At 45.1% G+C, this 139,092-nt stretch overlaps 2 protein-coding genes, 2 non-coding genes and 1 pseudogene across 9 annotated transcripts; 2 read left to right on the forward strand and 3 right to left on the reverse strand.

Moving 5' to 3' along the window:
- Window positions 1-694: 694 nt before the first annotated feature.
- AP3S2 (adaptor related protein complex 3 subunit sigma 2) lies at window positions 695-70,195 on the reverse strand. 2 transcript variants are annotated; one of them, XM_035303824.3, is made up of 7 exons: window positions 70,082-70,195; window positions 65,752-65,843; window positions 65,231-65,342; window positions 48,562-48,633; window positions 45,708-45,773; window positions 5,543-5,650; window positions 695-3,595 (listed from the first exon to the last, which is right to left on the reverse strand). In XM_035303824.3, exons 1-7 carry the CDS (start codon window positions 70,148-70,150, stop codon window positions 3,467-3,469), a joined length of 648 nt encoding a protein of 215 aa, XP_035159715.1. In that variant the 5' UTR covers window positions 70,151-70,195; the 3' UTR covers window positions 695-3,466. The 2 variants fall into 2 exon arrangements, with proteins under 2 accessions (XP_035159715.1, XP_008996655.1); XM_008998407.5 differs by lacking the exon at window positions 45,708-45,773.
- LOC118154953 (U6 spliceosomal RNA) lies at window positions 64,567-64,673 on the reverse strand. The gene has a single exon (XR_004745201.1). It is a non-coding gene; the product is annotated as a U6 spliceosomal RNA (small nuclear RNA).
- Window positions 70,196-73,685: 3,490 nt separating the features above from the next.
- LOC118154987 (U7 small nuclear RNA) lies at window positions 73,686-73,747 on the forward strand. Its single transcript, XR_004745226.1, has one exon. It is a non-coding gene; the product is annotated as a U7 small nuclear RNA (small nuclear RNA).
- Window positions 73,748-77,075: 3,328 nt separating this feature from the next.
- On the reverse strand, window positions 77,076-90,810 carry ARPIN (actin related protein 2/3 complex inhibitor). Of its 5 annotated transcripts, none has more exons than XM_078326774.1 (7): window positions 90,616-90,810; window positions 87,681-87,756; window positions 86,749-86,819; window positions 84,611-84,743; window positions 80,208-80,414; window positions 79,642-79,805; window positions 77,076-78,240 (listed from the first exon to the last, which is right to left on the reverse strand). In XM_078326774.1, exons 3-7 carry the CDS (start codon window positions 86,803-86,805, stop codon window positions 78,232-78,234), a joined length of 570 nt encoding a protein of 189 aa, XP_078182900.1. In that variant the 5' UTR covers window positions 86,806-86,819; window positions 87,681-87,756; window positions 90,616-90,810; the 3' UTR covers window positions 77,076-78,231. The 5 variants fall into 5 exon arrangements, with proteins under 5 accessions (XP_078182900.1, XP_078182901.1, XP_008996654.3 ...); XM_078326775.1 differs by having other exon boundaries at window positions 89,798-90,810; XM_008998406.5 differs by lacking the exon at window positions 86,749-86,819.
- A 39,602-nt stretch (window positions 90,811-130,412) lies between these two features.
- Window positions 130,413-134,989, forward strand: LOC100405242 (protein ILRUN pseudogene; annotated as a pseudogene).
- The last annotated feature ends 4,103 nt before the right edge of the window (window positions 134,990-139,092 follow it).

Below are 139,092 nucleotides of genomic sequence, written 5' to 3' on the forward strand. Positions count from 1 at the left end.
AATCCTCCACTCCTCTCTATCCCATTGTCCTGCCCTGGTCTGGCCTGGGCCACCACCAAAGGTCTGCTAACTGGGCCTGAGAATTTTTCCTTTCTCCCTTTTCATCCATTCTTTGCAGAATGGATGAAAGCCAGATGGCCTGAGACCATCTCTTCCTGGTCTCCCTGTTGAAAGTGCCCTCTTGATGTGAAGTCGCCCCACTGTCCGGATGCTCCTCTCTCCCCTGCCCATGGCTCTGTCCTCAACCCTCTTGTCCCTCGACCACAGCTCCAATCAACATCTGTGGGTGGACACTCACTTCCTCTCCTGCCCACTCAGTTTCCCAGCTGGCTGGTGGACATCTGTCTGCAGATGCCTGGGCAACCCCAATCTAATGCGTTCCACATCCACATCCAAATTCCTCACTGCTGCCCTAACGGCCCCCTCCCTCTCTCTCCACTCCTGCCTGCTGCCCTCCCAAACTCTTCCCTCCCTCTCGAGAGCCCCATCCTTGGGCCTCCTCGTTACATGGTCTCCAACTGCCAACACCAGCTCTGCCATCCTCCTCTCCCTCAGCTCCACAGGCCACCATCGGGTCCTCCCCACCTCCTGCTCCCAACACCACCATCTTGGTTCTCCTTCCCAAGTGCTGAGCACAGGGCCCTGGAGAGCGCAGGCTGAGACTGTGAGAATGAGCTGCCCTTTGCCTCAGCCGTTCACTCATCCAACAGTGATTTATTGAACACCATGGACCAGGCATGGTGCACAGCGGCTGGGATGCAGCGCTGAACAAGAGATGAGCCCCCCCGCCCTGGATGGACTCATATCCCAGCAGGGGTAAACAGCCAGTCACTTCAGAAACCAAATCTCTGGTCTGTCAGAGTGCCACAGGAAAGTTACGCTGAGCAAGGACAGGCAGTGCCAGGCAGGGGTGCCACTGCACGGAGTGAGGGGGAGGCCCTCCTCCCTGGAGAGGGCAGCATGATCCTAGTGGGCCAAGGTCAACCACCAGGGCCAAATGGAACACAGTGCACACTCTCAAGAAGACATCCCAAATCAAAATCCAGGGACTTTTTTTTTTTTTTTAATTAGAGATGGGGTTTCACCATATTGGTCGAGCTGGTCTTGAACTCCTGACCTCAGGTGATCCACCTGCCTCGGCCTCCCAAAGTGCTGAGATTACAAGTGTGAGCCACCACACCCAGCTGGGACTTTCTTTCTTAACCTTTAAACTGGAAACACCTCTTGCTACCAGGATGGGGCATGGGGCAAGGGGCTCAGTGTTTGGGAAAACAGAGTGGGTCTCTTTTGCTGAACAGACTTTCGTTTTCTTAAATTTTGAACTACATGAATGTAGTTCATTTTTTGAAAGGAAAAATTGAAGTAGGAAGTAATTTTAAGTCTTTTGGAAAGAATTAATCATTTTCATGGAACTACTTCCCTACAGGGGGCCTGTTTCACATCTGCCAACTTCTGCTGAAAGACTGCAGATGGAGAGAAGGGAGAGAGTCGTAATCCTGAAGATGGCATTCACCAGCCTGCCAGCGTCAACGCCACTGTGCTGGCATGTGAGTACGCTGCACCCTGGGCTAACAATCACCACAGTGGGACTGGCCCCCTCTTGTGGGAAGGGAGACTCAGGAAGGTGAAAATCAGGACATCTGCCAGGAGCCGACAAATCCCTCTGGGACTCTCATACCTCAGACTCTCCAGTTTGGCTGTTGCTGAACTCGGACCGGCCCCACCACTGATCTGAATATTCCTATCATTGCTGTATCCTATTTGGAAAGCGCTTACTAAAGACTGGTCCACAAGATGAGATTTAGCTGTGCTGGTTCAAGCCTGGCTCCCCTGCTGTCTTTTCTGGTGAAGCTGGGCCAAGAGGGTCTTAGCAAGTGGGCTCCATGGTTGTGGAGGTGGTGGGGAGAGACGGCTGGCTCTATATGTGGCAGAGGCCTGAATAAACAAGGATCTGAGAGGGCTCAAGATACCCTGACTTAATCCTCAATGTGGCAAGTGCGGGGCCATGGCCAGGCCTAGCAGAAAGGCCTGTTTGGGGTATGGCCCAGCAAGGCGTGATGTGCTCAGGTAGAAGTAGGAAATGGGTTGCCGTCCTCTAACTACTCCATGTATCACAGAGCCACTGACTGCAGTCTCCACAGAGTCCGATGAGAGACTCAAAGAATGAGGCAGCCTTGTTCCTAGTTTCAGCCAGTGTGTGTCATGTCCAGGCCCCAAAAGGGCGACACCAGCTCAGGTTCCCACCCTCCAGAAGCTGGCACAGGTGGCAGTGGGTTTCCAAGGGAGGCAGCTCATTCATAACACATAACGAACCTTCTGTTCCCGTGAGGAGAATGTATTTTAAACTTGGGAAGAGTCATAATTCTGGATGTTCCACATGTTGTCAGCTTTAACCTTCTACAGTCACAGGACCTCTCCTCTGTGAGTAGGAACCACTGGCATGTGTGGGTGGAGAGGGTCCCTCTCCCTATTAGCAGGAATGTGGTGGGCCTGTGCTAGCTTTATGATTTGGATTGTGTCCTGCACATAACACCTGTGAGAACACAAGTGGGACTGGGACAGTGCAGGAAGCATCTTCTTCATGAGGCGGTAATCAAAAGGTATGACAATACAAGAGGATTCTGGAGGCCGGGCACAGAAGCTCATGCCTGTAAAGCCAGCATTTTGGCAGGCCAAGGTGGCTGGATCACTTGAGGTCAGGAGTTCAAGACCAGCCTGGCTAACATGGTGAAACCCTGTATCTACTAAAAATACAAAAATTAGCCAAGTATGGTGGTGGGTTCCTGTAATCCCAGCTACTGGGAAGGCTGAGGCAGGAGAACTGCTTGAACCCAGGAGGTGGAGGTTCCAGTGAGCTGAGATCCTGCCACTGCCACTCCAACCTGGACAACAGAGCAAGACTCTATCTCAAAGAAACACAAAAGGATTCTGAGTATAACAATCTCAGTATAGCCAGTGGGTGACTCTGATTCTCCTAAAATCCTGTCCTTACTTGCACTTACCACATCCCCAGATCTGTAGGGCCAGGCCTTTTCTACCTACCTATGACCCCTCACCAGCAAGGGAAGGCCACGGGACCTCAGAAGCCTGTGGTACTAAGGATGAAGACTCTAGTGAGAGAAGGGGCTCAGCCCTAGTGAGGAGGTTCTGGGAAGCAGGACACTCCCTTGGGAGCGTCTGTATGAGAGGTAAAGGTCCAGGTGGCTTGGGCACACTGACTTCCTGCTGAGGAAGGCAGGGCCCCTCACATCTGCAGGGCCGTGTGCATCAGAGAGCGGCATGGCTGCACATGTGAGAACTGGGTCAACAGGAATCCCGTCCCCATTCCAAGTCAAACAGTCTTCCCCAGACACAAAGGTTCTGGGATCTGAGGCTTCCCTCTTCTAAGGCTCAAAATGGGTTCTGTTTGCAGACGTGCTCATCTTTGCTTGCCTTAAGGACTCAATTTCAGCCCAATCCCTGACCCTCAGACAAACTGGGACAGGTTGGGAACTTTAATGTTGAGATCGCCAATGTTGATGTTCCGAGGAATCTCAGGCAGGTTGATGTTCTTCACGGCAGACACGGCCCGTGCAGGGGCTGCTGAAAGGCCACCCTGACAAGAAATGAGAGGTGAGTATCACACAAATTCCCAGTGTTATCTGCTTAATGCTAAAAAAAAAAAAAAGCAAAAACCAAAACAAACAAGCAAACAAAGTAACAGGTGAGGGATCCCTAGAAAAATTCCAAACTGAGCACATACAACAGAAGTTTTAATTCCCCCCTTAGTCCTCAAAAGTAGCCAACAAAGCAATGTTGAGGTTAGGCGGGGTGTGGCGCAGGGATGCAAGGCCTGCAGTCCACAGACACCCGCTCCTCAGAGGTGGGTGTGGCCCATGCAGATTCACAGCACCAGCATCTCACAGTGCCTGGTGCATGGTGGGTGCTCAATAAATGCTGAAATCATCTCAGGTGGTTTGTCAGGGGCACTTTTTGCAAGAAACTGAAGACTCCCTGTGCAAATCACAGGGAAATTCTTAAAAGGAAAAGGAAAGTCACAGCTCTAGGGCAACTGCTTGCCAACTAACGTGGGATGAAGGGAGCTGGCTTTGGACGTGTCAGGTGGCAACAAGCTGGGAGTCAGTAACATGCAGAAGGTGGGGGTCACAGATACAGAAGGGCTGGTGACAAAGTGCAAAGAGTACGGACATCTACAGCCAACCCCATCGGCCAGGCTCACCGCCATGTGGGGAGAAGGGGAAAGGTGGGTAAAGTCTGTCTCACAATCCTTCTTCCCCTATTGCTTTCTTTCCGGATACCAACTCCGATTCTGCCCTCACCCAGCAACTCTCCATTCCTTCTCATTTCTAACCCCCTTGCCTCTGACTCACTTACTATTCCTGGAATTTTCCCAGCCTACATTTCTGAAACAACTATAGCTGCCACAATAGCTGTGGTCTGGAAAAGCTTCTTCAGCAGGACTGCCAGTCCTCACAGAAAGAATAATTCCTGGTTTCGCAAGATCAAGTTGTGTTATACAAGGCAAAGAAGCTCTTTAAGACACTCAGATAATTTTTTTTTATTTTTGAGACGGAGTTTCCCTCTTGTTACCCAGGCTAGAGTGCAATGGCGCGATCGTGGCTCACCGCAACCTCCGCCTCCTGGGTTCAGGCAATTCTCCTGCCTCAGCCTCCTGAGTAGCTGGGATTACAGGCACGCGCCACCATGCCCAGCTAATGTTTTGTATTTTTAGTAGAGATGGGGTTTCACCATGTTGACCAGGATGGTCTCGATCTCTTGACCTCATGATCCACCCTCCTTGGCCTCCCAAAGTGCTGGGATTACAGGCGTGAGCGATCGCGTCCGGCTGAGACACTCAGATAATTAAAGAGGTAATTTGGTCAGCTATTTCTGCATGTGAAAGTACACATGTGTAATCTCTGCACCCTGGTAAGGCTAAGGAAGGGGATGGAGAGACCTCAGAGGGAAGGGACAGAATTCATGTGAACATCTGTACCAAAACCAGCACCAGGTGGGGGTGGACTGGGGTATGTTATTTCCAAACCTAGCCCAGACTCTACTGTTGTTTTTTATAAGGCTAACTGGAAATAAGGAAACTGGCAACTCTGAGGTCTAAAAGACACCAGGAGAAATGGCTGCTGGGAGATCAGACTCACAGAGCACAGAAACTAGGAAACCACATTGCAATAGGAGAGGGCTCTGGGTCCCTCCAGGGAGGCAGCGGCTCTGAAAGGAGGAATTACAAACCACAGACATGGGCCACAGCCCCCAGGCCAGAAGCTGTGTGCCTTCCTCTGCCATCTGGCTTTTCCATTCACTCTTCCACCCCGGAAGTCTGAGGTTTTAAACCTTGTTACCTGTTCTATTTTCGAGGCTGATTGACCTTCAAATCCATCAGTTTCAATGGACCCAGGAAGAATAAAGATGAGTGTAAAACATTTCCTGAGGTTTCACAGCAACATAAACCAACACATATACACACTTCTGCTTCTGCCCAGATTTTCTCTAACCAGCCAGGGCTAGAGCACAGCTGCTTGCTCACCTCGGATTTCTCCAGCCTGTTTTGAGCTTCGATCTGAGCCACAATTTCATTCATGTTTGTTTCCAACACCATCCCACCCATCACCACCTCCTGGAGAATGTAGTGCACCTAAAGAGGAAGCAGAAACCAGAAGAGTCAGGAAAGTCTGTGGTGGTCACGGTGTAGCCCACAAGGTTTCCTTGTCCTGCAGCAGCAGAGTGGTCAGATATGGCACCAGGGCCTGATGCACAGCTCAGACACTCAAGCCCTCCTGCTCATCCACCTCTCCAGGGATACCACAAGGGGTCCCGCCCAGGTCTTGGCACATCACAACATGAATCTCTCCCCTCAGGGATAGAAGTAGATACCTGGCTACACTCAAGGCAGTGAGGTGGCAGCACGAGCACAGGCTTCAAAGTCACACAGCTCTTGTTTAAATTCTGGCTCTGCTACTTGCTAGCTGGGTGGCCCTGGGCAAATTTAAAGTACTTCAGCTTCCTTCCAGGATTGCAGTGAGGGCTGGATGAGATAAATGTGTGTAGAGCACCTAGCCTGGTACCCAGGACACACTGTGTTCTAAGGAAGAAATGATGGCTTTTACTATTAATATTATCACCATCTACACTGACTGTCATTAAGTAGTAAATCCAGCTATGACAGAATAATCCGTATCCAAGCAGCTGAAATGAACGTCTCCCACCTTCCATAAGGCAGATCCTCCAGCCTGTGCTCCATTGGAGGGATGTGATCAGAGCAAGATAGAGCCCAATTCCTTTGCACCCATCCTCACCTCATTTCTTACCACTTAGATTAGAAAGCAAATTCAACATAAGCACCTTTCTAAGCACGAGGCTCACATCTGGGCTCAGGTTCCATCCAGCCAGTAGTCAAACAAAGCCGAATCTCAGCGTACCAGTGTGTTTAGTCAAGTTGGTAAGATAGCAAGTACAACCTTCTATTATTAACTAGTTACTAAATGATCGGGATAGTCCTAGGGGAGGTCAGAGAAGAAAGGGAACAGTGGCTAGAGAGATGGGAGAGCTACACAGAGACAGTGGGAGGGCTGAAGTTGGGCTCTGACCTCAGAGAAGCAGGGAAAACAATTCAGGTAGAAGGCACTAGAAGGAGCAGTTCAGCTGGTCTATGGGCAGGTATGCGGAGCTCCTGGATCTGGTTGGGATGGCAACTTGATTTATGCAAGAGAGAGGCTAAGACAAGGCTGAGAACATAGTTTGGGTCTGGAACAGGGCTTCTCAGCCCGGGTGCTAGTGACATTTGGGGCCAGTTAATCCTTTGCTGTGGGGCTGTGCTGTCACTGTGGCCTGTTCACTAGCATCTCTGGTCTCTACTCATTAGGTGCTAGTGGTACTCCTCTAGCTTGGCTATCAGAAATGTCTCCAGAAGTGTCATGTGTTTCGCGGGCAGACTCACCCCAGCTGAGAACCACTGGTCTAGGGTCTAGAGGCAACCAGCAGTTGACTATGTAAGCAATGGAGAGTGAAGAAGAAAGACATGTCTGTGTGTCTGGGGCTTGTGTACTTTTGGCATCGGCTTGGCTCCCTGTATTTTACTCTCAGTAAGTGCAGAGACTTCTGATCTTGAGGACATAGCGAAATAAATCAAATGTATTCCTTGTATGTGTGCCCACAAAGCCTTATCAACCACTGTTCTGTCTACATACACACACACTCTCATGAGACATTTTCACATTTTATATAATATGAATTATTCATTAGCTATATCCAAATGAAGATTTAATGGTAAAAGTCTCATACTTAGATAATTTACAAAATGTTAAACAAGACTGGTTTTAAAATTATTCCCTGGGGAAATTCCACTGTTTATATTTCAAGAAATACGACTCTGAAAACAGTATGATGGTTCCTCAAAAAATTAAAAACGGAATTACCATATGGTCCAGCAATTCCACTTTTGGTATACACTCAAAAGAACTGAAAGTAAGGACTTGAAGAGAATGTGCACACTCACGTTCATAGCAGAATTATTCACAACAACCAAAAGGTGGAAGCAGCCCCATTGTCCATGAACAGATGAATGGATCAACAAAATGTGCCCCATACATGCAACGGAATATTATGCAGCCTTAAAAAGGAAAGGAATTTTTTTTTAAATCTGAATTAAGACGCTGTAAAAGGGAAGGGAATTCTGACACATACTGCGACACAAATGAACCTTGAAGATACTATGATAAGTGAAACGACCCACACACAAAAGGATGAAGACTGTGTGATTTCACTCCTGGGAGGTACCCAGAGTAGTCAAATTCAGAGAGAAACTGGACTGGGGCTGCCAAGGGCAGGGGAAGATGCTGCTCCAGTATGGAGGTGCTGTTTTGCAAGATGAAGAGCTCCGGAGATGGACGGTGGTGACCACTGCACAACAGTGTGGACACAGAACTGTCAGCTTCAAAATGGGGAAGACAGTAAACTGTAATGTTACATATTTTACCAAAATTTAATAAAAAAAGAGAGAAATAGTCCTCTATACCTGCACTTTTTTCTTTTTTTTGAGACAGAGTCTCTCTCTGTTGCCAGGTTGGAGTGCAGGGGCACAATCTCGGCTCACTGCAACCTCCGCCTCTTGGGTTCAAGTGATTCTCCTGCCTCAGCTTCCCAAATAGCTGGGATTACAGGCACCGACCACCACCATGCTTCGCTAATTTTTATTTTTAGTAGAGACGGGGTCTCACCATGTTAGCCAGATGGTCCTGATCTCCTGACCTCATGATCGGCCCACCTCGGCCTCCCAAAGTGCTGGGATTACAGGAGTGAGTCACCGTGCCCGGCCTGCCTTCACTTTATGTATGAAGAAACTGATACATTTTATATATGAGGAAAAGGCAATAAAACGATCCCAATGTCATGTATATTAGTAGCAGATTGGTGTTGATTCCAGAGCTCACATTCTACGCTTTACATCATACTTCCTCAGAATCCCAAACTATGTCTTCCATTCTATTCATCCCTGACCCCTAGTCCATATGAAATCATAAGACTTGCCTTTGGTGTGTCAAGATCTTGTATTAATTCTTTCATGCTTTATGTCCAAGGCCTAGAACAATGCCCAGAGTAGGCATGCTGAATGAATAAAAGGCTCTTCATAGATCTGAGTGGCATATTCCTTGGGCTTTAGGGACTTGGAAGATGAGGCCGGGCACGGTGGCTCACGCCTATAATACCAGCACTTTGGGAGGCCGAGGTGGGTGGATCACGAGGTCAAGAGATCGAGACCATCCTGGTCAACATGGTGAAACCCCGTCTCCTAAAAGTACCAAAAAACTGGCTGGTGTGGTGGTGCGTGCCTGTAATCCCAGCTACTCGGGCGGCTGCGGCAGGAGAATTGCTTGAACCCAGGAGACGGAGGTTGCGGTGAACCAAGATTGCGCCATTGCACTCCAGCCTGGGTAACAACAGTGAAACTCCGTCTCAAAAAAAAAAAAGGGACTTGGAAGATGGACAACAGTGTGCTGGTGGGGGCTTTATGGAGAAGGTGTAGCAAAAGGTCTAATATATGATGTCGTGGAGACTAGAGTCTGGTTAACAGAAAAAGTCAGTTAAAACTTGGATTCAACACTGCACCATAAAGTCAGCGTTTTCAAATGCTGTTCAAAATGTGTTCCAAATGCAAAAGGAAGAAATAAAAATGCAAACTCCATTTTGGTTATAACTAGAGGATATCCAAAATTCCAAACCCTCAAACAGGTAGAAAAGCTGTCAAAAGCAGGGAGCTCAGGCAGGGACTCCTTCGCTTCACAGAAGGAAAAGAAGAAAGAATGCTACAGGGAGAGGACACAGGAGCTGGAGATATCAGAAACATCTGCAAAAATATGTACTTCCTGTGGGTGAAGGACACACTCTGGTACCAAATTAATTCCTTGTTTTAAGAAGGCAGGAACGTCCTTGGACCTGAAGTAGAGGCTAAATAAGAAATCACACCAGCTATATTTGCCTCACACTCTGTGGCAGTGGGGAAGACATCCTTTGCATGTGGAGATGCTGAGAGACACCTTGCCTATCTCAATTGGCTGCCTAGAGACAAAGGGTAAATGAACTCACCCAGAACCCTAAGTCAAGGGAACAAGGGCAGCCAGCCCAGAACACAGTCTTGGTAGCTCCCCCAACAAGCATCCTGCAAACAGCTGGTCCCTGAAAAACCTATTTAAAGACGCATATACAAAAAACCTCAACAGGATCTAAATAAATATACAAGAAAAAAGTAGGAAAGAAATAGGAAAACCAAACGGCAGACTAAGACCATAGACTGGAAAAAGGGCTCCATGGACTAGATAAAGTGGTAATACAATATTTTACACAACAACAAAAAAAGAAAACTTGATAAAATAGTTGCCTCATGAAATGAGAGCTCAAAGCAGAAATGCAATAGCTTTGCAGACTCAGGGAGACAAGAAGAGAAGACAAGCTATATACGAGCAGAACTGAGGAAAGAAGTGAAAGGAAAAATACGGTTACAGAATGAAGGTGAAACTGGAAGAAGCGAAGGGAGAAGAGACAGTAGTATGCTAAAAACACATTGGGAAGAAAAGGGGAGATATGGAAAAAAATAAATGAAACGAAAAGGGGCTAAAAGGTATAGAGAGGAAACAGTTACAGAAGACAGGAAAGGAGATGCAATATTTGCATAAAAGAAAACTTTAACATGAATGTGAAAAATATGTAAAGATATGTTCATAAAGATAGAATCCAAGATGTTTCTGAACTATAAGAGGACTGGGGTCTACATATTGAAAGGTCACACGGTATCCCAGGGAAAACAAATTCAGAACAGGCAGTGCCAAGAGACAGCTTTAGATAAGATTTCTGGCTTTCTGTAACCAGGCAAAAAGACCAAATCATTTAAAAGAGGGGCAAAATCATGAAAATGTCCAGGTTAATATTTAATGCTAACAGAAAAAAGGAACAATATTGACAGAATTCTCAAGGACAGAAGTGTGACTCAAGGACTTTACCCCTAGTCAACTGTCCAACAAGGGTAACAGAATGGGGACCATTGTTCCCAAGTATTTATTTTTCTTTCTTTTTTTTTTTTTGAGATGGGAGCTTTGCTGTTTCTCCCAGGCTGGAGTGTAATGGCGTGATCTCGGCTCACCACAACCCCTGCCTCCTGGGTTCAAGTGCTTCTTTTGCCTCAGCCTCCAGAGTAGTCAGCATTACAGACATGCACCACCACGACCGGCTAATTTTGTACTTTTAGTAGAGACAGGGTTTCTGTCACAAAAATACTTGACCACACCTGGCCAAGTATTTAAGGAATCTACAAAAGGAAGCACTTGTGCCAACCAAGAGGTGACTGGAAAACCTATGGCAGGGCCAGGCGCGGTTGCTCATGCCTGTAATCCCAGAACTTTGGGAGACCAAGGTGGGTGGATCACTTTTGGTCAGGAGTTCAAGACCAGCCTGGCCAACATGGTGACACCTTGTCTCTACTAAAAATACAAAAATTAACTGGATAGTAGTGGCGTATGCCTATAATACCAGCTACTTGGGAGGCTGAGGCAGGAGAATTGCCTGAACCCAAAACAGGTTGCAGTGAGCCGAGATCACGCCACTGCACTCTAGCCTGGGCAACAAGAACGAAATTCCATCTCAAAAACAAAAACAAAAACAAAAAAAACTATGGCAGAAAGTCTTATAGTGAGCAGTGAAACTACTTAACTGTAGGTCTAAGACTAAAATAGGATTAGGGTAACAACAGAGCATAAATACTACATGCTTTGACAATGTAGAAAACTTCAGCTAGCAAAAACTAGGAAGAGATGAGGGAAAAAAGGAGGGAAGAAGAATACAAACACTGATTACCTCCCCCTCAGCTAAGGAGAGTCCATGGACAGCATTTAAAACTGATAACTAAAGTAATGAAGATATGGTTAATCTGATTTTTACTGTGACTTTTCCCGTAAAGGTGCAAACCTATCATCATTTACTATAAACAAAATTTTGAGAGCCAGTAAACTTTTCACTAGAGCCAAAAAAACCCTTTTCTTTCTTTTTATTTTATTTTTTTGGGACAGGGTTTTGCTCTGTCACACAGGCTGGAGTGCAGGGGCATGGTTATAGCCCACTGCAGCCTATAGCCTTGAACTCCTGGGCTCCAGCAATCCTCCTGCCTCAGCCTCCTGAGTAACTGGTCCTGCAGGCATGTGCCAACACGCCCAGCTTTTTTTTTTTTTTTTTAATTTTTAAGTGGAGATGAGGTCTTACTATGTTGCTCAGGCTGGTCTTGAGTGCTGAGCTCAAGGGATCCTCCCACTGCAGCTTCCCAAAGTATTGGGATTACAGGTGTGAGCCAGTGTGCCCAGCCCAGAAGGATCTCTTCTGCTGAGTAGAGTTCTGTGCCACTAAAATGTTGCAAAAAACTCACCTGGAAGGCATCATCTACAATTTCCAGTTTCTCTGAAGTTAGATGTCCGACTGTGATGAAAAAGTAAGTACAGAGACAACAGATTTTCAGGATCCCTCTACCTGCACTCTTCTGTAGTTATCTTGCCCAAACCTAATTCAACTTCATTTCCTTTTTAAAGTAATTTGTCCTTCCAAAGTATTCTTCTTCGTTTTCATAGAATAATTTTACTTTCCTTTTTTTTTTTTTTTGGAGACAGAGTCTTACTCTGTTGCCCAGCTGGAGTGCAGTAGTGCAATCTCGGTTCACTACAGCCTCTGCCTCCCAGGTTCAAACGATTCTTTTGCCTTAGCCTCCCAAATAGCTGAGACTACAGGTGCCTGCTACCACACCCAGCTTATTTTTAGTAGAGACGGGGTTTCACCATGTTGCCCAGACTGGTCTTGAACTCCTGAGCTCAGGAAATCCTCCCACCTTGGCCTCCCAAAGTGTTAGGATTACAGGCATGAGCCACCACGCACAGCCAGAATAATTTTCTTTTCTACCTCATAGTTTAATCTGTGTATTACTTAATCAATTACATAATTACAGTACCAGTTTACTGGCATAAACAGATATGGAAACATCACAACTGACCTTTGGTAAGCAAAATGACTCAAGTGGTGTGAACAACAGATGAGCAAACAGCTGCCCGTGTTAATCGTGCTAGTCAGCTCAGACTTGTCCACTGAATATGAAGCTGACCATGAAAGATGGCTAACATTTCTCTGCGTGGAGATAGAGGGGATGTGAGAAAGTTGGAGGATGCCAAGCATGGGTGTGGGGAGCAAGCAGTCAAGAACCAATACTGAACTCATGTACCTAAAGAACTGGAGGTAGAGTCAGGGCACAAAGAAGGGTTCTGTTAAACAACAGAAGTTGGCTGATGGGCTGACCTTGAGGATGCCTGCAGAAATCTAGGTAAATACCTGAGAACACTGAGAGATACAGTCACAAACCAACACAGGGAGGCTGGCAGGGAAGGCAAATCTGAGATGTGAGTCATTCAGACGGATTTGAAACCACAGGAATAGAAGGCAAGAGGCTATGTCTTCAAGAGGCCTAAACCCAGCCTCAGACAGTGTGCACTGAACAAATATGAATTATCAAATAATAATTCAACTTTCTACTCAGCAAGCATGGGAAATAATGACACTAGCAAAATTCATTCAGAAGTGTTTGTTAACAGAGTTTAAACAAAAGTGTGGCTGGGCACAGTGGCTCACGCCTGAAATCCCAGCACTTTGGGAGGCCAAGGCAGGCGGATAACCTAGGTTGGGAGTTTGCGACCAGCCTGACTAACATGGAGAAACCCCATCTCTGTTTAAAAAAAAAAAAAAGTGCTACTGATATTTTAGTTCTTGCCAAATCCAGTGGTAATTTAACCTAAAAATAATTACAACCAGGATGAGTTTCATCTGACATAAAGATTAGTATAACCCCAATAAACCAACAGGATATCTTGATATAAGGGAAAGGCAATAGAGAAAATACTTTGGTTGATAAATCTGAAATCTAAAAAGGTAAAATGAGGCACAGATACTGATATTTTCCAAGATCAAGATACATAAGTTTATGGCCACATTTTAGTGAGTGAAAGTTGGGGTTTAGCTCTGTCCCACTTCAAGTTTCCTCTTGGAACCCCTCAAAACAGTCAACAGTAGGAATGAGTATTGTAGTCAAAATGTCAGTTCCTCTAAAGACAATTTAACCTGCCATTGAGTCTTTCCACTCCCCCAACACCTCTGGACATCCATGTCTCTTCATTTTTTTTTTTTTTTTTTTTTTTGAGACAGGGTCTTACTCTGTTGCCCAGGCTGGAGTGTAGTGGCATAATATTGGCTCACTGCAACCTCTACCTCCCGGATTCAAGTGATCCTACTGCCTCAGCCTCCCTAGTAGCTGGGACTACAGCCACACAACACCATGCTTAATTTTCCTATTTTTTTGGTAGAGGTGGGGTTTTACCATGTTGACCAGGCTGATGTCAAACTTCTAACCTCAGGTGATCTGTCGACCTCAGCCTCCCAAAGTGCTGGGATTATAGGTGTTAGCCACCACACCCGGCCTCATTTTTTCTTGTCTAGAATGCTGTCACCTCACCCTCCATCCCATAAGGTACTTGCTTTTATAACTGGACCCGCTTACTGTCTGCAACACAAAGTTAACCTCTACAGACAAAAGTAGATTAAGACCAGGCATAGTGGTTCATGCCTGTAATCCCAGCGTTTTGGGAGGCCTAGGACAGAGGACTGCTTGAGCCCAGGAGTTCAAGATCAGACTGACCAACATAATGAGACCTCTGTCGCTATTTAAAAACAGTTTAAAAACTACCTAGGCTGCTGGGCGCAGTGGATCATGCCTGTGATCCCAGCACTTTGGGAGGCCAGACAGGTGGATCATCTGAGGTTGGGAGTTCGAGACCAGCCTGACCAACATGGAGAAACCCCGTCTCTACTAAAAATACAAAATTGGCTGGGCGTGGTGTGGCACATACCTGTAATCCCAGCTACTCTCGAGGCCGAGGCAGGAGAATTGCTTGAACCCAGGAGGCAGAGGTTACAGTAAGCTGATATCATGCCATTATACTCCAGCCTGGGCAACAAGAGCGAAATTCCATCTCAAAACAAAACTAGCTGGGCATGGTGGCACAAGCCTGTAGTCCCAGCTACTTGGTAGACTGAGGTAAGAGGATCACTTGAGCCTGGCAGTCAAGGCTGCAGTGACCTGTGATTGCATCACTATACTCCAGCCTGGGGGACAGGGTGAGTAAAAAAAAGAAAAAAAGATTAAAATGTAACATGAGCCTGCTAGTTTCATATTAGAATTGACTCTAAGAGGAGAATATGAGTCTAGAGGAAAAATAAAAGTGTCACTTCAAGTATAAGATGTGCCTCAAGAACCTAGCTCTGGAACTATCAGAGGTGGAGACCAGTCAGTTGCAATAGCCCTCCAGAAGGTCAGAGGATTCCATGATCTTCAAGGGTTCCATCCCTGGTTGTTTCACACTGAAATCAAAGAAAGTTCTGAATCTAATCCCATGTCAACAGACATCATCATTTAAAAACAGAGTGATCTGAAACCTGAAGATAATAGAGAAGAAGGCATCAGCAATTACTTTTTACTCTAGTGAAAACACATAGTCTAGCTGGGTGTGGTGGCAGGCGCCTGTAATCTCAGCTTCTTGGGAGGCTGAGGCAGGAGAATCGCTTGAACCCAGGAGGTGGAGGTTGTAGTGAGACGAGATTGCGCCATTGCACTCCATCCCAGGCAACTGTGTGAGACTTCGTCTCAAAAACAAACAAAAAAACAAAACCACAGTCTCCAAACCTTAAATGGGTCATGTTACAAAAGTTTAAGTATTAAATTTACAATGCATTTTTCTATAAATGTAGTAAGTAATGTTCTCAGGCTAGCAGCTCATGAAAGCAGACTTAAATTCATAAAGCTACCCAAAATGTGGTACCAGAGAGCACCCCTGCCACTACACCTAATGTGAACAATACTGTTTCTATAATAAATGTAGCTCTGGATTGGGATGGCAGGATCCCATCTAACAGGCAGAGAAGGCAAGTAAAATCTTCTGAGACACTAGCAGCACATTAATGTACACTACATCCCAAGCTTAATCGCATTCATAGAAACCTCTAATCTATATCAATCCCTCTCCAGGTGACTTGCATTGGAGGGCAAATGCCTGTTGTGCTACAAAAGACAGGGGCTCACACTCCCACTGTGGAGTCTTTCCCAAAATAAACGTGTTATACACAGAAGATAAAAATACCAATCAAATATAAAAGAGCATGGTCACAGTGCTTGTATGAAAACATGAGGATGCCAATTCTGCAACAGTCAAGCTTTAAAAAAGAATTGTTCATCACTGACAAGATATCTAGTCTACCGTATAAAAAGCTGAGTGCTAGTAGCTTTCTCTACTCCTCATGGCACAGCTGGTTTCATTAATTCCTAGGAAAGGACTTCAGAGAATAAGTAGGGAAGAGACTGTTGAGAGGCAGAAAATGCATCATTTTCTTGTCTATACTTAAGGGCATGGTAGCTATTAATGAGCCAAAGGGTAACAAGATGCTCTGAGTGGACTCAGCACTGACAGGGGAAGAGAAAATCATCTGAGAGTCATCTTGGCCCAGAGTCAGACTCTAGTTCCCGTATCATTCATTTTAGAAAGAAATGAAAAGGGGAAGGAGATATCTTTATGAGTAGAACTGAGGGCCTGGTACATATGCCTTTTTCTCTCTTACTCACATTTTCATTACAAAGTCCAATGTTTCATCGGTGTTTTAAAACCTGCCAAGGACTGCCTAGCCTCATTCCCTTGCATCTCTTTTGCCTAAAAATGAACATATGGCTGGATGTCTCTGTAGGTATAACTGCAGTGAACTGTATGGAGCACAAGAACAAGTAGCAGGCACATTTCACTGCACTGAAAAGCTGACTTCTGAAAGTCAGGGAGACAAAACTATGCATGAAAGAGTTGACATAAAATCACCATTAAATCATTTTAATAGAAACCTTCAAAAGTGTATTACACACTCCCATGATTTCTAAAAAAGAATATTCTGAACGTAACTGAGCTTTTTTGTGGGGGGAGGGAGTGCTTTTTTGCACCTCACTGTTAATATCTACTAAGAAACTATTTTAATGCTGTGATTCCTTCAGGAACTCTCAGGCACACAGAGCTGTCTGGTCCTAAGCAGCTCTAAAGAAAGCCAAGAAAGCAACTTGCTTTGTAAAGTTCTGTTTTCCCTTTCACCTGCTCTAGTGTCTTCTCTATCACTTTTATAAACTTTTGGATCTTCAGACTGGATATTTCCATGGTTTTCTCTAGATGTCGTCTTGTCATAAAATCCCACAAGACATTCAATCCCTAGCCCTGATTTGTTTTGGTGAGCCCACTGTACCTACCACAAAAAAGGTAGTGTGTTAGGTTCAAGGCATTCACTGATTTTTCTTTTCTTTTTTTTTTTTTGAGACAGGGTCTTGCTCTGTCACGATCACTCAAGCTGGAGAGCACTGGCGTGATCATGGGTCACTGCAGCCTTGAATTCCCAGGCTCAAGTGATCCCACCTCAGCCTCCTGAGTAGCTAGGACCACAGGAGTGCATCATCATGCCCAGCTAATATTTGCATTTTTTGTAGAGACACGGTTTCACCATGTTGCCCAGGCTGCTCTTGAACTCCTGGGATCAAGCAAGCCTTCTGCTTCAACCTCCCAGAGTGCTGGGATTATAGCACTTGGCCAATTTTTCACTAAAAGAACATAATATCTAACAATGTCTATTTTCTCTTCTTTTTTTGAGACGTAGTTTTGCTCGTTACCCAGGCTGGAGTGCAATGGCACCATCTCGGCTCACCGCAACCTCCGCCTCCTGGGTTCAGGCAATTCTCCTGCTTCAGCCTCCTGAGTAGCTGGGATTACAGGCACACGCCACTATGCCCAGCTAATTTTTTGTATATTTAGTAGAGACGGGGTTTCACCATGTTGACCAGGATGGTCTCGATCTCTTGACCTCGCGATCCACCACCTCGGCCTCCCAAAGTGCTGGGATTACAGGCATGAGCCACCACACCCGGCCAACAATGTCTATTTTCAAAAACGCTTAACATCACAGAATGATAGGAGCTGGATGAAGGAAATGAAGATAAGATGTGGACCCTGTTCTTAAAGGGTTTAGAATCAAGCAAGCAAGATTAAACATGTACAGAATTAACTATAATAAAAGGAAGTGTGTGATAAATACTATGATCCAAGTACAAAGTGCTATGTTAGTTCTGAGAAGGGTGGCCTTAAAACTAACTGGCAAATGAAGGAGAAGGCATCCAGGCAGATGGCAAATTACCTAGCAACTCATTCATTATTCTTCATGCTCAACTAATTCAGCTTTTTTTTTTTTTTTTTTTGAGACAGAGCCTCACTTGGTCGCCCAGGCTAGAGTGTAGTGGCATGATTCTTGCTCACTATAACCTCCATCTCTGGGTTCAAGCAATTCTCCTGCCTCAGCTTCCTGAGTCGCTAGGATGACAGGTGTGTGCCACCATGCTGACTAATTTTTGTATTTTTAGTAAAAACGGGGTTTTACCATGTTGGCCAGGCTGGTCTTGAACTCCTGACCTCGTGATCTGCATGCCTTGGCTCCTAAAGTGCTGGGATTACAGGCGTGAGCCACCGAGCCTGGTTCATCTTCTTTTTTAATTAATAAAAGACTCACTCACTGGCTTCATGTTTTGTGCTCTTTGAGTATACACAGTCGACTGCAGCAAAGTATACTTACTACCTATTATTACTTCCTTAAAACAACCAATTCCTCTTATGAGTCAGGATTCTCTGTGAAATCACTTTTTTTTTTTTTTAATGTTCTAGCAGGTCTTTTTCTTTCTAGCCCAGTGTTTCATCCTCCTTTGGCTCCTACATGTTTGCACTGTTGGGACATTTGTCCCAAATGTCAAGCACAGTGCTAAATATAAAAACGATCCGGACCTTGTCCTCTTGAATTTTATCCTTCCTAGGTTGCTTATCTGCCAACAAAACATTACACAAACACATTTTCCCCATATTTAAGATGCCAAAGCAGGTGGAAACATTACAGGCAGCATTGCAGAGTGTAGAGGGCGCGGGTCCAGAATCTGAATGTGGTTCTATCACTTACCAGCTGTATGACCTTAGAAGAAATGAGGCTTCCTACCAATAGACCTCAGTTTCTTCATCTGTAAAATAGGGAGAACCTTATTCTAAAGATGAAAAAGGATGATATAGGAAATAAATGAGACACTTAGGTATCTATGATTCTTGGTTCTTAGTAAGTATGTAATGGATGCTGGTGAGTTTGGTAGTCATTAATCAAAGTCATCTTGACCAACCTCCTTCCTAGTGCAGGACTCTGTTCTTTGGCTCCTGCAATAGTACAGATCCTTCACTCTGGCGACAGATCCTTTCCCTCCATGAAGAGAGTACACTACTGCTTCCAAGCTGCTCAGTCAGCTGTTGAGCAGCAACAGCTGTCAGAGAGTTTTTTGTTTTTTTTTTTTTTTTTTTTTTTTTTAGACGAAGTTTCGCTCTTGTTACCCAGGCTGGAGTGCAATGGCGCGATCTCGGCTCACCGCAACCTCTGCCTCCTGGGTTCAGGCAATTCTCCTGCCTCAGCCTCCTGAGTAGCTGGGATTACAGGCATGCGCCACCATGCCCAGCTAATTGTTTGTATTTTTAGTAGAGACAGGGTTTCACCATGTTGACCAGGATGGTCTCGATCTGTTGACCTCGTGATCCACCCACCTTGGCCTCCCAAAGTGCTGGGATTACAAGCTTGAGCCACCGCGCCCGGCCGTCAGAGAGTTTTTAACTGCACTGAGCTACTATAAACTTCAAATAATTTCCACCCCGATCCTACCTGTGTTCTCTGGAGCCACATCGAATAAGTCCCTGCCCTCTACCCTGGGATTCTATCATTCCACCTAAGCTGACCACATAGGCAGGCAGACAAGTGAAGCACAATTTGGCTATCAAAAAAAAAAAAAAAATATCCAAATGCCATACCTAGACCTCACAAACCTGTTTCTAAGGAGACTGTCTCCATCCCCACAGTTCCTGCTCCCTCTAAATTGCTGCCCATGGAACAGCCCTGGGCCTCATTCCATCCACTTGCCCTTTACATGTTGGATCAAAGACTTACAAAACTGTAACATCCCTAAAGACAAGTCCCATAAATAGTTCAGTATCATTGGAACATAAAGTACAAAGACCTCCACGAGCATGCCCAGCCTGAGAGAGCATGCCCAAAGGCTGGCTGGCATGCTCATGGAGGTCTCTGTACATGAGAAGGGGCTGTGGCTTCACCCTATTGGCCGTGGTCCCTAAATTTTTAAAAAAAATTCACTTGAATGATACCTTTCCCTCAATTACTAAGTGTCACTGAACTATCACAGGATTTTGAGGAAGGTGATGGAGGGGAGTGAAGCATGTCCTTCTCCTTAAGAATCACTGCAGGTGGGGGTATCCATCATTTGATCAAGGGAATTAGTCACAAATACATTTTTAAATACATCATTAGGCAGGTGTGTAAAGGATAGTTTTAGGTACAATATAGGAGGCAGAGACACTAGTAGGAAAAAAGTACAAATAAAGACAAATTCACCATTTATTGAACTAAGTAATTATTCACTAACTCCAATCCTCATAGAATTGAATGGTGGATATTACTGCATTTTATCAAATCTAAGACTTCACTGATTGTGAAACATATCATTATTTTATGTGCTACTAAAAAAGAAAAATGACATACCATTGATGATAAGAAAAATCTTGATTTGAGATGTTAAAATTATAAATGGTACACAGAAAGTGAGTCTAAGAATCATTGAAATGTGGTATCATCCCTGTTTTCCAACTGAAGAAAATCGAGGCATGAAGGGGTTTTTAAGAGGGCTGCATAAATCACAGTTAGAATCTGGTAGAGTCAGGAGCCCACAGAGCCACTTCATGCAGAATGGAGTTCCTCCACTCGAGGAACACAGGGTTCCCAGTTCCTTCTGAGGGCCCCAGAGGCTATGCCAAGGAAGCAAAGGCAAAGTGAAAAGTGAGCCCACTCTGAAACTAGCAAGGATGCATAAGTCATATCCTTCAAAGGCAAGGTCTAATAGAATCCGGTTTTAAAAAATGAGCCTTGGCTGGGTATGGTGGCTCATGCCCATAATCCTAGCACTTTGGGAGGCCAAGGCAGCTGGATCACTCGAGGAGTTTGGGACCAGACTGGCCGACATGGCAAAACCCTGCCTCTACTAATAATACAAAGATTAGGGCCAGGCATGGTGGCTCATGCCTGTAATCCCACCACTTCGGGAGGCCAAGGTGGGTGGATCACGAGGTCAGGTGTTTGAGACTAGTCTGGCCAGCATGATGAAACCCCATCTCTACTAAAAAAAAAAAAAAAAAACACAAAAAATTAGCTGGACATGGTGGCGTGCACCTGTAATCCCAGCTACTTGGGAGGCTGAGGCAGGATAATTGCTTAAACCCGAGAGGCAGAGGTTGCAGTGAGCCTAGATCTCACCACTGCACTCCAGCCTGGGTGACAGAGCAAGACTCTATCTCAAAAAACCAAACCAAAACAAAACAAATTAGTTGGATGTGTTGGCGCGCACCTGTTGTCCCAGCTACTCAGGAGGCTGAGGCATGAGAAATGCTTGAACCAGGAGAAAGAGGTTACAGTGAGCCAAAATTGAGTCACTGCACTCCAGCCTGGGCAATAGAGCAAGACTCTGCCTCAAAAAAAAAAAAAAAAAAAAGGAAAAAAGAAACCCACAAAATTGGGACAAATATCTATTTCACATCAACTAATCAACTCTGTGTCCTATACTGCTTGGATAAGCAACAAAGTACTACATACTGACACTATACCAAAGGAGTTTACAATCTACTAGAAACAAGATTAAAAACATGAGAATATGAGCAAGAAGGCAAATAGTTCGAAGAACTATGATACTGAAATTCAGAGAAAGCTTCACCAAAGGTAAAAGTTGGGTTGGGGCTGGCTCATGCCTGTAATCCCAGCACTTTGGGGGGGCCAAGGTGGGAGGATTGTTTGAGTTCAGGGTTTTGAGATCAGCCTGGCCAACAAAGCCAGACCTGTCCCTTAAAAGAAAAAAAAAAGTTGAGCTAGGTCTTGACATTTAGAAAGCTTGCTAAGTAGGAACGAGGGTACTATAGGGTTGGGCAGCAGCATGGGCAAAGACAGAGAGGTGGAAACAGAGGAAGACAAGTCTCATGAGCCAAGGGGTCTATGTCCCAGGGCAGAGACAGCCTGAGGGCTGAGAGGGTCCACAGTCCAGAGATCCCTGGAGGCCAGAGGGAAGAATGTAGATTGAGGGAAGATGAAAGAAATGTTTCCTACAGAAGATGAGAGTGGGTGAAGGAGGTTGGGGGAGAGACTGGATTCAGGAAATGGCAAGAAAAAAAAAAAGAAAAGCAAAGGGAGAGGTGGAGCTCAAGAAAACACTGAAAGAAGGGATGTCACCTTGTGGCTGCATGGAAGAAGGCAACGTGGGCATCCCTGCAATTTCATACCTTGAAGAAAACTAGTATTGCTGAGAACTAGGAAAGTTAAGCACAGAGGATGGGTGAGGGGTGAGTGGAGAGGTCCGGAGGAAGGAGGTGGAGGTGGGAGGAGATGATGAGTGGTTTGGTGTACACCAAGCTCATCCAACCCGAGGCCCAGGGCGGCTTTGAATTCGGCCCAACACAAATCTGTAAACTTCCTTAAAACATTATGAGATTGTTTTTTTTGCGATTTTTTTTTTTTTTTTTTTTTTTTTTTAGCTCATAGCTGTCTTTAGTGTATTTTTCTTTTTTTTCCTAGTCTCACTGTGGCCCAGGCTGGAGTGCAATGGGGTGATTTCGGCTCACTGTAACCTTTGCCTCCTGGCTTCAAGCAATTCTCTTGCCACAGTCTCCCGGGTAGCTGGGATTACAAGTGCCCACCATCACGCCTGGCTAAATTTTTGTATTTTCAGTAGAGTTGGGGTTTTGCCATGTTGGCCAGGCTGGTTTTGAACTCCTGACCTCAGGTGATCTGCCTGCCTTGGCCTCCCAAAGTGCTGGGATTACAGGTGTGAGCCACCGCACCTGGCTGTGTTAGTGTATTTTATGTGTGGCCCAAGAAAATTCTTCTTCTTCCAATGTGGCCCAGAGGAGCCAAAAGACTGGACACTCCTGGTGTATACCATGTTTGACATGGTGGCAGGTCAGCAAGATGGAGAGGGGCTGCACCCTCCTGGAAACACAAGCGTTTAGCAAGCATCAGAATGAGATGTCTATTTGTGACCCATCTGTAACAGAGTGGATGAACACTGAAGGGTGACAGCATAAAGGGAAGAGCTAGGAAGGTGCCAGGGACAGACTGTGGGGAAGGTGCCCATTTCCCCACTTACTCTGCAGAGGCTCAATGCCTAAGGGGCCACAGCTAGTTGGCAGGTAAATCTTCCACTCATTCCCTGAGACTTCTGTAACATTAAATGTGATACTGACAAGAGTAAATCCAGGTATGTAGATTCTGAAAATCCAAAAGGATGCATTTAGGCAGTAACTCAGCAAAACACAGAAAATATGCAGCTTCAGGCTTTGACAGGATGGCTTCATTTCCATGTAATCAGTAGTTAGACCAGGGAAGACAGACCTGGACATCACTGTGCCCTGAGTTGCTGGTATAGACCTTGTTAGCTTCAGAAACAGGTTCTACAAATTGTTTTCTACAGAATGTGAACCTTAATTCTTGAAGTCATAAGCAGATAAGGTCACAAAGAATCAATAGTGACCAAGATATAAATCTATCTACTTTCAGACTGTAAAATGGGTCCTACAGCCACACTCTGGGCCCTTACCCTTGCTGTACACAGACTCCTTTGGCCCTCCCCACTTGTGCTCTGGGAGTTCATCACAGTTCCTAGCCTAAGACAGTCTGCAGACAATTTATCAATTTATCTGGCCTCAAGCTCAGACTTTGCTGTAGAGGAGCAGAAAGCAATTTGACTGTTTACCATGCTAGGGAATAAAATGTACATAGAGAGAGGACCGCCTGTACTATTCAGTATACTGGGCCTAAGAAAACTAAAGTAATATATAAAAAATGTGTGCACACAGTACAACATTAAAAAAAAAACTAAAGTAATATATAAGCAGTATGTGCACACAGTACAACATTTTTGCAAACTGAGTCCCCCATGCTTGCCTCATTCCCCTCCCTAGAGGCAGTTTCTTCTGTAACAGTGACCTACAGTGACCTCTCCGATCCTCTTCCCCACCCCGACCACATCTGTTCCTTCCTCCTTGCTCAATGCATTCGTCACACTGATTTGCCTGCTGTCCTTCAAACATTATTCTCCCACCTTAGTCTTTGTACTTCCTGTGCCAGCTGCCTGGAATGTTCTCCAGAGAGCCATGTATCTCTGACTTGGGTCTGGATCATAATCCTAAAAGACACAACCCTGAATGCCATAATCCTGAATGTTGAAATCCTAAAAGACCGAAATCCCTAAAGTCTAAAATCCCAAAAATCACAGTCCTGAGAGATTAACATACCGAATGCTGAAATCCTGAAAGCTGAATTCTGGAGCAGGGATTACTGTATTTTTGTTTGTGTGCAGGATAGTTGTATCATATTAGGCAGAACAACTCCTTGCTATTGTCTTTATTTGGAAATTAAATATGGTTTAAGGAGCTGTACATCGGCATCAAATTGACAGGGGTGGATTTGTGAACTTAACTTTAGGTGTCAACTTGACTGGATTAAGTAATACCTAGAAACCTGGTAAAGAATTCCTCTGGGTGTGTCTGAGAGGGTATTTTCAGAGACTAATGCATGAGTCTGAGCAGACTAGGTGGGGAGAATCAGCCCTCAATGTCAGCAGCACCATCCATCAGCTCAGGGCCAGGAGAGAACAATACAGAAGGTGAACTGTACTCTCTCAGAGCTGCAGCAGACTTTTTCTGCTGCTTTGGACATCAGAAACTTTAACATCACAAAACTGCACAGCTGGGTGTGGTGGCTCACGCCTGTAATCCCAGTACTTTGGGAGGCTGAGGCAGGGAGGCAGAGGTTTCAGTGAGCCTATATCGCACCACTGCACTCCAGCCTGAGCAACAAAAGTGAAACTACATGTCAAAAAAAAAAAAGAAAGAAAGAAAAAGAAAACATAATTGCAATGTTGACTTTGTGTGTAAGCATTGTGTGTGTATGTAAAAATGCTGAAACTTCCTCAATAAATAAAGAAATGTCCTTTTTGGACATCTGCATTTGTAAAAGATAAAATTTCTTGAGATGTCAGCTCTTTGGGCAACTAACTGCATTTGTCATGGTGACCCATCAGGTTTTTGATTGATCTCATCAAAAGACTGGTCATGTGCCATGGTATTTCAGATGACTATGGCCATAAAGCTGGGTGCACATAATTGCCAACCACAGTGATAGGTATTGATACATTTCCCTTTTCACTCATTTCTTAATACAGTTCGTCTGCTCACAACTGTGATGTGATGTCATTAGTATACCTGAGTGTTTATGTATGTTATTACTGCCTGTTATGTAAAGTAGCCTATGCAGTGTTCTGTTGTGTTTTTATGTTTGTCAAATAAAGCCTCTTGGTTTTTTTTTTTTTTTTTTTTGAGACAGAGTCTTACTATGTTGCCAGGCTGCAGTGCAGTGGCACAATCTCAGCTCACTATAACCTCTGTCTCCCAGGTTCAAGTGATTTCCCTGCTTCAGTCTCCTGAGTAGCTGGGACCACAGGCACGATCTACCACCTCCGGCTAATTTGTTGCATTTTAGTAAAGATGGGGTTTCACCATGGCCAGGATGGTCTCAATCTCCTGACCTCGTCTTGGCCTCCCAAAGTGCTGGGATTACAGGCGTGAGCCCCCACGCCGGCAAATAAAGCCTCTTTAAAAAATGTAAATAAACAGGCTGGGCATGGTGGCTCATGCCTATAATCCCAGCGCTTTGGGAGGCTGAGATGGGTTGATCACTAGAGGTCAGGAGTTTGAGACTAGCCTGGCTAACACGGTGAAACTCTGTCTCTACTAAAAATACAAAAATTAGTAGGGTGTGATGGTAGGCATCTGTAGTCCCAACTACTCAGGAGGCTGAGGCAGGAGAATCACTTGAGCCTGGGAGATAGAGGTTACAGTGATCTGAGATTGTGCCACCACACTCCAGCCTGGGCAACAGAACAAGACTAGGTTAAAACTTAAAATTAATTAAATTAATTAAAACATATATATTTTAAGTAAATAAACATCTTTTAAGACTTTTTTTTGGGGGGGGACAGGGTCTTGTTTTGTCACCCACGCTGGAGTGCAGTGACACAATCATGGCTCAATGCAGCCTCAACCTCCCAGGCTCAAATGATCCCCCTACCTCAGCTTCCTGAGTAACTGGGACTACAGGCATGCACCACCATGCCCAGGTAATATTTTTTATTTTTTTGTAGACATGGGGTCTCACTATCTTGCCCAAGCTGGTCTCCAACTCCAGGGGTCAAGTGATCATCCCACGTCAGCCTTTCAAAGTGCTGGGATTACAGGCATGAACCACTGCATCTGGCTTAAAGAACTCTTTATTTTTCACAGAATTGTAATTCAGGATTTTGATCTTTCTGGATCGTGATTTTCAGGATTTTAGACTTTAGGAATTTCGATCTTTCCAGATTTCAGCATTTGGGATAGTGCCTTTCAGGATGATAATCAGCTTCCCTCTTAATTTCTTGAGGTTTCTATTCAAATGCTATCTTATCAAACATTTTCTCTGACTACCCTATATAAACTATCGAGCCATATCTACCCAGCCCCTATCCTGCTGTATCTTCTTCCCTGCACTTATCACCACCTAACATCTCTTTTATTTGTTTCCCCTGTTAGATGTAAGATTCACAAAGACAGGAATGTTTTATTAACTGTTTCCCCAGAATATGGATGGATATATGAATTTCCACCTAGAACAGTGGGTGAATATATGACTTCTACAGTAATGAAGTAACCAGTATGTTCCAACTACTGTGCTCAAAATGGAAAATACAGTGGTGAACAAGACAGCCCGATTCCTGCCTTCTTAATACTATCTGGTGGGGCAAACAAACAAAATAATGGAATACTTTGTGTACGCATATTTCTAAACACTTTATATAGTTTTAATAGTCACAGCTACCACATAAGCAAGGTGCTATCACACATAAGTTTCTTTTCTTTCTTTTTTTTTGACACAGGGTCTGGCTTAATCACCCAGGTTGGAATGCAGTAGCACGATCTTGGCTCACTGCAGCCTTGACCTTCCAGGTTTAAGCCATCCTCACATCTCAGCCTTTTGAGTAGTTGGGACTAGAGGCATGTGCCATCATTCGTAGCTAATTTTGGTGTTTTTTTTTTTGTAGAGATGGAGTTTTGCTATGTTGCTCAGATTGGTCTCTAACTCTTGAGCTCAAGCGATCTGCCTGCCCTGGCCTCCCAAAGTGTTTGGATTACAGATGTGAGACACTAAGCCCAGCCTCACACAAAAGTTCCTAAGGCACAAGTCATTCAGTTCATTGTGGCAAAGCCAAGATTTAAGCTCAGACACATGGGTACTGGAATTTGTGTCCTTACCCATGCAAATAGGTGAAAACACCACCCTGTGTCAGATGCAGTGGCAAAAGTAGTCAAAGGCACTGGGCAAACAAGACAAGTGTATCAGCTTCAGTCTATGGGCAGGAGGGGAGTGCCAGGAAAGGCATTTTGAGGGCTGGCTTTTTCAAAGGCTGACTCAGAATTGTCAGTGTGGGCGCGGCATGGTCGCTTAGGCCCATAATCCCAGCAGCTCGGGAGTCCAAGGTGGGCAGATCACTTGAGGTCAGGAGTTTCAGATTAGCTTGGCCAACATGGTGAAACCCTGTCTCTACTAAAAATACAAAAATTAGCTGGGCATGATGGTGTGCGCCTGGAGTCCCAGGTACTCGGAAGGCTGAGGCAGGAGAATCGCTTGAATCTGGGAGGTGGAGGTTGCAACGAGCTGAGGTTGTGCCATTGCATGCCAGCCTGGGCGACAGAGTGAAACTCTGTCTCAAAAAGAAAAAAGAAAAATGGGCCAGGTACTGTGGCTCACACTTGTAATTCCAGCACTTTGGGAGGCTGAGGCAGGTGGATCACCTGAGGTCAGGAGTTGAAGACCAGCCTGGCCAACATGGTGAAATTCCGTCTCTACTAAAAATACAAAAATTAGCCAGGTGTGGTGGCATGTGTCTGTGGTCCCAGCTGCTTGCAAGGCTGAGGCAGGAGAATCACTTGAAGCTGGGAGGTAGAGGTTAGAGGTTGCAGTGAGCCAAGATCACACTACTGCACTCCTGCCTGAGTGACAGAGCAAGACTGTTTCAAAAAAAAAAAGAGGGTTAGGTGTGGTGGCTCACACCTGTAATCCCAGCACTTTGGGTAGCTGAGGTGGGCAGATCACAAGGTCAGGAGATTGAGACCATACTGGCTAACACAGTGAAACCTCATCTCTACTAAAAACACAAAAAATTAGCCAGGCATGGTGGTACACACCTGTAGTCGGAGTCACTCAGGAGGCTGAGGCAGGAGAATCCATTGAGGCTGGGAGGCAGAGGTTATAGTGAGACAAGATCATGCCACTGCACTCCAGCCTGGCGACAGAGCGAGACTCCATCTCAAAAAAATAAAAAATAAAAAATTGTCAGTGTGAAGCTGCAGGAGCTGGAGGCTGGTTTGGGCTACTTTACTGAGTTTGAAGTTACCAACAGAGAAATAAATGAAGTCGTGGGATTGTGAGAGATTTCCTAAGAGAATGTTTAAAAGAAAAAGAGAAGAATGGCCATTTAAGACGGAAGAAGCCCAGGGGGGCAGAAAGAGTGGCCAGAAAGGTAGAAAAAAAATACCAGGTAAAGATCTATCATGGAAACTAAGAAGAAAGACTATTTTAAAAATAAGGAAGTGTCAAAACCGCTTGGTGAAAGGGCACTGGAAACCATCCATCAGATTTAGCAATACAGAGGACAAGGTTTTCAACACTTCAAACGTCTTTTTTTTGAGACAGAGTCTTATTGTTACCCAGACTGGAGTGCAATGGCACGATCTCGGCTCACTGCAACCTCCGCCTTCTGGGTTCAAGCAATTCTCCTGCCTCAGCCTCCCAAGTAGCTGGAACTACAGGTGCGCACCACCATGCCCAGCTAATTTTTGTATTTTTAGTAGAGACAGGGTTTCACCTTGTTGACCAGGATGGTCTCGATCTCTTGACCTCGTGATCCACCGGTCTCGGCCTCCCAAAGTGCTGGGATTAAAGGTGTGAGCCACCATGCCCGGACTGAAACTTCTTTACTACTGATCCCATATACATATTCCGTATTCCAAAGCCATCCATGCTCTTAATCTAGGACAGTACCACACCCACTTGGGGCATTTGGAAACATACGAGGCAGGTACCCTATCAGCCTTTAGTAGAAGGGGCCAGGGACACTAAATACCAGCAATTCAATGAAAAATAACACTGCCGAAAATGTAAACAGTGCCTCCACTGGCAGACCTTTGGTCTGGATGGAGCTTATGCATAGTTCCAAATCTCCTGTGGCCCCCATACCTAACATTCACCCCCATATTTTTCCCACATGCCAATGCATAGTTGCAAATCTCCCGTGGCCCCAGCCCTAACATTCACCCCCATATTCCTCCTACCTGCCACCATAGCCTTTGTTCCTACTATCTTGTCTCTTACAATTCTGGTTTTGAAAACAGAAATCAATATATTCTTTAAGTCTTAACATATACATCTATCACATTATTTATGCTTTAAAATTCTCAAATTCTGTGGTTTAGTGGAAAGAACATGGGTTTTAGAGTTTCAGACACTTTAGCCTGAGTTTCAGTTTCCTCATCTGTCACACAGGAATACTACCATCTACCTTACAGAAGATTACTGAGAATAAAGTACCTAGCACAATGCCTGGTACTTGGCAGATGTCCAATTCATATTAATTTCCCTTCCTATGACTACTCTGCCCTTGATAATTTCTTTCTCTCTCTTTTTTTTTTTTTTGAAACAGTTTCACTCTTGTTGCTCAAGCTGGAGTGCAATGCTGAGATCTCAGCTCACTGCAACCTCTGCCCCCGGGTGGAAGTGATTCTCCTGCCTCAGCCTCTTGAGTAGCTGGGATTACAGGCACCCACCACCACACCCAGCTAATTTTTAGCAGAGATGAGGTTTTACCATGTTGTCCAGGGTACTCTCAAACTCCTGACCTCAGGTGATCCGCCTGTCTCAGCCTCCCAAAGTGCTGGGAATTTATATAGGCTTCATTGCTCTTTTCACTTGGCCTTGATCTTCTAACCCCAAATTGCCAGTGTTTTTTCCCCCAGCTCTCTGGCTTCAGGCAAGTCACACTGGTGGTGCCAGGCCAGCCTTGTCTTTGTTGGACACAGTCAGTACAGCTCAAGAGCTGCACACTGCACTCAGTCAGGAGGCTGCCTGCCATGCTCCTCATCTCTACTAAAAAACCTGTATCCAGGGCCACAGACGTTCAAAGGCCGAAGATGGGATACTATCTACCCTACCCCTCTGTTTCAGAGCCTAGCCTCAGAGGCAGCTGTTTCTTCGAAGTCCCATTCTTTGTTCTCTACTTTTGATCAAATATCATTAAATGAGAGCTTATGATTAAGTACTGTATTATTCTGTATACTTTATATGAAGTTTCATGCTATGAAATGCAATATGCAGATACATATATATGACTAAGACAGTTTCACTTCTATGAAAAGTAGTATAAAATGAGAGTTCTCTAATATGAACATCATGCCTACCGAAAAATTACATTCAAGTGATAGCACCTTCTCTACATGTGTTGTTTACTCCAAGACCAAGGGAGGTCTCTGTATGATCCATGTATCTAGTGCTCCTTTCTGTTTTTTTTTTTTCAGATAGTTTTACTCTGTTGCCCAGGCTGGAGTGCAGTGGTATGATCTTGGCTCACTGCAACCTACCTCTACCTCCTGGGTTCCACCAATTATCACACCTCAGCCTCCTAAACAGCTGGGATTACAGGCATGGGCCATCATGCTTGGCTAATTTTTGTATTTTTATTAGAGATGGAGTTTTACCATGTTGGTCAGGCTGGTCTTGAACTCCTGACCTCAAGTGATCCATCCACCTCGGCCTCCCCAAGTGCTGGAATTATAGGTGTGAGCCACCATGCCTAGCTTATAAGCATCTTAAAGGTAGAAAATTTGGCTTTTCTATCTTTGAATCTCTACATTTAGCACAGTGTCTTTTTCCTAGTCAATGCTTCAAATGGTTGTTGTCTGGTAACCAGAGAAAAGAACATCCATCAGTCCTTCATCAAGGTCAGAGAGCCAAGGTAAACACAAATGATTGGCAGAAAGTCTCTAAGGAGGTAGGCACTTGCCTCCCAGATATAAAAGCCATTTATTCTGCTGTGGAATTTTAAGTCATCTTAAATTCATCTGGGAAGTATAGGAGATATAAATACCAAATATTCAGTTAGAGAAACTGAAAACTGCTATGTGGGATACCTTTGCTAAGATTCAACCATGTTTCCTTCTTATTAGAGAATTTCTCTATTTTTCTGCTACTAAAATTTCTGGCTTCCCTTCTATAAAATGATAATAAATCAAATGTCAGCTTTTCCTCTAAGAAAATACATGAAAAAAAAACATGGTCATCATTGGTAATATTTAACTAGTTCAGGTTCTCCTCCCTCTTGGGAACATAATAGGATTCCATTTCCCAGTCCCTTGAGTAGGAGCATGAAATGTGAGTGTACGGGGATGTGTCAATTCAAGAGCCAGCACACACACGTCCAGGTAGAAGCATATGTTGAGAAGATTTCCATCAGCCGGGAACTCTGAGGAACTTCAGTCAGCAGAGACACTGCAATGGCCACAAAGCACACGTGAAAAATAAACTTTGTTGTCATAAGCCATTGGGATTTAGGAGGAATACATTACCTAGCCTACCTTGACTGATACAAAAATCAAGCCTGGAAAAGGGTTCTTAGCTAGGAATCAAGAAAGTCTGCTTCTTATCTGAGAGTAGGCCAATCCTCTTCTGCAATATAAGGAATAATAGCAACATCAGTAGAATTGAGTCTCAATTCCAGCCTTTCAGGATACCTATAAATCAGCAACCAAAGCAATATACAATTTGTTTTATCTGCAACATATCCAAGTAATATCATGGGTAATAAGCTTTGCTTACTGACTACAACCTTGACAAACATTAGGTTTTATTGAAAAAGGCTGGATATCAAATGGGTATCTCTAAAAGTAAAATATTGCTGTTTTGTGTACACTGCTATTCCACTGTCCCTAACCAGTAATAAGCAATGACTAACACACCAAACTCGAGGCAGCAGGTAATCAATGAGATTGTGCACGAGGCAGTACAAAGTTCAAGTAAGTGAAGTGAGAGTGTATACGGCAGCAGATATTAAGTAGAGTCTGGAACAATCTTTGCTTTTGTTTTTTTTCTTTCTTTCTTTTTTAATTAAAGAGATGGGAATCTCACTTATGGCTCAGGGTGGTCTCGAACTCCTAGGCTTAAGTGATCCTCTTGCCTCAGCCTCCCAAACTGCTGGGGATTACAATCATCAGCCTCCACACCCAGCCCAAGTGTTCTTTCTTTTTTTTTTTTTTGCAATGGAGTCTTACTCTGTTACCCAGGCTGGAGTATAATGGTGTAACATTGGCTCACTGCAACCTCTGCTTCCCAGGTTCAAGCAATTCTCCTGCCTCACGCCTCCTGAGTAGCTGGGATTATAGGCATGCGCCACCATGCCAGGGTAATTTTTCTATTTTTAGTAGAGACGGGGTTTCACCAGGTTGGCCAGGTTGGTCTCGAACTCCCAATTTCAGATGATCCACCTGCCTTGGCCTCCCAAAGTGCTGAGATTACAGGCTCACGTGTGTGTGCCCAGCCCTTCTTTCTTTTTCCTAAACAAATTATAGGGATTTGGAAATTTAAGAAATCATTATGCTGATCTTTGTCTTTATGACAGAGATAAGGAATGACTAACACACCAAACTCCAGGCAGCAGGTAATCAATGAGACTGTTACCCTGAGGGAATAAGATTTTGACCTCTGAAGAAGATATTCTACAGCCAACACTAAGAACAGAAGATAACATGGAAAGTACAGTAGTCCCCTCTTAGCTGCATAGGATATGTCCTAAGTCCCCCAGTGGATGCAATGTTTTTTTCCTATACACATACACCTAAGATAAAGTCTAATTTCTAAATTAGGCACAGTAAGAGATTAACAACAATAACTAATAATAAAAACAATTATGACAATATACCAGCATCACTACTCTTGCACTTTGGAGCTATTACTAAGTAAAAAAAAGGTTACCTGAACACAAGCACCACGACACTGTGACAGTCAAGCTGGCAACTAAGTGAGCACTGGGCAGCTAGTGTACACGGCATGGATACACTGGATGAACACTGGGCAGCTAGTGTACACGGCGTGGATACACTGAATGAACACTGGGCAGCTAGTGTACACGGCATGGATACACTGGATGAACACTGGGCAGCTAGTGTACACGGCATGGATACACTGGATGAACACTGGGCAGCTAGTGTACACGGCATGGATACCAGCTAGTGTACACGGCATGGATACACTGGATGCACACTGGGCAGCTAGTGTACATGGCATGGATGTGCTGGATGAACATCGGGAAGCTAGTGTACATGACATGGATACGCTGGATGTATCCATGTCGTGTACACTGGGCAGCTAGGGAACACAACATGGATACACTGGATGAGTACTGGGCAGCTAGGGAACACGATATGGATACACTGGATGAACACTGGGCAGCTAGTGTACACGGCATGAATGTGCTGGATGAACACTGGGCAGCTAGTGTACACGGCATGAATGTGCTGGATGAACACTGGGCAGCTAGTGTACACGGCATGGATACGCTGGATGAACACTGGGCAGCTAGTGTACATGGCATGGATACGCTGGATGAACACTGGGCAGCTAGTGTACACGGCATGGATACGCTGGATGCGCACTGGGCAGGTAGTGTACACGGTATGGATACGCTGGATGAGCACTGGGCAGGTAGTGTACACGGTATGGATACGCTGGATGCGCACTGGGCAGCTAGTGTACACGGCATGGATGTGCTGGATGAATACTGGGCAGCTAGTGTACACGGCATGGATACACTGGATGTGCACTGGGTAGCTAGTATACACGGCATGGATACGCTGGATGAACACTGGGCAGCTACTGTACATGGCATGGATGTGCTAGATGAGCACTGAGCAGCTACTATACCAGTACGGATTGTGTAAGGTCTTTTAGGCTGACTGACAGTGCCATGAACGCCATGTTAACCTCTGTGACCTGCAGGTACACTCCAGAAGAGTTTCTTAAAGACCAAAGAAATGATCAACCTCTGCGGCACCTACCTAACTCTGAGACATTCTCTATTGTTCCTTATTCCTGCCCTAACTGATAAGGTCATTGGACTCCACACCCTACGAACTCCTCCCAGCTTGCAAACCTATGACCCCCTCCGAGCTTGCAAAAAAAATGCCCTAAACTATAACTTTCCAAACCTATAAAACCAACTCCTATCCCACCACCCTTCACAGATGTCCTTTTTGGCCTCAGCCCACCTGCACCCAGGTGAATAAACAGCCATGTTGCTCACACAAAGCCTGTTTGGGGGTGTCTTCATGCAGAGCATGCATTTTAACATTTGGTGTCAAAACCCGGGATGGGAAAACTCCTATGGGAGACCAAACCCCTTGACCCTGTTCTCCTTGTGCCCCCTACCTATGACCTAGGCTCATCAGACCAGCCCGAGTTTCACCATCCTCAGATCAGGTAAAGTGGTTTGCTTCAACTCTCTTCTTTAGCCTTTCTGGCTGTCAACCTCCTTCTCCTATCAGTTTCATTTTCCTCTCCCTTTCAACAGAGACAAGAAAGACAGGACTTTCCGAGAGGTTCATGACCGGAAAAAATCCTACGTAGGTCACAGAACTGGAAAGACAGCTTTCCCTCAGTGACTGATCATTGCAGAGACGTCTGCTCTGTTCATTCATTCACACTCGTAAGGTGACAGATCAACTCGGGGGACTCCCTCTTTGACTGATTCACCCCAGGTTCAGATCAAGGTTTAGTCTGGGACAGCTGCTAAGCTGCTTGGTCGCACGTTCACTTTCTTTGTCTCTGCCATTTGTCTGAAACTATGGGCAACCTCCCACCCCCCATTGCTCCCTCCTTCCTCTTAGCCTGCGTTCTGAAAAACCTCAAACCTGTCCAGCTATCAACTGACCTAAAACCTAAGTGTCTTATTTTCTTCAGCAATACTGCTTAACCAAAATATAGATCGCACAATATCTAAATGGCCAGAAAACGGCACCTTTGATTTTTCTATCATGCAGGATCTAGACAACTTTTGTCATAAAATGGGCAAATGGTCTGAAATTCCCTATGTTTGGGCATTTTTTTTTTTTTTTTTTTTTTTTTTTTACCTCCAATGCCTCCCTAATCTCTGCTCACAATGCAACCCGTTCCAAATTTTCCTTCTCTCCCTTCCATCTGTCCCTCCTGCCTCTGTCGGCAACCCAGAAACCTTGTCCATCGACCCTTCTGACCTTTTTCCTCCTCACCTGTCCAAACCAGGCCCTAATCCAAGACCTAACCACCTCCTGCCCCTTAGCCTTCCACCTCTGCCCACAACCCACCTCCTTATGCCCCTCCTGTCACCTCCCCACCTCCTACGTGGTCCAGCTTACAGTGTAGTCCCGCAGTTACCTCCTCCACCCCTGCCCCCAACAATTACCCCTTCAAGAGGTGGCTGGAGCTAAAAACATAGTTAGGGTGAGCATTCCTTTCTCTTTATCCAACCGTTCCCAAATCGGCCAACAATTAGGCTCCTTTTCCACTAAATACATAAAAGAGTTTCAATACGTAACCCAGTCCTATAATCTTACCTTGAGCGACTTACATGTCATCCTTACTTCTACTCTCACCCGAAGAATGCTTGATAGGCATTTTATCACCCAATCAGCCCCAAACATTGAAAAAGCTAGAGAAATTAAAATCTGGCCCTCAAACCCCACAACAGGAGTGAATTAACCTCACCTTTAAGGTGTTTAATAACCAGGAAGAAGCTGCCAAGTGGCAGCATATTTCATAACTACAGATGCTTGCCTCTGCCGTAAGACAAACCCCAGCCACACCACCGTCTCACAAAGACTTCAAAGTGCCCAGATTCCATTGTCCAGCATCCCAAACCTTGCTTCAAGTGTCAGAAACCTGGCCACTGGGCCAAGGAATGCCCACAGCCCGGGATACCTCCTAAGCCCTGTCCTGTCTGTGCTGGGCAACCACGAAAAGTCAAACTGCCTGACTCAGGTCGCTGCTCCCAGAGCTCCTGGAGCTCTAATCCAAAGCTCTCAGACCAAATCCTTCCCAGATCTCCTCAGCATGGTGGCTGAACACTGATGCTGTCCGAACATCTTGGAAGCCCCCTGGACCATCATGAATGCCAAGCTTTGGGTAACTCTTAGGTGGAGGTAAGTGCATCCCTTCTTAATCAACATGCGGGCCACCCACTCCACACTGCCTTTGTCTCCTTGGCCTCCATAACTGTTGTGGGAACTGACAGCAAGGCCACCAGGCCTCTCGCAACTCCCCACATCTGGTGTCAATCAGGCCAGCACTCCTCTCCACATTCTTTCCTAATCATCCCCACTTGTCCAGTTCCCCTGTTAGGCCGAGATATCCTAGCGAAATTGTCTGCCCCCTTGACTACTCCTGGGCTATAGCCACACCTCATTGCCGCCCTCCTCCCTGGACCCATACCTCCTTCAGTAACTCCACTTATGTCCCCCTACCTTAACCCTAGGGTGCAGGACACCACATCCCATCCCTTGCTATAAGTCACTCACCCTTCTTCATCCCCTTAAAACCTAAACACCCTAATCCCACCCAGTGCCATTACCCCATCCCACGAAAGGCTTTAAAAGGCCTAAAACCTGTTATCACCCATCTATTGCAACATGGCCTTTCAATTCACCCTCCTGCTTCTTCAGCATCTATACTCAAAGGGGTATCGTTTATCCCCTTCCAAACCCCAAATTTCTTCCCCTGTCATAGCTGTCAAGAAAAAACAAATTCTACAGAGTTGCGAACAGTTCTGCCACCTTCAGATCGGGTTGGCAGTCTCTCCCTCTTTGTGTCTCTTTTCCTTTAGAGAAAGGCCCCCAACTCTCTCTTTTCCTTTAGAGAATGGGAGACAAGTCTCTCTCCTACCTTTTTTTTAGAAAACGGGAGACAAGTCTCCTACCCTTTTCCTTTCGAGAACAGGAGACGAGTCTCTCCCCCACTCTCCCTCTCTTTTCCTTTAGGGAATGGAAGACAGGTCTCTCCCCGCCCCGCTTTTCCTTAAGAGAACAGGAAACAAGTCTCTCCCGGCTCTCTCTTTTCCTTTAGAGAAAGGAAGACAAGTTTCTCCCCCAACTCTCTCTTTTCCTTTAGAGAACGGGAGACAAGTGTCCTAGCCTTTTCCTTTAGAGAACAGGAGACAAGTTTCTCCCCCAGTCTCTCTCTTTTCCTTTAGAGAACGGAAGACAGATCTCTCCCCGCCCCCCTTTTCCTTAAGAGAACAGGAAACAAGTCTCTCCCCGCTCTCTCTTTTCCTTTAGAGAAAGGAAGACAAGTTTCTCCCCCAACTCTCTCTTTTCCTTTAGAGAACGGGAGACAAGTGTCCTAGACTTTTCCTTTAGAGAACAGGAGACAAGTTTCTCCCCCAGTCTCTCTCTTTTCCTTTAGAGAACGGAAGACAGGTCTCTCCCCGCCCCACTTTTCCTTAAGAGAACAGGAAACAAGTCTCTCCCCCTCCTCTTTTCCTTTAGAGAATGGGAGACAAGTCTCTTCCCCCACCCTCTCTTTTCCTTCTCTTCTACTTTAGTCTCTCCCCTTCTCTTCTACTTTAAAGAACAGGAGACAAGTCTCTCCCCCGCACTTTTCCTTCAAATCCTAAGCAGACAAGTCTCTCCCTCTTTCTCTATTCCTTTAAATCTTTCTCCTTCTAGAGAAGAAGGGCTCCTTCTCCTAGTCTCTACTCTGCTCCTTTCCTTAAAACTTATCTCCTTCACTATGGACAATATTCCACCCTCTAATCTATTTTATGTCTTGGCCTGTAGCCTGAATCCTAAAAAACCTAAAATCTCTTTAACTGTAGCCAGATCTGAAACCTAAACATCTCTGTAACACACTCTGGCCTCAATCCGAATGGCCAAAAAACGGCACTTTGAATTTTTCTTATGTAAACCAGTCCAGCCTCATATGTGATGCCATCAATAAATTAAACCCGGCTGGACACTCTAACTGGGAGTCATGGCCTCTTCCAATCTCTAGTCCTCTGATACTGTCTTTCTCCTCTTATTTGGACCCTGTGTTTTCCGATTAATCTCTCAATTCCTACAAAATCATACACAAGCGATAACCAGTCAATATGGCAAATGTGCCTTCTAACAACCCCACAATACCACCCCTTGCCCTGAGATCTCCCACCAGTCTCAATTCTTTCCTGTTTTTTGCTCGAAGAAGCCCTGAAAAACATCGCCCCATCACCCGCTTTGCCACCCTTCCTGATATTCCACTGCCCTCCACTCTCTTCATTTCTTTTTCCTTTATATTACTAATATAAAAAGAAGGAATGTAAGGTCTTTTAGGCTGACCCATGGTGCCATGATGCCATATTAACCTCTGTGACCTGCACTGACACTCCAGATGAATTCCTCGAAGACTGAAGAAACACTCAACCCCTGAGGCACCTACTTAACTCTGAGACATTCTCTACTGTTCCTTATTCCTGCCGTAATTGATAAGGTCATTGGACTTTGTAACCAACTCCACACCCTACGACCACCTTCCAGCTTGCAAAAAAACTGCCCTAAACTGTAACTTTCCACTGCCCACCCCAAACCTATAAAACCAATTCCTATCCCAATACCCTTTGCTGATGCTCTTTTTGGCTTCAGCCCACCTGCACCCAGATGAATAAACTTCAGAGCACGAGTTTTAACAGATACGCTGGATGAACACTGGGCAGCTAGTGTACACGGCATGGATATGCTGGATGAACACTGGGCAGCTAGTGTACACGGCATGGATGTGCTGGATGAACACTGGGCAGCCAGTGTACACGGCATGGATGTGCTGGATGAGCACTGGGCAGCTAGTGTACACGGCATGGATGTGCTGGATGAGCACTGGGCAGCCAGTGTACACGGCATGGATGTGCTGGATGAACACTGGGCAGCCAGTGTACACGGCATGGATGTGCTGGATGAACACTGGGCAGCCAGTGTACACGGCATGGATGTGCTGGATGAACACTGGGCAGCCAGTGTACACGGCATGGATGTGCTGGATGAGCACTGGGCAGCTAGTGTACACGGCATGGATGTGCTGGATGAGCACTGGGCAGCTAGTGTACACGGCATGGATGTGCTGGATGAGCACTGGGCAGCTAGTGTACACGGCATGGATGTGCTGGATGAGCACTGGGCAGCTAGTGTACACGGCATGGATGTGCCGGATGAACACTGGGCAGCTAGTGTACATGGCATGGATACACTGGATGAACACTGGGCAGCTAGTGTACATGGCATGGATGTGCTGGATGAACACTGGGCAGCTAGTGTACATGGCATGGATGTGCTGGATGAACACTGGGCAGCTAGTGTACACGGCACGGATGTGCTGGATGAGCACTGGGCAGCTACTGTACATCGCATGGATGTGCTGGATGAACACTGGGTAGCTAGTGTACATGACATGGATACACTGGATGAGCACTGGGCAGCTAGTGTACACGGCATGGACACTCTGGATGCGCACTGGGCAGCTAGTGTATATGGCATAAATACACTGGATGAGCACTGGGCAGCTAGTGTACACGGCATAAATACACTGGATGAGCACTGGGCAGCTAGTGTATACGGCATGGATACACTGGATGAACACTGGGCAGCTAGTGTACACGGCATGGATACACTGGATGAACACTGGGCAGCTAGTGTATATGGCATAAATCACTGGATGAGCACTGGGCAGCTAGTGTACACAGCATGGATACACTGGATGAGCACTGGGCAGCTAGCATATATGGCATAAATACACTGGATGAGTACTGGGAAGCTAGTGTACACGGTATGGATATGCTGGATGAGAGATAGTTCCAACATCTCATCACGCTGCTCAGAACAGCATGCAATGTATAACATATATATTGTTTATTTCTAGAATTTTCCATTTAATATTTTTGGACCATGATTGACTGGGCAAAACTGAATCTACATAAAGTGAAACCGCAGATAAAACTGTCTGTCTTGGCAGAGCTCGGTGACTCGCATCTGTTATCCCGGCACTTTGGGAGGCCGAGGCGGGTGGATCACCTGAGGTCAGGAGTTTGAGACCATCTTGGTCAACATGGTGAAACCCCATCTCTACTAAAAATGCAAAAATTAGCCAGGCATGGTGGCAGGCACCTATAATCCCAGCTCCTCAGGAGGCTGAGGCAGGAGAATGGCTTGAATCCGGGAGGCAGAGGTTGCAGTGAGCTGAGATTGCACCACTGCACTCCAGCCTGGGGGACAAGAGTGAAACCTTGTCTCAAAACAAACAAACAAACAAAAAACCCACAAACTGTCTTAATCACCCTTTAACTCTGCCCTACAACTGGCCTTTCTGTATGTAAGATACTAAATTTCCTTATTACTTAAGCCAAAAAAAAAAAAAAAATCTGCCACAAAATTCTGATCTATCAAGCATTAGGAGAGAAGGGCTTATAGATGCTATGGAATACAAGGCTGGCCTCAGCTGTCTTCTCTCTTAGGCACATCCAGGTAGATAATGAGGTAGCCAGGGATAGTCAGATATGTCAACTAGCACCTTTTACAAAAACTATAACTCAAACAGAATGTCTTATTCTTTTAGAACAAAATAGTTCCTCCTTCATAATCAAAAACACAAACTGTGTGTCCCTCACTTGTCCCTCCATTCCTGGAGACCTGCAGTCAGGACACCGCCTTCAATGTCACAGGGTGTGGCGGGTGTTAATGAGCTTCATTATCACAAGCTCTGTTCACAGAAGGGACATGGGGCAAACATAACCCAATATTACTGTTTATGATCCTTTCATCTTAGTGCTCACTGTTTCCATTTTGAAGCCTCAGCATTTTTCCATTTTAGCAGCCTATACTTAGCAGAGATGTAAAATTCTACACTATGAGGTTTTCTTGGGCTCAGCCCCATTCAGAAGCTTATGTTTCAATTTTCTTGAGAGGGCCCAGTGCAAATTAGAATCTTAAAAAAAAAAAAAGCTGGATAAATACCCCTGACATAGCCATTGAATTGTGACTCTAATGACCAAATCTTGAAAGCCCAATTGAATTCTAAATCCAGCTTTGCCATTAGATCCTGGTAGGTCAGAACGTTGGATCACTCACACAGTTTTCTTGGAACAAAATTCAGTTCACCATAATTAACACCAACACCCAACTAGGTCATGATGTTGAACTGTGTTTAGGGATTTCTGAAAGCAAAAGGGAACCAAGTGCCCTAGGCTCCAAATGCCACAGCCTGGAGAGCTGATGGTTACCCCAGGGACTATGAAATTAGACCTCACTCCAGCCTCCAACAGTTTAAATCATGAACAACTTTATGTGAGTAGAGTCCTGGGAAGTCTTTAGTGACACTCACCTGAAGATACCCCAGTCAGTAAAAGGCACCACACTAGATTCAGTGAGGAATACAAAGAGAAGGCAGTCTAATTAATCAGGGAAAACACACGAAGTTATGTAAATTAAGGTCACTGAGGAGAAAAATAATACTCTACATGGTTCAAAGAGATCACAACAGGCTAGACCATGAGGATAAGTTTTAGATTAGGAGGATTTGAGCTACACTTGAACAACAGGCAGAGAGTTGAGGCGGAAATGACAGAATAAGTAAGAGTGGTCTACTTTGGTTGCAGCAGCAGGTGTCTGGTAAATAGTTATGGAAGCAAGGCCAAGATAGGTTGAGGAAAAATTGCGGACAGCTTGGAATGTCTGGACAAGGGGTCAAAGCTAGTCTAAGAAGTACATTAGAAAAACGAATTCCAGTATGTGCGATCAACAAGAAGGAAGAGAGAATGAGGTTAGAAAACCTGCCCCAAGGCCAGGTACGGTGGCTCAGGCCTGTAATCCCAGAACTTTGGGAGGCCAGGTGGCTCATGTGAGTTAAGAAGTTTGAGACCAGCCTGGCTAATATGGCAAAACCCCATCTCTACTAAAATACAAAAATTAGACAGGCGTGGTGGTGCATGCCTTTAATTTCAGCTACTAGTGGAACTGAGGCAGGAGGACTGATTAAAGCTGGGTGGTGGAGGTTGCAGTGAGCAGAGATCGTGCCACTGCACTCCATCCTGGGCAACAGAGTGAGACTCCATCTCAAAAAAAAAAAACAAAAAAACCCTGCCAGAAACAAGTGATTTCAAATCAAGACATGATAACTAAAGACAATGTTTGACTCATAACTGAAACTGAGATTTAAAAAGAAAGGTCTAAAGGACATTTCTGGGACAATTGGGGAAACTTAAATATGAACTGTATTGAACTGTATATTGGAAAACAATATTTGTGGTTTTTTTTTGTTTTTGTTTTTGAGACAGAGTTTTCCTATTGTTACCCAGGCTGGAGTGCAATGGCATGATCTCGGCTCACCGCAACCTCCGCCTTCTGGGTGCAAGCAATTCTCCTGTCTCAGCCTCCCGAGTAGCTGGGACTACAGTCGTGCACCACCATGCCCAGCTAATTTCTGTATTTTTAGTAGAGACGGGGTTTCATCATGTTGACCAGGATGGTCTCGATCTCTATCCACCCGCCTCGGCCTCCCAAAGTGCTGGGATTATAGGCATGAGCCACCACGCCCGGCCGGAAAACAATATTTGTTAATGTTAAATTTCCCAACTATGTTCATTGTGCTATGCATCATCAGAGAATTATATAGAAGATATTATATAAGAATATCCTTGTTCTTAGAAGACGTCTATTGACATATTTAAGGATGAAACGTAATGATGTCTGCATCTAACTCTCAAAATGATTCAGGAAGAATGTATATATGTACATAGAGATAGAAGCAAGTATGCCAAATGTTAATAGTTGGTGAATCCAGAAACAAGATACAAAGAAGGACTTTAGAGAAAGAACAACAGGTTTAGTGATTGACTCTGGATGTTGGGAATGAGGAAGAGGTATAAAAGGCTTTGAATGTACATGACAAAAAAGGATGGTAGTAACACTCCTGGAAAAGGGAAGCTTAGGGAGAAATGATTTTCAGAAGACATATGCTGAAGCTGGCTCTAGATAAGTGGCAAGAGATGTGAGAATGACATTACGGAGAAATGCTTTCAGGCAGCTGGAAATAAAGGAACAGGACTCAGGCCACACATCAAGACTAGAATTACCAATTTTGGAATTTTTAAAAAAATATTCAAGTTTTGCTTCAAGATCTAGAACATGAAAAATGGATGAGATTTATGCTAGAAATGAGAGGGAGAAGAGACAGGTGAGAGATGACTGACAACATAACTTCCTGATAGAGTGAGAAGAGAACAGGAGAAAAATCAGGAGGGTTCTATATGATACAAACAAAGGTGGAAAAGGTTAAGAGAGTGCTCCACTGAAGGGCTGACAGCATCAGATAGCACAGAAACATTAAAGAAGGTGATGACTGGGAAATGGCCAGGAAATCATCAGTGAATTTTGGGATTCTGACTCTAGAAAGAGAAGAGAGGAAGCAGAATTAAAGACTGGGTGTAAATTACCCACTTGTTCAAGTTCACCTTGAATGAAAACAATGGAACCAGAACCACAGTTAGAGGCAGAAGAGCCATGGGGAGAGCTCTATTCTCTCCAGGATGGGGTATCCTGGGGATCTGTAGATACAGAAGAACAAACACTAGGGACACCTTAGAGACCAGGGCAAGAAGTGGGATTACAGTGTGTGTCAGGGAAAGACAGACAGAGGACCTGGCTCTAGAAATGAAACAAATAAACCCTCCTTTAACATAGGAAGAAAAGGAGAGAGATGAGGCGGAAAGAAGCAGTGATAACAAAACAACTTAGGAGGGTAAACAAGAAATCACAAGATGAGGAATAAACAACTTGGCAGGGCAGGAGAAATTCGGTCACATCTGGTCTTTACACAGGCATACCACTCCGGCTACATCTGCTGAAGGTGATGGGGGAATTCGGTCATATCTGGTCTTTACACAGGCTCCGGCCACATCTGCTGAAGGTGATGGGGCGTCTAACCATGACTACCTAATGCAGATCTCAAAGGCCTAGGAACTGATGAGCGTTTCTAACCCTGAGGTGAAGAGATTCTTTAGTTAAAAACAATAGAGTTCAAGGTCATACTCCTATTGTCCTAGGATAAGACTTTTGCTAATCTTAGTAAAAAGGCCATTTTTAAATTATCAATGGAAGATCTACCTGAATTAGCAACTGCTCTCTATGAGGGCAAAGATAAGCTTGGAATCCTATGAAAAGGAAGCCACCTATTGAAAGCCACCACTAGACATTCTAAAGCTGAGTAGGGGAGGCCTCGGATTCCTTGCATCACCCGTTTTCAAAAACCTCAGGAGATCTCAACAGTTATTTCCCAATACCACGTGAACAACAAAAACAAACAGTTTCATAAGCTGTAAAAGAAATCTGCAGTGGCAGCAAAATACTTTATGGAGCTTATCTAAAGATAAGACATATGAGGAGGAGCAACATTATGGCCTTTTATTTCCTTTTAAAAGCCACGTCAAATAAAATGGCTGGAACTGGAATTACTTTATTGCTCTAGCAGGTATCCTCACAGATGTTTACAAAGCAGTATTAGAATGATGATGCAAAAAAATCATGACTACCTCAGGAGATGGAAAAAAAGCTTTTGATAAGTTGTAACATACTTTTATGATGAAAAATCCTGAGTAGGAAGAGAGAGGAAGAACCTGATCATCTTTCCAAAAACCCGAAAGCAAATACTGTACTTCATGGAGACAGGATGAAAGCTTCCCTTTCAAACCAGGAATCAGAGCAGCTGCCACTGTCACTACTTCTATTCAATACCACTTCTAAGAATACCTTTTTTTTTTGAGATGGAGTCCTGCTCTGTCACCCAAATTGTAGTGCAGTGTTGTGATCTTGGCTGCTGGGTTCAAGCGATTCTCTTGCCTCAGCCTCTTGAGTAGCTGGGACTACAGGCACACTACCACACCCAGCTAATTTTTGCATTTTTAGTAGAGATGGGATTCACCATATTGTCCTGTCTGGTCTTGAACTCCTGATCTCAGGTGATCTACTTGCTTCAGCCTCCCAAAGTGTTGGGATTATAGGTGTGAACTACCGTGCCTGGCCCTTACAAATACATTTTTAAAACACAGGCAGAAAACCTCACAGAAGAAAAAAGGCCTTGAATAAATGTTTCACTAGAGAGGACCTCCTAATAGCCAACAGAGAATAAAAGATGCTCATCTTCATGAGAAATGCAATTAGAATGACAATGAAATACCAGTACATACCCAGTAGTTCCATCAAAATAAAGTTCTATATCCATCAGTCAGGATAGGCTTGGTTAAGCCGCAGTAACAATTTTAACATTTCCTGGCTTAAATTACTGAGTTTATTTCTCTCAAGCTATACACACATACACTGTGAATCCACCTGGGGGTACTGCTCTACCTCATCCTCAGTTTGGGACCCAGGCCACGGCAGGCTGTGTCCGTGCTTCCACAAATGCCAAGGGAGAAAAAAATATATATATTTGTGCACTGGCACCTAAGTTTTGACTAGAAGTGACACATGGCACTTCCATTCACATTTCATTGGCTAAAGCAAGTCAAATGACTACACCTAACTTGAAGAAGGCAAAGAAGTATAGTTTTACCATGTGTCCTGAAGAGGAAAGAACTGTAAAAATTCAGTTAACAGTTCTAATGACTGCCACACTGAGAATATACTTTTGGTGAGCATATGGAGCAATGGGAACACTCACCCCCTCCCCACTGGTGGAAATATAAATCAATACAATCACTCTGGAAAGTCTGGCATTATCTAATAAAGTGGCAGATAAAATGGCCTACAGTCCGAGGCCTTGAGCCTCAGACTTCTTTTGCCAGTGCTGCAGACCTGCTGGTGCCTTTGTGCTTCCCATTTCTTCCTTCTAGAAGCCTCATCTATGACCCAGCAATTGCACTGTTAAAAGAAATAGATGTTTCAAGATAATGTTAAAAAATGTACAATAGCATCCATTTTCAAGAATATTCATGACAACATATTTCATAAAAGCTCCAAACTCAAAACAATCTAGTTCCATCAGTCATATAATGGATAAATTCATACGATAAAATCCTATGCAGCAATGAAACTACCTAAGGATACATGTAACAAAATGGGTGATTCTTATAAATAACAGAGTAAAGACGATAAAACACACACAAAAAATGTTTATTTTCAGTCACCGTGGAGGCTGGGCATGGTGGCTCACGCCTGTAATCCCAGAACTTTGGGAGACCCAGGGGAGTGAATGGTGAAACCCCATCTCTATTAAAAATACAAAAATCAGCCAGGCGCGGTAGCAGGTGCCTATAGTCCCAGCTACTCGGGAAGCTGAGACAGGAGGATCACCTGAACCTGGGAGGCAGAAGTTGCAGTGAACTGAGATCACACTACTGTACTCCAGCCTGGGTGACAAGAGCAAAACTCCATTTAAAAAAAAAGTCGCTGTGGACGCATACTCTGGGTTATCTAGACAGTGAACTAGCTTAGACTAGGGGGTTGGGAAGCTACCCCTTTTCCCAGTAAGGCAGGCTGCACCCAAGCACAACTTCCCACAGGACCCGCAGCTGTCTTTTCCAGGTGTGTATTATCCCACAGGTTCCCCAAGTTTGCAAGTGTTGAGCAGCTGGCATTCCCAGACAACTTCTTTTCTTTTTTCTTTTTTTTTTGGAGACGAAGTTTCACTATTGGTGCCCAGGCAGTGGCACAATCTCGGCTTACCACAACCTCTGCATCCCAAGTTTAAGCTATTCTCCTGCCTCAGCCTCCCAAGTAGTTGGGATTACAGGCAGGCACCACTACACCCAGCTAATTTTGTTTTTTTTTAATAGAGAAGTAGTTTCACTATGTTGGTCAGGCTGGTCTTGAACTCCTGACTTCGTGATCCATCCGCCTCAGCTTCCCAAAGTGCTGGGATTACAGGTGTAAGCCACCTGCACTGCAGGTCCCCACACAACTTCTATAAGCAGCTGGCACACAAATACAGATTTCCTGGTGTCTAAGCATTTTGCATCTCTCTCCACTAGTAAGGCTACTCTCATAGGTGTCTGATAAAAAAGAGAGCACTGGGGGAGCAGGGTGATGGGGAGTCATTCCAGCAGAGATGCCCCAATACATCTCTCCATAGGGACAATGTGGGGGTGCAGAATCTGTGCCTTCTCTTTTGCTTTGAAAATTCCCCCTTTCCTAGTAAAATCTATCCCTGAGCCTACACCTGAGATGTTAAGAAATTTATCTGCCGTCTGGTGAGAACAGGTGGCATCTTCAAAGAATCCACTTTGCATACCAAGTGGTAACTTCCAAAGTAACATCTTGTACTTAACAATGTTTTCTTTCTCTTTTTTTTTTTTTTTTTTTGAGGTGGAGCCTCACTCTGTCACCCAAAATGGAGTGCAGTGGTGCAATCTCGGCTCACTGCAACCTCCACCTCCTGGGTTCAAGCAATTCTCCTGCCTCAGCCTCCCAAGTACCCACCACCACACCCAGCAAATTTTTGTTCCTTTAGTAGAGACAGGATTTCATCATGTTGGCCGGGCTGGTCTTAAACTCCTGACCTCAAGTGATCCGCCTGACTCGGCCTCCCAAAGTGCTGGAATTACAGGCATGAGCCACCACATCCAGCCTGTATTTAACAATATTATTTTAAAATAATAATAAATGGAAGACACCCCTCCATTCCCCCTATATTTTGAGAGACAAAACTTGACTCCATTGGAATGTCATCCAAACTCAATAATGCATTCACTACATTAGCCTGGAAAGTGGGGATCTGCCAACCTCAGAGAGTCAACTAAGACTGAAGACCCTACTGAAGAACAACAAGCAAGTCCTTTAGACAGCAATGCTAGTGATGAGGGATCTAAAAGTTCCTACTTCATCATGATGAAACGGCTAACAAAGCATCATGGCTTAGCAATGAGCAGCAGTCTCCTAAAAATCACCACTCTCCAAGGGCCAGGGATCATAACAACAACCATCAGTTGAAGAAAAACCAGGACCAAGCACACCAAAGATGCACCAGTAAACTGCAGAGGGGACAGCCTGTGAGAAGCTGAATAAAACTAACATGGCAACTCTTATCCCCTTGCTGGTTACCTCCCAAGTTTAATGTGGCACATGAGGACACAGGCCATGTCACGGTTATACTGGCAAAACAAATCTGAGAACACGTACTTGGGGCTGTTTTGATTCTGCCTCTGATAGTCTGCTTTCCTATAGAATATCACCTGACCTTGAATTACATTACAGATCTCTTAGTCACTATATTACTCTTTAGGAACGATATAAATTTTACTATCTAAGTCAAATCCCCTGTGTCATGATTATTCCAAAGTTTCAGGGTCACTGGCCTATGACAAGGAAACTAATTTTAGAATCAACACAAAACTATTCATCTCACCTTTGGCCAGGTAGCCAGTAACACCGTTCTCCTATATCAAGAAGTCTGTCTGTAAACAGATGAACCATGATATAGGCCTAGTAATAATCTTTACATGTTAAATCTGTTAACAGATCTTAGCAATAATGATAATTAAAAAAAATTATTAACCTATTAAATAAAAGAGGATTTAGGACTATCTTAGGTAAAAAAAACAAAAAACAAAAAAAAAACAAAGAATATGAAGGTGTAGAGGTGGCTAGAGATGCCCAAGGCTCTTGGTTTTCTAGTAACCGTAGTTTGAAAGAGAATTGCAAGAGAATGTACCTTATCCATATGGAAGATCAAATCCAATTCACACACATTTTCAAAACACTTATCCAGAGTCTCCACAAAAACCTAGGAAACAAGAAGAAATAGATAAGAGAAATAGGAATATATTCACAGCTTTATCAATGTCACATGTGAATAAAAAGGGCAGTCACAATATTATTTATGATGATTTAAAAAAATAAGCCTACCTTTTGTCTCTAGCATTAGTTGATCACCCTACTTCTCCCAATTCAGAGGGAATCATCTGGGATAGGAAAACCTTGTTTTCAGCAACACAACCAGCAGATACCTGGGGCTCTCTACCTCTTTATAAGATGCTAATTTATGGTGAGGCATAATGGCTCATGCTTACAATCTCAGCACTTTGGGAGGCCAGGGCAGGCAGATCACTTGAGGCCAAGAGTTTGAGACCAGCCTGGCTAACAAGGCGAAACCCCATCTCTACTAAAAACACAAAAATTAGCTGGGTGTGGTGACATGAGCCTGTAGTCCCAGCTACTTGGGAGGCTGAGGCATGAGAATAGCTTGAATGAGTATCGTCTGAGGTGGAGGCTTCAGTAAGCCGAGATCACACCACTGCACTCCAGCCGGGGTGACAGAGTGAGAGTCCCTCAAAAAAACCCAAAAACTATGTAAAAGAAATTAAAATACCAACTATGTACAATTCTATGTCCTCAATACATGTATAAAATGTTTTCATTATTACAGGGTTAACATAGTTGTGTTCCAATTTCAGTTAACATTAACTTCAAAACACCTTCCTTTTTAATTTTTTTTTAGTCAGAGTTATTTAGCCTACAAAATAGCTTCCCATGAGCACAAGATGGGTGCTCAGAGGCAAACCACCCATTCCAATGTAGCACAAGTGGGTGCTCAGAGGCAAACCACCCCATTCCACTGTAGCACAAGGTGGGTGCTCGGAGGCAAACCACCCTGTAGCAGCCAGCTGCTGGGGAGATAGACCCACATGCCTTGAGGAACCAATGCACACTATTGGAGCTGGTCTTGCTCTGTCTCCTCTATGTAAGTAAAGCTTTTTTTTTTTTGATACGGAATTTCACTCTTGTTACCCAGGCTGGAGTGGAATGAATGGCACAATCTCGGCTCACTGCAACCTCCACCTCCTGGCTTCAGGCAATTCTCCTGCCTCAGCCTCCTGAGTAGCTGGGATTACAGGCATGCGCCACCATGCCCAGTTAATTTTTTGTATTTTTAGTAGAGACGGGGTTTCACCATGTTGATCAGGATGGTCTCGATCTCTTGACCTTGTGGTCCACCCTCTTTGGCCTCCCAAAGTGCTGGGATTACAGGTGTGAGCCACTGCGCCCGGCCCGTAAGTAAAGCTTTATCCAGTGCTTGCAGTTTCCCTTGGCGACTCTGATACCAAGATGCAATGGGCAAAAGCATTTAGGTTCCTTCCCTGCAGCTGGTAACCAGTACACTGTGTTGTGCCAGATACCAACCACTGTGGAAAACTATCAGACATTATGTATTAATGTGCTATGACCTAGTAATTCTGCTCTCAGATAACATATCTAGCAGATATATACACGTATGCCAAAAACCACATACAATAATTTCATATCAGTGCTATTCATAAATCTTTACATTTTTAACAGTGCCAGAATATTTCACTATAAGGACAACGTAGCTTAATGGGTCTATTTCTCAATCACTGTGCTGGGTACTTGGTAAGCCCTTATAATCCTGCAGTTCAAGTCCTTCAGTTCTGGGAAATTCTGTCAGATAATTTTGTTGAGAATTCCTTCCTTTCCACATTCCTAATCAATTTTTCTGGAGGTGCTTATGTTCAAGTACTGGACCTCTGTCTTTCTTGAGATGCAGTCTCACTCCGTAGCCCAGGCTGGAATGCAGTGGTGCAATCTCAGCTCACTGCAGCCTCTGTCTCCTGTGTTCAAGCAATTCTCCTGCCTCAGCCTCCCAAGTAGCTGGGATAATAGGTATGCACCACCACGCCTGGCTAATTTTTGTGTTTTTAGTAGAGACGGGGTTTCATCATGTTCAAAGCCAGGCTGGTCTTGAACTCCTGACCTCAAATGATCCCTCTGCCTTGGCCTCCCAAAGTGCTGGGATTACAGATGTGACCCACTGCACCTGGCCTCCGTCTTATTTTCTTACATTTTCTCTCCCATTTTCCATCTCCACCCATTCTAAGATAGTTAACTTAAGTTTCTAATACTTCAATTAAAGTGGGGTTTTTTTTTCCATTTCCTCTCAGGTTATTTCCAAGAGACCATTTTGTTCTGTGAGTGTTTTTGTTTGTTTAGCCCCCATTTATGTTTATCTTCTTTTATTTTTCTGTGGGTTTTTTTTTTTTTTTTTTTTTTTTTTTGAGACAGGGTCTCACTCTGTCACCTGGGCTGGAGTACAGTGGTGTGATCTCAGCTCACTGTAGCCTCCGCCTCCCAGGTTCAGGCGATTCTCCTGCCTCAGCCTCCCAAGTAGCTGGGACCATGCCTGGCTAATTTTTGCATTATTAGTAGAGATGGGGTTTCATCATGTTAGCCAGACTTTCTCTGTAGCTTAAGAATAGGGTTTTGGGTTTGTCTGTTTTTTTTTAGCTTTTTCTTTTTCTTTATATGGTATCCATTTCTAAATTGCTTTTTATTGTTTGTTCATTTTGTCTCCTATGTTAGAGGTTTTCCTTAGATGTCTGATAATCCTTGTTTTTTCATTCACAGGAATAAAAGGCTGACTGGAAGCGCTACAATCATGGATATTTGTTGCCCACCCCCACAGCTGTTTGCTTTCCCAGTGAAATCTTATAATCTCCTCCCTGGAGAATAAAATACTGGTTGCCAGAAATGTCGTTGCTGACTGGTTGGCAAGTTAGTGTTCAACAATCAGAAAACACATGACCATTTAATCCCCAACTTGTCCCATCAAGTACACCTTGTGTCCCCTAAGCCAGAGACACTTCCTTTCATCCTCTGCAGGGAATAAACCTGTAGTCTTATGCTGGGGTAAAGGCAATTGACCAGAGACCTCAAATTGGGAAAAGGACTTAGGAAACGAATTGGTTCTCAGACAGCTTTCCCTGTCTGCTCCAGAACCACACCCCAGTGAGACTGTATGCTGCCAGCTTTCCCTACTGTTGGCTGGGATGTGGCTTGCCAAATCAATTGTTAGGCATTCAGATTCTTGTCTGCTTTCAAAAGTTTCATTGCTATTGTCTCCTTTCCTGTATTCTCCATCCTTGTATGTGTACATGTTTTTAAAATTCACTTTCTATAGTTTTAAAGGAAGAAAATGAATTTAGAAGTCCCTAATAGGATTTTAGAAAATGAAACTTGACAAAATCTAAAGTTCTTACAGAAAATTAAATGTGAAAGACTACTCCGCTAAGCAAATTTGGAAAAACAGTGATAATAAGGAATGACTTGTTTTTCTAGATATCAGAATTCATTGTAAAGCTTTGTTAACTAAGATAGTATAATACTAAGGCTGGGCAAAGTGGCTTATGCCTATAATCCTAACACCTTGGGAAACCAAGACAGGAGGATCCCTTGAGCCCAGGAGTTTGAGACCAGCCTAGGCAACAGAGCAAAACATCATCTCTACAAAAAAATAAAAATAAAAAAAATTAGCCAGGCACAGTGGCACACACCTGTAGTCCCAGCTACTTGGAAGGCTGAGGTGGGAGGATTGCTTGAGCCCAGGAATTCAAAGCTGGAGTGAATTATCATTGCACCACTGCATTCCAGCCTGAGTGACAGAGCAAGACCCTGTCTCTAAATAAATTTTAAAAATAAAATAAAATTCTAAAATGGGAATATAGATCAGTGGAACAGAATATAAATTACTGAAACATACACGTTTATAAAATGCAATTTTTAAAATAAAGGTCATATTTTAAGTTGGGAAAAGACAAGCTAACTGATAACACTGGAACAGTTATCCTTTGGGAGAAAAATAAATGTTTTATGTCTATTTCAATGTAGACATAAAAACACCTAATAGATATTAATGAGCTAAATGTAAAAAATAAATTTGAAAAGCAATGGCAGATTCCCTGGGTGCTATCCAGGACCCTGGAAGGAGCTAGTCAGTGTGTGGCGAAGCTCTGAGGTGGATGGTACTGTTAAAAGCAGGAAATGGAGGTGCCACCCTAGTGGCCTGAGCTATGAACTGTGGCAGCCAGAGGATATGTGAGTAGAGCCAGACCATGTTTGGCAGCAGCACTGTGCCAAAAGGCTGTTTTCATTCAAGATGTTTAATGAAATGAAGACTGGGTTCTCAAGACAGGCTAGTTATCCAGGACAAGATGGACTAGCACCAGAAAAAGACATCCCCAGATAAGATAGTGGTGGCTTGGGGTGGGTGGGGGAGGGGAAGGGCTGTCAGATGTATCTGTTTTTCTTAGAGACTCAAAATATTATTATTCAAGATCACAATCAAGGTCAAGAGAAAGAAAATGAAGGACTAAAATACAAAGAGCATGCTGATGGGCCAAGAGGCTGAATTGAAGACATTGCGGACTCAGGCAGGAAAATAATAAGCCTATTTCATAATGAGGCAAGGAGTCAGGAATCCTACAACAAATCCTTTAAGAAATATACATCTGAGGAGCATAATGACAAAGAACATTCCTCTGATAAAGGAAGAGAAGGGCTAAATTCATCTGAAAATGGGCTGGGCATGGTGGCTCTCTGTCATCCCAGTACTTTGGGAGGCTAAGGTGGGCAAATTGCTTGGGCTCACAAGTTTGAGACCAGCTTGGGCAATATGGCAAAACCCTGTCTCTACAAAAAACACAAAAACTAGCCAGGCGTGGTGATGTGTGCCTGTGGTCCCAGCTACTCAGGAGGCTGTGGTGGGAGGCTTGCGTCCGGGAGACAGAGGTTACAGTGAGCTCTCATCATGCCACTGCACTTCAGCCTGTGCAACAGAGTGAGATCCTGTCTCGATAAATAAATAAATTCATCTGAAAATGATGAGGACAGACACAAACACAAAGAAAACCATCAAGAAGCAGAAGTTACTCAAGATAGAGTTCTCATGAAAGGCATCATCATAGTAAAAAGAGGGAAAAGAAGAAGTCTCAGTCCAGAAGCAGAGAGAAGAACAATCATGACCTAAAAGCAGGAAAAGAAAACCATGGGATTGACATGGTGGCTTATACCTGTAATCCAAGCACTTTGGGAGGCCAAGTCAGGCGAATCGCCTAAGGTTCAGGAGTTTGAGACCAGCCTGGCCAACATGGCAAAAACCCTGTCTCTACTAAAAATACAAAAATTAGCCAGGCATGGTGGTGCATGTCTGTGGTCCCAGCTACTCGGGAGGCTGAGGCAGAATTGCTTGAACCTAGAAGGTGGAGGCTGCAGTGAGCCAAGGTCACACCATGGCACTCCAGCCTGGGAAACAGAGCGAGACTCTGTCTCCAGAAAGAAAAAAAATGAAAACCACGGATCAGATCTTGCTCCTGCTCAAGATAAAAACTACATCTGTGTTGTGTATGAAAAATAAGTAAATAAATAAATATGACATGCATAGGAAAGCAGCAGAAATAGTACAAGAAGCAGAAGTCAAGAGAAAAAGAAGAGCATTGAGAATCTAAGAAGATCAGGCAGAAGTTTACGCCAGATTTCTAGTGCATCTCTTTTAGAGGCAAAGGCATAGCAATGGATGCCTAAGAAGCTTTAGCTGGGAGGTTGGAAAAAGCAATGAAATTATAAGAACGGCAAGAAATAGAAATCGCGGGGGTAGGTGTTGGGGAAAATTTTTTTTTTTAACTAAATAGTTGAAAAACAAAAACAAGAAATAGCTGCAGTTACTGGAGATCGCGTTCTCAGTGTTGCTGCCCTGTTGGCATCAGGAATGCCAGTAACTCAGATAGCTTTGGCAGCTCAAATGGGAGCCCTGCAAGCAACAGCTTCAGCAGACACAGAACGGTGTACCTAGGGATTGTGACACAGCAGCTGGGAATCCAGTGACATTTGTTGAAAAAAAAGTCAAGGCAAGAAAAACAGGGAAACTCCCTGTCTGCTGAAATATGCCTTTGGGAAACAAGGACCAAAATGTCACATATAGAAAATGAGTGGGTATTAAGAGTGAAGAGGAAGCTAGATGCCGCTTAGTTGATGAAGAAAGTTACAAGACTTTGAAGCAATAGGAAGTACTGTATTTAAAAATCTAGATGCTCAGTATGAAAAGGCAAAATCACAGATCCACACAAAAAGAGGAATGGGGTTGGGTTTCACATCTTCAACGTGAGAAACGGATGCAGTTTGAAACAGATCACACTTTGAAGGTTTGGGAACTTAGAGCCTTCTTGTTCTGATGTTAGGTCCTCGTTCCCAAGAGCTAGTGTTCCAGTTTGTATGACTGTCGCACTGACTTTTTTCCCTCTCTTTTTCTAAGCTGTGGTAAAATACACATAACATAAAATTTGCCATCATAGTGATTTTTTTAGGTGAACAATTCAGCAGCATTTGACATGTAACCATCACCATCATCCATGTTCATAATTCTATCTTATAAAACCGAAACGTGGCCAGGCATGGTGGCTCACACCTATAATCCCGGTACTCTGGGAGGCCAAGGCAGGTGGATCACTTAAGGCTTGGAGTTTGAGACCAGCCTGGCCAACACTGTGAAACCCCCAGCTACTCAGGTGGCAGATGCATAAGAATTGCTTGAACCCGGGAGGCGGAGGTTGCAGTGAGCCAAGATCGTGCCACTGCACTCCAGCCTGAGCAACAGAGTGAGCCTCTGTCTCAAAAAAACAAAAACAAAAACAAAAACACCGAAAAACTGAAATACTGTTCCTATTTGCATTGGCTTTAATTTATTGAAAAATAAGATTTTCTTCATAAATATCAGATCAGCAATACAGGTATTGTAATCATGTTTATACTCACTTCCATCAGACCTGAAAGGACTACAGAAGGACAGTAATTTTCGGTTGATGAATTTTACTTTTCAAACATAAAATGCTGTAGGTAGAGTAAAATTTCACACATGTATTTTATGGTGTCTGTTATCTTGTGTACTTTTGTCTTAACCTTGTATAGTTATTCTCATCTTTTAAAATATAAAAGAAATGTTATGCAGATGTTTGTTGGAAGATCTTGCCATTGATACATAATCCAGCACAAGTAAGCTGGATGGTGATTATAACAAAAATGATTTTCTCCGAAAGAAACAACAATGGCAAAACCACTGGAGAATATTTTCATACCTTAGGAGCTGTGAAGAAAACAACTGGCAGATGTACCTACATAAAGAAAAAAGACCAGTGGACTGGGAGAAAATATTTGCAATAAATATAACAAAAAAATCCATAAAATTAGGAAAAAATCCAACTTAAATAAACAAATGAGCCATTGGAAAAGTGAACAGATGTCACAGACATTTCCAAATATCAAAGATACACAGCCTCACTACTATTCAGGGAAACTCTAGTGAAAACAATGAATTTGCATTTTTTTCACCCTTCCGACTGGCATATATTTGAAAATATTCTTATTTTTATCTTATTTTTGAGACAAGGTCTCACCGCGCCAGGACTTTTTTCTGTCATGCAGGCTGGAGTACAGTGGTATAATCATAGCTCACTGCAGCCTTGATCTCTTGGGCTCAAGCAATCCTTCAACCTCAGACTGGCAAGTAGCTGGGAATCACAGATGCATGCCATCAGCCCAGGCTAATTTCTTTGTTTGTTTGTTTTGAGACAGGGTCTTACTCTGTCACCTGGGCTGCAGTGCAGTGGTGTGATCTCAGCTCACTGCAACTTCGGCTTCCCACGTTCAAGTGATTCTTCTGCCTCAGCCTCCAGAGTAGCTGGGATTTCAGATGTGTGCCACCACGCTCAGCTGATTTTTTTTTTTTTTTTTTTTTTTGGTATTATTAGTAGAGATGGGGTTTTACCATGTTGGCCAGGCTGGTCCTGAATTTCTGATCTCAGCTGATCCACTCGCCTCACCCTCCCAAAGTGCTGGGATTACAGGTGCAAGGCATTGCACCAGAACCTTTTCTGAATAAAAACAATAAAACTTATTTAAGATTTGGGCAGGGATCGAGGCTGAGATGGGTGGATCTCTTGAGGTCAGGAGTTTGAGACTAGGCTGGCCAACATGGGGAAACCCCTTCTCTACTAAAAATACAAAAGTTAGCCAGGTGTGGTGGCACACCCCTGTAATCCCATCTACTAGGGTGGCTGAGGCATGAGAATTGCTTGAAGCTGGGAAGCAGAGGTTGCAGTGAGCTGAGATCACACCACTGCATTCCAGCCTGGGTGGCAAAGTGAGACTCTGTCTCCAAAAAATAAAAAGAAATAAAAGAAACTTTAATGCAAGGTTTGAAAGAAGAAATGAATAAACAAGAGGGATATGCTACTGTAATTCACTTCTATTTATAATTATAACCCAACACAGACTTTTTAGGACATTTACAAATTATTCGAGAATATATATGGATGAACAAATAGGTATAAATATCAGAGAATGTATCGAAAAACAACTGCCACCAAGGGAAATAACTAGACTTACTAGGTATGTGAAACTATATTGAAATAATAAATAGCCGGGCACAGTGGCTAACACCTGTAATCCCAGCACTTTGGGAGGCTGAGGCTGTGGCTCACTTGAGGCCAGAAGTTCAAGACCAGCCTGGTCAATATGGTGAAACCCCATTTCTACTAAAAATATAAAAATTGGCCAGGTGTAGTGGTTCACGCCTGTAATCCAAGCACTTTGGAGGCCAAGGCGGGTGGATCACCTGAGGTCAGGAGTTCAAGACCAGCCTGACCAACATGGTGAAACCCTGTCTTAAAAAAAAAAAAAAATATATATATAAATTAGCTGAGTGCAGTGGTGGAAGCCTGTAGTCCCCACCTACTCAGGAGGCTGAGGTAGGAGAATAGCTTGAATCAGGGAGGTAGAGGTTGCAGTGAGCTGAGATTGCACCACTGCTGCACTCCAGCCTGGGCAACAAGAGTGAAACTCTGTCTCAAAAAAAAAAAAACTATATACATATATACACACACACACACACACATATATATTCAACCAATGTTAAAGGTGTGGTGACTACACACTAGGTACGTACCGTTGTTGATGCCACAGTCAACAAGTCATGTTCTTACCCAGTTTATATTCTGGGTATGGGAAGAACAAAGAGGCAAAAGAAACAAGATATTTTCTATTGTCCTACATGTCCTGAAGGAAGTAAACAGGAGGATGTGACGGGGTTACTTCAGATAGACTGCCAAGAAAGTCTCTCCAAGGATTAAAACTTGAGCTGAGACATAAATGATAAAAGAAGTCAGTCATCGAAGAGCTGAAGTGGAAGAACCTAGATGAGAGTATTCCAGGGGATAGAATGAGGAACCAGTACAAAGGCCCGGAGGCAAAAACATACTAGTGTTTGAAGAACAGCAAGAAGGCTAGAGCGTGGTGAGGATGAGATTGTGTACGGTGAGGGGAGGGCGAGGCAAAGGAGCCAGGCCATGTTGGGCCTTACAGGCTGTAATAGGGAGCTTGGGTTTTACTCTAAACAATACAGTGTACATTACAGTTTCTTCAACAAGGGGAGGTAAAAATGGATTATTTACGTTTAATATAATAGTTTGGGAAAAATAAGTGAGTTTTAAAATAAATTCAAAATACACAGAGATTTACTTATTTGTTGATTATAAGGCAAACCATTATTTTATCTACTAACAAAGAAAACAATGCTGTCAATTATAATTGTAAGATGTCATACAGTATAATACACATCCTGATTTTAGTTATTGAATGTGATAAATGTGCACCTTAGAATATATGAAATATGATATCATAAGCCAGCATCTAGACTTCACTGGACAAGTGGTTCAATTATATTATAGAAAGTTGACATGGAAAATAAAATTATAAACACACACATGGAAAAAGGAAGCATGATTAATAAAAATTCAAACGTGTGAGGTACCTCTATCTGAGTAGAAATTTAAAATGACACACTTCAGTATCAGAGTTGGGAGGAAACTGGAGGCTTTATAAATTAACATATGCTTTCTTTTTTTCTTTTTTTTTTTGTTTTTTGAGACAGAGTTTCACTCTTGCTGCCCAGGCTGGAGTGCAACGGTGCAATCCCAGCTCACTACAGCCTCTACCTAATGTGTTCAAGCGATTTTCCTGCCTCAGCCCCCAAAATAGCTGAGATTACAGGCACGTGTCACCACGCCTGGTCAATTTTTTGTATTTTCACTAGAGACTGGGTTTCAGCATGTTGGTCAGGCTGGTTTTGAACTCCTGACCTCAGGTGATCTGATCACCTCGGCCTCCCAAAGTTCTGGGATTACAGGTATGAGCCACTGCACCCAGCCAACATACTGTTTCTAAATATCTATCTAGCAATATGCATTATGATTAGAAATATTAATTCCCTTTGACCCAGGCTTTCTGTTTTTAGCAGGGTATGAATAGGCACAACTGTTCACATAAACTTACAGTTTTATTCATATTAATTTTAAAAACAGGAAACAAAGTATCCAGTGTCTGATATCCTAGGTATTCTGCTGCCTAAATCCACTGAGAACATTCATGTTACCCCCCCTCACCCCGTGAAATGTTCTGTTTTGACCTACTCTTAACATACAGAGGTAAGTCATGGAAAACTCAGAATCAGAAAATGTGGAGCAAGTTCCAGCTAGACAGCCAGAGCCTGATGCTCTGACTGTGGTGAGCAGTGAGTTTTCCAGACCTCAGTCACATGCTTTGACCTCTGACTTCCCAGAAGGGGCTCTTGTAAACTCTTGGGTACACGGAAGCCACACAGTGACCCAGAGACTCTGTTCAGCTTATCTTCTCTTGCGAGACTTCACCTAAAAGTGGCAAATTAGCCTTTCCTTGTACAGCTAAGTTTGTGCTTGTCATTTAGCTTTTCTGATCCAAGCAAAATATATTCCAGGGATATACATAAAGAGAAGCACAGGAATGGTCAACCTAAAAGTCTGAGATATGCAATGAGGGAGAGGAACAGAATTGATGAGGGGCATTGAGGAGCTTCTAAGGTTCTTGGAATGTTCTGGGTGATGGGTACATGGGGGTTCATTCTTTGGCATCTTTATCCTCTATAGGCATGTTTGTATATTTTTCTATATGTACATTTCACACACACAAAACATAATTAAAAAAAAATCTTACTAGGATTCTGATTGGGTTTTCACTAATTTATAATCTGGAAGTACTGATACTTTTTACTGTTTTCTCAAGAGGAAGAGTATGTTATATTCACTTACATAGCTCTTTTTTTCATATTTTTAGCAGAATTTTAAGGCTTCTTCATATAGATCTTATACATATTTTACATTTGTGGGTATCTTATGAAACTTTTTGCTATTGTGAATGGGCTGCTTTTAATATTATATTCCTTAGTTCATTATTGCTAAATGAAAGTTACTAATATCTTTTTTTTTAAAACCAAAATATTGAGGCACAGATCAAAAGCTACTTTTTTTTTTTTGGAGACAGAGTCTTTTTTTTTTTTCTTCTTCAAGATGGGGTTTCACCATGATGGCCAGGCTGGTCTTGAACTCCTGACCTCATGTGATCCTCCCACCTCGGCTTCCCAAAGTGCTAGGATTACAGGCATGAGCCATCTCACGCAGCCGGAGACAGAGTCTTACTCTATCACCCAGGTTGGAGTGCAGTGGTGCAATCTCAGCTCCACCTCCCAGGTTCAAGTGATTCTCCTGTCTCAGCCTCCCAAGTGGCTGGGACCACAGGCCTGCGCCACCATGCCCGGCTAATTTTTGTATTTTTAGTAGAGACAGGGTTTCGCCAGGTTTCTTTTTAGTAGAGACAGGGTTTAGTAGAGACATGTCGGCCAGGCTGGTTTCAAAGTCCTGACCTCATGTGATCCACCCACCTTAGCCTCGGCCTCCCAGAGAGCTGGGATTACAGGCATGGGCCACTGAGCTTGGCTGAAAACTACTAATTTCTATATGTTAAACTTGCATCCAGCCGCCTTACTTCAGTACTCTATTAGTTCCAATTGTTTCCAACCGATTTGGATTTTCCAGATAATCAATTCATCTGTAACTATTACTATTGGTATTATTATTTTTGAAGTGAAGTCTCACTCTGTTGCCCAGGCTGGAGTGCAGTGGTGTGATCTTGGTTCACCACAGCCTTCACCTCCCGGGTTCAAGCGATTCTCCTGTCTCAGCCTCCCAAGTAGCTGGGACTATAGGTGTATGCCACCATGCCCAGCTAATTTTTGTAATTTGAGTAGAGACAGGGTTTCACTATTTTGGCCAGGCTGGTCGAACTTCTGACCTCATGATTCGCCTACCTCGGCCTCCCAAAGTGGGGTTACAGGTGTGAACCACTGCACCCAACTTGTAACTATGATATATTCTGAAACCTAGTAAAGCAAATCTCCCAACACTATCCTTTTTCCCTAGAAATCTACTTTTGCATTTCTTGGACACTCATTTTCCCGATAAATTTTGCCTTTACTGAGTTCTATAAGATTTCCTGATGGAATTATACTAGGTTTTCCATTTGATGTATTGCTCACTATCTTTGAGACTACTGTCATCTTTGCTTGACTCTTCCCAACAGGGCAAGAGAGTTTGTAGCTCCATTTGTTCCAAGTTCCATACCAAGTTAATTTCCAAGCACTAACTATTCTTTATCACTACTGTAAATGAGACTTCTTTATTTTTTTTTTTTTGAGATGGAGTTTTGCTGTTGTTACCCAGGCTGGAGTGCAATGGCATGATCTCGGCTCACCGCAACCTCCACCTTCTGGGTTCAAGCAATTCTCCTGCCTCAGTCTCCCGAGTAGCTGGGACTACAGGCGCGCACCACCATGCCCAGCTAATTTTTTGTATTTTTAGTAGAGACGGGGTTTCACCTTGTTGACCAGGATGGTCTCGATCTCTTGACCTCATGATCCACCCGCCTTGGCCTCCCAAAGTGCTGGGATTATAGGCGTGAGCCACCGTGCCCGGTCAAGACTTCTTTAACTATGAATTTTCTGTTTACTCAGAAATAGAAAATTTTGTTGGATTTATCTCATATTCTGTCATCTTGCTCATGTCATTTCTTGCTTATAATTTTTAAAAAAAGATTTTCTATGTCCATAATCTAGCCACCTTATAGTGATAACTTACCTCTCTCTTTCTTTACTATGTCACTTCTTCATTTCTTTTTATATCACTCACTACACGTTTGTCAAAATTAGAGTAAGCAATACAAGATACTCCTTTTTTGTGTGTGTGAGATAGAGTCTCGCTCTGTCACTCAAGCTAGAGTGAAGTGGCTCATTGAAACCTCAACCTCTCAGGCTCAAGCAGTCCTCCTGCTTTAGCCACCTGAGAAGCTGGGACCACAAGGCACACCATTTGATTTTTTATAGAGACTAGGTCTCACTATGTTGCCCAGGCTTTAGCCACCTAAGAAGCTGGAACCACAGAGGCACACCACTTGATTTTTTTTATAGAGATTAGGTTTCACTATGTTTCCCAGGCTGGTCTTGAACTGAGCTCAAGTGATCCCCCTGCCTTGGGCTCCCAAAGGGTTAGGATTATAGCTATGAGCTAATACACCTGGACAAAATCCTCAACAAGAATATTCATAAATGCCTATAGATTTCACCCTTGAGATAACGTTGGCTCTGGTTCTTGGCTCTTGGTTTTGAAACTAAAATTGGTTGCTTCCAGGAAAGTAAACTAGGTGACTGGGGGAAAGGCGAAGGAGGATAATTTTCACTATACAGGTTGAACATTTGAAATCCAAAACACTACAAAATCCAACACTTCTGAGTGCCGACACAATGCTCAAAGGCAATGCTCATCGGCCATTTTGGATTTTGGACTTTCAGATTTAGAATAAGTATAATGCAAATATCCCCAACTCTGAAAAAGTCCAAAATCCAAAACACTTCTGATCCCAAGAATTTCAAAGGGATATTCAACCTGTATGATCATAGCGTGCCTCTGAATTCTGAACCACATAAATACATTTATTTCTTCAAAAAGTAAACAGTTAATTAATAAATGTGTACTTTTAATAAAAAATGCTTCTTATTCCAGTTTAAGAGTGTATTTAATGTAATTTAGATAATCACTCCTCTCAGCAACTACTAATTCAATTATATTAGTTTTTCTTACTGCTTATGAATTTTTCTTTGTTACACTGACTTGCATCCTGGGATAAATACTATTTGGACACATGTATAATTCTGTTTAATAGTATGCAGTTTTCCTGCTAAAGAAATAATTTTGGGGCTAGAAAAGAGTATCTAGTATCATTGTAGATTAAAACAAAAATCCAACACACAAAAGAGACAAAAACGAACAAAACCCTTAGGGCCAACAAAGCCTAGATGATTTATTTAAGGGCAGGGCACAGTGCTTGTTAATGGGAGAGTCAAAAAGAAAAAAAAGCCAGGACTCACAATCCCTTGGTTCAATAGATTGTTGGCTAAAACTTCTGTTAGTAATTTTGTGCTAATACTAATATGCAATATTTGATGAACATCTTCCCTTTTAGTTAGGTTTTTGGATGATAACCGATTTGCTCCATAAAATACGCTTAAGTAGTCAATTCCTTGTTCTAGGTTTAAAAAAATAACGAAGTAATATACAGGTTAATGTACTTCAACTTTAAAAAATTTTACTGTGAGCCCATTAGGGAGTCAGGTCTTTTCTTTTTCTTTCTTTCTTTTTTTAAAAAAAGACTATTATTTCATCTAATTATTTCAGTACCTTTATATTAATTTCATAAGGGCAGTTTTTTGTTTTTGTATTTTTGAGACAGTGTTTCCTCCATTGCCCAGGCTGGAGTGCAATGGTTTGATCTCAGTTCATTGCAACCTCCGCTTCCCAGGTTCAAATGATTCTCATGCCTCTGCTACCCACCCAAGTAGCCAAGCAGCTGGGATTACAGGCATGCGCCACCATAGCCAGCTAATTTTTCTATTTTTTTTTTTTTTGAGACGGAGTTTCGCTCTTGTTACCCAGGCTGGAGTGCAATGGCGCAATCTCGGCTCACCGCAACCTCCACCTCCTGGGTTCAGGCAATTCTCCTGCCTCAGCCTCCTGAGTAGCTGGGATTACAGGCACACTTCACCATGCCCAGCTAATTTTTTGTATTTTTAGTAGAGACGGGGTTTCACCATGTTGACCAGGATGGTCTCGATCTCTTGACCTCGTGATCCACCGGCCTTGGCCTCCCAAAGTGCTGGGATTACAGGCGTGAGCCACCGTGCCCGGCCAATTTTTCTATTTTTAGTAGAGATGAGGTTTCACCATGTTGATCAAGCTGGTCTCCAACTTCTGGTCTCAAGTTATCCACCCTCCTCAGCTTCCCAAAGTGCTGGGATTACAGGCATGTGCCATGGCGCCCGGCCAGGGTAGTTATTTTTTGTAGTCAGCTATTTCAAATATGTTGGTAATATAAGCATATATATATCATCCCTTTAAAACAATGTTTTCTATTTCTATCTTCTTTATGTCAATTAGGCCAACTATTTATTTTTATTGTCTTTTCAAATATCAGCTGGGTGTACCGGCTCGTGGCTATAATCCCAGCACTTTGAGAGGCCAAAGCGGGAAGACTGCATGAGCTCAGATGTTCAAGACCAGCCTGGACAACACGGTGAGACCTCATCTCTAAAAAATTCAAAAAATTAGCCAGGTGTGGTGATGCACACCTGTACGCCCTGCTACTCAGGAGGCTGAGGCAGAAGGATGGGTTGAGCCTGGGAGATGGAGGCGGCAGCGAGCTATGATCTCACCACTACACTCCGGTTTGAAAGCAAGACTTTGTCTTAAAAAACAAAAACAAAGATCAAACCTTTTAGTTCCTATTATTTTTACATTTTACTTATCTGATCTTCCCAAATTCAATGTACACTAAATATTTAATAAATGTCCATTAAACTATAAAATTCAATTTTGTGTTAATATAAATCTCTACGGTCCATTTTCTCTAATAACTGTGTCCTAAATTTTTTTTCTTTTAAAACATTTTCTTTATTGTTTATAATATGGAATGTTTTACCAATTTGCATGTCATCCTTGTATAGTGGCAATGCTCATCTTTTCTTCATTGGTCTACTTTTAGTATATATGCAGCTGAAGCAAGCACTCCATCCCAATTTTAAAAATACATGATTACTATATTTCCTTCATTTTCACATAAACTCATATTATGTGCACATTTCTATAGCCTGCTACATAGTTTACAGTACTATAAAGCACAGTGTCACATTTGAATTCTACAACCTAATATCACTTTTCAGATGACAGATTCATGAGTCAAACCCAGATTTTGTGATGCTACATCTTGAGCTTTTTTTTTTGGAGACAGGGTCTCACTCTGTCACTCAGGCTACAGTGCAGTGGCAGATTGTGGGCCACCACACCCAGCTAAAAGTATAAATTTGTAAATGTCATTTGGTTCGCTAGCTGAAAAAAAATAGTCAATCATGAAAACTAAGGGCATTGCAAGGACTAGGTATAAACCAATAAATGTAAAAGTGCTGAGCATTTCTCAGGAGCTTTCCCAGAGCACCATCTGGTGGACATCTGGCAACTTTTACCAATATCAGTAAGGAGACTGACACAAGGTTCTACAGGCTGGTTACTGAAAAATTCCGTGCAAACTCTCTAAAACTGCTGCCATCATTAGCTGACTACACATACCTGGATGAGGTCCAAGATTCCAAGTTCACTCTCTGACGAATCCACACAAAATACAAAGTAGAGGGTAGCATAGTGCCGGTAGATCAGTTTGTAGTCTGAGCCACCAATCAAACTGCGGAAGACAGGAAACATTTAGTACCCATAGCTGAAACACATCAAGAAGAAACCTAGTGTCAAAGAATAAGAAAGGGCCCACTGGAAAGAAGGCCAAATGCTAGAAGCACGCCATTCTTCCCAGGTGAATGGCAACCAAGTTTGACAGAGGTACCTAAAGCCACCTTCCCTCACCTTTTCTCCTGCCTATCCTTCCAGGGCCCAAACATCTAAATGAGCCATATCAGAAGCACAATAACTAAATTGTGTCCCAAAGAGAATTGTGTCTCCCTCTGAGCGGATCATGCTGAGACCAGTCAAAGTTGCATCAAATACCACCTGACACTTGAGTGCTGCCAGAAGATGCAACAATGAAGGTCACTCACAAGAGTGGATACATGGGGAGAAAAATGAAGCTGACAGTTTACCTTCCACCCTCCAAGAAGTTACAAATGTTGTCATCTCGCTTGAGGACTAGATGGAAAGTCTCTCGAACAATCTGCTGTTGAATTTCCTCTGGCTATGGAATAAAAAAATAACTGAATCAGTGGGCATGCCTGAAAAACTACATCCCATCCTTGTATGGACAAGGGAAGAAGTGTTTGTAAGCTGGGAGCATCTAAACATTTAGTAGTAGTTTCCAGAAATGAAAAAATGATGAGCAGAGAAAAAATAAGAGTGAAGCTATGAAAAATGGATGACAAGGCTCTGATACAGGAATTAAAATAGGGTATATTTACCTAGATATCTAAGTCACTAACTGTTACTGTCCCATAGGTAAGCTGACATTTAAACAAGGAAAGGAAATTGATAGACTCTCATAAAAAGTCAAAGAATAGGCTGGGCACAGTGGCTCACGCCTGTAATCCCAGCACTTTGGGAGGCCGAGGCGGGCAGATCATGAGGTCAGGCATTCAAGACCATACCGGCCAACATGGTGAAACCCTGTCTTTACTAAAAATACAATAAATAGCCAGGTGTGATAGCATGTACCTGTAATCCCAGCTACTCGGGAAGCTAAGGCAGGAGAACTGCTTCAACCCAGGAGGTGGACGTTGCAGTGAGCCAAGATTGTGCCACTGTACTCCAGCCTGGGCAACAGAGCAAGACTTTGTCTCAAAAAAAAAAAAAAAGTCAAAGAATAACTAGAAGGCCTGATCCTGAAATATTTTGTTTTTCCTTGGAAAACATCTATGACAGGTATATAATAAATCTCAATGGGTCTACCACTTAAAGAAGGTCAAGATGTAATCATGTAAATATTTTAAAAACCTGTATTGGCAAATACAGCTGCCATCTTTTGCACTGGTAATATAGATACTACATATAAGACACTGTGTTACTCACCAGCAAACTATTATTGAGAAAAACGGACTACAGATTAAAAATTCTGAACAATCACAGAGCTACAAATAAAAGGTATTATTATTATCATTATTAGACAGAATCTTGTTCTGTTGCCCAGGCAGTGGTGCAATCACAGTTCACTGCAACCTCCAGCTCCTGCCTCAGCCTCTGCAGCAGCTGGGATTACAGGCACGCACCACCACACCCGGCTAATTTTTGTATTTATAGTATAAACGGGGTTTCACCATATTGGTAAGGCTGGTCTTAAACTCCTGACCTAAGTGATCCACCTGCCTTGGCCTTCCAAAATGCTGCAATTACAGGCGTGAGCCACTGTGCCTTGCCTTATTTTTTCACTTACTAACTGCATAAGAAAGCTCAACTCTGATGAAATCACTTTGATAACTCACCTCTGATTTCTAATTATACATATGAGTTTCAGAAGAGGTATGGTAAAAAAGGATAATGAGAGGGAGAAACCAGCAATTAAGACAGAAAATAATTAAAAGCTCTAAACCATTGCTTCTCAAATCTTAATTTGCAATGAATCAGCTGTGTTGTTAAAATACAGATTGAGATTTAGTAGGTATAGGTTAAGTCCTGAGACGCAAGCCTGGTGAGCACCCAGGCAATACCATTTCTGCTGGTCTGGGGACCACACTTTGAGTAGCAAAGCATTAGAAAACTTTCAAATTGGACTTGCCCCAAGAATCAGAAAATAGGTTCAAGTAATTGTAATCCCTTTCTTTCTACAGCACAGAATTTAGCTTTGAAATGGTTATTTATTTAAAAGAAACAGAGAGGGGGGGAAAAAAGACAAAATGTCATGGTGGGGAAATTACTTTGACTCACATGAGTATGGAATGGCTCATAGTATTTACTGAATGAATGAAAACTTGCTAATCATTGGTCACTATAAATTTGCGTAAATCAGTCACTATTTTCCTCATTTCCATTTAAAGAACACATAAAGCTCACAGATGACAGGATGCTGTAAGAGATTAACTATGTGAAATACAAAACACGCTAAGCACCAGCACTTTAAACTGACAAATCTTTTGAACTAAAGCCTTTGATCTGATGCTGGGGGAAGTGGCAGCAGTGGGCAAGTGGTATCAAATGATGAGGCCACCTAATTTCTAGTTCAGTAAAAAGATAAACTACCAATTGCTTACATGCCTCAGTGATTTTAATAACCCCTCATATCTTTTTAGTGCTCTGTAGTTTTCAACATACTTTCATTTATGTGCTCATAAGGTCTTATAAAATCCTATGATCTTCAAAGATACACAAATGGTCAATAAACACATGAAAAGATGCTCAACATCATTAGTCATTATGGAAATTGAAATCAAAACCACAATAAGCTGGGCGAGGTGGCTCACACCTGTAATCCCAGCACTTTGGGAGACCGAGGTGGGCAGCTTACTTGAGGTCAGGAGTTTGAGACCAGCCTAGCCAACACAGCGAAACCCCATCTCTACTAAAAAAACAAAATTAGCCAGGCAGGGCGACCGACACCTGTAATCCTCGGGAGGCTGAGGCAGGAGAATGGCTTGAATCTGGGAGGCAAAGATTGCAGTGAGCCAAGATCACACCACTGCACTCCAGCCTGGGCAGCAGAGTGAGACTCAGTCTCGGGGACTGGGGGGGACCCCACAATGAGATACCACTTTACACCCACTAAAATGTCTTTAATCAAAAAAACAGATTAGTTAATAGCAGAGATGTGAAGAAACCGAAATCCTCATACACTGCTGACAAAAACGTAAAATGGTGCAGCCACTTGGAAAATAGTTTGCAGTTTCTCAAAATGTTCACTATAGTTACCACATGACCCAGCAATTCTACTCCTGGGTATATAACCAGGAGAAACGAAGACACAGGTCTACACAAAAACTTGCACAAGAATGTTCATAGCAGCATTAGTTATACGAGTCAAAAAGAACATCATCTTATAGACAATCAAAATATGGCATATCCATATAACAGAATATTATTCAGCAATAAAAGAACATCAGACACATGCTATAGCATGGATGAATCTTGAAAACATTATACTTCATGAAAGATGGTGGACAGAAGAAAACACCTATTTTATGATTCCATTTATAGGCAATGCCTGGAATAGGCAAATTTAGAGGGAAAGACAGACTCTAGAGCGGAGAGCATCAGTAGAAGAAATACGGAGTGACTGCTAAGAGATTTCTTTTTGGGGTGATGAAAATGATCTAAAATTGCTTGTGGTGATGGTTGTGCAGCTCTGCGAACATGCAACATTGAATTGTCCCCTTTAAATAAGTAAACTGGGCTGGAGCGCGGTGGTTCACGCCTGTAATCCCAGCACTTTGGGAGGCCGAGGCGGGAGGATAACGAGGTCAAGAGATCGATACCATCCCGGCCAACAGGGTGAAACCCGGTCTCTACTAAAAATATAAAAATAAACCGGGCATGGTGGCGGGTAGTCCCCCCCAGCTACTTGGAAGGCTGAAGTGGAGAATCGCTTGAACCCGGGGCGCGGAGACAAGATCGCACCACTGCCCTCCAGCCTGGGCGACAGAGCGAGACTATGTCTCAAGAAATAAAACATCCTATGAAGGAGTAGACAAAAGACGGAATAAAAGTCCGAAAAGGGTTTATTAATTTGTCAATAGATGCTGGAGTACAAAAGGTGGCGCTGAAGCCTGAACATGTTTTCTGACTCTTCCCCCTTTTCAGTTTCACCCGTCTCCCAATTATGTAACATGTGAAACCCCGCCATGAAGAAATAAAATCTTCAAAGACAGCAGGCAAATACTGATGCTTATGTGTTTGCAAAGGAACGTGCCTGGAATATTCAAATTTACGTAATCACTTATTGAGCCCTTACGCAGTAGCATTTAAAATTTCTCATTTTTCCACTTTTAAACTGATTTTCTCCAATCCTACAGAATGAAGGGTATCTAGTCTCTGTTAAGTTCCAGCCAACACCGAAGCAAAATAATTCCATAAAAAGAACTTTTCCAGACCCTCTGGCTATAACGAAAACTTTCAGAAACTGAATACTTCATCGCGAAACTCTGGTCAACAACCAAAAAGATGACAGCACGTGACTTCAATCATTCAAGTGCTCAACGAGGCACACTCCCCACTGTCTCTTCTATCTCGTTCCCAGAGACCCAAGGGAAAATGTCACAAAATGGCACAGAAATGCCGGGATCTAGAAAGGGGTCAGAGCGGGGGCAGCAGGGCGAGAGACAGAGGCCCCGCACCGGCCCGCGCCCAGGATGTGTTTAAGTAAGGCGGGGGCCATGCACCGGGCAGGGGCCCCAGGTGACCAAAGAACGGGGCCCCCGGGTGCCGGCGAGCCAGAGAGGAGGGACGAGGTAGTGGGAGCCCTGAAGGGGCGTGGTGAAGCCGGGCCGCACTCACGAAACGCTGGTAGAAGCGGACTAGCCGCGGCTTTCCATGGTTGTTGAAAACGAGAATCGCCTGAATCATCTTTGCCGGCCACGGTTCACTCAGCACCGGCTACTCCCAGAAAGCGCCTCCTTCCGCCACAACACTGTCACTTCCGGTTGGTGCGTCACTGAGAGCGGCCCTGGGAAACATGGCCCTGGCGCCCAGGAGCCCTGGCACCCAAGAGTCCGGCCTCACGGACGCCACGGAGCGGACGGCGGGGTACCCTGCGGAGGGCCGGTGCGGGTGCCGAAGAGCCTCGTCACCTCGGCCAACGTCGGTTGGCCGGTCAGGGCCCTGTCAGGATGCGAATCCGGGTCTGTGCCTCTCGCCCAGACCGACCGCTGGCCCCAGAAGCCGAAACTTGACCCACGGCCTGGTTGCCAAAACGGAGAGACCGCGGGAGCTTCCTTTTCCACCGTCCGCCCCTCAACGTGCACCCCCGCCTTCCCTTAGCGCTTGCAGAACGTTCCGCGGCGTGGAGACGCCAGGCTTTCGGCCGTTCAGCGGTTGAGAACCATTTCGTTCCTTTTTTATGTTTCAGTATTCAATGCTGAGTGAATCATGTGGCTGTCTCCCCGGAGAATCATGGGCAGTTTCTCCATGGTAGACGGTGAATGGTGGAATTAAGGATTTTTAGTGCATTTTCATTTAAAAAGTCTCGGCGATCCCTAATCCATCAAGGTCTTGTTTTTATTTGTTATTTTAATGACCTAGTGTGGGTGAAGAGGAGCGCGTACGAATACTGCAGATGGCGCACCGGATAGAGCGGTACATCGATCCAGAGGACTGTTTGGCAATATGAATCAGAAAGGAGCCTTTAAAATATCTAACGGGCCGGGCGCGGTGGCTCACGCCTGTAATCCCAACACTTTAGGAGGCGGAGGCGGGCGAATCACTTGAGGTCAGGAGTTCGAGACCAGCCTGGCCAACATGGTGAAACCCCGTCTTTACTAAAAATACAAAAATTAGCTGGGTGTGGTGGCGGGCGCCTATAATCCCAGCTACTCGGAGGCTGAGGCAGGAGAATCGCTTGTACCCAGGAGGCATAGGTTGCAATGAGCTGAGATCACGCCACTGCACTCCAGCCTGGCAACAGAGCGAGACTCCGTCTCAAAAAATATATATATATATATTAGGCTCAGCGTTTCTTGCTTTAGAATTTATGATCAAATGGTTGTGAATGTGTGAAAAGATTTAGCCTCAGAAACATACACTTCTGCCAGAGTATCTTCAGAACACTTAGAAAGAAAAAGAAAAAAAAAAGAATATATATCTCAGCAGTATTATTACAGGGGAAATAGGAAGAAAATTATTACAAAATGAGAAATTAGTTAAATGCATTGTTCTACATGAATATGAGAAATATTAACTAATAAAAATGCTGGGATAGATTTATGATACAGAAGTGTTCGTGACATCTGTTAAGCAAAAAGATTACACAAAGTATGTACAGGGACAACCGACTTTACACAAGTTTGGAGGTAAATACACCAACATAGGAATAATGTATCTGATGGGCTGGTGTTTGATCCATACAGGTCCCTGGAACCACCTGCCCTGATTCAAAGCCTGGTTCTGTGGATTCCATGGGCTCCCTGGACAAGGTGGACTGCCTCAGCACCCTGTGCAAGGTTTTCATCTGTAGAAAAGGTGTCATGTCAGTTTCCTAAACCATAAAACTGGAAAATGAGCCTACCAACTGCAGACAGTTGTTATGCGCACAAAAGGAGTTATTATAACATTTGTGAGCACTTGGAACGGTGCACGGCACCGTTGAGTTCCACATAAGTGATTTAAAAGCATCTTTGGGTGGCAGAATGATCAAGTTCTCCTTTTTTTCCTTCAAATAAATATGTACTACTTTTGCAGCCTGAGTTTTGGGATAGTATTTTATCCAGGTTGGAGCACAGTGGCACAATCATACCTCACTGTTACCTTAAACTGCTGCCCTCAGGCACTCCTCCAGCCTCAGCTTCCCAAACCACCACCATGCCTGGCCCAGTTTTTTTCTTTTTTTTTTTTCCGAGATGGAATCTCTGTCACCCAGGCTGGAGTGGAGTGGCACCATCTCAGCTCACTGCAATCTCTGTCTCCTGAGTTCAAACGATTCTCCTGCTTCAGCCTCCCCAGTAGCTGGGATTACAGGTGCATGCCACCATGCTTGGAAAATTTTTGTATTTTTAGTAGAGATGGGTTTCACCACGTTGGCCAGGGTGCCCTTGAACTCCTGACCTCAAATGATGCACCTGTCTCAGCCTCCCAAAGTGCTGGGATTACAGGCCATGAGCCACTGGGCCTGGCATGGCCCAGTTTTTTAATAAATAAAAACCCAAAGTCAATTGCACTGAAACTTGACAAAATGTTTAAAATGTTGAGGAATAATATCAAAGAAAATTCTGAAACAGAATTATGAAGAAGAACTAGCTCTGTCAACTATTAAAATGGTACTATAAAACATAATTACAGGAAGACTGAAATAGATAATTTAGGCATAAAATAATTTTAATATGTGATGTAGGAGTGAGAAGGAATTCGGTAAATACTACTAGGATAACTGGTTAGCGATTTGAAAATAAGTAGTTAAGTATAAAACCAGGTAATAACCTAAATAGAAGAAAATGAAATTGAATAATATCAAAAAATATGTATTAGCTTAGAAGCAATAAAAATGACAAAACATCAACAGATAAGATTTTTTTTTTTTGTAAAAGGAATTAACCAGGCTGGGCATGGTGGCTCACGTCTGTAATCCCAGCACTTTGGGAGGCCAATACAAGTGGATCACGAGGTCAAGAGATGGAGACCATCCTGGCCAACATGGTGAAACCCTGTCTCTATTAAAAAAAAAAAAATATATATATATATATATATATATAAAATAATTCTTTAAAAAAAGAATTAACCAAAAAATTGTTAAATTTTGGCAAATGATTATGTTTAAAATATAAATAACTCTGATAAACTAAAAAGATGTCACCCCCCATCTCCCCAGTAGATAAATGGATGAAAGAACTGAATAACAAAAGGAGAAATATAGTAGGAAAAGGAAAAAATGTTTAATGCTCACTATAAGTTAGGGGAAAGGCAAATTCAAATATATTAAAATATTATTTTCACCTTCTCAAATATCATTTTAAAAATGTTTTCATACCCAGTTCTGGCAAAGGCAGCATGAAAATGGTTCTCTCCTACATTGCTGGTGAAATTATGGTTTAGAACAACCCTTTTGGGAAGCAATGTGGCAATATAACAACTTTACAAAAGATTTCTAGATTCTCAGTAGTATGACTCCTGGGAATCTGTTCCTAAAGAAATAACCCCAAAATATAGCTGGAGGTGGGGAATTCAGGGAACTATATAATTTTCAACATTGTTTGAAACATGAATTCTGTTGGCCACACAGGGATCAATTTAAATATCTAAAAGATGGACCTTGATGACTACCCCATGGCAGCAATCTTGGAAATAATTGTTACAAAGCCTCTATAGCAATATGGAAAGTCATTATGTAACACTAATCGAGAAAGTCATATCTAATGTTATGTGTGGGCATAGTGTTACAACAACTACGTACAAGCACGACAGGTTTTTTAGAATTTGTCTAGCAGGTTTTCCCATTTGTACCAGAAACCCCCCTATGCAGGTTTACAAAAACCGAAACTATATATAGAAATTACATGTTAAAAAACCCAAACACTAAAAATTACAATAATGACTGAGTGAAATTATGAGTCTTTTTTTCCCTTTTAAATATATTTCCTAAGTGCATTGCTATTTATGGAGATTAGTTAAGTCCCTCAAAAATTTTCCCATATCGGCTGGGCGTGGTGGCTCATGCCTATAATCTCAGTACTTTGGGAGGCCAATGGGAGGGGCAGATCACCTGAGGTCAGGAGTTCAAGACCAACCTAGGCAACATGGCAAAACCCCATCTCTACTAAAAATACAAAATTAGCTGGGCATGGTGGCACACGCCTGTAATCCCAGCTACTTGGGAGGCCGAAGCAGGAGAATGTCTTGAACCCAGGAGGTAGAGGTTGCAGTGAGCCGAGATTGAGCCATTGCACTCCAGCCTGGGCAACAAGAGTGAAACTCCATCTCAAAAAAAAAAATTTTTTTTCCTCCATATGAATGGAAGCTCAGAGGATTTGCTTGTTTCTGTTTGAAGATATAAAATAACTGTAAATTTCCATCCTTAGGCCCACGGTGAAAGGCAAGCTGGACATTGGTGGAAGAAAAGAAATTCAGCTAGATAGAGGAAAGGGACCTCCCAATAAGAGCGCAGGCCAGGCAGTGGAAGTGGGGAGTGGCCTGCTCCGGGAGCAGCCAGCCCTTGATGGGACCCACACTGCCCTTCCCAAACTGTTTCTCGGGACAGCTGTCCCATGAAATGCTCCTCACAAAAATGGGTTCTATGACCAAAGAAATGTGGGCAATACGTAAGCACACCCTGCCTTAAAGAGGCACGGTAATCATTAGTATATTAAAAGCTCTTAGAAATCCTACAGAAATGTTTGAAACATTACGTTTGTTCCAACAAATCAGATCATAGGAACACCACCATTTTTGTTTCTAGTCCTATTAACAACCTGTGGAAGATCCCTCGGGCTGGTCTGGAGGGATTGTCCCAGAGCTCATAAGGAGGAAGTGAGCAGAGAAAGGCGGGCGGTGATGTCGTCGTGATGAGCCCTGAGTTGTGTTAAGGAATTTGAACTTTTCATCTGGGGAGTAATAGGATCCAGTCTAGCTCCAGAAAGCTGCCCCTGGCAGCCACACGGGGGCCCCTGGAAGCTGGGTTTCAGCCCTGCCTTATTTCCTTAGCTCCCCACAGGTGTATCTGGGAAGGCTGCCCTGGCTGGGCCTGCCCTCAGGCCTAAGTCAGTCCTGACCGGGCAGGAGGTGCGGAAAATCAGGGGCTTTGGCCCCACCATCTGCTGGGGAGCTGGAGACAGTGTGGCTGTTCACTGTCTTCTATCAGGGTGCTAGGATGAGCCCTGGGTGCCCAGGGAGCCTCTGAGACACAGCGGCATTCCATCTTCTCCCTCCTAGTCCCTAGTCCTAGGGAATCGGGTTTTGCCTCAGTTTCCCTACCTGCTGAGCCTGGGATCCTATTCTTTTTTTTTTCTTTTTGAGACAGGGTCTCACTCTGTCGCCCAGGCTGGAGTTCAATGGCAGTCTCAGCTCACTGCAACTTCCACCTCCCAGGTTCAAGAAATTCTCGTGCCTCGGCCTCCCAAGTCGCTGGGACTACAGGCACGTGCCACCATGCCCAGCTAATTTTGGTATTTTTTTGGTAGAGACGGGGTTTCACTGTGTTGACCAAGCTGGTTTCGAACTCCTGACCTCAAGTGATCCACCCACTGTGGCCTCCTGAAGTGCTGGGATTACAGTCATGAGCCACTGCACCCTGCTCTGGGCCCTATCCTTACCCTCAGCCCACTTGGTTTTCCCATCCCAAGGGAGCTGGGTTCAGTTCTCTATACCTCCTAGCCACAGGTTGGGCTCCTGCTAAACAGCAAGTCCCCCAGAACCATAACAGCACTGCTTATGCACCACAGCACCGCCACTCACCCAGAATCTGGACATCATGTTTGACCCCCTCATCACCCCCCAGTCCTGTTGGTTTTGCTCCCGAATGCCCCTCAAACCATTAACTTCTGTCCATCTCCCCTGCCACTGTTGTAAAGCAAACCCCTCCAGCCTCTCACCCAGGCAACGGCAGCCGCCTCCTAAAGCAGCTACTCGCCTCCAGTCACTCTGCGGCCAAGCAATCTTTGAAACACAGATCAGATCTCATCACTCTCCATGGGATCCCTGGCTTCCAGGATAGTCCTCAGTTCCTTACCACGCCTAAGGAGGCCATGCCCACTCTCCAGCCTCATCTCACACACCAGCTCCCATTCACTGAGCTCCAGCCACGAGTGGCCTTTCCTTCCTGAAGCCCCCGCAGGATGCCCCACCCTTTCTGTTGCTTTAGTACCTCTGCTATTGACACACTGGGCCTCTTTGTTTGGAATGGTGTCCTGGCCATTTATTTGCCATACCCTTTGGCCACAGTGCTTTAGACAGCAGGATGTCCCCACTGGGTGACTCAACCCCCCGTGAGTGTCCCCAGCAATCCTTCTGCTCAGCCATCTCCCTGGCCACACCCATGGATGAGGCTCCAGCATGGCCTGCCTGAGAGACAGTCCCATTCAGACACAGAACGCCAGTGAAGCGGCTACCACATCCTCTGGCCCCTGTATCCAAGACCTTTCTGAAGGGCAAGGAAGCAGGGGACAGCAGAAGGAACATAGGGTTTGCTGTTGACAGCTGTGGGTTTGAATCTTGATTCTGCTACTCATTAGCTGTGTGACTCTGGGCAGGTTGCATAACCTCTCTGAGACCCTTTTCCTGCTCTGTAATATAAATAGTTCAGTAGTTGAGAATGTGGGCTTTGAAATCTGGGTGCTTGGGTGTCAATTCCTCTTGTCACTTTATACTATCCTAGAGCTCTGAGCTTTCGTCTCATGAAAAAATGGGGATAATAATCAGTATCTCATGGACTGTTGTGACAAGTAAGATCTCCCAAGTGCTCAGCACAAGTATGAGTCATTATTGTCGTGGAAATCATCTGGCATTGTGTTTTGACACATTCAAGGGACTCCATGAGTTCACCACCACCTTCTCTTTTCCCAAGTCAAGCAGGATCCACCAAGTCCTGATGATATGGAGACTTCAGCTCCAGGCCTCTCACAGACCTGGCTGTGGGTGTACCGCCACACAGGCAGTGCTCATGACCCAAGAAAAATGACTTCCTTCCTTCAGCTGCAGGCATCACAGACCTCTGGGTGTGGGGTGGGTGTGGGTCACCACCCACGCTGGCAATGCTCATGACCCAAGAGAAATGGCTTCCTTCTCGCAGGAACATGGCTCAGCTGAAAGACCGTTTACACCTGGCAATAACCCAGTCAGGGTGGAGGGATTCCTTTCTGAAGATTTACTCATTCATAAAAAGTTCTCCAGATACAAAACAACAACAAAGGTATTCTCATAACTGCAGCCTGGCAGAGTGAGTCTGAGCGATGCAGACCAGCCAGCCACACCTGGGAACGCTGTTGGCCTCTCTGGAATGGCATCTACCAGGAAGGCAGCCAGGGGTATCAGATGACAGGAACCCCCAAGGTACATGGGATCAGTGGGGGAATAAGAAATGGCAACTCGCGGGGGAAGGGTACAGGGGACCTGAAGGCTTATGGCAGGATAATAGAGGCTCCAACACAGAGCGCTGAGGATGGGGCAGTGGGGAAGGAAAGCAGGAACCAATGAGAAAAGAGGAAGAGCCCTGCTAACTTCTCTTAGCCACTCTGCATTTAGACAAGGGGTATCCCCATGCTTCACCGAGACCAGGCCCAGTTCCTCTCAGGCTGCCCGGGCTCTCTCCCACCACCTGCCTTCAAAAATAAGGCTGCCATCAGGGCCAGGGTGGTCATGAGGCCAGGGGCAGTGGCTCACGCCTATAATCGCAGCACCTTGGGAGGCCAAGGTGGATGGATTGCTTGAGTCCAGGAGTTTGAGGAGAACCTGGGCAACATAGGGAGATCTTCATCTCTAATTTTTTTTTTTTGAGACAGAGTCTCATTCTGTTACCAGGCTGGAGCACTGGAGTGCAGTGGCGCAATCTCAGCTCACTGCAGCCTCCGCCTTCCAGGTTCAAGAGATTCTCCTGCCTCAGCCTCCCGAGTAGCTGGGACTACAGGTATGCACCACCACGCCTAGCTAATTTTTGTATTTTTTAATAGAGACGGGGTTTCACCATGTTGGCCAGGATGGTCTCAATCTCTTGACCTCGTGATCCACCCACCTCAGCCTCCCAAAGTCTAATTTATTTTTAAAGGGTCGTCATGTAATGTCTAGGAAGGCTAGACTCACATGCAGGGACAGGCCCTCCATAAGCCACAGCATGGGGCCCCATCACCAACACAGTGGTCATGGGTTTGGTTCTAGCAGAGCTTGTTCAAAGAGTATTCCAGTGCGGCTGTGCAGAAGAGCCAGGTCCAGAGTAGAAGTTCATGGAAGAGATTCTCAACAATGCTACCAAAGGTGCTGGTGGCCCTGGAGGCATTTATGTCCCACTCACCTCAGTCATCCTAGAGAAATCCAAGGGGAAAAGTAAAGAGATGTGGAGAGAGCACATGTCGTAAGTGTCACTGCAAGTTATCAGACAAACAAGGGTTCAATTGCGTGGTGCCTTTGGGGCCCATGAGTGCCTGCCTGGGTCTCGCCTCAGAACAGCTGGCCCTTCAGCTGCAACTGTTTTTCTGTCCAAGACTCACGTTATGAAGACAAAGAGGAATCCAGACACTTTCTTTTTTTTTGAGACAGAGTTTCGCTCTTGTTACCCAGGCTGGAGTGCAACGGCGCAATCTTGGCTCACCGCAAACTCTGCCTCCTGGGTTCAAGCAATTCTCCTGCCTCAGCCTCCTGAGTAGCTGGGACTACAGGCGCGCACCACCATGCCCAGCTAATTTTTTTGTATTTTTAGTAGAGACGAGGTTTCACCTTGTTGACCAGGATGGTCTCGATCTCTTGACCTCGCGATCCACCCACCTCGGCCTCCCAAAGTGCTGGGATTACAGGCTTGAGCCACCCACCACACCCAGCGGAGGAATCCAGATAGTTTCATCTGCCTGCCCCTGCTTTCTCTGGCAAAAGACATCTTCTCCATCACCTAGCTAAATAGCCCATTGTTCTGTGACTTCTTTGCTTTAAATGTTCATTTTGGGGCCTTTTGACATCAATTCAAATCTTTGGGTAAAATATACTTCAGAAAAACAACTGTGAACCTGGGCAACATGGCAAGACCTTGTCTCTACAAAAAATAAAAAAATTAGCCAGGTGCGATGGCGCATGCCTACAGTCCCAGCTACTTGAGAGGCTGAGGTGGGAGGATCACTTGAGCCCAGAGTTCGAGGCTGCAGTGAGCCATGATCGTGCCACTGTGCTCCAGCCAGGGTGACCAAATAAGACTCCATCTCCAAAAAAAAAAGAAATGAGAAGAAAAGCAATTGTGAATAGGCCGAGGATCAACAAGGGGACTCTCAGCAAAAGAACATCCGGGAAGAACCAAGTCACTCTCCAGATGCTTCAGGCCAGGAGCCCAAATCAAAGGAGGAAGCTACACATTCGGCTGCTCAACTGCCTCAATGTGGCCAATGCATCACCTGAAGTGGAAATGTTTGGAGACTCAGTGACCATCATTAATACGCCTCTGCACCCCTCCTTCCTACCACTCAGGAATCTCTGGGGCTTCACGCAGTTAGTTCAGAGCCAACTTCAAGAAAGGCCCCAGGACATCTTTCTTCACACCTTAAAGGAATTTTCCTGGTGCTAACATACTCCCAGGAGTTTCGCAGAATTCCACTAAAGCTGGGGGCTAAGATTCATCCCGTGGCCTCTTCATCCTCCCCACAAACTCAGCCAGCACGTGCCACCCTCCTGCCAGGAGATTCAACCACCCCCACTCCAGGAGCACCTCCACGCTGACTCACCCACTCCTCGTCCTCTGCTCCGTCCCCCTGCTCTCGGGTCTCCACTGCAGCCCCCTCCGAACACTTTTGGGCCATGATGTTGTCTGTCCAGGACGCCCCTGTCTTTCTATCGCCAGCAAAATTACACTTGGTCACTGTCCCAGCCTCAAGTTTGGCCAAAGATTCTGAAAGAAGAGACGAAGTTGAATATCCTCTGTCCCTGTGGGGGAAACAGTGAGGGCTGGGCCCATTCTGGTGGGTCCCCTAGGCCTGGGTTAAACCACTGCTTCCTCCAGGCCTACACATGGCCATTGAGGCCCTAGGGGACCCAGTGAGACTCCCAAGGTATGGTGGGGAGAGGTCACTTACAGACACTGTGGGATTGGGTGGCACATCAGGACCCAAGGTGTCAGGCCTAATGGCCCCAGGGCACTTGTGCAGGGATTTAGGAGTCAATTTCAAGGGCTTGGTCATGTCCCCATGGAGGCCAGTGCTTGCCTGTCCCATGAGCTCTAAGCAGAAGGAGGCTGAGAGCCCTCATGAGCCACTCAGGAATGGCAGGCCAGAGTGAGGGTTGCGCTGCTCACCCAGGAAGGGACCATCACCCCGCGTCTTCAGCCTCACCCCGGTCCCCAGCTCGAGCTCAATTGCCTCCATCTCTGACTCCGGCATCCAGAACGCCACTGTGTGGTCGGGGGTAAGGCGCTCTGTCAGCGCCAGCAGCTCTGGCTTGTTGACCAGCTGCTTCAGTGCCTCGGGCGTGAGCCTGTCGGTGTCCCCTTTGGCTTCTACCTCTGCAGGGACAGATCGCGGGAGGGTCATTATCACCATGGCAGGAAGCACTTCCACAGGGCCCCTTAGGAGCCAGGTGAGAGCTGAGTGTTTCCAGGATCAGTCACCCAGAGGCTGGGACTCGGTGCCCGTTCTGCGAGTCCTCATCCAGGAACTCCACAGCAGAGGCAGGCAGGCGTGGGCTGGGCCAGGCAGCCTGGCCAATAACTCGGACAAGTTACATCACCTCTCTGTACCTGAAAATAGGGTAAAATCAATCTCTACCTGACAGGACCGACATGACGTATAAAGGAGGTAAAGCACACAGCATAGCACCTGGCATGTGGAACCCTTGGTGGGCATTCACATGTTTTCACTATTCCCATGTTACAGATGAGAAAACCAGGGCTTAGAGAGGTTCAGTCATTAGCTCGAGGTCACACGGTAGTACAGGAGGCAGGATTCAAAGCACCCAAACACGATTCCACCTTCTCACTGAGACCCCCGTGGCCAGGCAGGGTTCTTTCCAGGCGCTCAGGGTCTCCCTGGCTGGGGTGGGGTCTGCCGGAAGCAGAAGTAAACTCTGGTAGTCCCCCTCCTCTCTGCTGGCGCTGACAGAGTTCATGGGCTGAGGAAGGAGCCCTAAATCCAGGTGCTGGATTAGGGGAGGGGCACCCCTGGACTGTGGGCCCAGCCTCACAGGGCTGGGTGTTCACAAGGCCACACCCCAGCACAGCAACCCCGGGCTCATCCCACAGGCTGCTCGCGCCATGCCAAGCCCATCTGGCCACACCTCGCTGGAGAACACCCCAGCCAACCCATGAACACATTTCAAGGAGCACATTCCATTCATGGTGTACAACCTCAGCCCACCTCTGCCAGGGATGCCTTCTGGGACTGCACAGATGGCTGCCCCATTCTCCTCAGTCCTCCACCCGGACACCCCTAGCCAAAGCATCTCACCTTCTTTGCAAGATAACAGAAGCCATCAAGTGGGGCCCTCACTTCCCTAACACCACCTACCTGTCAACTCATTTTTTTTTTTTTTTTTTTTGAGACAGAGTCTTGCTCTGTTGCCAGGCTGAAGTGCAGTGGTGTGATCTTGGCTCATTGCAACCTCCACCTCCTGGGTTTGAGTGATTCTCCTTTCTCAGCCTCCCAAGTAGCTAGGACTGCAGGTGCACACCACCATGCCCAGCTAATTTTTGTATTTTTAGTAGAGACGGGGTTTCACCATGTTGGCCAGGCTGGTCTCGAACTCATGATCTCAAGTGATCCACCAGCCTCTGCCTCCCAAAGTGCTGGGGTTACAGGCATGAGTCACCACGCCTAGCCGTCAACTCACTTCTGACCACACAAAACATCTCCTTCTGTCTCAAAGAATAGGAGGCCTCTCTGTCTCAAGCCAGCTCCCCTGCCTGGGCTGCAGACCCCCTCTCCTCCTGAGGACCTGTCTCTCACTCCCCACTCCTTGACCCTTCCTCAAGGCCTTCCTGTGTTCTGGCTTTGACACCTGCTGCTCCAGACCCTGTCTACCCCACCAGAGTCACTGGTGAGTTCTTTCCCTGCATATCTCTTAGATGCTCCGTATATCAGACCTGACTAACTCTTGGGCAGTACCTGACCCCATGCTAACTCTGCACACCTGTTCCCCTTGGCTTTGCCAGAGACATGACACCTTCCCCATCCCTCGGATCTTTCAGTTGCTCCATCTCCTGTTCTTCCTTCTCTATCCACCTCCTATGGTTGCAGTTTCCCACGACAGCCTCCTGGGCCCACTGGTTTTCTCCTCCTGGGTCACCTGGTCCACTTCCATAGCTTCAACACTCCCAAAGTGCTGCAGCCCAGTTCTCTCCCCAAGTTCCAGAACTGTCCCGAGTCCTCAGAGGACCTCTACCCAGCAGTGCTCTGGCAACTCAAACTCAGTGTGTTCCAGACAGACCTCCTCCCAGCAAACTTCTCGCTCCTCCATTCCCCTGAGCCTGGCACCCATGCCCAAGCCCTGGCGTCATCACGACTCCTTTCTTCTCTCCCTCCCTCAATAGCTAAGCCAACATGGAGGCCACTGTGCCTCCTCTAGCTTGAGCTGCTCCAGGCTCAGCACCCCCACGGACGGGTCCTTAATCCCGGCCTTCTTTTTTCTTTGCTTGAGACAGTCTCTCTCTGTGACCTAGGCTGGAGTGCAGTGGCACGATCTTGGCTCACTGCAACCTCCGCCTCTTGAATTCAAGTGATTCCTCTGCCCCAGCCTCCTGAATAGTTGGGACTATAGGCATGCGCTAGCATGCCTGGCTAATTTTTTGGTATTTTTAGTAGAGATGGGGTTTCACCATGTTGGCCAGGCTGGTCTTGAACTCCTGATCTCGTGATCCACCCACCTCGGCCTCCCAAAGTGTTAGCATTACAAGTGTGAGTCACAGCGCCCAGCCAATCCCAGCCTTCTTATCTCTGTCCTAGGTGAACATCACAGCTTCTCCACAGACCCCACTGGGCTCCGGGCTATTTACCTCCCCGGAGATTTTCAAACACAGACCTGATCACATCACCTGCCTACTTGAAACTGCACACTACAGGTCTCTGCTGCACCCTTGGTGAGGGCTGCGCTCCTCAGGCCTGCCCCTGCACCTTGGTGAGGGCTGTGCTCCTCAGAGCCGCCCCTCCTGCTGCCCGCCCTGCATGGCTTCTCATACCTGGGTCAGGAATCCTGAAACTTCCAGGCCTTGGGCACCTGCTGCCTCTGAAATGGGCTGCAAATGCCTGGCACTGGGCTGGCCTCTGCTTATCTTTTAGGACCCAGTACTGGCATTCCCCGCTCCAGGGTGTCCCCAGCCCTGCCTTCCTGGACTCAGTGCCCTTCCCAGGACCCAGCCCCAGGCCTGTCCATCTCCTCTACCAGATTAAGAACATCTCAGGCATACAACCGGGTCTTGGTCATCCCTGACCCCTCTGCATGTGGCACAAGGGCTGGCACATGATATAGATGCCTCACAACACACATGCCTAAAATTTAAAAAAAGAAAAAAATTCATGGCCAGGTGCGGTGGCTCATATCTGTAATCCCAGCACTTTGGGAGGCCAAGGTGGGTGGACCACTTGAGGTCAGGAGTTTGAGACCAGCCTGGCCAACATGGCAAAACCTGTCTCTATTAAAACTACAAAAATGAGCAAGGCATGGTGGTAGATGCCTGTAAACCCAGCTGCTCAGAAGGGTGAGGTACGAATAGCTTGAACCCAGGAGGTGAAGGTTGCAGTGAGCTGAGATTGTACCACTGCACTCCAGCCTGGGTGACAGAACGTGACTGTCTCAAAAAAAAAAGGAAAAAGAAAAAAAACCATATGTTGAAACGTCATCACGAATGTGATAGTATTAAGAGGTAGACCTTCAGGAGTCATGGCATGTGAGTGGGATGAGTGCCTTTGCAGAAGAGGCTGAAGAGAGCGCTGCCTCGCCTTTTGCCATTTGAGGACACAGCACAAGCGCACTATCTTAGAAGCACGAAGCCAGCCCTCACCAGACACCCAATCTGCTGGACCTTGACCCTGGATTTCCCTACCTCCAGAGCTGTAAGCAAGACATTTTTGTTGTCAAGCAGGTGTGGTGGCACACACCTACAGTCCCAGCTATTCTGGAGGCTGGGGCAGGAGGATCACTTGAAGACTGTAGTGTCCTATGATTGAACCCGAGAATAGCCATGACGCTCCAGCCTGGGCTACACAGCAAAACCCAGCCACTAATAATGCACAGATAAATCAAAATTTTAAAAGTTAAAATAAAACACATTTCTGTTGTTTATACGTTACCCGGCCGAAGGTATTTTGTTGTACAGCACACGCGGCCTAAGACAGAACCCCAGAACCAAATGAGGATTCAGGCAGGAAAACGGAGACCGCTGAGGCCTGGCCTGCACTCGGCACAAAGGCAGGTGGAGCCCAAAGCCAGGTTTGTGGGGGATTCTGTCAGACACAGGAAATGCCACAGGGTGGGAAGGCCAGCCTGGTCCCTGGGACTGAGGGGAGGGCAGGGATCCTCAGAGTGAATGGGAGGCTGGAAGAGGTGCAGCCCCAGGGGTGGGTGGGGAAGCCTCAGGCCAGACACTTGGGCTTCAAGGCCAAGCACACTGCGAAGATACTTTCCAGGAACCAGGAGGTTCATGAGACTACCACGTTTTGGGAGGGCCCTGAAGGAGGAAGGGAGGGAGGGAGGGCAGAGGATACCTACTGTAGGAAGACATAAGGAAGCCCGTGTTCACTTTCCTGGTGGCGCTGAAGTTGGGCTCGATTTCATTTCCCTTGGCGTCGAATTGACGGTGATGGATGTGACTGGGCCGGATATACAGTATGTAGTAGCGCTCCTGGGGCCAGGCAGACAGAGAGTGGGAAGTGGCCTCATCCCACAACACACACTCTGGCCTCTGGCTGCAACCCCAACCTCACATCTACCCTGGATGCTGTCCTCAGTGCCAAAAGATAGTCAAGCTGGGCACATACCCCCACCCAAACATTTATTCATTCATGCGTTCACAGGAGCACCTGCCACACAGAATGCGCCGTGCTGAAAGTTCCTAACAGGGCAAGCCAGGGCTTCTACACAGCCAGACAAAAACTATGTACAGAAAACCGTAACTCAGCCGGGCATGGTGGCTCATGTGTGTAATCCCAGCACTTTGGGGGACCAAGGAGGGTGGGTCACTTGAGGTAAGGAGTTTGAGAACAACCTGGCCAACATGGTGAAACCCTGTCTCTATCAAAAATATAAAAAATTGGCTGGGCACGGTGGCACACGCCTATAATCCCAGCACTTTGGGAGGTTGAGGCGGGTGGATCACGAGGTCAAGAGATTGAGACCATCCTGGTCAACAGGATGAAACCCCGTCTCTACTAAAAATACAAAAATTAGCTGGGCATGGTAGTGTGCGCCTGTAGTCCCAGCTACTCGGGAGGCTAAGGCAGGAGAATTGCTTGAACCGAGGAGGCGGAGGGTGCGGTGAGCCGAGATTGTGCGATTGCACTCCAGTCTGGGTAACAACAGCGAAACTCCGTCTCAAAAAAAAAAAAAATTAGCTGGGCATGGTGGTGTACGCCTATAATCCCCGCTACTTGGGAGGTTGAGGCAGGAGAATTGCTTGAACCCGGGAGGTGGAGGTTGCAGTGAGCCGAGATCGCACCACTGCACTCCAGCCTGGGTGACAGAGCTGGACTGTATCTCAAACAAAACAAAACAAAAACCATAACCCAAGCCAGAGGACCCCAAATACCATGAAGCAGGAATGGGCACTGCTGAGGTGGGCACTGAGAAGGAGCCCTGGGTGAGGGTAGCCACTCTGCACCTTCCAACAGATGCAGTGCCTGGGACAAACCACTCAGTTTCCCCGCCACATGGAGATAACATGATATCTGTGGTTAAGAATATTATGGGGGTTTGGCCAGGTGTGACACCGGTGGCTCACACCTGTAATCCCAGCACTTTGGGAGGCCGAGGGGAGGATCATGATATCAGGAGACTGAGACCACCCTGGCCAACATGGTGAAACCTGGTCTCTACTAAAAATACAAAAAATTAGCTGGGGGTGGCAGCACATGCCTGTAATTCCAGCTACTCGGTTGGCTGACTCAGGAGAATCACTTGAGCCCTGGAGGTGGAGGTTGCAGTGAGCCTAGATCGTGTCACTGCTCTCCAGCCTGGGTGACAGACTGAGACTCCATCTCAAAAAAAAAAAAAAAAAAAGATATTATGAGGGTTCAAGGAGATAACAGAGGGGCAAGCACAGTGCCAAGCATGAGTGTGCTGTAAATGCTGTTTGCCATCTGTTCAAGGCAGGTGGGTGAAACACTCCCACGGCCTGCAGAACAGGAGGCCACTTCCTGGTAGAATCAAGAAAGGTGAAGTCTGGGAGGGTGGGGAAGTCAGCAACCGTGGAAGAAGAAGCTGTGGAAGAATATTAAAAGCCTGGGACAGTATAGAAAATAGAAGTCAAGAGTTCCCTGTGCATGCTTGAGCCATGCAGGGCATCCAGAGGCCTTCTGAGAACCCAGGCTGGGAAAGCAAGTGGGCTCTGTTCGGGATGGGTCTTGAGTTGGCATTCGGAGTTTAGATTTTATCTAGTGGACAAGGAATCCTGAAAGGTTTCTGAGCAACAGCGAGACCCTCAGAGATGTCTTTCTGGAAAGACATTTGTCCTGTTAGCAACAGGGCAGGGATGAGCTCTGGGGACAGCCAGAAGGCAGGGGGACAGGAGCAAGGTGTCATCAGGACAGGCTGAGGGCCCCTCTAAGGTGAGCCGCCATGGACAGAGGAAGGGAAGGTGAGGAGGGGAAGAAAGGAAGGGGAGGAGCCCGGCAGGACCTGGCACTGCTTACCTGGGGAGGAGACAGTGAGGGTTCGCAGCCTGGTGGCTGGGAGGGCAAGTGCACCATCACCAGGAATGGAACTAAGGGAGGCAAGTTTGAAGCGGAGCTGGGAGAAGGGCCTGCCTGAGGGCAGCAGAGGCAAGTGAGCCCCACATCAGCATGGGAACACTGCTGGGCTCTCCTGGGCAGGCTGGCTTGGGGCTCTGATGGGTGTTCCCACCTGCTGACTGTGTGCTAAGGAGGGAAGGTGCAGCAAAATACCTCCTGACATCAGAACAGTGCTGAGCTGGGGGCCGAGGCTGCTCCTGTAGGGTACAGGAGGGACATGCAGGCTCCATGTAGCACCAGCCCCTGGTCTACTGGAGAGGGCATTTTTAGAGACCAAACTCAATTATAGAGACCGAGGAGATAAGGTGGTCAGCACATCTAGGTGGGGCTTTTTGAAAGAGGAGTGGAAAGTCAGAACTAGTGCTCAGAAAAAAGACACAGGCTAGTAGCCAATGGTGAATGACAGATGTACCCAAAGACACCTGAGATGGGGTGGCCATACAGGGCAGGATCCAGGAGGCCGAGAGGGCAAAGGCAGCCAGGACATCAACATGGAAATGGAAGCCCAGACAGTGCCAGAGGTGACAATCAGGTGAGATCGGGGTTGAGGGCCTGGTCTGCCTTCTCAGCCATGAGCCAGGCTCTCCTGGCAAGAACACAGACCCTCCCGCCTGTCTACTGCCCAACGCAGCCTTAAACCATTCTCCTTCCAGCTGGTGGTCCCATGTAGCTGTCAATCTCCTGACCTACTTCCTACTTGCTTTCTAAGCCCATCAAGAAAGGAGCTAGATCCCAAGTCATGGCACTGAAGGAGTTGGGCAGAAGGAGAGGCCACAGTGGGTGACAACAGTGAAGTCCGTGCCCCCCAGCTAGCACCAAAGAGGCATCCTCACCTTCCTGCCATGGGCATCCGAGATGCTATGCCGAGAGACATCTATCAGCTCTCCCTCCAGCAGCACACCATTTCCCCTGGGGATGGAAAGAAAGGGAGAGCTGGTTCTGTCAGTTCTCAGCAAGTCTCACCTGTGTCCTATTCACCCAGTCCTCAGCAGGCTGGGTACTGAGCCTCCTGTCCCTCTGCTTCCTATGTAGGGGCCTCCAACCCTGCAAGGGTCCCAAAGGCTGGCATACTGCCCAGATGCCAGGAGGAACCTTGTCGGGCTGCCCTACAATCAAGCTATGGACCCTCCTACATGGCCACTGGGAGTTCCTGGAACCAGAGCCTCAGTCTCATCTATAAAACGGGGAGACAAACAGCCGCCTCGTTTGGCTCCTCTAATGAGGACATAAGACCATGTATGTGAGGGTTTTTTTGAAGCTATTAAGTGCTTACTAATATCAAAGATTTTACCTTTTTATTAGGCCAAACGCCAAGGGATGTATCTAAGCTGCATAATTATTTTCCCTTTCCACCTGTTTTTAAACATTCTCATATTAAATATCCATGTGGTCATTAACCTGAGGAAATGGTTATTGCTGAGAGGTGAAGAAACCAAAACTCAGAAGTGTGGGACTAGCTCAAGATCACACGGTCCTCACCGAGGGGAGGCGGACCCCTGGCTTCCTGACGCTGGCTTTCATAAAGGCAGAACCTGAATCCTTCCTCTTTTGCATCCACAGAAATGGGAGAAGGGTGGGGGCAGCTGGAGATGACAGTGAAAGAGGGATGAAAGGGGAAGGGAAAACTCCACGGAAACTGTCTCTATCCAACACATCCCCACCACTGGCAATTATTTTTCTACATTTTTTTTTTTTTTTTTTGAGATGGAGTTTTGCTTTTGTTACCCAGACTGGAGTGCAATGGCACCATCTCGGCTCACTGCAACCTCCGCCTTCTGGGTTCAAGCAATTCTCCTGCCTCAGCCTCTTGAGTAGCTGGGACTACAGGCGTGCACCACCATAACCAGCTAATTTTCTATTTTTAGTAGAGACGGGGTTTCACCTCGTTGACCAGGATAGTCTCGATCTCTTGACCTCGTGATCCACCCACCTTGGCCTCCCAAAGTGCTGGGATTATAGGCGTGAGCCACCGCACCTGGCCCTTTTCTACATATTTAACTGACAAATCAAGACTGTATGTATTCAGGGTGCAGAAGGTGATGATTTAAGTACATACTATGTAATGGTTACCACAAATTAATGAACACCTGCCAGACCCCATGCTGTACATTAGATCCCCAGAAATTATTTATTCTATAACTGAAAGTTTGTGCCTTTGATCATTTCCCCACCCACACCCCCATCCACTATTCCCTGGCAATCACTGTTCACTGCTCTACTTTTCTTTTGACAGAATCTCAGTTACCCAGGCTGGAGTACAATGGCATGATCTCGGCTCACTGCAACCTCCACCTCCCAGCTTCATGCAGTTCTTGTGCTTCAGCCTCCCAAATAGCTGGGATTACAGGTGCCCGCCACCACCCCCTGCTAATTTTTGTATTTTTAGTCAAGACGAGGTTTCACCAATAACCATTTCACCATTAACCATCTCCTCCCGTTAATGATCACATGGCTATGAATGAGAACAGGAATATGAGAATGTTTAAAAACAAGTGGCAAATAATGTATTTCGGCTTAGATACCTCCCTGCACATGTGGCCTAATAAAAAAGTAAAATCAGCTGGGTGTGGTGGCTCACGCCTGTAATCACAGCACTTTGGGAGGCTGAGGCGGGCGGATCACAAGGTCAAGAATTCCAGACCAGCCTGGCCAACATAGTGAAACCCTGTCTCAAAAAACAAACAAATGAAATAAGTAAAATATTTGATATTAGTAAGCACTTAACAGCTTCCAAAACACCTTCACATACATGACCTTATGTCCTCATCAGAGGAGCCAAGCAAGGCAGCTGTTTGTCTCCCCATGGGCCAGGCTTATTTCAAACTCCTGACCTCAAGTGATCCACCTGCCTCAGCCTCCCAAAGTGCTGGGATGATGGGCGTGAGCCACCTCCTGGCCTGTTCTGCTGTTTCTTTTTTTCTTTTTTGAGACGGAATTTCGCTCTTCTTACCCAGGCTGGAGTGCAATGGCGCCATCTCAGCTCACCGCAACCTCCGCCTCCTGGGTTCAGGCAATTCTCCTGCCTCAGCCTCCTGAGTAGCTGGGATTACAGGCACGTGCCACTATGCCCAGCTAATTTTTTGTATTTTTAGTAGAGACGGGGTTTCACCATGTTGACCAGGATGGTCTCGATCTCTTGACCTCGTGATCTACCCACCTCGGCCTCCCAAAGTGCTGGGATTACAGGCTTGAGCCGCCGCGCCCAGCCCTGTTCTGCTGTTTCTATGGTTCAACCCTTTCAGATTCCACATAGGAGATCACACAGCATTTGTCTGGCTTATTTCACTTAGCACAATTCTTTAGTGCAGGTGTAAATGGAATGGTCCGTTCGGCCTCTTAACCCTGTGACGGCAGGGCCTGGCTCTCCAAATCTTCCTCACCCAGGCAGGCCCTGCTCTCCACCAGCCCGCCCGCTGTCCCCGCCAACTGCTCTTCTGGGGAAGGCATGAGCCTGTGCAGAGGCAGCTGAAGTTTCTAGTTATGGGGTGGGTGGGGCCGCAGGTCGGCGTGAAGCGACGCACAGCCTCGGGAGTCCCCTGTGGGGGTCGGACCCTCTCCTGAGGGCAGGCGACAGGCGGGAAGCTTAAGCCGATCTGTGTCCTCGGGTCGCAGGGCGGGCGCCGGGAGAGGCGCAGGAAGAGCGGGCTGGAGGCGGAGAGGCAACCCCGGGGACCCCCGTTTTCCTCCACCCACATCCCGCCCCCCTAATCTAGCGCGGGTTCGAGCCCGGGCGGGGGAAGCCGACCCGAGCCGCGCGCCCAGGCCTACCCCTGGTAGGCGGCGGGGTCCCAGGCCCCCGGCAGCCGCGCGCTCTGCACCGCCTTGTTCCGGAGCGCGCCGTCCTGGTAGATGCGGCTCATTCTCGCGACCACCCGGGCACCCGCCACACAGCCGGCGCGGGAAAGGTTGCGGGACGCGCGGGGAACGCAATCTCCAGCCGGTGGATCCGGGAAGGACGCGGCCGGGCCCCGGGCGTTCCCGGGCGGGATTTAAAGGGGCCGAGACCCATTCCTGGCAGCCAGGCCGCGCGGCGGGGGCGGGGCTTCCGGAGGACCTTGGGGGGTGCTGAGCACGAAGGGGCAGCAAGGCCAGGCGTCTCACCAGTCTCTCTCTGTTCCTTGTTCCTAGAGGAAGATCCCTGCCCTAGCACACGCACGAGAGGGAAACTGAGGCCCCGGGATCCTAGGAGAGAAGCTCCTCTGTAGGATCCGCCCGGGAAGAATGGGTTTCGGGAAGCAGCCACGGAGAACAGCCGTTAGGAGGATTGGGTGGTCAGCTCAGAAGCCGTCCGTTCCGCCCGCCCGCGCTCTACTGCATCCCAGGGATCCGTGACGAGGGAGCTGGGGCCTGGGTGTCAGATCAAGGACGCCTAAGTTTGAGTCCCAGCTGTGTGAGCTAGGGCAAACCCCTCACCCTCTCTGAGCCCCGCTTCTTCCTCTGTGAATGGGTCCCTATCAGAGGGGTTGTAAAGTTTAACGAGCTCACCCCCTTTCTACAGTGCAGCATCGCCCTCCCTCCCTCCCTGTAGCTCCGGAAATCCTCCCGGGCCCAAAGTGCCCTTTGCCTGAGTATGTTATAGCCCGCAGGTGCATTTTCCCAGCCTGGCACAGGAGATTCTTTTCTCTGGGATTGTTGGGGAATCTTTGTTCTTTTGTTGGGCTTCTTCATGCCAGGCTCGGGACAGATGGGCCCATTCAGGAAGGCCAGGCGTACCCTTTGGGGGTGATCCAGGGCGCCTGGCCCTCTTATTTTATTTTTTAATTGTTATACAGCTAGAGAAGCCTAAGTTTTGGGCCTCTCACTTCCATGAACCCCTATTGAGGCCGATGTTGGAAGGCTCTCACGTGTTCACACAGGCATCCGCTTCTGTAAAATTTTCATAGGTGGCCAGGCATGGTGGCTCACGTCTGTATCCCAGCACTTTGGACGGCCTTGGTGGGCGGATCACGGGGTCAGGAGATCCAGACCATCCTGGCTAACATGGTAAAACCCCACCTCTACTAAAAATACAAATTAGCCGGGCGTGGTGGCGCACGCCTGTAGTTCCAGCTACTCGGAAGACTGAGGGAGGAAAATTGCTTGAACGCAGGAGGCAGAGGTTGCAGTGAGCTGAGATTGCACCACTGCACTCCAGCCTGGGCAACAGAGCAAGACCCCATCTCAAAAAAATACATGTTTTTCTGTAGGCAAGGCAATTTTGCTTCAACCAGAGACCACTTTTTGGCCCAGAATTCTCCTCTGTCTCATGTCAAGTGATGGTAGAGTGGATATGAGGGAGAGGAAACTGACATGGAATACATTTAGTTTGGGTTTAGTGGAATGCATTTATGAGGTCTGTCGGCTTCTCCACTTATAACTAAGGTAATGCTGGCCATCCTGGGGTAGAGATACCCCACCTCCTTCTGTGCTAACTCTTCTGGTGTAGAGTACAAACTGGGTGACAGGAAGGATCAGGGTTGGAGGTCACATCACAGTAGAAATGTGCCCTCCAGTGCCAGGCACTGAGACTGGTGGTGCTGGAGAAGGAACAAGATGTGAAGCAAAGTGCCAGAAGCTGGCATGGAGTTAATTCTTTGGGCTGGGCGCAGTGGCTCATGCCCGTAATCCCACACTTTGAGAGGCCGTGGTGGGCAGATCACTTGAGATTGGGAGTTCAAGACCAACTTGGCCAGCATGGTGAAACCCTGTCTCTACCAAAAATACAAAAATTATCCAGGTGTGGTGGTGTGCACCTGTAATCCCAGCTACTTGGGAGGCTGAAGCAGAAGAATCTCTTGAACCTGGGAGGCAGAGGTTGCAGTGAGCCGAGACTGTGCCACTACACTGCAGCTTGGGTGACAGAGCGAGACTCCATCTCAAAATAAATAAACAAACAAACCAAAGGAAGTCCTTCCAGTTATCAGACAGATGAAATTATAAGCAGAAGGGTCTCCTTAACCATAGTCAAAATCAAAGTTCTCTCAGGAGTGTCTTCCCTAGAGCTGTGCTTGTAATTATAAACAAACCAACCATTTTCTCCCTGTCTTTCTTGGGCATCGGACAAAATGGAATGTAGCAGAATTCCTGTGTAGGGCACAAATGTGCAGCAGTGAAACAAACAGAGTGCATTTGTGTGTGGAGTCTTAGATTTTATGCATCAGATCACATCTTAGCATATCTGACACTCTCGTCCTGACAAAGTCTGGTGGTTCCAGAAGAAATAGCATGCCAAATTGCCACCAAGCCAGTGAAAGAGCCTGAAGAGATCACAGACACACCACAGGGTGAAAGAAAAACAAAGGAATTGCTCAAGAGAGAAAGCATGACATGATGGCAGAATGAAGACCAAACCTATCCATCACATCACATCGATAAATGCAAACGGAGTAAGCCCAGTTTGCAAAGAAAATCTATAATATGCCTTTAGATCAGATGTCTCTCTTTCCTCTCTCTTTATTTTATTTTTGAGACAGTCTCTGTCACCCAGGCTGGAGTGCAGTGGTGTGATCTCAGCTCACTGCAACCTCCACCTCCCGGGTTCAAGCAATTCTTCTGCCTTAGTCTCTCAAGTAGCTATGATTACAGGCATGTACCACCACACCTAGCTAATTTTTGTGTTTTTAGTAGAGACAGTGTTTCACCATGTTGGCCAGGCTGGTCTCGAACTCCTGACCTCAGGTGATCTTCCCCCACCTCCCAAAGTGCTGGGATTACAGGCATGAGCCACTGCTCCCAGCCTAGATCAAACATCTCTCTCTCTCTCTCTTTTTTTTCTTAAACATCCAGCCCAAAATGTCACAAACATCTCTTAATGACACATCAGAGCCTCTTGGCCTCACATTCTTCCAGGGCTTTTGACCTATCCTCACTTCTCTGCAGAGACCAACTCTGGCTAGGGTCCCACAGATTTCATGTGGAAACAATCCCTCATGATGGTGATAGGGACGCTGTTACTACTGGTAAGGGTTCGTGATAACCCTTAGTATGAAGTGTCATCAAAATTATTAAGGTTTTCACCTGGAGTTAGTTGGGGGTGAGCTGTAGGTGGAGACTGAAATTGGGCAGGTAAACGGGGTGTCTGTGGCATTGGACTGGTATAGGGGCAATGATCATTATGAGAAATGTAGAGTAGGTGAGCTTTTATTGGGCCAGGTGTGGTGGTTCATGCCTGTAATCCCAGTGCCTTGGGAGACCGAGGAGGTAAGATCACTTGAGGCCAGGAATTCAAGACCAACCCAGGCAACATAGTAAAACCCTGTTTCTACAAAAACTATTTACTGGCCAGGCGCAGTGGCTCACTCCTGTAATCTCAGCACTTTGGGAGGCTGAGGTGGGTGGATCACCTAAGGTTGGGAGTTCGAGACCAGCCTGACCGACATGGTGAAACCCTGTCTCTACTAAAAATGCAAAAATTAGCCGTACCTGGTGACACATGCCTGTAATCCCAGCTACTCGGGAGGCTGAAGCAAGATAATTGCCTGAACCTGGGAGGCAGAGGTTGCAGTGAGCCGAGATCGCACCATTGTACTCCAGGCTGGGCAACAAGAGTGACACCGTCTCAAGGGGAAAAAAAAAAAAGAAATTTGTTGTTGTTGTTGTTGTGGGAGACCAGAGCCTTATTATTTGTTACTCAAATCAGTCTCTAGAAAACTATTTTGGTATCTATGAAAACTGAACACAGGCAAACTATGATCCAGCTATTCCACTCCCAGATACACAACCAATAGAAAAATTTATATATGTACACGAAAGGATATAGACAAGACCAGGCTCAGTGGCTCATGCCTTAATCCCAACACTCTGTGAGGCTGCTGTAGGAGAATCCTTTGAGCTCAGAAGTTTGAGACCAGCCTGGGGAGCATACTGAAATCTAGTCTTTACTAAAAGTAAAAGAAATTGGCCGGGCCTCGTAGATTGCCGCTGTAGTCCCAGCTAGTTAAGAGGCTGGGACAGGAAGATCCCTTGAGCCCGTGAAATAGAGGCTACAGTGAGCTCTACAGTTGCACCACTGCACTCTAGTCTGGGTGACAGAGCAAGACCAAGTTTGAAAAAAAAAGGAGGTGGATCACTTGAGGTCAGGGGTTTGAGACCATCCTCGCCAACATGGTGAAACTCTCTACCAAAAATATAAAAAATTAGTGGGGCACGGTGGCACACACCTGTAATCCCAGCTACTCTAGAGGCTGAGGCAGGAGAATTGCTTGATCCTGGGAGGTGGAGGTTGCAGTGAGCCGAGATCGTGCCACTACATTCCAGCCTGGGCCGACAGAGTGAGACTCCACCTCAAAAAAAAAAAAAAAAAAAGATATATTCAAGAAAATTTATAGAGGCCAGGAGCGGTGGCTCACGCCTGTAATCCCAGCACTTTGGGAGGCCAAGGCAGGCGAATCACGGGGTCAAGAGATGGAGACCATCCTGGCTAACATGGTGAAACCCCAGCTCTACTAAAAATACAAAAATTAGCTGGGCATGGTGGCGCATGACTGTAATCCCAGCTTCTTGGGAGGTTGAGGTGGGAGAATCGCTTGAACCCAGGAGGTGGTTGCAGTGAGCCAAGATAGTGCCACTGAACTCCAGCCTGGGCAACAGAGTGAGACTGTGTCTCAAAAAAAAAAAAAGACAAAATAAAAATAATTAATTTAATTTGTCTAAAAAAGAAATATTTGAATGTGAAATGGCATGTATGTGAGTATTGTTTGAAATAGCAAAATACTAGAAACAACCTAAATTTCCATCAATGGGGGACTGGCTAAACAAATAACAAAATATCAATTCAAAGAGATGCTATGCAACCATAAAAAAGAATGAACCCTGTGCATACACAGCATGCAGGTACGTATGTAGGTGCACACACAATATTAATTGATTTCACTTAGGGATAAGTGAAAGCAGCAAAGTACAGTACAGTGTACTCAGCAGCTACTCATTTAACTGATATTGGCCAGACCCAGTGGCTCATGCCTATAATCCCAGCACTTTAAGAGGCTGAGGTGGGTGGATCATCTGAGGTCAGGAGTTCAAGACCAACCTGGCCAACATGGTGAAACCCTGTCTCTACTAAATTTACAAAAATTAGCTGGGCATGGTGGTGTGTATCTGTAATCCCAGCTACTCGGGAGGCTGAGGCAAGAGAATCACTTGAACCTGGGAGGCAGAGGTTGCAGTGAGCTGAGATCATGCCACTGCACTTCAACCAGGGCAACAAGAGCAAAACCCCCTCTCAAAAAAAAAAAATTTTTTTTTTTAATATTAACGGAAGACTTCCTCTCTACTGAGAACTGTCCTAGGTGCTGGACATATAGAGGTGAACCGAACAGATGAGATTCCAGCTGTCATAAGGCAGACATACTGGAAGAGGAGAGGGGAAATGAACAAATAAAGCAACCCAGAAATGAGAGAGGTTCAGGCAGTGTAGATGCTATGAAGGAAATTCAACAAAGGAAGGGGGCATAGGGAGAATGGGTGGTCAGGAGCCAGGGAGCCAGGAGGACTTCTCCAGAAGGCACCTTTTGAGTTAAGGCACTGGGACCTGCACAAGCAAAGGCCAGGAGGCAAGAGAGAATGTAGAGTGTTGAGGGCACAAAGAAATAAGACTGATGGAGCACAGTGACTGTCAGGGAGTGCAACACAGATGAGGTCTGAGCAGCAGCCAGGGCTCAGAATGTGTTTTTTATTCTAAATACATGTTCTCAGTGCATAAAAAAACGGGGATATATATATATATATATATTATATATGTGTATATATATTATATATATATGAATGCATTTATTCTTGCATGTATGCGTCTTTTTTTTTTTTTTTTTTTTGAGATGGAGTCTTGCTCTGTCGCCCAGGCTGGAGTACAATGGTGTGATCTTGGCTCACTGCAACCTCCACCTTCCAGGTTCAAGTGATTCTCCTGCCTCAGCCTTCTGAGTAGTTGGGATTACAGGCATGTGCCACGACACCCAGCTAATTTTTGTATTTTTAGTAGAGACATGGTTTCTCCATGTTGACCAGGCTGATCTCGAACTCCTGACCTCATGATCTGCCTGCCTCGGCCTCCCAAAGTGCTGCGATTACAGGCGTGGGCCACTGCACCTGGCTTGTTTCTTTATGTACATAATATTTCTGGAGGGAGAAATAAGAAACTGATTATGTGGCTGCCTCCAGAGACCGGAGCTCCAGGGTAGGAAGGAGACTTATGTTTCATTGTGTGTTTTTTTATGCTGTTTGATATTTTTACCATGTACATGAATTACTTTTTCAATTAAAAACGAGTTAATTTTTTAAACTGTGAAAACATCTTAACGTTCAATCTTAGTCGTAATCAGATAAATGCAAATTAAAACATCAGGGAAATAAGATTTTTCGGGAAAGATTTAAAAACTCATAAAGCTCATCATTGATGAGGATATGAGAAAATGGACTCATTTGTTGTTTGTATGTTATTTGTCAGAACGAGCACTGGCAAACCTTTTCTGAGGAACACTTGACTGTGTTGGTATCAAAGGCCTTAATTTTTTAGTACATCCTTACCACTACAATTTCATGTTAATTTCCCCAAATAATCAGGAACAGATGCAAAGATTAAGGTGCAAAGATATTCATTCCAGCAGCTTAATAATAGGAAAGTTACAGAAACAATTTAAATTCTAATACTAGTCATTTATTTAAATAAACTATGGTATATCCATGTAATAGAATTGCATGACTATATTTTAAATGCTGTTAAAGAATATTAATGGCATGCAAAAATATCAATTTTCTGTTGGATGAAACCGTCACAAAAGAGAATGTTCCATATTCCAGTTTTAGCGCACACACCTATGAAGACCTACAAAAAGCCTGGGCATGGTGGCTCACATTTGTAATCCCAATATTTTGGGAGGCCAAGGCAGGAGAATTGCTTAAGCCCAGGAGTTCAAGGCCAGCCTGGGAAACAGTAAGATCCCATCTCTACTTAAAAAAAAAAAAAAAGACCGCAAAAATATTAGCAAAAGCTAATAAATCATAGGTGATTTTTGTTCTCTTTATTATCATATTTTTTGTAAATGACTTTTACTTTTGACTCAAGTGCATGTAATTAATAGACTGTAGGCCAGGTGCAGCAGCTCACGTCTATAATCCCAGCACTATAGGCCAGGTTCGGTGGCTCACACCTGTAAACCCAGCACTGCAGGCTGAGTGTGGTGATTTACACCTGTAATCCCAGCACTTTGGGAGGCTAAGGTGAGCGGATCACCTGAGGTCAAAAATTCAAGACTAGCCTTGCCAACATGATGAAACCCTGTCTCTACTAAAAATACAAAAATTGTTCAGGCACGGTGGTGGGAGCCTGTAATCCCAGCTACCGACTACTCACTCGAAAGGCTAAAGCAGGAGAATCACTTGAACCCAGGAGGCAGAGGTTGCAGTGCGCTGAGACCAGGTCACTGCACTCCAGCCTGGGAGACAGAGAAACTCCATCTCAAAAAAAAAAAAAAAAATTGTAATTCTGAATGAAGAACACATTATAGGCTGGGGGCAGTGGTGAATGCCTGAAACCCCAAGACTCTGGGAGGTGGAGGTGGGAGGGGTGCCCAGGAGATCAAGGCTGCTATGATCGATTCGTTGCACTCCAGGCAGGGCAATACAGTGAGACCTTGCCTAAAAAACTAAATATGAAATTAAAACAAATTTTTAAAGAGCACACTATGCCAGGCGTGTTGGCGCGTGCCTGTAGTCCCAGCTACTTGGGAGGCTGAGGCTGGAGGATCGCTTGAGCCCAGGAGTTCTGGGCTGTAGTGCACTATGCCGATCATGTGTCCGCACTAAGTTCAGCATCAATATGGTGACCTCCCAGGAGCGGGGGAACACCAGGTTGCCTAAGAAGGGGTGAACCAGCCCAGGCTGGAAACAGAGCAGGTCAAAACTCCCATGCTGATCAGCAGTGGGATCGCACCTGTGAATAGCCACTGCACTCCAGCCTGAACATAGCGAGACCCCGTGTCTAAAAAAAAAAATCATAAATAATAAATAAAATTTTAAAAAGAGCACACTATTGTTATTTGCCCCATGTATGGTCAAGTATTTTTATAACAGTAATAAATAATGATAATAAATTTTTATAATAAACTCTCATAACTCCACCACCCAACTACGACATAGCCAGTAACCCTCTATCCCCATCCTCCCTCAACTAAAAGTAACCACCATCCTAGTTTTGTGTTTATCAGTCCCCTGCTTTTCAAAAATTTTTTATTTTTTCAATTGTGGTAAAATATGCATAACAAAATTTACCACCTTTACTATCTTTAAGTGTACATTTATGTGGCACTGAATGCACTGACATTTTTGTTCTTATTGTTTTAGACACAGGGTCTCATTCTGTGACTCAGGTTGGAGTGTGATGTGATCATAGCTCACTGTAATCCCACACTCCCAGGCTCGAGCTGCCTCAGCCTCCCAAGTAGCCAGCATGATAGGTGCACACCACTATTCCCGGCTAATTTTTTAAATACTAAATTAAATTAATTAATTATTTTTTAGACAGAGTCTTGCTCTGATGCCCAGGCTAGAGGACAGTGGCATGATCTCAGCTCACTGTAACCTCTGTCTCCTGGTTTCAAGCAATTCTCCTGCCTCAGTCTCCTGAGTATCTGGGATTACAGGTGCCTGCCACCACACCCGGCTAATTTTTGTATTTTTAGTAGAGATGGGGTTTTGCCAAGTTGGCCAGGATGGTCTCAAACTCCTGACCTCAGGTTATCCACCTGCCTCAGCCTCCCAATGTACTGGGATTACAGGCATAAGCCACTGAACCAGGCCAATATTTTTTATTATTATTAATTTTTGAGATAGTGTCTTGCTCTGTCATTCAGACTAGAGAGCAGTGGCATGATCATGGCTCACTGCAGCATCCACTTCCTGGGCTCAAGCAATCCTCCTGCCTCAGCTTCCTGAGTAGCTGGGACTACAGGCACACATCACCACACCCAGCTAATTTTTTCTACTTTTTGTAAAGATGGGGCTTCACTATGTTGCTCAGGCTGGTCTGCAAACCCTGGGCTCAAGTGATCCTTCCATCTTAGCCTCCCAGCTGAAGTGTAATGGCACCATCTCATCTCACTGCAACCTCTACTTCCTGGTTCAAGAGATTCTCCCACCTCAGCTTCCCAAGTAGCTGGGACTATAGGCAGCCATCACCACCCCTGGTTAGTTTTCGTATTTTTAGTAGGGAAGGGGTTTCACCATGTCGGTCAGGCTGGTCTCGAACTCTTGACCTCAGGTCATCTGCCCACCTTGGCCTCCCAAAGTGCTGGGATTACAGGCATGAGCCACCCCGCCCAACCAACATGATTTCATATAGCAAATGTTACAAATGGATTTCTGAAAGCCCTTGCTCTTCCCAAATCAGCATAACCTGACTACAATAGAATGTGGATGACTTGGCTGAGGGACAGAATGTGAGAAATGATTACTTCTCCCTGGTCCCTGATATTTGGTGCAAGTATGACAGTTTGCAAGTACCTCCCTAACGCTAGCCCTCAAAGCAGAAATATTAAGGTAGAGTTTCTCCAAGATCGCTCCCATTTAGCAATGCCTGTTTTTTTATGAATATTGAGGAACTGTCCATTCAGATCAATATTTGCACTGGAAGCTCTAGGAGAAACCCCTGATTCTGATATTCCAATCGTCAGAGATAATTTGCTTCTTCTTGGGGTACATAAGACAAAGATTTAAATACCATCAAAATGTGACCAGATGCCCAAGCAGACAGCCTGTCTGTCTGATCAGGCAGAACAATATCCGGTAATTAGAGCAGAGGAGCCGGGAGAAGGTCCCTGAATCAATGCACACAGAAATCACACTGGCCACACTGCTCTGTCAGAGGCCACACTGCTCTGTCCCTTACAGTCAGGCTTAAAACGTATCCTACTTTGACTATGAAGAGTATTATTTTCTTTTCTTTTTGAAACGGAGTCTTACTCTGTCGCCAGGCTGGAGTGCAGTGGCGCAATCTCAGCTCACTGCAACCTCCGCCTGGGTTCAAGCGATTCTTTTGCCTCAGCTTCCCGAGTAGCTGGGACCACAGGCATGTGCCACCACGCCCGGCTAATTTTTGTATTTTTAGTAGAGATGGGGTTTCACCATGGCCATGATGGTCTCGATCTGGCTGGGCGCAGTGGCTCACACCTGTAATCCCAGCACTTTGGGAGGCTGAGGCAGCCGGATCAAGAGTATTATTTTCTAAAACTCTTTCAGATAGCTTCAGGAATGAAAAACAAAATGTAATACCAGCAGCCAGGAGTCTCAGGCACCTCTGAAACCACGACTATCCACAAATAGATCTGCGCCCAATGTGAAGGCATCTAGTCAAAGGGAAAAGAAGGTTTAATTCGTCCCTGGAAACAGGGAAGTTTTTCAGGTGCTTCGGTCAAATCAGCCGCCCTGGGTGGAGCATCACTAGAGATCCATTGAAAGAGGACACTTGGCTGGTTGAGGTGGCTCACGCCTGTAATCCCAACACTTTGGTGGGTGGATCACCTGAGGTCAGGAGTTTGAGACCAGCCTGGCCAACATGGAAAAACCTCGTCTCCACTAAAAATAACAAAACTTAGCCGTGTGTGTTGGTGTGCACTTGTAATAATACCAGCTACTCTGGAGACTGAGACAGGAGAACTGTTTGAACTTGGGAGGCAGAGGTTGTAGCAAGCCAAGATCGTGCCATTGTACTCCAGCCTGGGCAACAAAGCAAGAAAGAAAGAAAAAGAAAAGAAAGAAGGAAGGAAGGAAGGAAGGAAGGAAGGAAGGAAGGAAGGAAGGAAGGAAGGAAGGAGGGAGGGAGGGAGGGAGGGAGGGAGGGAGGGTGGGAGGAAGGGAGGGAAGGAAGGAAGGAAGGAAGGAAGGAAGGAAGGAAGGAAGGAAGGAAGGAAGGAAAGAGGGCAAAGTCAGTCTGGCATAATGGGATTACCGTAGTGGGAATTACCATCACTGACTGTGACTACCAAGGAGGTTCCTGCAGGGCAGAGAGAGACCTACCTCGGAGGCCCAGCATCATTATATCCTCAGCCCTGACAATTGATTGTCACTCCAGGGGCTCTAATCGTTCTAGAATAGACACACCTAGAAAAACAAGAGCAGCAGGAAAATTCCAGATCAGATTGACAGACGGGACTCCCAGAGGGGAACTTGCCCGGTTGGATTATTTCATAAAACTAAAAAAATTAAACCATGGTACTGCATGGACCGATGCATGGACCAGCAGGAAAAGCAAGAGGCTGCTCTGTCTATGGAGTAGCCATTCTTTGATTCCTTTACTTTCCTAATAGACTTGCTTTCACTAAAATAAAAATGAAAAGCCAAGAAATATTTGCAAGTAGAGTATCCGTATCTTTTTTTAAAAGGATATTACAGGGTCGGGCGCGGTGGCTCAAGCCTGTAATCCCAGCACTTTGGGAGGCGGAGGCGGGTGGATCACGAGGTCAAGAGATCGAGACCATCCTGGTCAACATGGTGAAACCCGGTCTCTACTAAAAATACAAAACATTAGCTGGGCATGGTGGCGCGTGCCTGTAATCCCAGCTACTCAGGAGGCTGAGGTGGGAGAATTGCCTGAACCCAGGAGGTGGAGGTTGCAGTGAGCCGAGATGGTGCCATTGCACTCCAGCCTGGGTAACAAGAGTGAAACTCCGTCTCAAAAAATAAAATAAAATAAAAGGATATTACTAAGATGGCATTTCAAATAAACTTTCAGAGTTGTAGTTAGTTCTGAATATAATGACCAATTGGGAAATATGAAAAGCTGTGACTGATTAATAAGCGAAAGATCAATGCATCGATACAAAAATGACTTTGCAGTTACCCACAGGCACTTCGTGGAGTATCTGAGTGAGGGTTGACCTGCACGGGCTCATGGGGTCTCTGAGATCTGTATGCCCTCTGACCCTGCTACTGCGTCCTGCCTGTCAGGATCTTCCTCACACATGATGATTCTCTTTCCGAGCTTCATTCTCTTTCCCGCATGTGCGGGAGGACTAAAGTCCATCAGACAAGTTTACGTGTATCAGTCTTCAAGTTTGAATGCAGAGAAATTGAAACCCTTGTGCACTGTTGGTGGGAATGTAAAATGGTACAGCTACTATGGAACACAGTGTGGCAGTTTCTCAAAAACTAAAAATAGAACCACCATATGTCCAGCAATTCTACTTTTGGGTATACATCCAAGAGAACTGAAAGTAGGGGCTTGAAGAGGTGCGTGTCTATGCGCGTTCGTGGTGGGCATTATGTGCAAAAGCCAAAACAGAGAAGCGACCGAAGTATCCACTAAGGGATAAATGGATCAACAGAGGCGGTATACATGGCAGAATCGAGTATCATCAGCTTTACGAAGGACACTCTGACACGTGTCACAACATGGATGAACCTAGAGGACAGTCTGCAAAGTGAGAAATAAGCCAGTTGCAGAAGGATGAATACTGTATGATTCCACTTACATAAGGTCCTTAGGGTAGTCAAACTGACAGAAACAGAAAGCGGAATAGTGGTTGCCAGGGCAGGGGAAGGAAAGGGAAGGATATTGTTTCATAGGCACAGAGTTTCCAATTTGCAAGATGAAATGGGTTCCATGGATAGATGGTGGTGATGGTTATAGAACAATGTGAATGGGCGGGGCGTGGTGGCTCACACCTGTATCCCAACACTTTGGGAGGCCAAGGCAGGAGGATCACTTGAGTCTAGGAGTTTGAGACCAGCCTGGGCAACATAGTGAGACCTCATCTCTTTAAAAAAAAAAAAAGTTTTAAAATTTAATACAGCTGACCCTTGAACAATGTGGGGGCCTGGTGGATTGACACCCCCATTCCCCAATGCAGTAAAATATCTGTATATAACTCTTGACTCGCCAAATACTTAACTACTTTTTTTTTTAGTTGGAACAGCAGAAATTACTACTAATAGCCTACTGCTGACTGAAAGCCTTAGAATGGCATAAACACTTGAGCAACATATTTTATATGTCCTGTGTATTATATGATGTATTCTTACAATAATGTAAGCTAGAGAAAAGAAAATGTTTTAGGAAAATCATCTGGAAGAGAAAATATCTTTACTATTTATTAAGTAAATCATCATCAAGGTCTTCATTCTTGTCATCTTGACATTGATTAGGCCGAGGAGGAGGAAAGGAGCGCTGGTCTTGCTCTCTCGGGTGGCAGAGGTGGAAGAGGTGGAGGAGGGGAAGGGGAGGCGGGACAGGCAGTCACACTCAGTGCAACTTTGCAGATATTCAGCAGAATTTCTGTCTGACTTTTTTACTTTTTTATTTCTCTAAAAATGTTCCCATATGGTACCTATTCTTCTTCCATCATTTGCTTAGCTTCGGTGCCCGTATCATAGAAGGATCCATGTCATAAGGGAAGTCAAGGCAGTCTTAAGTAGTCGAAACCCTTCTGCCAGATTGTCTGATGTCAATTTGTTTTCTGGCACTGCGCTTCAGCATCATCCTCCTCATTGTCTGGGAGCACTCATCTCCATCAAGTTGTCTTGAACCAGTAGCTGATGTTCGTGGCTTTTTCTTGTTCCTAAGGGTTGGTGGTCTTTCAGAGCACTACCCTACCTTCTGAGCTCCAGTGCCCGCCCGGGTACTCCTGACTGCAGGCAGAGGCCTCTGCTGGCCTCTGTTTGGTACAAGCAGGGAAGGAAAGCAGGGAGCCAGACCCTTGTTCCTGCTGTGATGCCGAAATTAGCCACCTTCACTGTGCCCTGGAGCTTCTTCTGTCCCTGTATCTACCATCTCCAAGCTCAGAGCCCACAGCCTTGCCTTCGCTTTCATTTTTTCCAGAATCCAGGCTAGTAGTCTTGTAGAAGGACTCTATCTTTTTGATCCTCAAGGATGGCTTGAGGCCAGGAATTCGAGATCAGCCTTGGCAGCATAGCTAGACCCTGTCTCTATAAAACATTTTAAAAAAATTAGCTGGGGCTGGGTGTGGTGGTTCAAGCTTGTAATCCCAGCACTGTGGGAAGCAGAGGCAGGAGAGTCACTTGAGGCCACGAGTTTGAGACCAGCCTGGCCAACATGAAGAAACCCTGTCTCTACTGAAAATATAAAAAAAGGTCGGGCATGGTGGCTCACACCTGTAATCCCAGCACTTTGGGGGGCCGAGGTGGCATATCACCTGAGGTTGGGAGTTCAAGACCACCCTGACTAACATGGAGAAGCCCCATCTCTACTAAAAAGACAAAATTAGTTGGGTGTGGCGGTGCGCTCTTGTAATCCCAGCTATTTGGGAGGTTGAGGCAGGAGAAACACTTGAACTCAGGAGGTGGAGGTTGTGGTGAGCCAAGATCACGCCATTGCACTCCAGCCTGGGCAACAAGAGTGAAACTGCATCTCAAAAATAAAGGAAGGAAGGAAGGAAGGAAGGAAGGAAGGAAGGAAGGAAGGAAGGAAGGAAGGAAGGAGGGAAGGAAGGAAGGAAAAAACAGCCAGGCATGGTGGCGGGTGCCTGTAGCCCCAGCTACTTGAGAGGCTGAGCCATGAGAAGTGCTTGAACCCAGGAGTTCAAGGCTATAGTGAGTTATGATTGTGCCACCATACTCCAGCCCGAGCAACAGAGAGACATGTCTCTAAAATCTAAAAAAAGAGGAAAGAATTGATTAAATTAAATAATTTAAAAATAATTGTTCAAAAATTTAAATAAATTTAAATTTAAAAAAATAAAACACAATTTAATAACTGTAAAAATACATTTTGTGCATGTGCAGTAACTTGTTAAATCATTCTGTTATCACAACACATTTGTTTCCCCACTTTCATTTTTCTAAATGTAGCAGGGTCTTAAAATGCAGCTCAACTATATCTGGGATGTAAAGAAAAAATGTAGTTCTTTTATTTTTTCTGGTCTTCCCAAGTTTTCTTTTCTGGTTAGTGTGGGGGGAAGAAAAGTTGCCTTGAAAACTTAGTCCTATCCAATAATCCGTATGCACAGGTCTCGGTCTCTCTAAGAAAAGCAGCCAGTCTTCCACTAACGTCCCAAGTGGCTTTTGGGAGTATTAGGGGCAGCACGGTGGCTGCTGAGATCCCAGGGGCAGGAGCGGGAGGGAGGCCGAAGGGTCTTTGGCCTTGGGTTTGCTCAGGCCTCTTCTGAACCCAGGGTCATCTCCTCTGGCAACTTCACAGGCTACCCTAGCGACATCAGGATCTCTCTCACCCCTGGGGCTCTGCAGAGGTTCAGGAAGGCGGAAGCGCAGATTCTTGCTCTGCCTGCTCACACTGTGCCTGAATTTGATGAGACGATGCCTCGGAGAGTTACAGAGCTTCCTCTGAGGCAGCCTCCTTTGGGGGCTCCAAGCCGAAGAGAGGCAAAGCCCCCTCACCTTGGGTATCATTTAGTTACTGGTGTCGCTGACTCTGGTTGCGTTTCTGGCTGAATCCCTCTCCTCCTTCACTGCTTCATTTATTTATCTTTTGAGATGGAGTCTTGCTCTGTTGCCCAGGCTGGAGTGCAGTGGTGCAATCTCGGTTCACGGCAACCTCCGCCTCCCGGGTTCAAACTAGTCTCCTGCCTCAGCCTCCGGAGTAGCTGGGATTACAGGCGCACCGACAGGCTTGGCTAATTTTTGCATTTTTAGTAGAGACATGGTTTCACCATGTTGACCAGGCTGGTCTCGAACTCCTGATCTGGTAATCTGCCCGCCTCAGCCTCCCAAAGTGCTGAGAGTGAGCCACCACGCCCGGCCCTCAGCTTCTTCCGTCTTCCCACTTTCCCCGTGGCCTGAAATAGGCAGGCTTCCACCTTGCTCCGCCCCACACATCCCTCCAGCTAGGTGGCAAGCCTTGAGGTCTACCATCTAGGCTGAAAGGGCCCTTTTCCACGTAGGGGACAATTCTACAGGCTAAGTCCTCTGGGCTTGGTTGTTGAAATACTAAAGGATATCTGTGCCTTGGACCAAAAGAAAATAATTTAGAAGATCTCTTAAGACAAACATCCATTTTGCAAGGCTAATGTCTTACTGCATAATCTATTTTGAATGTCAGAACTAGATATTAATTCCTTTTTCTCTCTCCACAGTTTCTATACTTTTGCATTTCACTACAGCTAGCGCCATCAGCTGTAAGATGCACTGTTATTTTAGGTACTCCTAAGAAAGAAAAACAAACTGCCAATTAAATTGTGAACAATGTGTTCTTATTTAGAATTTTGGTTTACACTCATTCAAAAAGCTCTTTTTAGACTTATTTAGACATATATTTTTATCATATGTCATCTTGTGCATATGTAAAAAGGAAAACCTGAGTGAAATAAGTTGGAAGGTATTTCTCTGACTTCTTTACAGAAGAGATTGATGAAGAGACTGATTCTTCTAAGCACCTTTTCAACTCGAAGTCAATAATGACTGTATCTTTCTACACAGCATTGCTGTCTGTGCATTGAGAGAGCTGCTACAGGATCTCTTCATCCAGTGCTCCACCACTGCCTCTGGGATTGCCTTCCCAACTGTCGACACTCATTCTGCAAGTTTCTTTTTCTTCTTTTTTCATTTTTGTTGTTATTTAAGAAAGAGTCTCATTCTGTCACCCAGGCTGGAGTGCAGTGAAACGATCTTGGCTCACTGCAACCTCTGCCTCTTGGATTCAAGCAATTCTCCTGCCTCGGCCTCCCGAGTAGCTGGGATTACAGCCGTGTGCTGCCATGCCTGGCTAGTTTTTGTATTTTCAGTAGAGATGGAGTTTCACTATGTTGGCCAGGCTGGTGTCAAACTACTGGCCTCAAGTGATCCACCGGCCTCGGCCTCCCAAAGTTCTGGGATTACAGGTGTGAGCCACCGAGCCCGGCCTTATTCTGCACGTTTTTATCCTGCACTTCCTGTCCTTTTTCTTCTTTTAATCTTGTAGAAGGTGTTAATACAAGGTTTTCGGGCCAAGTTTTCATACATGCAAACAATGACAACCATATCGTAACTACTGCCTGGCCAACAGCTACTGTCATTGATTATAGGGACACATCGTAATTTCAAAGAAATAATGCGTTCTAGTATTCCTCCTTCCCACACCTCTTTTGCCTCTAGGCAGCCGAATGCTTCAAGACACACAGAGAGCAGGTCGTGTACTCGGAAAGGCTCTTTGATACTTTCTAAGATATTAATCCTATTACACAAATAGTGCTGGAAAGGAAATGTTTGAATATAAAACTTTGACTACAATTCTGCTATTTCTTCAGATAGAGTCCTAGAAGAGAGAATTTAGATACTTAAAAATAAGGCTCTCATTTTCTTTTTTCTTTCTTTCTCTCTCTCTCTCTCTCTCTCTCTATCTATCTCTCTCTCTCTCTCTCTCTCTCTCTCTCTCTCTTTCTTTCTTTCCTATTTTTTTTGAGACAGGGCCTGGCTCAGTCGCCCAGAACAGACTGCAGTGTTGTGATCTCAGCTCACTACAACTTCCGCCTCGCAGGCTCAAGCGATCCTCCCACCTCAGCCTCCCAAGCACCAGGACTACAGGCGCATGCCACACATCTGGCTAATTTTTGTATTTTTTGTAGAGATGGGGTTTTGCCATGTCGGCTAAGCTGGTCTCAAACTCCTGAGCTCAAGTGATCCATCTGCCTCTGCCTCCCAAAGTGCTGGGATTACAGGCATGAGCTGCTGTGTCTAGCCTACTCTTTTCACAAAAACAAATCATAGTTTTTGGATCAGATGTGAGGTAGGCACATAGATCCACATAGACACACACACACACACACACACACACACATTCTCTCTCTCTCTCTCTCTCTCTCTCTCTCTCTCACACACACACACACACACACACACACTGGCAACACCAGAAAACAGAGTGCTCTCAGTAGACCATAAATGCTCAGGAACCCCTAAAAGGCAGAAAGAGAATGAGGCCAGACTCCAGGAGGGAACCACAGCCTAACCACATGCAAGAACAGATTGCCAAGAGCATCTTGGGGGCCCTAAGCTCGGAGATGGTAGACACAGGGAAGAGAAGGAAGCTCCGGGGTACTGTGAAGGTGGCTAATTTCGGCATCACAGCAGGAACAAGGGTCTGGCTCCCTGCTTTCCTCCCCTGCTTGTACCAAACAGAGGGCAACAGAGGCCTCCGCCTTCAGTCAGGATTACCCGGGCGGGCACTGGAGCTCAAAAGGTATGGTAGCACTCTGGAAGACCACCAACCCTTAGGAGCAAGAAAAAGCCACAAACATCAGCTACTGGCTCAACCCACCCAGCAGAGTATCCCATTCCTCCACCAGGATAATTGGATTCAGGATGTAGCAAGCAGTCACAGTGTCACACAATGGCCATGTTACTTTGGAATGTTTAATAGATCATAAGAAACCTGACTAATAGTGACTCAGGCAAAAAAGACATTTAGTGAAATCACATCACGAGATGTTTCGAGATAGGTGGTTTCAGGCTCAGTGCTTCTGACTCAAGGAAGCTACACAGGAAAGACTCTCACTGGCTTCCACTTAGATCTCAGTGGCCAGAACTTTGTCACACATCAGCCCTGTTGTAAGAGAGGCTGAAATAAAACAGAATTGGAATTACAACAAATCATTTGGAGCAATCGTGATTTGTTCCCTGAGCTGGCTGAACATGCAATGGCCCAAACTCAATTAACTTTCTGCTTTTTAGGAAGGAAGAAGTGAGAAATACCTATTATCTGCCCATCATCAAGGTCTTCTGTGAAAGGTAACAGGGCTCTCAAATATAAAAAGACGGCCACGCTGGGCTTGGTGGCTCATGCCTGTAATCCCAGCATTTGGGGAGGCCGAGGTGGGTGGATCACGAGGTCAGGAGTTTGAGATCAGCGTGGCCAGGACGGTAAAACCCCATCTCTACTAAAAATACAAAAATTAGCCAGGCATGGTGGTGCTGGCCTGTAATCCCATCCCAGCTACTCGAGAGGCTGAGGCAGGAGAATGGCTTAAAACCAGGAGTCGGAGGTTGCAGTGAGCCGAGATTGCACTACTAAACTCCAGCCTGGGCAACAAAAGCAAAACTCCATCTCAAAAAAAAAAAAAAAAAAAAAAGACATCCACACATCCAGGAATCAAAAAACATTTGAGAAAAAACTCAACCTTGAAACAGAGATACAAAACTCAGGAAACAGAAAAAGCAACAAGACTTTAATCATATGCAATTTAACACAGTATAGATAGGTGGCTAGGCTCTGTGGCACACACCTGTAATCCCAGCACTTTGGGAGCCCAAGACAGAGGATTGCTTTAGCTCAGGAGTTCAAGATCAGCATGAGCAACATAATGAGACCTTGTCTCTAAAAAAAAAAAAAAGGAAGAAAAAATTGCCAGGTGTGGTGTCACATGCCTGTAGACCCAGCTACTCAGGAAGCTGGGGTGGGAAGATTGCTTGAGCCCAGGAGATCAAGGCTGCAGTGAGCTGTGACCACATCACTGCACTCTAGCCTGGGTGACCGAGTAAGACCCCGTCCCCCCTATCAAAAAAAAAACAAACAAGAAGAAAAGACAAAAGATAACAAGTGCTGGTGAGAAGATGAAGGAAAGGGAACTCTATACACTGTTAACGGGAAAAAGTGCAGCCATTATGAAACCTGGTGGGGAGGTTCCTCAAAAAATGAAAAATTGGGCTACATAATTCAGCAATCATACTACTCACTATATACCCAAAGAACCCCGAAATCCATGTGTTGAACAGATACCAGCACTCCAGTGTTTCTTGTGGCACTATTCATAATAGCCAAGATATGAAATCAGGTTAACTGTCTGTCAACGGATGAATGGTTAAAGACAATGGTGGTATATATACATAGTGGAATACTATTCAGCCTTTGTTTACTTTTTATTATTTTATGAGGTACGGTCTCACTCTGTCACCCAGGCTTGAGTACAGTGGCACAAACACAGTTCACTGTAGCTTGGACCCACTGGACTCAAGCGATCCTCCCACCTCAGCCTCCCAAGGAGCTGGGACTACAGGCATATGCTACTGTGTCCAGCTAAGTTTTGTATTTTCTTGTAGACACAGGGTTTCATCATGTTGCCCAGGCTGGCCTCAAACTCCTGTGCTCGAGCAATTCGCCTTCCTTGGCCTCCCAAAATACTGGGATTACAGGTGTGTATCACTGCCCATCAGCCTTTACAGAAGGAAAGCCTGTCATTTGCAACAACTAACTTAAAAAAAAATGTTTCAGGCCAGGTGCAGTGGCTCACGCCTATAATCCCAGCACTTTGGGAGGCTGAGGCGAGCAGATCACGAGGTCAAGAGATAGAGACCATCCTGGTCAACAAGGTGACCTACTAAAAATACAAAAATTAGCTGGGCATGGTGGCACACACCTGGGAGGCTGAGGCAGGAGAATTGCTTGAAGCCAGGAGGCGGAGGCTGTGGTGAGCCGAGATCGCGCCATTGCACTCCAGCCTGGGTAACAAGAGTGAAACTCCATCTCAAAAAAAAAAAAAAATGTTTCTGTAGAGGCAAAGTCTTTCTATGTTGCTATGGATGAACTTGGAGGACATTATGTTAAGTGGAATAAGCCAGACACAGAAAGACAAATACTGCATGATCTCACTCGTATATGGACTGTAAAAAAAGTCTGCTTCTATTCTCATCGAAGCAGAGAATAGAACAGTGTTTGCCAGGGACTGGGGAGATGTCGGTCAGAGGATGCAAGACTGGTTAGACAGAAAATATAAATTCAAGAGACCTATTGTTCAATGTGGTGAATATAGTTGAAAACAATGTACTACATACTTGAAAATTGCTAAGAGAGTAGTTTTTTTTTTTTTTTTTTGAGACGGAGTTTCGCTCTTGTTACTCAGGCTGGAGTGCAAGGCGTGACCTTGGCTCACCGCAACCTCCACCTCCTGGGTTCAGGCAATTCTCATGCCTCAGCCTCCTGAGTAGCTGGGATTACAGGCACACGCCACCATGCCCAGCTATTTCTTTGTATTTTTAGTAGAGATGGGGTTTCACTATGTTGACCAGGATGGTCTCGATCTCTTGACCTCGTGATCCACCCGCCTCGGCCTCCCAAAGTGCTGGGATTACAGGCTTGAGCCACCGCGCCCGGCCCAAGAGAGTAGGTTTTAAGTGTTCTCAGTACAAATGATAAGTATGTGAGGCAGTATATACAATAATTAGCTTGAGGTAGCTATCCACAATGTTTACATATCTCAAAACATCATGTTGCTCAATATAAATACACACAATTTTGTCAACTGAAAAAACAAGAAGAAGAAGAAAAAAAACAAATTATCTATATCCAGTGACAGTGTGGTGACATCTTATACTATCACAGATAAAAGAGAAATCTTGGAGTAGGGTGTGGTGGTGTGCACCTTGCAATACAAACTACTTGGGAGGCTGAGGCAGAAAAAATCACTTGAGGCCAAGAGTTCAAGACCAGCCTGGGCAGCATAGCAAAACATACATCTTTAAAAATAATATTCTTTTGAAGAAAATCTTCTTTAAGAGAGGAAAACCAGATAAACTAAAAAGGGACAAACAATTGGACTGGCATCAGGCCTTCTATTGGTAACATTGGATGCAAGAAGATAATGACAACATCTGAGGGGGGAAAACATTTTTTTTTTTTAATTTTTATCTTTTTTTCACTCGTTGTCCAGGCTGGAGTGCAAAAGCGTGATCTTGGCCCACTGCAACCTCCGCCTCCCAGGTTCAAGCAATTCTCCTGCCTCAGCCTCCTGAGTAGATGGAATTTCAGGCACCTGCCACCACAGCCTGCTAATTTTTGTATTTTTAGTAGAGACGGGATTTCACCATGTTGGTCAGGCTGGTTTTGAACTCCTGACCTCAGGTGATCCACCCACCTTGGCCTCCCAAGGGGGAAAAACTTTATGAGCCCAGAAATCTATCCCCATCTATACTATCCACCAAGTGGGAGAACAAAACAGATGCATTTTAGACCTTTGAGATCTAGACCATTTTTCCAGCAGAGAACCACATATGAAAGAATTATGAGAGGATGTAATTCAACAAGAAAAATTAGGAGTTTGTGGCAGACGAACACTAAGAGGGTCCCCAGTGATCCCCACCTCTTGGTGTTCACTCCCCTGTGTAATGCCCTCCCCGTGAGTGTGTGGCCTGCGACTTGCTTCTAGCCAACAGGAGACAGCAAAGGTTCTGGCTTCTATTTTGCTAGGAAATTTTCTCCTTTGCTTGCTCAGAGGACCCAGCTGACATGTTATGGGCTACCCTATGGAGATACCCATATTGCAAGGGCCCAGGGGAAGCCTCCAGCCAACACCCAGCTAGGGACTAGGACCCTCAGGTCAACAGCCCTAAATAAACTTAAGTCTGAACCCTTCTCCAGTCAGCCCTTCAGAGGAGAGCCCAGCACTTGTCTGCAGCCCCAAGAGACCCTGAAGCAGAGGAGCCGCTAAGCCAAGCTTGCCTCCTGGCCCATGAAAACTATTAAATAATATATGTTTCTTTGTTCATTTGTTTGATTTTTACCTGAGACAGAATCTCACTCTGTCACCCAGGCTGGAATGCAGTGGTACAGTCACAGCTCACTGCAACCTCTGCCTCCTGGGCTCAAGCAATCCTCCCACCTCAGCCTCGAGTAGCTGGAACTACAGGTGCACACCAACATGCCCAGCTAATTTTTGTATTTTTTTGTAGAGACAGGGATTTCGTCTTGTTGCCCAGGCTGGTCTTGAACTCCTGAGCTCAAACGACCCACCTGCCTTGGCCTCCCAAAATGCTGAGATTACAGGAAGGAGCCACGGCTCCCAGCCATATTTATTTATTTATTTATTTATTTTGAGACGTAGTTTTGCTCTTGTTACCCAGGCTGGAGTGCAATGGCACGATCTCAGCTCACCGCAACCTCTGCCTCCTGGGTTCAGGCAATTCTCCTCCCTCAGCCTCCTGAGTAGCTGAGATTACAGGCACGCGCCACCATGCCCAGCTAATTTTTTGTATTTTTAGTAGAGATGGGGTTTCACCATGTTGATCAGGATGGTCTCAATCTCTTGACCTCGTGATCCACCCGCCTCGGCCTCCCAAAGTGCTGGGATTACAGGCGTGAGCCACTGCACCCGGCCGTATTTTGTTTTAAACAACTAACTATTGATCATTTTTAATGCAGCAATAGATAACACAGAAGCAAAGAGGGAAATGTGAGCTATAAGAAGGAGTGGTGGGTAAAGAAGCCAGTAAAACTTTTTGATATTCAAGAAGGTGTTGATTAAAAACAAAACCAAACCAAACTCTGCAATGGGAATCTCTGATTATTTCACCAGAGGAGGTGGGAAGAGGAGAATAAATGAAAGAGGGAAGAAAGGGACTAAAAGATTTCTTGTTTTATTTGAAGGTATGATATAGATTCTTATTAAAATCTAGAAGCTGATATGTAAATATAGTTCTAAATATTGATTGATTGAGATGGAGTCTCTCTCTGTTGCCCAGGCTGGAGTGCAATCTTGGCTCACTGCAACCTCTGCCTCCCCGGTTCAAGCAATTCTCCTGTCTCAGCCTTCCGAGTAGCTGGGATTACAGGTGTGTGTCCCCACGCCTGGCTAATTTTTTATATTTGGTAGAGATGAGGTTTCATCATGTTGGCCAGGATGGTATTGAACTCCTGACCTCAGACCTCATGTGATCTTCCCACCTCAGCCTCCCAAAGTTCTGTGATTACAGGCATGAGCCACCTCGCCCAGCCAGTTCTAAATATTTATATAACAATTTCAGGGCAGAGAACTTCCTGAAAAAAAATTAAATTACAGTAAAGCATTGTTTACGAGGCATATACCCACAAAGAAGTGGACAGTGGTGGAGAGTACAATAGTAAGATGATAAATACATGGATGGCTGGTAAATGCTACAGCGCACCAGGAAGGCTGGTCCTAGAGGAGGAGTGGAGGCAGATATACTGCAGAAAGGATGCCATAGAAAAAGTACATTAAAGCAGTTTTCAAAAAATGAGGTTTTGGAAATTAAAAACATGACAGTAGAAATGAAGAGTTGGAATTGAAGTGAAGGAAATATCTCAGAAAATACAGCAAAGAGACAGAGACAAGAGATGAAAAATAGAAGAGAAAATAGAAAATAAAATCAGGCCTGGCATTGTGGCTCACACCTGTAATCCCAGCACTTTGGGAGGCCAAGGCAGGCAGATCACCTGAAGTCAGGAGTTCCAGACCAGCCTGGCCAACATGGTGAAACCCCGTCTCTGCCAAATATACAAAAACTAGCCGGGCATGGTGGCACACACGTCTGTAATCCCAGTTACTCAGGAGGCTGAGTTGGGAGAATTGCTTGAACCTGGGAAGTAGAGGTTGCAGTGAGCGGACATCACGCCGCTGAGATGATGCCACTACACTCCAGCCTGGGCAACAGTGTGAGACTCCATCTTAAAAAAAAAAAAATTAGCCAGGTATAATGGCGCACACCTGTAGTCCCAGCTACTCAGGAGGCTGAAGCAGGAGAATCATTTGAACCTGGGAGGCAGAGGCTGCAGTGAGTCGAGATCGTGTCATTGCACTCCAGTCTGGGAAACAGAGCAAGAGCAAGACTTTGCTCAAAAAGAAAAAAAAACCAACAGAAAAAGAAAAAAACCCATCAATACAGGAGGTCCAATGGTCAAATAATTAGTAGTCAAGAAAGAAGAAACAGAGAAAGTGGAAGAGGGGGAGGTTTATTTTCAAAGCAACTTAATTTGATAAAAATTTCCAGAATTTTTACTGTGATGTACAGCACTGCTGTGAATTCTACATAGTTAAGAACACATTATAATTATTTAGCTGGTGCTTTAGCTCTTTCATTTTGTTTCCTTCAATTTGCTTATGTATGCATGTATTTATTTATATAATGAACCCTCATTTGAATCTACTGCCCAGCGAGCCAATAATATCCACAGGCTTCCTGCCTTTCCCATCTCTCAGTCTCCTCCAACTAAACGTAACCACCATCCTAAGTTTAGTGTTTATCATTCCTCTAGTTTTTTTTTTTTTTTAATGAGACAGGGACTCTGTCACATAGACTGGAGGGCAGTGGCGTTGATCATAGCTCACTACAGCCTCCACCTCCTGGGCTCAAGCAATCCTGCCACCTCAGCCTTCAGAGCTGGGACTACAGGTATGCACCGCCACGCACAGCTAATTAAAAAAAAATTGGCAGGAAGGAATCTTGCTATATTGCCCAGACTGGTCTTGAACTCATGCCTTAAACAATCCTCCTGCCTCGGCCTCTCAAAGTGTTGGGATTACACATGTGAGACACAGCACCTGGTCCCTTTGCTTTTTAAAAATAGATTGTGTAATCCCAGCACTTTGGGAGGCCGAGGCTGGTGGATCACGAGGTCAAGAGATCGAGACCATCCTGGTCAACATGGCGAAACCCCGTCTCTACTAAAAATACAAAAAATTAGCTGGGCATGGTGGCACGTGCCTGTAATCCCAGCTACTCAGGAGGCTGAGGCAGGAGAATTGTCTGAACCCAGGAGGCAGAGGTTGTGGTGAGCTGAGATCGCGCCATTGCACTCCAGCCTGGATAACAAGAGCAAAACTCCGTTTAAAAAAAAACAAAATAGCTTGATCACATATCTAGGAGCCTGAACAATGAATTGCTTCCTTTCACTTGGTTTAGAATGTTCCAAAAAGGGTGTCACTCTGTGTCACCTGAGGCATGCTTTTCCCCTCATTATGATACCATCCAGATTTGTATTTGCTGTTCCCTGCTTCTTTAATTCATTCACTTTCAACGCTTTATAATATTCCATTGTGCAAATGTACCAAAATTTATTCGTTCTCCTGACAGTTTGGGAGAATTGCGGAGGGGTGTCTGTGTGTGTGTGTGTGTGTGTGTGTGTGTGTGTGTGTGTGTGAATCTGCACTAATAGTGAAAGAGTTTAATCATCATCCTCTGTGGTGGAAAATCAACAGATGATAACTAAAATTGAAAAAATCAAGAAGTAGCAATATATGTATAATATTTTGAGATAAAGGAGTAAATATGAGAAGAATCATCAAAAGGAATAAGAGGCCTGGTGCAGTGGCTCACACCTGTAATCCTAGCACTTTGAGAGGCTGAGTCGGATGGATCACTGAAGGTCAGGAGTTCAAGACCAGCCTGACCAACATGGCGAAACCCTGTCTCTATTAAGAATACAAAAATTAGCCAGGCATGGTGGCACATACCTGTAATCCCAACTACTCAAGAGGCTGAGTCAGGAGAATTGCTTGAACTCGGGAGGCAGAGGTTGCAGTGAGCCGAGATCATGCCACTACCCTTTAGCCTGGGTGACAGAGTGAGACTACATCTCAAAATAAAATAAAATAAGGAATAAGAGTGGTTTCCTCTGGGAAGAAGGAGATAGTAGAGGGAGGATGGAGGAGACTTCTCTTTCTCATAACAAGACTAATTCAATGATTTGGCCATTCCACTAAGCACACGCATAACATTGAACAATTAAGTATAACTAGCAGAATAACAAAAATAGCATATATAACTTACAAACCACACTGCAAAAATAAAAAAAGGGACAAAAAATGTGATAAATTCAGCAGATGATAGGAAAAGAAACAAGAAAAATAATTCTTAAAAACAATTAGTTTTTAGCCGGATTCGGGCGCTCATACCTGTAATCCCAGCACTTTGGAAGCTGAGGCAGGGGGATCACCTGAGGTCAGGACTTCGAGACCAGCTTGGCCAATATGGTAAAACCCATCCCTACTAAAAAAAAACAAAATTAGCTGAGCGTGGTGGCACGTGCCTGTAATCCCAGCTACTCAGGAGGCTGAGGGAGGAGAATCACTTGAACCTGGGAGGCAGAGGTTGCAGGGAGCCGAGACTGCGCCATTGCACTCCAACCCAGGTGTCTCAAAAAAAGGAATAAAAAAGGTTGATATGATCAAGCATTAGAGAGAATATAAATCCGTAAGACTTCTTAAACATTGCTGATGAGAATGTAAATTGAGGAAGCAAGTTCAGAAAATAGTAAAATGGATGCAACCATGTCAGAAAACAGTACAATTTTTAAAAACCCAACAAGCCTACCCTTAGATATATCTATCCAGGAGTAATTCTTACACAGACACATCCAGAGACACATATAAGACTGTTTGCAGCAGCATTATTCAAAAAAATTTAAAAACCTGGAAAAAATCATCAGTAGGTTGGCAAACGAAAGAGTTAAGTTTAAAATAATTCCCATGTATTGATCAGGCCTGGTGGCTCACACCTGGAAGGTGAGGCCAGCGGATCCCTTGAGCCCAGAAATTCAAGACAAGCCTGGGCAACAGGACAAAAACCCATCTCTACAAAAAATTAGCAGGGCATGGAGGCACACACCTGTAGTCCCAGCTACCTGGGAGGGTGAGACGGGAGAATCACCTGAGCTCAGGAGGTCGAGGCGGCAGTGAGCCCTGATCTAGTGCCACTGCGTTCCAGTCTGGCATGAGATCCAGTCTAAAAAAAAAAAAAAAAAACAAGAAAACCCAAAAGGAATCCCTAGGTATTGAGGAAAATTTTGAAAATAAAAATGAGTCACACACTGTTATGTCCTGAAAAAACTTCCAAATTTCAAGAAAAAGAAAAATTGTAATACACACATACAAAGACCCTGGAACTGGCCGGACGCTGTGGCTCATGCCTGTAATCCCAGCACTTTGGGAGGCCATGGCCGGACGCTGTGGCTCATGCCTGTAATCCCAGCACTTTGGGAGGCCAAGGCGAGTGGATCATGAGGTCAGGAGTTCAAGACCAGCCTGGCCAACATGGCGAAACCTGGTCTCTACTAAAAATACAAAAATTAGCTGGGCATGGTGGTGTATGCCTGTAATCCCAGCTACTTGGGAGGCTGAGGCAGAATTGCTTGAACCTGGGAGGCAGAGGTTGCAGTGAGCCGAGATCATGCTTCTGCACTCCAGCCTGGGTGACAGAGCAAGAAGATTCATCTCAAACAAACAAACAAACAAACAAACAAAAAAAAAAACCCTGGAATTCCCAGGTATCCTAAGTATCAATCAATAGGAAAATGAATGAATGAGCTATGGTAAATTTATACAATCAAATATACACAGCAGTCAAAATAAACGTGAGACAAAACAGTATGGATGAAACACAGAAATAAAATATAAAGTATAAAAGACCCAAAAGATTACACAGGGCACGTACCCTTTTTATAAAGTTGAAAAGAATGAAAACAGAAATATATATTTTTTAGGTATACATACAAATGCAACAAAAATTTAGGTATACATACAAATGCAACAGGAAGGAAATGATGAACACCAGATTCAGGATAATGCATATCTTGGACGAGATTCAGAAGATAGAAATGGGGGAGAGGGACATATGGTTAGAGATAAATTATTGTCAGGATTCTCGCTTCTGTTTTAGGTGATGGATTAATGGATACTTACCACATTATTAATGCTAACTAAATATAAAAAAGCAGGCCTAACTTGGAAAGTGTGTTATGAACTGAGGATGATGATGAACCCAAATACATGTACTGGAGGTCCACTGGGGAAAGCATAAAATGGAAAAGTGAGTTCAAACAAAGTCTTAAGCACAATAAACATTAATGAAATAAATTCACCTATTTAAAGATAGAAACTAATGGGCCGGGCACGGTGGCTCACGCCTGTAATCCCAGCACTTTGGGAGGCCGATACAGGCGGATCATCTGAAGTCAGGAGTTCAAGACCAGCCCAGGCAACATGGTGAAACCCCATCTCTACTAAAAACACAAAAAAATTAGCCAGGTCTGGTGGCACGTGCTTATAATCCCAGCTACTTGGGAGGCTGAGGTGGAAGAATAGCTTGAACCCAGGAGGTAGAGGTTGCAGTGAACTGAGATCCCGCCACTACACTCCAGCCTGGGTGACAGAGTGAGAGACTCCATCTCAAAAACAAACAAACAATGAATATATGCATATGTTATATATTAGATGTGTGTGTGTGTGTGTGTGTGTATATATATATACACATACATGCATATACATATACATAAAATTCCTTTGAGCTGGAGCAGCTCACAGGTGGCTCACACCTATAATCCCAGCACTTTGAGTACAAGAGTTCAAGACTAAGCTGGGCAACACGGCAAAACCCCTTCTCTACAAAAAAAATACAAAAATTAACCAGGTGCAGTGGTGCTCGCCCCTAGTCCCAGATACTTAGGGGACTGAGGCAGGAGGCTTACCTGAACCTTGGGTGATCAAGGGCCTGGGCAACACAGACCCTGTCTCAAAAAAATAAAAGCAAAAACAAAAACAAACAACAACAACAAAACTCTGATTGCATTAAAAAATTAAGGAAAAAAACCCGCCAAGTATATACACGAAAAACAGAAATTTGAGAAACAGCAGATAAAACTGTCATTATAGTGGGAGAACCTTAGAATCACCAGATCAAGAAGACAAAAAATGAATATTCTGTTGGAAGTTTTTCTCAAGTTTAAAACAAGTGTTTCCCCTAACATTTCTGGAGTCCTTGAAAACTTCCTGCTTGGTGAGGGGCCTCTTTATACGTTAACAATTCCCGGCCGGGCGCGGTGGCTCACGCCTGTAATCCCAGCACTTTGGGAGGCCGAGGCGGGTGGATCACGAGGTCAAGAGATCGAGACCATCCTGGTCAACATGGTGAAACCCCATCTCTACTAAAAATACAAAAACTTAGCTGGGCATGGTGGCGCGTGCCTGTAATCCCGGCTACTCAGGGGGCTGAGGCAGGAGAATTGCCTGAAGCCAGGAGGCGGAGGTTGTGGTGAGCCGAGATCGTGCCATTGCACTCCAGCCTGGGTAACAAAAGCGAAACTCCATCTCACAAAAAATAAAAATAAAAATAAAAATAAAAATTCCCCACTGCCTATGGCCAAAGGTTACCACTCAGCAATGCAACAAGTCTTGCAGTGATACGTAAACTGCTGGATTCAATATGCAAATCCAAACTTTGGGATGTTACAGTTCTAAGGGAAGAAAAATTTTTTGTCCTTTACCCTCCTAGATTCTCTGGCTGGGACCTTGCAAAGTAGACTGACAGAAGACAGATTAGCAAAAGAAAAACAAATGAGTTGATTAAGTTGTGCACGTATCAGGTGAAAGAAACCTCGGTGAGGAGTAACTCAAATAGGTGGTTAGAAGTTGGACTTATATAGAATGTTAGCAAAGAGCAATAAATTTCTAGAGAAGTCACATGACGATCGAGATAGGTTTTAGGCTTCCCTGGGCAGAAAACTGCAGGAAGGTAAAAATATGGGGGAAACTAATGGAATAGGTTCGTTTGTGCAAGTCCGTCTCAGCGCCAATTTCCCCTCTTTTGTGTAGCCACACAACTTCCCTGGGAGTGGGAATTTCTGGCAGTCTTCTTTTCTCAGAAGTTTCTGCTTTTAGTCAGATAAAGAAATTTCCAGGAAGGCTTTTTTCTGCATCTGTTGATTCTCGTTTACCTCCAGTTCAAAATAATCCTTATGCCAAAGTGGCATCTTTTGTGGTGGCGTATTTTGATTTCCTACACAGGGCAAGTGTCTCCTGCTTATGCACAGCACCTCTGCTCTCAGTCCAAACCTGTTCTCTAACCTGAGGCTCCTGAGCGCTAGGAATGTTGGTACAATAAAAACCGCCCTTTATCTCCCCCTTTCCAGTAACTTGTGAATAATGCATGAAGCTTGTAGCAGAGACACATAGACAGCTGATGAATGCTCTTAGACATACAAACCTGAAAGGTGAATGCCAGCTGTCAGAAAAAACTGATTCAGAACTTCCAACCCAAAATAAATGAGGATTTGAATAGTACGATAAGAATGAGCTAAATCTATTCTTTTAGTTCATTCAGTAAGTATTCACTGAGCACCTAGTATATGCCAAGCACTGTTCTAGGTGCTGGGGATACAGCAGTGAGAAAAGCAACCATCGTATTGGAGAGTCTAGCTAATTAATTAAAACAATATTTTTAAGTGTAAATACTAGAAAAGATGAGATAAAGCTGTCACTATTTGTATCACTCCAAGAGAAACAACTTTAAAATTCTGTAGGTTGGGCATTGTGGCTCACCCCTATAATCTCAGCACTTTGGGAGATCAAAGCAGGTGGATCACTTGAGCCTAGGAGTTCAAGACCAGCCTGGGCAACATGGTGAAACTCTGTCTCTACAAAAACTACAAAAATTATTTGGGTATGGTGGCACGCACCTGTGGTTTCAGCTACGTGCAAGGCTGAGGCGGGGAGGATCACTTGAGTCTGGGAGGTAGAGGCTGCAGCGAGCCATGATCACACCACTACACTCCAGCCTGGGTGACAGAGTGAGATTTTGTCTCAAACAAAACAAACTCTGTAATAAGTAAAACCAGTCATGCGGCTAGATACAGGATCATATGTAGTTAAGTATCCCTTACCTGAAACGCCTGGGTCCTATAAGTGTTTTGGATTTTGGTGGCTTTTTTGTTGTTGTTGTTCTTAAATATCTGTTAACATCTTGGGGATGGGACCCAAGGCCAAACATGAAATTCATTTATGTTTCATATACAACACATGGCTTAAAGATCATTTTATAGAACATTTTAATTAATTTTGTGCATGAAACAAAGTTTGTATATTGAACCATGAAAAAAACAAAGGTAGGCCAGGCACGGTGGCTCACGCCTGTAATCCCAGCACTTTGGGAGGCCGAGGCGGGTGGATGACACGGTCAAGAGATCGAGACCATCCTGTTCAACATGGTGAAACACTGTTTCTACTAAAAAATACAAAAATTAGCTGGGCAAGGTGGCGCATGCCTGTAGTCCCAGCTACTCGGGAGACTGAGGCAGGAGAATTGCTTGAACCCAGGAGGCGGAGGTTGCGGTGAGCCGAGATCCCGCTATTGCACTGCAGCCTGGGTAACAAGAGCGAAACTCCGTCTCGGAAAAAAAAAAAAAAGGAAAAACAAAGGTGTCACTCTCTCAGCCACCCACGTGGACAATCTGTGGTTATTTGGCATCAATGCTATTCCTGATTCTGAATTTTTGTTACCGATGAGCAGTCTTTTCTTACTCACACAAAGGTACTTAACAGTTAAAAAGAAAAAGACACACTATTAATAAAATGAAAAAAAACCTCGTGCCCCGTAACTAGGCAGCACAGTAGCATCACCAGAATCTGTATCAGCTGAGAAACAACAGCGACTAACGGCAGCTTTCAGTCTCCACCTACAAGGCTGCGTTTTGATTAAAAGGTGCTTGTACATGGCATTTTATTTTTTAGGTGAGAAAAACATCAGAAACAGTTAAGGGACCAGAAGGTGGGCCCTCTAGGGATAAAAAGGCACTCTGTTGGATGGCTTTTTAAAAATGTTTCCTCTGGAGTCATCTGTCTTATTAACAACAGTTCTTCTTAGAAATCTCTTTGATTGTATAAACTCACACGATTTTTTGTTCGGTTATGAACGTACGCTGCTCCAGTCTTCCAATAAGCCCATCACGTATTTTCACCATGTTGTCTCTAGTCACTTTTTCTGCACTGTTAACATCTTTTTTTTCTTTTTTGAGATTAAGTTTGGCTCTTTTTGCCCAGGCTGGAACGCAACTTCTGCCTCCCAGGTTCAAGGGATTCTCCTGTAATCAGTATCTGGGATTACAGGTGCCCATCACCACGCCTGGCTAATTTTTTGTATTTTTAGTAGAGATGGGTTTCACCATGTTGGCCACACTGATCTCAAACTCCTGACCTCAGGTGATCCACCGGCCTTGGCCTCCAAAAGTATTGGGATTACAGGCGTGAGCTACCGCACTCAGCGGACATTAGTTTCCTCATCACTACAATCACAATCACCTTAATTCAGAACCACCGCAGCAATTTCACCATCAGCCAATGAATGAACAACAGGAGGCTCATGATCAGTGTTAAAAATGTCTTTGATATCCACTTCTGGGTTACTGACAGACTCTGAAGATGTATGTTCAGCATACGTAAGAAGGTCAAACATCATTTTTGTTCTTACTTGACATAAAAAAATCCTTCAAACTCACCATTTGTTCACCATCATCACTGAACACAGTCACAGGCCAGAGGTTTAGCCAGCCATGCACAGCCGTGTCTTTAGTCACTGTTTCCAGAGTTAGCAATTCTTTTTTTCTTTCTTTTCTTTTTCTTTTTTTTTTGAGACGGAGTTTCACTGTTGTTATCCAGACTGGAGTGCAATGGCAGGATCTCGGCTCACCGCGACCTCCGCCTTCTGGGTTCAAGCAATTCTCCTGCCTCAGCCTCCCGAGTAGCTGGGACTGCAGGCACCCACCACCATGCCCAGCTAATTTTTGTATTTTTAGTAGAGATGGGGTTTCACCTTGTTGACCAGGATGGTCTTGATCTCTTGACCTCGTGATCCACCCGCCTCGGCCTCCCAAAGTGCTGGGATTATAGGCGTGAGCCACCGCACCCGGCCTCTTTCTTTTTTTTTTTTTAAAGACAGAGTTTCACCATGTTGGCCAGGCTGGTCTTCAACTCCTGACCTCAGGTGATCTGCCCGCCTCAGCCTCCTAAAGTGCTGAGATTACAGGTGTGAACCATCGTGCCGGCCCCTTCCTTTCTTCCCTTCCTTCCTTCCTTCCTTTTTTCCTTCCTTCCTTCCTTTTTTCCTTCCTTCCTTCCTTCCTTCCTTCCTTCCTTCCTTCCTTCCTTCCCTCCTTCCTTCTCTTTCTCTTCTTTTTTTTCTTTCCCTTTTTTCCTTCTTTCTTTCTCTCTTTCATTTTTTTGCAGTCTTGCACTGTTGCCCAGGCTGGAATGCAGTGGCACCATCTTGGCTCACTGCTGCAGCCTCAGCCTCACAGGCTCAAGCAATCATTCCACCGCAGCCCCACAAGTAGCTGGACTACAGGCTTGCACCACCATGTCCAGCTATTTTTTTTTAATTTTTTGTTGAGACTGGGTTTCACCATGTTGGCCAGGCTGGTGTCAAACTCCTGCGGTAAGGCAGTTTGCCTGCCTTGGTCTCCCAAAGTGCTGGAATTACAGGCATGAGTCACCATGCCAGGCACAGATTTTCATCAGTAATTTCCTTAGCCAACTCATCAATAAATTTCTCCACTGCTTTGTGATCAGCAAATGCTTCATCACCACAAATCCTTAAATATAGGATGTCGTGTCTTTCCTTAAATTTCTGGAAGCAGTCTGTTGAATATGCATAGTTTCCTTCGATTTTCAGTTGATTGTGATACGTTTTTTTGTTGTTTTGGTTTTTTTTTTTTGAGATGGAGTTTCACTCTGTCACCCAGGCTGGAGTGCACTGGCAGGATCTCAGGTCACTGCAACCTCTGCCTCCTGGATTTAAGCTGTTCTCCTGCATCTGCCTTTCAAGTAGCTGGGACTACAGGTGCACACCTGTAGTCTCAGCTACATTTTCATATTTTTTTGTAGAGACAGGTTTTTTTTTCCTTGTATTTTTAGTAGAGATTTTTTTGAAAATTTTATTTTTAGTAAAGATGGAGTTTCACCGTATTGGCCACGTAGGTCTCAAACTCCTGACCTCAAGTGATCCACCAGCCTTGGCCTCCCAAAGTGCTGAGATTACAGGTACAAGCCACTGCACTAGGCTGATTGTGATAGACTTTTGCTTGTTTATGGGGCTGTCATGAAATGGTCTGTGTTCACTGTGACAGTGACAGATCCATTCTTTCGATACACAGTTCGGATCTTCATTTTTAGCTTTATGTGGTGTTTTTGAAATTTTTCATTAACCTCTGCTCATCACTTTCAGCATAAACCTTCAACAGCTTATCCTTCTGTTTCCTCAGGTCAATCCAAGACCACACTGTTCTGGAAGGTATTTCACACACACTGCTGTAAGTTCCTCCAACAGTTGGACGTTTTCTGCTATAGATAAATATAAATACATCCTCTTTTTCTTATTACTGTTACCCATAGGGGGATCTGCAGGTCTTTTTCATATTTCAACAAAATATTTCTACCACAAAGCAGAGAAGAAGCAAAAAATACAGTGAGCGATGCACATAGGTCCTGGCCCTGTGTCAGGTACTGCAGGGAAACTGCTGTTCATGCATCTGGCCGGTGCACGTGCCATTTTATGGCATGGTGCAGGTCCTCTCTGGCCGTGATTGGGTTGGGGAATCTGGACATGTGAGGAAAAGGTTTATCACAGCTGAAGGAGGCTGGGAGGACAATTTTTGCATGGGCACACTGAAAAAACAGCATGTCTTGTGCCTGCATTTTGATTGCAACACACGTGAGGGCAGGTGTGGAATTTTCCACTTGTGGTGTCATGTTGGTGCTCAAAAAGGTTCAAATTTTTTGGAGCATTTTAGATTTCCTACTTTCAGATTAGCGATACTTGACTTGTATTAAAAATGAATAGTGGGCCAGGCAAGGTGGCTTATGCCTGTAATCCCAACACTTTGGGAGGCTGAGGTGGGTGGATCACCTGAGGTCAGGAGTTTGAAACCAGCCTGACAAATATGGTGAAACCCCATCTCTACTAAAAATACAAAAATTAGCTGGGTGTGGTGGTGGGCACTTTTAATCTCAGTTACTTGGGAGGCTGAGTCAGGAGAATTGCTTGAACCTGGGAGACGGAGTTTGCAGTGAGCCGAGATCGCACCATTGCACTCCAGCGTGGGTGACAAGAGTGAGACTCTATTTCAAAAAAAAAAAAAGAATAGTGGTCCAGGTGCAGTGGTTCATATCTGAAATCCCAGCACTTTGGGAGGCCAAGGCCAGAGAACCACCTGAGCCCAGGAGTTCAAGACCAGCCTGGGCAATATGGCAAAACCCCCATCTCTATTAAAAGAAAAAAATGAATAGTTTTCTATATATCACCAGCAGCCACCGATAAAATGTAGTAGAAAGAAAAGAAAAGATACTGCTGGGTGAGGTGGCTCAAGCCTGTAATCCCAGCACTTTGGAAGGCCGAGGCAGAAGGATCACTTGAGGTCAGGAGTTGGAGACCAGCCTGGTCAACAGGGTGAAACCCTGTCTCTACTAAAAATACAAAAATGAGGTCGGACACAATGGCTCATACCTGTAATCCCAGCACTTTGGGACAGCGTGGTGGGGGCATCTGAGTCTAAACAGGGTGAGGGGACTGCCAAGTGCCACCTGGCATAGGGTGAGAGGGAGGAGGGTTTCATGTGGGGAAGGTGAACCTTATGCCAGGAGGCAGAGTCCCAGAAAGGTAAGGAAGGTGTCCGCATGTGGGAGGGAGGCAGCAGCAGTCAGAGGCTGGTTAACATATGAGGCAATTGATCAAATCATGTAATACATCAAGGACCACAGAGCCGAGTTTCTCGCTGTCAGAGAAGGCAGTCACAAATATGGAAAGGGGAAAGGGGAAAGCTACAGTGTACATGGTGGGGTTGGATTGGACTGGAGGTGTTACATGAATGATGGTTTTCAATACAGATATAAAAATGAACATAATGTGCATACATAGAGAGACATACACTTTATCCCCTAGCTTTGCCCAGTGAGAGGGCCTGGGAGAAGCAGCCCTTAGGGCTACGGACAGGTGTCATTTTCAGATCTGGAAGGCAGGCAAAGAACTACTATCAGAGAGCCGTAAGCCTAACCATCCCAATGTTCATGAGAGCTCAGAGATGTTTGAGCTCTAGCCATCCAGCGTAGACAGACCTCATTAAACCCTGGCATTTTTTGAAAAGTTATTTAAAAACATAGCCAGTGCAGTAGCTCACACCTGTAATCCCAGCACTTCAGGAGGCTGAGGTGGGAGGATCACAAAATCAGGAGTTCGAGACCAGCCTGGCCAATATGGTGAAAACCCATCTCTATTAAAATACAAAAATTAGGCAGTAGTGGTGGAGGGCGCCTGTAGTCCCAGCTACTCAGGAGGCTGAGGCAGGAGAATTGCTTGAACCTGGGAGGCGGAGTTTGCAGTGAGCTGAGATCACACCACTGCATTCCAACCTGTGCAACAGAGCAAGACTCTGTATCAAAAAAAAAAAAGTATTACCAAAAGAGATTGAGAAGAAATAGGCAATCTGAATATTGATGTATCTGTTAAAGACATTGAATTTGTAATTTAAACACAAAAACAGGCCGAGTGCAGTGGCTCACACCTGTAATCCCAGCACTTCGAGAGGCTGAGGTGGGAAGATCGCTTGAGGTCAGAAGTTTGAGACCAGCCTGGGCAACATGGTGAAACACAATCTCTACAAAAAATACAGAATTTAGCTAGGTGTAGTGGTGTGCCCCTGTAGTCCCAGCTACCCGGGAGATTGAGGTGGGAGGATGGCTTGAGCCTGGGAAGCAGAGGGTATAGTGAGCAGAGATTGTGCCACTGCCCTCCAGCCTGTGCAATAGAGCCAGACTTGGTCTCAAAAAAAAAAAAAACAACCCAAAACCAAAAACAACTTACTAAACACACACACACACACACACACACACACACACAAAAGCAAGCATGCTTACACACATATAGGGACTAACTAGTCTTAGAGGCAAATTTATAGATGTGCAAATTTTGCATTAAAAAAGAAGAAATTTTTAAAATTAACTTTCCAACTTAAAAAAGAAGGGCAAATTCAACTCAGAAAAAGCAGAGTGAAGGAAATAAGATAAGAGGAAATCGATAAAATAAGAAACAAACAAACATCAGAGAAAAATCAATGATGCCAAAAGCTGGTTCTCTGAAAAGATCAATAAAATTGATAAACTTCAAGATAGACCGATCAAGAAAAAAGAAAGGAAGACACAAATTACCAATACGTGTTGATTTCAGTTTGTTTTACTCTTATGCTAAACATTCACATAATTCTAGAGTTAAATATACAAGACAAGGTATACTCCAGGAAGTATAGCTCCTATCCCACCCATTCCATCCTGTCTCCTTCCTCTTCTATAGGTAATTATTTTATTCATTATTTGTGGTTTCCAAATTCTTCCATTTTTTTAGCATAAGAAAAAGCATGTATAGTGAATGTATTTGAAGTTGTCTTAAGGAACATAGTGTCTCTTGGGGCTGTCACGGACTGGTTTAAGAACCTTGTGAATAGAGTGATTATATTCAAATATAATCAATATATCCAAACAAAACCTTTTAGTGTGCTCAAAACCACATGCAAGAGTGTGCTCAATAGATCAATTAATCTGGAGATATTTAATAAATATCTGTAGAGAATATCTAAGGGGTTCACCCTGACCTGCCTAATGAGGATTCCATCTTTTCGTTGACGGAGAAAAAAGTATCTGACCATCCAAATTAGACTCCTGAGAAAGATGCGTTCAGTTTATTTACCAAAATCCTACTTGGTATTCCAAAGGTCCTGCCAATGCGGATTCCCTTTATAATGTGGCCAGTGAAGTCTGTGGCTCTGATACCACCAAAGGACAAATGCATCCTGACCGCAGGATGGAAATCCTTCCAACGTCTTTTGTTGACAGTGTCTAACTGTGTTATCCTTTTGCTTTTACAAAGTGATAAGCCTTGACAAAAACTCTTAATTAAAACTATAGTTACTTGTTTGTTTTATCCTAAAATAAAACACAATATCAGCCCTGATAATACAACCAGTGAGTTCATAATGAAATGTAATATTATAGCTGTCCTGGGTAGCCTTCTGATGCATATTTCTACTTAGTGTTAGGTATTTGTAATAATTCCTGATTCTAATGCAGAAACACTTGTATAGCTTGATCCATGTGCTTGAGTTTATTTTCAGTGTGAAGGTGACAGTGTTCCAATAACCTACAATTCATACTTGGAAGAGGCTTTTGGCTACTAGTCCTTACCTGGCAGACAAGTTTAGTTGCTAATGTGAAAAGAAATCTCCTTTACTCATCTCCTTTATGAGACAGGTGGAAAACATGGCCCATACTGTACAAGAGTCATGGACAAGTTTTGATCAGCTTGTCTCTGGTTCAATGCTGGTTAAATGTGCAAAATTCAAACAAAAGAATTCTTGTTAGGCTGTGTATTAGTCTGTTTTCACGCCGCTGATAAACATGTCTGAGATTGGGCAATTTACAAAAGAAAGAGATTTAATGGACTTACAGTTCCATGTGGCTGAGAAAGTCTCACAATTATGGCGGAAGGCAAGGAGAAGCAACTCACGTTTTACATGGATGGCAGCAAGCAAAGAGAGAGCTTTTGCAGGGAAACTCCCATTTTTAAAACCATCAGATCTCATGAGACCTATTCACTATCACGAGAACAGCATGGGAAAGACCTGCCCTCATGATTCAATTACCTCCCACTGGGTTCCTCCCACAATACATGGGAATTGTGGGAGTTACAATTCAAGATGTGATTTGGGTGGGGACACAGGCAAATCGTATCAGGCTGGGTGTGTTGGCTCATCCCTGTAATCCCAGCTACTCGGGAGGCAGAGGCAGGAGAATTGTTTGAACAGGGGAGGTAGAGGTTGCAGTGAGCTGAGATCGTGCCACTGAACTCCAACCTGGGTGACAGAGCGAGACGCCATCTCATTTAAAAACAGAATAAACTTTACATTCACCTTTCCCCCACTTCTGAATGATCAGAACTTTTTTGTTTGTTGTTTGTCGTTTCTTTTTAGTTCTGTTCCACCTATTGCTGTACACCTCTTCTATGTGTACACAATCACACATACATTAACATGGGATATGAAACTTCATAAATGAATTTGGTTTCTGATATAAATTTAAAAATAAAGGGTTCCGACACAAAGCCCAGATGCAGGGAAAATGGCGGCAGGGGTCGAAGCTGCGGCAGAGGTGGCGGCGACAGAGATCAAAATGGAGGAGGAGAGCAGTGTGGCTGGCGTGCTGAGCAGCAACGGAGCTCCGGGCCCTAATGGTGAAGTAGAATGACCTGCTCAGAATGAGAAGAGGAAGGAGAAAAACATTAAAAGAGGAGGCAATCACTTTGAGCCATTGCCAATCCAACTAAAAGATACAGAGCCTTCATTACAAACATACCTTTTGATGTGAAGTGGCAGTCACTTAAAGACCTGGTTAAAGAAAGTGCTGGTGAGGTAACATACGTGGAGCTCTTAATGGACGCTGAAGGAAAGTCAAGGGGATGTGCTGTTGTTAAATTCAAGATGGAAGAGAGCAGTTCTACTATAAGGACACATGCACACGAATGTTCATTGCAGCACTGTTTACAATAGCAAAGACCTGGAACCAACCCAAATGCCCATCGATGATAGACTGGACTGGGAAAATGTGGCACATATACACCATGGAATATTATGCAGCCATCAAAAACAATGAGTTCGTGTCCTTTGTAGGGACATGGATGAACCTGGAGAACATCATTTTCAGCAAACTGACACAAGAACAGAAAATCAAATACCACATGTTCTCACTCATAGACAGGTGATGAACAATGAGAACACATGGACACAGGGAGGGGAGCACTACATACTGGGGTCTATTGGGGGGAATAGGAGAGGGACAGCAGGTTGGGGGGAGACGGGGAGAGATAGCATGGGGAAAAATGCCAGATATGGGTGAAGGGGAGGAAGGCAGCAAATCACACAGCCACGTGTGTACCTATGCAACTATCTTGCGTGTTCTTCACATGTACCCCAAAACCTAAAATGCAATAAAATAAATAAATAAATGAAAATAATAATAAAAATAAAAATAAATAAAGGGTTCCAAATATTAGAAAGAAAAATGTAAAGTTAGTTCTTTCTATAGATATAAAACACTGGCCGGGCGCAGTGGCTCACGCCTGTAATCCCAGCACTTTGGGAGCTCGAGATGGGTGGATCATGAGGTCAAGAGATCGAGACCATCCTGGTCAACATGGTGAAACCCCGTCTCTATTTAAAAAAAATACAAAAATCAGCTGGGCATGGTAATGCGTGCCTGTAGTCCCTGCTACTCGGGAGGCTGAGGCAGAAGAATGCCTGAACCCAGGAGGCGGAGGTTGAGGTGAGCCGAATTGCGCCACTGCACTCCAGCCTGAGTAACAAGAGCGAAACTCCGTCTCAAAAAAAAAATAATAAAATAAAATAAAATCTTACCCAGAATGTTTAAATAGAAAATTGTATAGGCCCATATGTTTTAAATATAAATGCATAATACAATACGAATTTTACAGAGAGTGCAGAGCTTAAAAACGGAGTCTTTTAACGTAAAAGATGACAAGGGCTGGGATAAAACCACAGGAGAAAATGGTTAAAGAGGAATTGGAGGAAGAAATCCTTGGAAGTGAAAAAAGCAAAGAACTAAGAAACCAGCATGCTGAATGTTTTATCTACATGGGTAGTGAAATCACCAAGATTAATACAGCAGAAATGGGGGGGGGGCAGGGGGAGAGAGAGAGAGAATACCAGGAAGTGCTAAATATTTCAATGAATAAGGCTACTTTGAGGATGGTAGATGGTAATACAGAGAGACAAAGGCAATCAGTAGGTAATACAGAGAGGCAAAGGCAATCAGTAGGTAATACAGAGAGGCAAAGGCAATCAGTAGTTAGCTTGATTTTTTTTTTTTTTTTTTGGAGACTGAGGTTTACTCTTGTTGCCCAGGCTGGAGTGCAATGGCGTGATCTTGGCTCACCACAACCTCCGTCTCCCAAGTTCAAGCGATTCTCCTGCCTCAGCCTCCCCAGTAGTTGGGATTATATGCATGCACCATCACATCTGGCTAATTTTGTAGTTTTAGTAGAGAGGGGGTTTCTCCATGTTGGTCAGGCTGGTCTTGAACTCCCGACTTCAGGTGATCTGCCCATCTCAGCCCCTCAAAGGGCTGCGATTACAAGTGTGAGCCACCACGCTGGCCTTTTTTTTTTTTTTTTTTGAGACAGTTTTGCTCTGTCACCCAGGGTGGAGTGCAGTGGCAGTTTCGGCTCACTGCAACTTCTACCTCCTGGGTTCAAGGCATTCTCCTGCCTCAGCCTCTTGAGTATCTGGGATTATAGGCACCCACCACCACACCCAGCTAATTTTTGTATATTTAATAGAGACTAGGATTTGCCATGTTGGCCAGGCTGGTCTCGAACTCCTGATCTCAGATGATCCACCTGCCTCAGCCTCCCAAAGTGCTGGATTACAGACATGAGCCACCACACCTGGCCAGAAAACCCAATTTTTAAATGGACAAAGGATTTCATAGACAACTCACTGAAGGGGAAACACTCCTGGCTAGTGAGCATATGAAGGGAGGTTTGATCTCACCAGTAATGAGAACAATGCAAATCAAAGTAACAGATACCACGTCACTATAATCAGGAAGTCAGATGCTGTCAAGTTCTGGCAAATATGGTGCAGAGAGCCCTCAGGTCCTGCTGGTGTAAGTGCAAAGTGGTGCCTGGTCTGGAGAGAAGGCTGACGGTCCACAGGGAAATGAAGAGCACACACTCCCTATGATATAAGAATCCCCGTGATTGCTATGGATACACCCTCCCTCCCCACTTCCCAAAAAACTGTCTTTCCAAGGTTCATAAGGTTTACACCAACAGTGTGTCCTAATGAGGAGCTGGAAAAAGGCAAGAGCCATGGCTCATGCTCACAATCCTATCACTTTGGGAGGCCAAGGCAGGAGGATCACTTGAGGCCAGGAGTTTGAGACCAGCCTGGGCAACATTGAGAGACCCTGCCTCTGCAAAAATTAAAAAAAAATTAACTGGGTGTGGTGGTGCACATCTGTAGTCTCAGCTTCTTGGGAGGCTGAGGTGGGAGTATCACTTGAGCCCAGGAGACTGCAGTGAGCCATGATCATGTCACTGCACTCCAGCCTAGAGACAGAGAGAGACCTTGCCTCAAAATTAAAATAAAATAAAATAAAAAAATAGGCAAATCTGTAGAGACAGAAAGTAGATTCAAGTTTACCTAGACCCGGAAGTAATGGGTGGGTTGGAGCAGGGGTAATGATTAAGGAGCGTGGGGTTTGGTTTTGGGGTGATGAAAACGTTCTAAAATTGGTCATGGTGATGATTACATAATAGTGGATAATAAATAATAATAATAAATATAAATAAAGACATTAATTTTTTTTTGAGACAGAGTCTTGCTCTGTCACTCAGGCTGGAGTGCCATGCTGCGAACTTGGCTCACTGCAACCTCTGCCTCCCAGATTCAAGCGATCGTCCTGCCTCAGCCTCCAGAGTAGTTGGGATTACGGGCACCTACCACCACACCCGGCTAATTTTCGTATTTTTTAATAGAGACGGGGTTTCACCTTGTTGACCAGGATGGTCTCGATCTCTTGACCTCATGATCCACCCGCCTCAGCCTCCCAAAGTGCTGGGATTATAGGTGTGAGCCACCGTGCCTGGCTGTATTGTCATTCTTATTGTTGTTTTTTTCTAAGTATTTCTGATCTTCAGTTGGTTGGATCTGTGGATTCACAGCATGCACTGTATCGCAAACAGAGACTCTAAGTGGTCACTAAGCATGTGGGGACAGAAATGTGTACAAAAGCCATGATGAGAAGTCAGAGGCTGCGCGTGGTGTTGGGGAGGTGGGGAGCATGAATGTGCATGGGTAGCTGAGTGGGGCTGGACCCGGGCCGGTGCAGAAGTTTGGCTGCCTGGGCACCACGGACAAGGATGTGCTCATCTCTGAGTTCCAGAGGCTGCTCAGCTTCCAGCTCAACCCTGCCGACAGCACCTCCTTCCTGGACATGACCAATTGGAACCTACCAGCCTCAATTGGCACCTCCTGTGACTTTGAGAGCCCAAACATCAGTGAGCCCTCTATGTCCTTCGTTGAAGATGTCACAAAAGGAGAAGCAGAGTCAATATCTCCTGATACTTAGTTTGTAAAAACATGGTAGATCCAGAAATCTGGGACAGAGGCCTGGCTTCCAGGGGTTTAAGTAAGTCGGGGGAGACCAATTTGCACAGGTGAACATGGTGACAGTTAGTATACTAGAAGCCCCTCAACATTGCAGAAGTCAGTGTCCAGATGTGCAGCTCCAGCAAGCAGGAAGGAATCAGGGACAGTGGTGAACATGACCGCTACAGGCCTCTACTATGGAGCTGTCACCGTGGAGGCGGGTGGACTTTAGGAGCAATGCAGCCACCGTCATCTTTTGAAACACAGTTCAGTGTGCCGCAGCATCCCAAGAAAGAAGGAAACTTCAGTCAGTTTGCTTCTTCCCAAAAGAACCAGGAATCAGATGAAAACAACTTAAAAGACTCTGGGGTTCTGGGTTCCACCCAATCAGCGAAAACACATGCGTTCCTGCTCCTGACGAAACAGAACAAGATCAGAATAGACTCAGGACAGACTCCGGAACGCTGTAAATCGGTCCCCAGCAGTCACGCAAACAACTTATCCGCAGTGAGATTCCACCGGCCTTAGCCCTTCAGGCAGCCTTAAACATGGGCCCAGCCAGGCAAGGTGGCTCATGCTTCTAATCCCAGCATCTTGGGAGGCCAAGACAGGAGGATCACTTGAATCCAAGAGTTCAAGCCCAGCCTGGGCATGTTGGGAGACCCCTATCTGTACAAAAATTAATTAATTAATTAAACAGATGTCAGCAAGAAGAAAAATTAATAGAAGACAGGAGACCTGGCTCTGGGGTAGGGGAGTAGGAAAGGGGTTCCTCTGGATTGCAGATAACATGGTCTGGACCCCCAGTTCTGAAAGAAGAGGAAGAAATAGAAAGATTGCTTTTGAGTAAACTCACTACGCATGTGTGAATGCTGGGTTGCAAGAACGGTATTAAGGGTGCCTAGAAGAAATCATGCAGCAACCTTGGGTTTTGTTTATAAGGCATCAGGCTAACACATCATTAGGTCATTTGGGAAGGGGAAAAAAAAGTTTAAAATGGGGGAGCCCTCTTTTTAAACAAAAAGTATTTTGCCTACACATAAAAAATAAAACCACGACAAGACATCATCAGAATGGCTAAAATTAAAATTCTTAACAATAGCAAGATTAACAACTAGAATTCTCTTACATGGCTGGTAGAAGGATACGATCATTTTAGAAAACTACTTTCGGTATCTATGAAAACTGAACATAGGCAAATCTTATGACCTGGCTATTCCAATAGGAGCATTTACATATGTACACCAAGAGATATAGACAAGGCCAGGTGTGGTGGCTCACACCTGTAATCCTAGCACTTTGGGAGCCTGAGGTGGGAGATATTAGCCAGGTGTGGTTGTGCACACCTGTAGTCCCAGCTACTTGGGAGGCTGAGATGGGAGTATCAGTTGAGCCTGGGAGGTCGAGGCTGCAATGAGCCACAAACACGCCACTGCACTCCAGCCTCGACCACAGAGTGAGACCCTGTCTCAAAAAGAGAGAGAGAGAGAGAAAGAGAGAGAGAGAGAGAGCGCGCACAGAGCACAGAGCACAAGATGGGCTTTCAGGTGCTGACAATGTTGTACTTCTTGACTTGAGTGGTGGTTACCTGGGTGTTCACTTTGTGATAAATCATTGAGCTAAACGTGTTTATTTTGTGTACTTTTCTATATGCATATCTTACAATTAAGAAGATAAGTTATTGTTTTGTTGTTGTTTTGAGATGGGAGTCTTGCTCTGTTGCTCAGGCTGGAGTGCAGTGGTGAGACCTTGGCTCACTGCAATCTCCATCCCCTGAGTTCAAGCGAGTCTCCTGCCTCAGCCTCCTTAGTAGCTGGGATTACAGACTCCCACCACCATGCCTGGCTGTTTTTGTATTTTTAGGAGAGACAGGGTTTTGCCATGTCGGCTAGGCTGGTCTTGAACTCCTGACCTCAGATGATCTACGTGCCTCCACCTCCCAAAGTACTGGGATTACAGGCATGCACCACCGTGCCCAACTAATTTTGTATTTTTTTTTAGTACAGACAGGGTTTCACCACATCGGTCAGGCTGGTCTGGAACTCCAGACCTCAGGTGATCTGCCCGCTTCATCCTCCCAAAAGTGCTGAGATTACAGGCGTGAGCCACTGCACCCGGCCACAATTAAGAAAATCTAAAAAGAAGACTAGTTACTGGCAAGGAAACATATTCCTGAAGTATCATGAAATGAAAACAGTTTACAAAACCATTTATATGGTGTGATCTCAATTTTACTACATGAATGTACATATTTATATCCATTTATATAGGTTAGATGATCTGGAGCGACAACCATCCGGGTAAAATGGTAGTAATCCCTGGATACAAGCACAGGTGTTTTCATTTGTCTGGTTTTTAGTGTCTATATATTTCCGATCTTTCTGTAATAAGCCTTTATTGCTTTTCTAATAAGAAATAAAGTCATTTTGTAGTATTGACCCAGGAATAAGCCAACAGATCGATAGAACAGAATAGAAAACTGAGAAAGAGATGCAATAGAGATAAGAAATTGATGTGTGGTAAAGGTGGGGTTTTGAATCGATGGAGAAAGATGGGTAGTTCCATACATTTTGTTAGTTCAATTGGCTAACAGTTTGGAAGAGAAAGTTAAGCTCCATCTCATACCAGATGCTAAGAAAAGCCCCTACATTCCTTAAAAGCAAACAAAAAACTTGTATGTATTTTAAGTAAAAACATGAAAGTTTTAAAAGCAAATATAAGCAAATAGTTCCATAATCTTGGAGTGGAGAAGGCCTTTCTAAGCCTGGTAACAAGTTGGCAGGCACAAAGTAACAGATTTGACAATATAAAAATATAAATATATGTGCATGCAAAAAGTTTACAATAATAACTGTTGTAAAATACCTAGGATAAATTTAACAAAAGCAGTGGCCTGCCTATATGACAAAAGCGATACAACTTTACCAAAGGACACAAAAGAAGACTCAATAAAGGGAGAGCTTGGTCAGGGCAAGAGGGCTGATTCTCAGCAATTTTGTTAGTATTTTTTAAAGGGCAGGGAAGGGAACTGAAATGTTCATGAGTAGGTTAACCCTTCCGACTGAGACGTGCAGGAATTAAAAAGAATGCATTACTGGTGCATACTCTTCTACCTGCAGGGAGGGCCTCTCTGCCCCTTCCTCCCATGAGCTACAAGCCTGGAGGAGGAGGAGTTGCTAAACATTGACTGGGTCCTGTTTAGCAGTGGGTGGGGTCACTGCGTTGGACACGCCCCGTGCCGCAGGCTCCCAAGGCTGCTCCGCCCTGCCTGCCCTGTTGTTCCGGTAGCTCCCAGCCTGCCTCGGGGCAAGCCTGGCTTTGCCTCACCTGCCCTCACACTAGGAACTGCTGATCAGCTTCAAGTTCCCTTACCTCGGGGCTGGCCAGATTCCCAGGCTCACCCCAGGCTGTGTGCTCCAATCCAGGAGTCGGAGTCAGGAGGGGAGGCTATGTTAGACATGGCCAGGCCTGCAAGCTCGGACTGCCCAGGGCCTCCTGACCCACAAGAAAAATGAAGATGCATGTGCGCGTGGCCACAGCGTGACTGCAACAGGCAATGCCCAGTCATCACTTTCTAACAAAAGATACCACGGGCCCCTTGCAGTGGCTCACACCTGTCATCTCAGCACTCTGGGAGGCCAAAGTGGGAGGACAGCTTGAGGCCAGGAGTTCAAGACCAGCCCAGCAATATAGCAAGAGCCCATTTCTACAAAAATTACAATAATTAGCCAGGCGTGGTGGAACATTCCTGTTGTCCCAGCTGCTTGGGAGGCTGAGGTGGGAAGATCACTTGAGCACCCTGTGGTTGAGGCTGTCATGAGCTGTGACTGCACCTGTTCCCTTCAGCTTAGGCGACAGAGCAAGACCCGTTCTCAAACAACAGCAATAACAACATAAACACAAAGAACAGATTTTAAACTGCTTAGGTTCAAATCCAGGTTCCACGTTTGCTAGCTAGCTATGTGATCTTTTTTCTTTTCTATTATTTTTTATTTTTGAGACAGGGTCTCCTTTCTGTGACCCAGAAAGGAGTGCAGTAGCTGTGCATAGGTGCAAACATAGCACACTACAGCCTGGAATCCTGGCTTCAAGTGATCCTCCCACCTTAGCCTCCTGAGTAGCTGGGACTACAGAACAAGACTCTGACAAGTCACTTACCCACTCTGTGTTTCTATTTTCTCCTCTGTTAGATACTATTACACTAAAACGCTATTATAAAAGTATCTGCCTTCCAGAGCTCTTATGAGCATATCCTAAAGCATACTTAGAACTGCTCCTGGCACGGATAACTGTGTAAGTCAGTTGTTATTATCACTGCAATGCAATCGAAGAGTCTCAGAAAATACCTCCCCAAGCAGAGCTCCACCCCATGGACTGGCTGGCTACCCCAGCGCTTCTCCAGAGAACCAGGAAACTGGAGAAACTATCTTTTTTTTTGAGACAAGATGCAGCTCTGTGGCCCAGGCTGCAGGCTGGGGTGCAGTAGTGTGGTGTGATCTCAGCTCACTGCAACCTCCTCTGTGCCCCAGACTCAGGTGAGCCTCCTGCCTCAGCCTCCCGAGTAGCTGGGACAATAGGCCTCCACCACCACACCTGGCACATTTTTCTGTTTTTAGTAGAGACAGGGTTTC

Source organism: Callithrix jacchus, chromosome 6, assembly GCF_049354715.1.
Source record: "Callithrix jacchus isolate 240 chromosome 6, calJac240_pri, whole genome shotgun sequence".
NCBI classification, from domain to species: Eukaryota; Metazoa; Chordata; class Mammalia; order Primates; family Cebidae; genus Callithrix; species Callithrix jacchus.

Excerpts from the sequence above, each read along its gene's own strand:
- AP3S2 (XM_035303824.3), bottom strand. The coding sequence starts at position 70,150 with ATGATTCAGGCGATTCTCGTTTTCAACAACCATGGAAAGCCGCGGCTA. Across the intron at positions 45,774-48,561 it reads TGATCTTCCATATGGATAAG|TGCAATTGCTGGGTCATAGA; the intron begins GTACATTCTCTT and ends TTCTTTTAACAG. Across the intron at positions 3,596-5,542 it reads ACAGGCTGGAGAAATCCGAG|GGTGGCCTTTCAGCAGCCCC; the intron begins GTGAGCAAGCAG and ends ATTTCTTGTCAG.
- ARPIN (XM_008998406.5), bottom strand. The coding sequence starts at position 90,707 with ATGAGCCGCATCTACCAGGACGGCGCGCTCCGGAACAAGGCGGTGCAG. Across the intron at positions 87,757-90,615 it reads GACCCCGCCGCCTACCAGGG|GGGAAATGGTGTGCTGCTGG; the intron begins GTAGGCCTGGGC and ends TTCCATCCCCAG. Across the intron at positions 84,744-87,680 it reads CGGATGCCCATGGCAGGAAG|GAGCGCTACTACATACTGTA; the intron begins GTGAGGATGCCT and ends GCCTGGCCCCAG.